The 144179-nt window shown below is 38.9% G+C and overlaps 2 protein-coding genes and 1 long non-coding RNA gene across 5 annotated transcripts; 1 reads left to right on the plus strand and 2 right to left on the minus strand.

Moving 5' to 3' along the window:
* Positions 1-16668: 16668 nt before the first annotated feature.
* On the minus strand, positions 16669-45374 carry RAD21 (RAD21 cohesin complex component). Of its 3 annotated transcripts, none has more exons than XM_004743472.3 (14): positions 45162-45372; positions 37738-37912; positions 32753-32882; positions 30626-30725; positions 28993-29099; positions 27725-27931; positions 27187-27312; positions 26729-26851; positions 24938-25161; positions 23703-23862; positions 23133-23281; positions 20818-20967; positions 19031-19114; positions 16669-18394 (listed from the first exon to the last, which is right to left on the minus strand). In XM_004743472.3, the coding sequence occupies exons 2-14, from the start codon at positions 37879-37881 to the stop codon at positions 18203-18205; spliced, it is 1896 nt and encodes a 631-aa protein (XP_004743529.1). In that variant the 5' UTR covers positions 37882-37912; positions 45162-45372; the 3' UTR covers positions 16669-18202. The 3 variants fall into 3 exon arrangements, with proteins under 3 accessions (XP_004743529.1, XP_004743530.1, XP_044934005.1); XM_004743473.3 differs by lacking the exon at positions 45162-45372 and adding an exon at positions 44743-44889; XM_045078070.1 differs by lacking the exon at positions 16669-18394 and having other exon boundaries at positions 19079-19922; positions 45162-45374.
* A 19853-nt stretch (positions 45375-65227) lies between these two features.
* On the minus strand, positions 65228-107710 carry LOC123391456. Its single transcript, XR_006606143.1, has 3 exons — positions 107438-107710; positions 78486-78591; positions 65228-65362 (listed from the first exon to the last, which is right to left on the minus strand). It is a non-coding gene; the product is annotated as an uncharacterized LOC123391456 (long non-coding RNA).
* On the plus strand, positions 107598-113543 carry AARD (alanine and arginine rich domain containing protein). Its single transcript, XM_045078071.1, has 2 exons — positions 107598-108089; positions 110411-113543. Exons 1-2 carry the CDS (start codon positions 107730-107732, stop codon positions 110552-110554), a joined length of 504 nt encoding a protein of 167 aa, XP_044934006.1. The 5' UTR covers positions 107598-107729; the 3' UTR covers positions 110555-113543.
* Positions 113544-144179: the final 30636 nt, after the last annotated feature.

The raw sequence follows: 144179 nt of genomic DNA on the forward strand, positions 1-144179 counted from the left end.
CTATTATATCTGATATTAATATTGCTATCAGCCTTTTCCTTCTATTTGCATGGAATATCTTTTTCCATCCCTTCATTTTCAGTGTGTATGTATCTTTAAGTCTGAAGTGAGTCTTTTGTAGGTAACATATAGATGAGTCTTGTATTTTTTAATCATTCCATTCCCCTATGTTTTTGATGGGAGGATTTAGACCATTTACATTTAAAGTAATTATTAGTTGATATGTACTTTTTGCCATTTTGTTGTTTTGATTGCTTATGCAGTTCTTGTCTTTTCCTTTCCTATTCTCTTGCTCTCTTCCCTTATGATTGATGACTCCTTTGGTGTTCTTAGACTTCTTTTTCTTTTCTTTTCTTTTTTTTTTTTGCATATCTATTATAACTTTTTGGTTTGTGGTTACTATGAGGTTCATATATAACATCCTAAATATATAGCCATCTATAATAAGTTAATGACCTCTTACATTAAAAAAAATTCTAAAAGCAGTATGTTTTTGCTCTCCCTTCCATGTTTTATTATGTATATAATGTCATATTTTTACATGTTTATTTTGTGAATGCCTTAACTAATTTTTTAGATATAATCAAATTTACTACTTTTGTCTTTTGACCTTATACTAGCTTTGTAAGTGAATGATCTACTACCTTTGCTATGTGTTTATTTATTTAGTTTTATTAATTTTGTAATCTCTACACCCAATGTAGGGCTTGAACTCATGATCTTGAGATCTAGAATCATGTGTTCTTCCCACTGAGCCAACTAGCCATTCGTTTTATTTGTTTATTTTTATCTGTGAATTTTTTTCCTTTTATAATTTTCTTCTAAGTTATAGCCTTTCCTTTCCTCTTGAAAAGATCATCTCTGTAACTTTTTTTGTATGGCCAATTTAGTGGTAATGAACTTTATTGTTTGCCTGAAAAATTCTTTATATCTTCTTATGTTCTGAAAGATAAACTTGCCAGGTAGAATATTCTTGTTTGTAGAGTTTTTTTCCTTTCAGTTCTTTGAATATATCCTGTCTTTCTCTTTTGGTCTGCAAAGTTTCTGCTGAAAAACCAACTGCTACCTTATTAAGTCTTTTGTATTTTTTTTTCTTCTTCTTGCTGTTCAGCTTGTTTGATTTCTATGACTGTTTTATTACCCTCTTTTATATTCTTCATTTCAGTAGTTGTACTATTCAACTCTGATTGCTTCTTTTTTATATTTTCTCTTTGTTGAAGTTCTGTGTTCTTTCATTCTTCTCCCAAGTGTGCTAAGCATATATATGACTATTAATTGGAAATCTGTCATGTAGATTGCTTATTTCCATTTCATTTACTTCTTTTTCTGTGGTTTTGTCCTGTTCATTTTGAACACATTCCTTTGTTTCCTCATTTTGCCTGACTTTCTGTGTTTGTTTTACTGTACAGGGTAGATCAACCATGTCTCCTGGTCTTGAAGTTGTGGGCTTAGATAAATGGCATCTTTTGGGGTCCAGAAGCAAATTCTCTCCTACTCACCAAGGCCAGGATCTCCAGGGGTGTCCCTTGTGTGGGCTGCACGTGCCCTCCTGTTGCAGCTGGGCCATGATCGCTAGATAGCTAACTGCAAGACTTAGCCATGACTGTTATGGAGACACTAGTGATATGTGGTTTGCCTCGCCCAACCCCCCCAGGTGAGAGCCTCTTTGGGGAAATGTTGGGCTGCCTGTCCCAGCCAAGGCTGCCCATTAGGTATGGCAGGAATGGTGCTGCTTTTGGGGGGCACCAGACCCAGCTAGATTGGTTACTGGCTGTGACACTACCAGAACCATTTGGGGAGGTACTGGACCTAACTGACCTATATAAAAGCTTATTTTGGGAAGATACTGGCTTATAGTGAGCTACAGGGAGAGGGGGAAAGGAGGGGTCTGCTGATTTCCCTAGCCTCTGGGGAGAATCACAGTAACTCCTATATATGCACTAAATTAAAAGCCTGAAAGAGGAGTGGGGGAAAGAAGCCTGTCCCTTAGTAGCAGCTTTTATTTTATCATTTTTAAAAGATTTATTTATTTATTTATTTATTTATTTGACAGAGAAATAGATATCATAAGTATGCAGAGAAGCAGGCAGAGAGAGAGCCCAACTTGGGGCTTGATCCCAGGACCCCAGGATCATGACCTGAGCCGAAGGCAGAGGCTTTAACCCACTGAGCCTCCCAGGTGCCCCGTAGCAGCTTTTAAAGTATGCAAATAGATCCCTTTCAGAGAAAGACTGGGTGATGAGTGATGGGTTGCTTGGCTTTGTGCTAAGACCTGGGGGATAGCTGCATGAGTACTCATGTACCTGTTAAGAATCTCTTCTTTGGGGCACCTGGGTGGCTCAGTGGGTTAAAGCCTCTGCCTTTGCCTCAGGTCATGATCCCAGGGTCCTGGGATCAAGACCTGCCTCAGGCTCTCTGCTCAGCAGGGAGCCGGTTCCCCTTCCTCTCTCTCTCTGCCTACTTGTGACCTCTCTCTCTGTCTCTCTGTGTCAAATAAATTTAAAAAAAAAAAAAAAACTTTGAAAAAAAAAAATCTCTTCTTTGGGCACCTGGGTGGCTCAGCTGCTTCTCCTGATGACCTCTCTCTTCTCATCCTCTCTCTCTCAGATAAATAAATAAAACCTTAAAAAAAGATTTCTGCTTTGTTTGATGTAGTCTGCTGGGTCTCATGGATGTGAACCCCCACTGGCTCTCAGAGTTAGGCATTTTGGGGCCTGACTCTCAAGGGGGAGTCCTAAAAATTTTGGCTGTAGATGTGGGGGTCCAAGCCCATTTCTCCTCACAAAGAAGGTGGGAGTTGAGTTTCCTCATGGTTTTATGTATCTCCTACTAGGAGTGAGGTTTATGGTGAGGTTTGACTCCCTTTCTTATCTATTTTGATGTAGGATTTTTTGTTCACCCAATGTGTAGGAGTTGTTTGGCTAGTTTCTGGATTTCTTTGAGAGGAAATTGGTCCATGTCTAGCAGTACATTTGGTGTGTTTTGGGAAGAAGGGAGTTCAGGAGCCTCCTGTGTCATCATCTTTGCAGCTGTTTGAGGATTGTTCATCTCCAAGGGCATTGCAGGCAGAAAAAGGATAATATGCTGAAAAGGAGGGAGTGTTCAGAGAGCACCCATCCTCCAGGTTCCTCTGACATCTCACGCAGATCCCCTAGCATTGACAATGAACTTTAGTCGCCTCATTCTCCTATTTTGCATTCTACTCCGTTAAATTCGTATTCTGAAAACTCCATTTTCTAATATGGATCTTTTGTTTTAAACATGTTTACAGTAGCCACTACTTATTGAGTGTTCACTATTGTAGGTATTCTTTACTTCATGTAATCTTCACAAGACTTTTCCAGTTCTGCACTGATGGTCCAAATCTGTAGTTGAGTAAGTGGAGTCTCATGGCAACCCTGCTGCATTTAACTGCAAATACCAGATTTTGTCTCACTTGACCTGTCATTCTCAAACTTGGGTGCTGGGGGCGAAATGTCATGGGTTACTCTCATTCATGTAGTAAAGAAGGTATACCTTCCAGGAGCATCAATTTACTCAAAGATTATATGGGAGATCCATTACTTAATAAATCCTTCCATCCATAAATCCATTCAACTATTTTGTGTCCACTGGGAAATAGGAATCTGGAGACACATTCTGTAGGCACTGAGATCCAGACATCTGTACTTTTTAAAGATCCCTGATTGATAGCCAAGGGCAGCAAGATTGAGAACCTCAGCTGGACATGATATGGCCCCTCTTATGTCTCCCACCTTCACTCCTATTATTTTCCTCCCACTCACTCTGTTCCAGTCATTGTCTGGTCTTGCTTCATCTTGAACATATCAGGCATACTTACGCCTCAGAGTCTTTGTTGTAGCTGTTCATTCCTTCTGAAACATTTTCCCCCTCTACAACCCCTTATCTTTCTTACTTCCTTCAAGCCTTTGCTCAGAACTTCACCTTTTAAATGAGGCTGACTCTGACTACTTGGTATGCAACCTGTATTTTCCCTAGCATATTAGATTTTTTTTTTTTTAAGATTTACTTATTTACTTATTTGAGAGAGAGAGCAAGCAAGCATGAGTTGGGGGGCAGAGGGAGAGGAAGAGGCAGATTTCCCACTGAACAGGGAATCCAATGTGGGGCTTGATTGCAGGACCCAGAGGTCATGACCTGAGCCAAAGGCAGACGCTTTAACCTACTGAGCCACCCAGGTACCCCAGCATATTAGATTTTAAATTTAAGTTTATCGTTGATTATTTGTCTTCATACTGGAATGTAAGCTCTGTTTCGTGCATTTTGGAACTATAAGCACCTAGAATCAATTTGGGAGAATTATCTTAAGTCTGTGCAAACTTTTTCTTTTTTCTTAGATTTTATTTCTTTTAGAGCGAGCAAGCACAGTGGGGGTAGGGGCAGAGGGAGAGGGAGAAGCAGACTCCCCACTGAACATGGAGTCCAACATGGCTCCATCCCAGTACCCTGAGATCATGACCTGAGCTGAAGTCAGAGACTTAACTAAGTTACTCAGGCACCCCTAGATTTTGCAAACTCTTAATGTTATGTTGAGCTGTGCCAAAATGACGCCATTAGACATATATGGCTACTGAACATTTGAATTGTGGTTAGTATAAATTGAGATGAGTTCTAAAACACATGATAGATTTTTAAGATTTAGTAAAAGAAAAACATTTTTTTAAAGACTGATTACATTTTGAAGTATTTTGGATATATTAGATTGAATATGTTATTAACTTCACCTTTTCATTTGTGAAAAATGAAAATTACATAAGGGGGTTTATATTTGACAGCACCAATTCATAATTGATTAGGGCTCAGATGCCTTACAACTGTTTTTTGCTTCGCCTTGTCAATATTATCTAGCTTTGCATTTGAATCACCTATCTTATTTCAGCATTCTCCTTTTCATTGACAACATTAAAAAGTATCATTTAAAAAATTCTTATTTAATTATTATTCTGCTGGTTATCTTATTAATGAGCTAAGTGGAGTTTTCTGTATGTGCTAGTTATAGGAATATATTAACATTTTGAGAATTGATAGAATTCATTACATACATCTTGAGTGAATGAGGCCATTGAAGTAATCTCTGCAAGTCTTTAAGTAGGGATAACAGAGGAATGTATTGAAAATGTAAAAATATCACCAGATAGGGCTGCTTGGGTAGCTCAGTTGTTTAAGTGTCCAACTCTTGATTTCTGCTCGGGTTGTGAGTTCAAGCCCTATGCTGGGCTCTATGCTGGGTGTGGAGCCTACGAAAGAAAGAAAGAAAGAGAGAAAGAAAGAAAGAAAGAATGAATGAATGAATCAGCAGGAATTGGAGATGCCAAAGGTGAATTGAGATTCTTGTGATCTCTCCAAGTGAAGATGTTCCTCTCACAAGTTGCCCTGTGATCAGAAAGATTAAGAACTTTGCACAAATGCATGGCCTGAATCAAAGTCAGGGTATCCTCTTCACAATAAAGGTTAGGAACTTTTCAGATTGCTTTTATTCATGTATTTATTTATTTTTTACTTTGTCAACATATTAGTATGTGGGTTTAAAAAATTTTTTTATTAATAGATAATGTATTATTTGCCCAAGGGGTACAGGTCTGTGAATCACCATTCTTACACATTTCACAGCACTCACCATAGCACATACCCTCCCCAGTGTCCATAATCCAGCCACCCTATCCCTCCTCTCCCACCCCCTAATAGCCCTCAGTTTGTTTCCTGAGATTAAGAGTCTCTTATGGTTTATCTCCCTCCCCGGTCACTTCTTGTCTCATTTTCCCCCTCCCTACCCTCCACGACCCCCCACCTTGCCTCTGAAATTCCTCAGATCGCTTTTAATTAGCTCATGGGATTTTTACAACATTTGGAAAGAGTGGGATGTGTTTCTTCATGGAGTTTTAGGCTCCATAATCAAAATAATTTTAGAAGCTGGGTTTCAAGATCCCTGAGCATTGGTCTTTTAACTATACCCCTTTGGTAGCTCTAAGCTTGAGGACAGAAGCCAAGACAGGATTGTACCTCAAAGTCCCCACCTAGACATTTTAGTACCACTTCAAATACTCATGGTTCTGCTATACCTAAAACAAACCACTTCATTTACCTACTATGGTTGAGCCAACTTTTAAATGTTTATTTTATTTTATTATTACTTTTACATTTTTATTTCTTACTGAACTGTAGATGACACATGTTACATTAATTTCAGGTGTACCACATAATGATTTGACAAGCCTACAAGCTTATGTGTTATGTTACCCTCACTGCAAATGTAGCTACCATGTATCACCATGTAATGTTTTTACAATGCCATTGACCATATTCCCTATGCTGTAGCTTTTATCCCCATGAGTTATTCCATCTATAACTGGAAGCATGCATCTCCCCCTCGCCTTCACCCATTTTTGCCCACATCCCTACCCACTCACCTCTGGCAACCAAAGGGTACAGGTCTATTTCTGCTTTCTGGTTGTTTGCTTATTCGTGTGTTTTTTAGATTCCACATATAAATCAAATCATTATGGTATTTGTCTCTCTCGGACTTATTTGTTGACATAACATCTTCTAGTTTCATCTATATTGTCACAAATAGCAAGATCTCATTATTTTTTTTTATGACTGAGTAATATTCTATTGTATGTATAGAACACATCTTTATCCATTCCTCTTATTGTTGAATACTTGGGTTGTCTCCATATCTCAGCTATTGTAAATAATGCTGCAATCATCATAGGGGTGCATATATCTTTCTGAGTAAATCTTTTCATTTTCTTTGGGTAAATACCCAGTAGTGGAATTACTGGTTCATATGGTATTTCAATTTTTAATTTTTTGAGGAAGTTCCGTATTGTTTTTCACAGTGGCGATACCAATTTACATCTCCACCAATAGTGCATGAGGGTTGCTTTTCTTTCAGATCCTTGCCAACACTTGTTGTTTCTTGTCTTTTTGATTCAAGCCATTCTGACAGGTGTGAGGTGATATCTCATGATGGTTGGGATTTGCATTTCCCTAATGATTAGTGATGTTGAACATCTGAGAGATTTGTCTGTTGGCCATCTGAATGTCTTTTTTTTTTTTTTTTCCCCATCTGTATGTCTCTTTTGGAAAATCTATATTCAGGTCCTCTGCTCATTTTTAAATTGGATTATTTGGGTTTTTGGTGTTGGGTTGTGTAGGTTCTTTATAGAGTTTGGTTACTAACCCTTTATTGGATATGTCATTTATAAGTATCTTCTCCCATTTAGCAGGTTGACTTTTTGTTTTGTTGATGGTTCCCTTGGCTGTGCAAAAGTCTTTTATTTTGATGGAGTGCTAATAGTTTATTTTTAATTTTGTTTCCCTTGCTTGAATAGGCATATTTATAAAAATGTTGCTAAAGCTGATATCAAAGAGATTACCACCTGTTTTTTTCTAGGAATTTTATAGTTTCAGGTTTCACATTTAGGTCTTTATCCATTTTGAGTTTATTTTTGTGTACAGTGAAGAAAGTGGTCCAGTTTCAATTTTTTTGCGTATAGCTGTCCAGTTTTCCTGGCACCATTTATTGAAGAGATTATCTTTTCCCATTGCATATTCTTGACTCTTTTGCCACAGATTAATTGACCATATAATGGCAGGGTTATTTCTTGGATCACTATTCTGTATTGTTGATCTATGTGCATATTTTTGTGTCAGTACCATACTATTTTGATTACTACAGCTTTGTTTTATATCTTGAAATCAGGAATTATGATATCTCTAGTTTTGTTCTACTTTCTCAAAATTGCTTTGACTGTTTGAGGTCTTTTTTTTTTTTTTTTTTAAAGATTTTATTTATTTATTTGACAGAGAGAAATCACAAGTAGATGGAGAGGCAGGCAGGCAGAGAGAGAGAGAGGGAAGCAGGCTTCCCGCTGAGCAGAGAGCCCGATGCGGGACTCGATCCCAGGACCCTGAGATCATGACCCGAGCTGAAGGCAGCGGCTTAACCCACTGAGCCACCCAGGCGCCCCCTGTTTGAGGTCTTTTATGGTTCCATACAAATTTTAGGATTCAGTTCTGTGAAAAAATGTTGGTATTTTGATAGAGCATGCATTGAATCTGTAGATTGCTTGGATAGTAGAGACATTGTAATGGCATTGATTCATTTAATCCATTGTAACAATATTTTTCCAGTCCATTAGAACAGAATATTTTTCCTTTTGTTTGTGTCATTCTCAATTTCTCTCATCAATGTTCTACAGGTTTTCAGAGTATAGGGCTTTCTCCTCGTTGGTTGAATTTATTCCTGGGTGGTTTTTTGTTTGTTTGTTTGTTTTATTTGTGCTATTGCAAATGGGTTAGTTTTCTTAATTTCTCTTTCTGTGGCATCATTACTAGTGTATAGAAACGCAATAGATTTCTCTATTTTGTTTCCTACAGCTTTATGGAAAGTCATCTGTCGGGCGCCTGGGTGGCTCAGTGGTTAGGCTGCTGCCTTCGGCTCAGGTCATGATCTCAGGGTCCTGGGATCGAGTCCCGCATCGGGCTCTCTGCTCGGCGGGGAGCCTGCTTCCTCCTCTCTCTCTCTGCCTGCCTCCCTGCCTACTTGTGATTTCTCTCTGTCGAATAAATAAATAAAATCTTAAAAAAAAAAAAAACAAAAGAAAGTCATCTGTCCATCCTAATAATTTCTGGTGGGTGTGTTAGAATTTTCTTTTCTCTTCCTTTCTTTTTTCTTTCTTTCTTTCTTTCTTTTTCTTTTTTAAGATTTTATTTATTTATTTGACAGAGATCCACAAGTAGGCAGAGAGGCAGGCAGAGAAAGAGGAAGGGAAGCAGGTTCCCCTCCAAGCAGAGAGCCCCATGTGGGGCTCAATCCCAGAACCCTGGGATCATGACCTGAGCTGAAGGCAGAGGCTTTAAATCACTGAGCCACCCAGGCACCCCTCTTTTTCTTTTTTTGAAAGATTTTGAGAGAATGAAAGAGAGGAAGCATGAGTAGGAGGGAGTAGCAGAGGGGGAGGAGAAGCAGGCTCTCCTCCTGACAAGGGAGCCCAATATGGGGCTCGATCCCAGGGCTCCAGGATCATGACCTGAGTGGAAGGCAGATGCTTAACTGATGAGCCACCCAGGCACCCCTGGGATTTTCTATATATAATATCATGTCATTGGCAAATAGTACAAGTTTTACTTCTTCCTTACCAATTTAGATGCCTTTCCTTTTTCTTTTTCTGATTACTGCAGCTAGGACTTCCAATACCATGCTGAATAAAAGTGGTGAGAGTGAATATCCCTATCTTATTCCTGATCTTAGAAAGCTCTGTTTTTCACCATTGAGTATGATGTTAGCTATAAGTTTTTCATATATTACCTTTATTATGTTGAGGTATGTTCTCTACAAACCCACTTTGTTGAGAATTTTTATCATGAACAGATTTTTAATTTTGTCAGATTTTTTTTGCATCTGGTGAGATGATCCTATGGTTTTTATCCTTCATTTTGTTACTGTGGTATGTTAAGTTGGTTGATTTGTGAATATTGAACTATCCTTGCATCCTTGGAATAAATGATCCTTTGAATGTATTGTTGAATTTGGTTTGTTAATATTCTTTTGAGGATTTTTGCATTTCAGTTCATCAGGGATATTGAAGTTTTCTATTTATGTACTGTCTTTGTCTGGTTTTGGTATCGGGGTAATGCTGGTCTCATAGAATGTATTTGGAAGCTTTCCTTCTATTTTCTGGAATAGTCTGAGTTTATAGTTTATAGCTATGAACTCTATTTTCAAAAGATTCTGTTTATTTATTTGATGGAGAGGGTACAGCAGGGAGAGCAGCACGGAGAGGGAAAGGGAGAGGGAGAAGGAGGCTTGCTGAGCAGGGGGCTCAAGGCAGGCAGGGCTCAATTCCAGGACCCTGGGATCATGATCTGAGCCTCTCAGGCACCGCTAACTCTTCTTTAAATGTTTAGTAGAATTCACCTGTGAACCCATCTGCCCTGGACTTGTTTGTTAGTAGTTTGATGACTGATTCATTTTGTTACTAGGAATCATTCTGTTCAGATTTTCTATTTCTTTCTCATTCAGATGGAAGACTGTATGTTTCTAGGAATTTATTAATTTCTTCTAGGTTGTCCAGTTTGTTGGCATATGATTTTTCATAAGAATATATTTTTTGTAAGAATCGTTCATAAAAATCTTTTTCTTAAAAATCTTTTACAATTCTTTGTACTTCTATGGTATTGATTGTTACTTCTCCTTCATTTCTGAGTTTAGTTGTGTTCTTTTTTTCTCAATGTAACTATATGTTTATTAATTTTATCTTTTCAAACTAGCTCTTGGTTGTTTAGTCTCTATTTCATTTATTCCTGTTTTGATCTATATCACTTCCTTTCTTGTACTCCCCTTGGTCTTTGTTTTCTTTTTCTAGTTTTTTCAGGAGTAAGGTTAAATTGCTTTGAGATTTTTGTTTCTTGAGGTAGACCTGTATTACTATAAATATTCCTCTTAGAACTGTTCTAGCTGCATCCTCAAACTTTTGGACTGTTGTATTTTCATTCTCAATTGTCTCCATGTATTTTTTGGTCTCCCCTTTGATTTCTTGGTTGATCAATTTATTGTTTAGTAGCACCTTGCTTAGATGGCATGTGTTTGTGTTTTTTTCCAGGTTTTTTTCTTAAATTGATTTCTAGTTTTATACTGTTGTCTTTGGAAAAGATGAATGATAGGATTTCAGTCTCCTTAAGGTGTTCCGTGAAAGGGAAGTATATGTAAAATGACCTCTAAAGGCTAAAGGAGATGAAGACTGAAGAAGTCTGGCAAATCCAGAGTGATGAAATATGGTTTATTAAGGGGACTTATGGACAGGAGCATGTCTTCGATGGCTGCAAGACAAGTAGATCTCTGTAACCTCACCTCCCTTAACAGCCCTAGAGTCTGGGAGTACATGCTGGGGAAACACCACACCAGAAAATGTTTAAGAATAGATGTGTATCATAGTCTTATCTCTAGAGCTGATCAAGGACATTATGCCTTGATCTGGGTGTGGTGAAACAAAAAAATAGCAGGGTGGTGGTGAAACAAAAAGAATCAGGGTGGAGGGAGCTGTATTTGGGATTCTGGTCACAGAAAGTTCCCTGTGGTAGATTTGTCTCAGGTGGTATTAGTGTGGATCACATATAAATTTTTTGAGACTTATTTTGTGGCCTAACATGATCTATCCAGGAAACTGTCCATATGTACTTGAAAAGAATGTATATTGTATTGTTTTGGGATGGAATGTTCTATATATATATGTTATGTCCATTTGGTCTAATGTGTCACTCAAAAACCATTTCCTTATTTTCTTCCTGGCAAATCTCTCCATTGTTTTGTGGAGTGTTAAAATCCTGTACTACTATTTTATTACCATCAATTTCTCTCTTTACGTCTGTTAACTTTTGCTTTATGTATTTAGGTTCTCCCATGATGGGTGGATAGATATTTTTTGTTATGTCCTCTTGTTGGGATTGTCCCTTTATCATTATGTAATGACTTTGGTCCCTTTATCATTATGTAATGTATTTTCTCTGATAGACGTATTGCTACCTTGGCCTATTCCCCCCCCCCCCCCCCTGCTTTCACCTGTATGGGTATCTTTTTTCATCCTTTCACTTTCCATGTGTATGTGTCTTTAGGTCTAAAGTGGGTCTTTTGTAGGTAGCATATAGATGGGTCCTGCTTTTTAAAATCCATTCTCCACTCTATGTCTTTTGAATTAAACATTTAGACCAATTACATTTAAAGTAATTATTACTGCATATATACTTATTGGTCTTTTGTTGACATCTTCTGGTTGTTTTTGTAGTTCTCTCTCTTCCTTCCCCCCACCCCTTTGTAATTGATGGCTTTCTGCAGATCCATGCCTGGCTTTTCTGTGTGCGCGCGCGTGTGTATGTATAACTTTTGTCTATTATTGGTTTTGGGTTTTGGGTTATCATAAGGTTCATATGTAACATTTTAAGTATATAGCAGTCTTCAGTAAGTTCATAGCTATTTAAATTTAAACATACTCTAAATTTTTTTTTACTCACCTCTCTACATTTTATATGTATGTTGTCATATTTTCTTTTTATTCATATTTTTATTATGTCTAAGTATGGAGAGTCCCTTTGACATTTCTTATAAAGCCAATTTAGTGGTGATGAACTCTTTTGACTTTTGTTTGCCTGAAAAACTCTATCTCAACCCTTCAGTTCTGAATCTTGTCAGGTCAAATATTCTTGGTTATAGGATTTTTCCTCCCAGCACTTTGAATGTATCATTCTACTCCCTTTTGGCCTGAAAAGTTTCTGCTGAAAGATTAGCAGATAGTTTTACGGGGTTTCCTTTGCATGTAACATTTTCCTTCTTACTGCTTTAAAATTTCTTTCTCTTTAATCACTGACATTTTAATTATTATGTGTTGTAGTGTGGATCTCCTTGGATTCATCTTGTTTGGTCAGTGAAATTTGCAGCTATAATTTATTAAGTTAGTTTCCTCCTTTTTCTCTTTCTTCTGTTTCTGGGATCTCTTTCTTCTGTTCCTGGGACCATAAACATGTGAATGTTTGTTCTCTCAGTGTTGTCCAAGAAATCACTTAACGTATCTGTTATGCGTCTGTTAATCTACTGTTGATTCCCTCCAGTGTACTTTTCATGCAGTTTTTGTATTCTTCAGCTCCGATTCTTTTCTAGATTTTCTCTTTGTTGAAACTCCTGCTGAATTCTTCCACTCTTTTCTCCAGTCCAGCAAGCATCTTTTTTTTTTTTATTTTTAATTTTTTATAAACATATATTTTTATCCCCAGGGGTACAGGTCTGTGAATCGCCAGGTTTACACACTTCACAGCACTCACCTTAGCAGATACCCTCCCCAATGTCCATAACCCCACCCACCTTCTCCAAACCCCCCTTCCCCCAGCAACCCTCAGTTTGTTTTGTGAGATTAAGAGTCACTTATGGTTTGTCTCCCTCCCAATCCCATCTTGTTTCATTGATTCTTCTCCTACCCACTTAAGCCCCCATGTTGCATCACCACTTCCTCATATCAGGAAGATCATATGATAGTTGTCTTTCTCTGCTTGACTTATTTCGCTAAGCATGATACGCTCTAATTCCATCCATGTTGTCACAAATGGCAAGATTTCATTTCTTTTGATCGCTGCATAGTATTCCATTGTGTATATATACACCACATCTTCTTGATCCATTCATCTGTTGATGGACATCTAGGTTCTTTCCATAGTTTGACTATTGTGGACATTGCTGCTATAAACATTCGGGTGCACGTGCCCCGTCGGATCACTGTGTTTGTATCTTTAGGGTAAATACCCAGTAGTGCAATTCCTGGGTCATAGGGCAGTTCTATTTTCAACATTTTGAGGAACCTCCATGCTGTTTTCCAGAGTGGTTGCACGAGCTTGCATTCCCACCAACAGTGTAGGAGGGTTCCCCTTTCTCTGCATCCTCACCAGCATCTGTCATTTCCTGACTTGTTGATTTTAGCCATTCTGACTGGTGTGAGGTGATATCTCATTGTGGTTTTGATTTGTATTTCCCTGATGCCGAGTGATGTGGAGCACTTTTTCATGTGTCTGTTGGCCATCTGGATGTCTTCTTTGCAGAAATGTCTGTTCATGTCCTCTGCCCATTTCTTGATTGGACTATTTGTTCTTTGGGTGTTGAGTTTGTTAAGTTCTTTATAGATCTTGGACACTAGTCCTTTATCTGATATGTCGTTTGCAAATATCTTCTCCCATTCTGTCAGTTGTCTTTTGATTTAGTTAACGGTTTACGTTGCTGTGCAAAAGCTTTTGATCTTGATGAAATCCCAATAGTTCATTTTTGCCCTTGCTTCCCTTGCCTTTGGCGATGTTCCTAGGAAGATGTTGCTGCGGCTGAGGTCAAAGAGGTTGCTGCCTGTGTTCTCCTCAAGGATTTTGATGGATCCCTTTCGCACATTGACGTCCTTCATCCATTTTGAGTCTATTTTTGTGTGTGGTGTAAGGAAATGGTCCAATTTCATTTTTCTGCATGTGGCTGTCCAATTTTCCAAACACCATTTATTGAAGAGGCGGTCTTTTTTCCATTGGACATTCTTTCCTGCTTTGTCGAAGATTAGTTGACCATAGAGTTGAGGGTCTATTTCTGGGTTCTCTATTCTGTCCCATTGATCTATGTGTCTGTTTTTGTGCCAGTACCATGCTGTCTTGATGATGACAGCTTTGTAATAGAGCTTGAAGTCCGGAATTGTGATGCCACCAACTTTGGCTTTCTTTTTCCATATCCTTTTGGCTATTCGAGGTCTTTTCTGGTTCCATATAAATTTTAGAATTATTTGTTCCATTTCTTTGAAAAAGATGGATGGTACTTTGATAGGAATTGCATTAAATGTGTAGATTGCTTTAGGTAGCATAGACATTTTCACAATATTTATTCTTCCAATCTATGAGCATGGAACATTTTTCCATTTCTTTGTGTCTTCCTCAATTTCTTTCACGAGTACTTTATAGTTTTCTAAGTATAGATTCTGTGCCTCTTTGGTTAGGTTTATTCCTAGGTATCTTATGGTTTGGGGTGCAATTGTAAATGGGATGGACTCCTTAATTTCTTTCTTCTGTCTTGTTGGTGGTGTAGAGAAATGCAGCTGATTTCTGTGCATTGATTTTATATCCTGACACTTTACTGAATTCCTGTACAAGTTGTAGCAGTTTTGGAGTGGAGTCTTTTGGGTTTTCCACATATAGTATCATGTCATCTGCGAAGAGTGATAATTTGACTTCTTCTTTGCCAATTTGGATGTCTTTAATTTCCTTTTGTTGTCTGATTGCTGAGGCTAGGACTTCTAGTACTATGTTGAATAGCTTTTTTTGTGAGGTTTTGTTCTGTTGTTTGGAGTGTATTTCTCTGTCTCTCCATTTGAGCTTTCTGTGTTCGTTTCTGTGAATTAAGTGCAACAGTTCCCCTAAACTTCAAAGAACAGTCTTGTGTATGGTCGTCCGTAGACTGTGTGCGCCCGAAGTCTTTTACTGGCTGGGTAGAGCTGTGGCTGGTGTGGATGAGCCTTGGAGCACTCTGTGCTGGGGCTTCCCTAGGGTGATGGCTGGAGCTGAAGTGGGCATGGGATGAACTGCTCCTGACACTCTCTGCTTAGTGAATTCTCTGGCAGGACAGCTGAAGCTTAAATGTGTCTAAGTTTGGGAGTTCTAGGGCTCTCTGCACAAAAGTTCCCTGGGCAGGACAGGTAAAGCTGAAAAGTAGGTACTAGCCAAGGGGCCCAAGGCTCTATGTGCGGAAGGCACATTGGCAGGCTAGCTGTAACTGAAGTGGGTGTAAACCAGAGTGTTCTGGGGCTCTCTGTGCAGAGGGTGCCTTTGCAGTGTAGCTGGAAGGGGCTTTGGGGTCATCTGTAGAGGGGGCACCCTGGCATGATGTAGCTAAAATGGGCATGAGTAATGGTGATCATGGGACTCTGTGTAGAGGATGACTTGGAAAGACAGCTGAAGCTGAAGTGGGTGCATGCTGGCATGTCCTGGGACTCTCCTGGGATCCTCAGTGCAAGGAGTGCCATGGTGGGGCCGCTGAGCTGAGGCTGTTATGGGCCCAGGTTTCCTGGGATGTTCTGCACAGGGAGCACCCTGGCAGGGTGGCTGGAATCAAGGTGGGCATGGGCTGGGAGTTCCTGAGGTGCTCTGCACAGAGGGTAATCTGGTAAGGCAGCTGCAGTGACTGGGAGGTCCCACAGTGCTCTTTGCTGGGGCTTCCCGAGAAGGGGCCTGAATCCAAAGTTGTGATCAGGAGTATCCTCATGTGTGCCACCTGGGTGTGTTGGTGAGATGGCTGGGGTTGGTATAGACTAGGGGGCTCCACTCACGGAGGTGGCTGAGCTGGCTAGGGCACCCAGACCCTACCTCCTAACCACCCTATCAAAGTGTAGGGCAAATGTAAACCATGGAACCATGGTACTTGCCAATCTAACTTCAGTTACAGCAGCTCCCCTGCTGTTCAGTGGAGTTTTAGAGCTGTTTTTTTTTGTTCTTTTTTTTTTTTTTTTTTAAAGATTGATTTATTTGAGAGAGTAAACAGGAGAAGCAGAGTCCCTGCTGAGCAGGGAGCCGGATGCAGGACTTGACCCCAGGACACCAGGATCATGACCTGAGCTAAAGGCAGAGAGAGGCTTAACCAAATGAGTGACCCAGATATTTATTATATCATAAGCATAAAGTCTTAGGGTCTTAAGGCTCATGGTTTGGAGAAGGATAAGGTTTAAAGGCCCAGGAAGGTACATTCTCAGTTGCTCAATGCCCCAGCTTGCAGTAGACTTTGCAGACCCAGAATTTCCAGTACATGCTCACTGGCTACACTGACAGGCACGTCATAATTTGTGGGTACTTGGCAGTTACAGGGATAGGTCTGTACCCCCAAGATTCCTCAGGACCAGCCATTTGTTACTTCCATTTTAATATTAGATATGTAACTTTGATGATGTGTTATTAGAACATTCTATCAAAGTTTCAGATCACGTGGCTTTTCTTTAAAAGACATACCAGTCTTTTTTTTAACCTAAGACTTCTTGAAAAATTCACTTACTATCTGTATGGACAATTACTCTAGATATGGCAAATAACAGATGACGCCTAACATTTTCCTGGGGGAACACCATCAACCAACTACTCAACAGTGCAAAATTTACAGCTTATACCACAACTTTTATTAGAAAAGTTATACATAACATAGCATCAACTATTTTCAAGAACAATATTAAACCCGATAAGCAACAAAACCAGACTAACAAAATGTGTTAACAAGAAACTAATGACCTTTCTATAATCAAACATTCAATTATCTACAAATAACTTTTTACAAAGGGAGAAAAATCCATGGTTTACAGGCACATATTGAAAATAAAGCTGCAATAGTAATTTTATACACTTACCATTCTCAAGAAACTGAATCACCAAAACAGTAATTACGAGTTCACTAATTTAAAACACTTCACATAATTTAAAATTACTGGGTATACACTGAAGTCTGAGTTTCAAAAGTGATTTTTTTTTTTTTCCCACAAAAGTGCCAACACTTAAGCTAGAACTTTCAGTGTGTGAGTAATTTTGCCCTAAAAAGTTAAGACATGTTCTGATAATCATAACAGTCACATAATTTCTGGTGCTACCTGGTCTGTTAATAATAAAGCCTTTATTTGGATGCTTTTCTTAAATTATAGGAAACTGGATATAGGATTGCTGTTGCAAAGCCATTAAAATAAAGTTTCAAACACAGGAGTGTGCAGCACTGGGAAAAGATCAGTACTAAAACTTATAATAAATATCAGAGAAGCCATTAGTTATTAACAGCATTGTCTGCTTAAGGGTTAAGTCAACCAGGTGTCTCATTTCCCATCAGTCTGTCCTTTTAGTTGGCATAGCAATTTCCATTTTCATGATCCGAGTACTCAAATATATCCAAACATCTTTTTAAAACTTTGATTTAGAGCTTCTGAAAAGTTATAAACATTTTTATATTCTACTCTAAAAAGTCTACTCTTCTGCTCATTTTAGAGCCTCCTAAAACAAAACAACAGATTTTAGGATAGTCAGGTTCATTAAAAAGTTTCAAATGGAATGACTTACCAAAGAATATTTTAAACCGAGGCCTATCATTCTGTAGCTGAAGGGGTTTAGTTGACAGCACAGCTTCACACACCTTCTTGGTCATTACAGAATGACACTTTAAAATAGTACTCCAGAGGACAGTCTGTTTTGGGCACCGCCCCCCAAACAGCTGCTAACAAGACCGCCAGTATTACTATTGGGAAGAGACGACTTACTTCTCTCAAAGACTCACACTTAATTGTCAGACTTTCTTCCCTGACATGTTTTCCTTTCCAATGCGGTGATGGGGAACTATGATAAAAATCCTGATTTTCAACTGCTACTCGACATTTACCTGCGCCAATATTGCACACATCTGTTCTCAACTGTTAAAATGATCTTCCGGGTCCTTGGGTGTGCCTGTTTTCTCCATCAGAACACAAACACATCCATATAAGCAGTTTCCCTCAAAGATGAAATTGATAAAATACTGGAAAAAAAATGAAGAAAAAGGCAGAGACTTTGTACAGACAAAAATCTAAATCTCCTCAAAGGGTTTTGTGTGCCCTACACATGGGGGCGATTCGTATACACTAGTGAAATGCACACTAGCTACAATGCTTCTAGCTGCTCAAATAATGTGGAACCTTGGTCCAGGGGTTGCGATGATGTCACTGTATGGTTCTTCCTGCGTCAGCTCAATAGCTTGCTGCTTTTTAAGAACCAAGAAGCTGTAGAACTTCGCTGCAGCTTGCTTTCTGTTTGTGTTTCGACATAACTCAAGCAAACTGATGGATTCAGCTCCAGTTTTAGCAAGAGCTCGCTGAAATAAAACCAAAGGAAGAATGAAATCAAAGTAATCTCACAGTAGTAAAGTGGTAATTTTAAAAAGGTGCCAATTTTGTATACCAGAAAAAGTACACTGTATATTCTGCTGGGAGTGGACTTTTTGAACAGTCTGAAGGTAATGGGGCAAAGTATATTATGGCTTATCTAAAATCAAAGATCCAAGGAACAACATTCCTACAAAAGTGATAATAATAGTAAAACTGAACACATACAGTTCCTAAAATTTCAACTTATTTTAAAAATCCAACTATCCTTTGACTCTATTTTGGGAAACCCTGAACAATTTGCCTGGTATATATCAGATGCTCAAAATATTTCATCTGTATCTGACTTGACAAATTTAATGATTCAACATATTAATAGTATGTTCAATGAAAACCAAGATGTAGACACACAAAGGTGTCCTATAAACCACCACCACAACTTCCCTTTGCAGCATAACCACAGCAAAGCATTCACCTGGATGCTCTCCAGGCTTACTCTGGGCCTACCAATTTATGTATACCCAGTGCTGGGAAAGTAGGCTTTCTGGTCTCAGCATGTCGCTGTTTTTTTTAAGGGAGCAATGCTAAGTCCTTGCCGAAGTCTCAGGCAGGACTGGTACACCTACCTGAAGCCCATGAAGCATCTGCTGAGTCCTTTTGTTCCATCTTCTTTCTTCTTGATCCTGATCACCTCCGGAAGCATCTTCATCCTGAAAATGGCCCCAACACATAAAAAAGCTGACAAAAGTGGTCTACTGCAACAGGAACTATTGCCATACGTCCTAAAACTTAAATTGTGTACTCTGAATAACAGAAAACTGTAAATCTCTTAGCACCCAGTACTAACTCTGAAGCTTGTCTTTTTTAAATTACAGAAGACTTTCTTCTGTATCGGCAAGCAAACATTTGGATGAATATAGGATTCTATACTGTTCTATAAAGGATGTGTGTGGTCTATACCACGTGGGCCCTGGACTACTGCTGGGTGGTGAGCTATTGGTTACTGACTGGCCCCTGTTAAGGTAATTATGTTGGATATAAATCAACTTATGTCACTAAGCACACTACTTATTTCCACTGTATGTATTTTTATTTTTTCCAGGAGCATGATTTTCTAGATGATTTATATTCTGGCAGATCCCAATCACTGAAGAGCACAGATTAGCAGACAAGTATTAAGAGAAATGGGGTATAGGGGTGCTTGGGTAACTCAGCTGGTTAAGCACCTGCCTTTGGCCCTGGTCATGGTCCCAGAGTTCTGGGATCGAGTACCACTGGGGCTCCCTGCTCAGCAGACTGTTGTCTTCTCCCTCACTCTCTGTTGTCCCCTCTACCTCTTTCTCTGTCAAATAAATAAAATCTTTTAAAGGGGGGGGGCTATAATCCATAACACTTGATTTTACTGAGCTGCCCAGCTCCCAGTGCCCTACAGGACTTGCCTTCTAAATGACTTTCTAAACTCTGAAGCTGGCATAGAGCAAGAGCTGAGATGTTTCCATACCGTGCTGGCAGTACATGCTGTATTTCAAAGAGCCAGGAGTTAAGGGATTCATACATAATAGAAAGCTTAACAACTTTAAATACTTATTCAACACTAAGTCTGAGATAATGGCATACCTTAGACTAGAGTAGCTCTGGGGCTAAATTTTGACTTTAAAAAAACCCACAGTATTCCAGTACTAAATGGCTGTAAAATCTATGGCTGCCATAATAAATTACAAATACAAATGGATACTAATGAAAATATGTACCCAGTCCGCAACCTTTAGTCTTAGAAGAATTTTAAATAGATTCAATGCTTCCTGGAAAATATTTTAATGTTTTATTTTACATTTAAATAAAGATCTTGAAAAAAGGAGGGTGGGGGAAGACCTTGAACAGCGAAATAAGGGCCCTGAAAAGGAAATCCACTGGAAAAATGCCTTTATTTAAAAAAAATAAAAGTCATTCAAACCTTTACTCAATCTATTTTAGCCAAGTCACATCTCACCCCAGTCTAATGAAAACAAACCTCCTACCAATGGAAAATGGTGATCAGATTTCCAGGCACACAGTGAGATGTCAGACCAGAGGCAGATGCTAAAAAAGCAGTAAAAATTGGCCACCAAATAATAAAGTCAGCTACAGTCAAGAAGTCAACTAAGAAATCAGTTAAAAGGGCAGTCAATCCTATGTCCTTCAAAAGCCCAGAAGGAAGCCAATGAGTTACAGCACAGCAGAAAATTTGATGTTAATAATGATCTAGATTATTAAGAATTTGGTTAAATTTTCTGTTTGAACATCTTTTATCATTGTGATGCTCAACATCAATTACCTTGGCTCCACTATGAACATAAAAGAGAACAGGCTGAAGATCAGCATTAAATCTGGGGCGGCATTTACTCCTCAAGTCTCCTTGATAGTGTCTCCTTACCTCCTCCTCTTCATCATCTTCTTTCTCCTTCTCTTTCTCCTTCTCTTTCTCTGGCAGAAGTTCTAACTCCGGAATTAACTGACAGATGTTTGGAGGCTCCTCAGGGGGCAGCTCTACAGGAGGCATTTCCACCTGCTCTACCTGCTGGGGCTTAAAGCAAGGGGAAGAAATGCTGGGGTCATGCGGCTGTACCTTCTCACAATCAAAACTTGATTATATCTTGTTGTTCTTACAGAAGAATTTAATTAACAGAAGTGTTTTGTTCTTATACTTGAAGAAACCAAAGGGTTATAAAGTGTATGTGAGAAATTTGTAAATGACAAGACAAAGTACAAACAGAAAAAAAACACCCAAACTTTCTGTAGCAGCATTTTAGGAAAAACCACAGAACAGAACCAACCACTAACACAATGCAAAAAGGCTTTAACATTAAATAGCTTGTACTGTCAACCATTACTGCATGAAACTGTCTTAAGGCTATCACAACTAAGCTTGGGCTCTAAATCAGAGCCTCGGAGTTCTTATGGCAGCAAATAATAGGAATGAGGAGACCATTTTTCTGAGTCCATTTCTTGAATTCTTCCTCTCAGGCTTAATATAAACAGCTGAGAATGTTAAAAAACAAGTTCTTCCAGGACTGTGATACTAGAGTAACCTACTCGTTACCTCTCACCACCCCCATTCCTGAGCGCATACAAAAAGATGCTCTTTTGGACAATTCTACCACCCGAGGGCACAGAAAAAATAGTTCTTAAAATTACAGAGGAATCTTCAGCCTATACCTCTTGATGGAGGCTGAACCGAGAACCCAAGGTTATTCTAGAAATTGAAGATTTGGGAAGCCTTACACTAGACCTTACTTCCTTTGTAGTTTAGTTTTCCGATCCTAAATGAACTTCATGGTAGAAAGTCTGCATGAAGTAGCCAGATGTTGCTTTACTTTTTTTTTTTTTTTTAAGCAATTTGACAAGTATATTCTGCTTAGTCAGTAAGGTAGCCTAAAACTGTCTCATGTTGCAGGAACCTGCAACAGAATAGAGAGCTGGGGAATCGACCCATGCAGTGGGGAAATCTTATTTCAATAATAGTTCTGGGAAAACTGGACCACTATCTTACACCACACATGAGAATCAACCCAAAGTGGATTAAAAACTTAAATGTAAGACCTGAAACCATAAAACAACTAGGACAGGCAAGCTCCTCAAAATAAGTGTTGGTAATGATTTTTGGATTTGACAGCGAAGGCAAGAGGAGTAAAAAATAATAAGCAAGTGGGACAACACAGATAGACTTGGAAGGCAGTACAGGTGAAACAGGAGACAAATATATATGGTACCACTTACACAGAATTTAAAAAGAAAAAAGCAAAACTCACAAAAGCAGAGTGCAGAAGTGGTTACTAGGGGTTAGAAAGATACTTCCATTTCTAAATTCTGGGGATCTAATACATGGTACGGTGATTATAGTTAATACTATATCATATACTTGAAAGTTGCTAAGAATAGTTCTTGAAAGTTCTCAACACAAGAAAAAAAATGTAATGTGTAAAGCGATAGATGTTATACACATACACATGTTGTGAAATGATGCCACAATATCATCACTATGTTGTACACCATAAACTAGTATGATGTTGTATTTCAATTTTATCTCATTAAGACTGGAGAAAAAATTTTCAATCTTGCTGACAAGGAAAACCAGTATTTTTAAAAAAGGAACTAGATGGGGGTGCCTGGGTGGCTCTGTGGGTTAAAGCCTCTGCCTTCAGCTCAGGTCATGATCCCAGGTCCTGGGACGGAGCCCCGCATCAGGCTCTCTGCTCGGCAGGGAGCCTGCTTCCCTTCCTCTCTCCTCTCTCTCTGCCTACTTGTAGTCCCTTGTCTGTCAAATAAATAAATAAAATCTTTAAAAAAAAAAAAAGAAGAACTAGGTGTTAATTAGAAAGTTTGATAATCTATGTTCATGACATGCTTGAAGAAATTAACAGGTTCCTTATATTGTTTTTCATCTTTATCTAAAATTGTCAGATTCACCTTGCGCTAAAATGGAACCAAGTTTAGACTCAAAGATTCCAAATTAGACAAGGATGGTCACATTATGAGGCCACCCTGAAACAAGACTAAGAAGTCTCAAACTCCTGGAATATGTTTTCTCCCCCAGGGCACAACTGTGTTCACATCCTTGGCTGCCATTCTTTCTCTCCGGACCTATTCCTTGTCAATTTTTTTCCTCAACCAAAATATTTCAGAAGGGCTCCTTAAGATAATACTATTACAAGGGATGTAAAATTCTTGATGACTGATGTGCTTACTTACAGGGATCACAGGCTCTGGATCAATTTGTCCTGCTTTTCGCTTGACTCCCTGAGGAGGTGGTGGAGGCATGGCTGACTCATCCACGTTGGTCCTACTGGTCTCCATCACGGACTCCTGGAGGCGGCTTGGCTCTTCCAAAATGGGCTCATCTGCAATTAGTCATATGAAGAGATGTGAATTATATGGTCTTTAACAGTATTTCAGAATTTAATACTAATGCATTAAGACAAAAGTACTTTCTCTAATGAAGGAGGCCAAATAAAAATTTTACCTCTGCAAAGATTACTCAATTTGTAATAAAACACATAAAAGATGGAAAAGGGCAAAATTCTACCACCTGTAATCTAATGCAGGATAATCCTCTTAGCAGATTACTCAGCCAGTCCTAATCTTTAAACCTTTCCAAAAACAGAAAGCTTTCTATTTAACAAAGCAGTCAAGTTACTTCCCTGTCTGAAAATTTGAATATACTCCTTTGTTCCTGATTTCTCTTACTCTGGCAATATACAGGTAAATCTTAGCCAAATGCTCATTTAAACTTCCTCGGGGAACTCTTCCAATAGAACACACCGATAACATCACGCTGCTGGTGCTGCTGCTGCTGGTCCTCTCTGGGAACCTCTGGATTTTCAAATTCTTTGAGAAATTCATCCAAATTATCAGCCTCTCCTCCTTTCCGTCTTTTTCTAAGATCTTCTGGTACTAGTGGTGTAAGACAGCGTGTAAAGAGCTATTAAAAAAAAAAACAAACCTCAATTATAAAAGTAAATCACACTGAAGTCAAAAGTAAAAGAAATTATCCACTGTCTTGTAACCTGAAGAGAACATGAAAATTTTAAATTTTCTTGCAGTTTATTTTCATCTTCACACACTTAAAACTCCATCTAATGGAATCGTATGAAATAGTTTTACATGTTTTTTCACTTAATAGTATGGAAATCTTGTTAACTATCACTTTTAATAATTAATGACTGCATAATATTCCAGAGTGGAGATCCACTTACCTATATGGGTGTATATTTCACATCTGAAACATTTTTCAATTTTTTTAATTGCAAGCAATGTAATGAAAGTCTTCACAAAAATGGTTTTTTCCACATTTTGATTTACTTCCAATGAGATCAGTGAGTCAAAGAAATAGTTTAAGGAATTTCTTCCAAATGATTACTATTTATTAGAAGAACAATCATATAAAGTCTACAGCAGAATCCTGTTTCTATGCATATTTCAACTTCAGAATAAAAGTTTCATAGACTGCTTCGCTCAGTTTTTCACTTCAGAACCTTGTTTTGAAATAGTCTGGAACTTAAAGTGAGCAGAAGAGGGCTTATGGGTGAAAAATGATTCTCATAAAGCCAGAGAATTCTTTATTGTGGAAAAAAGGAGAAGCACTTCACAGTTTAGCGTTCTAGAAAGGAAGATCTAAAGACTGCAGACCTGAAGCACAGTATACACTAAGGCAATGGTAGAGTAAATCATTATAGAGAAGCTGAAAAGGGAGAGTAAGTATTTAAAAACTTCAATGGTTTTTTAGTATAGAAAAAAAAATCCTTCAACATCATTTAAAAATACAAGTATCAGCAGGATCTTATACTGTGATTTAATTTAAAAAACGTGCCACACATAGTTGAGAATACCTGATCAAAAATGTCAAATATATTTTAAATATATTTGACATATTTATATATGTCAAATATATATATAATATATATATATATATATTATATATATATAAAACTATATATTTATAGTTTTAAAAAATGGCCAAACGTATATAGAAAAAAAAAATCTGCAAACTGTATTACCTTCAGTAGTCTGTTATTCCATAAAGGCTGAGCAGGTAAGGAGAAGAGTTTTTCCACTCCCCCCGTCTCTTTCCACATCATCAATTTCTTGGTGGGTGGTGCCAGATCCAAAGTAGTAACAATATCAGAATAATCACTAAGTTGAGCTCTAATTGTCTTACTATCCAACTCTTTGACACTGTCAACAATCAGCTTCCTCTTCCTCTTGGCTTTTGTTTCTTTGACTGGAATGACAGAAGAAAGTAAGGTCATTTTCCCCTGGTCTCATTGTATCCCTGCTTTTCTGTATACCTGGTAGAAAAGCTTTAAGAGGGGAGAGTCCGTTTTAACTAATGTTCCTGCAGTTCCATGTAGACTACAGGCTGGCATATAAAAATCTGCCGAATTAATGAATATATACAAACTTTGGGCAAAAATGAGTAAAATAATGTAAAAGCCAGTATGTTTTGCCCATGTAAGTTTATACTGTAAATATAAAACATGTCACACTTGATTCAGATTTGGGCGTAAAAGTCCTGGGTTTTATGACTTCTTACACCTGAGTGACCACTGAGAAAAATTAACTTCATCTTGCTTATTTCTTTATTTCTTCTTTACAAAGAAGTTGTAAAATACTAAGTTCTCCATAAACAGCTGCAGTTACCATGATTTTTAGTGGAAAAGTTACAATTCATATATGACAGTTGGACAAGCAGATTAAGTGATAAGAAAAAAAGTCCACAGCCCCTTAGACAGATGGGGAACTCCATCCGAGTTACTTCCTGTATACTCATTTCTAATCCTTACTAAAACTGCTAAGTAGGTAGCATCATCTCAATTTCTTCAGATACAAGAGAGTTCCTCAAGATTTCATCCTGTCAGAAATGTTACGCCCAAAGATTTTTCTGCATAAAATATTCAGGTAAAGACGTTATTCAGTGACAGCCTCTGCCCAACCTCTATCCTCCAGCTTCTGAGTTCCCATCCTTCTCTGAAAGTCAACGTTCTTAAAACGGCCACCAAAGTCTGATCATCCTATTTTAAACAGTGCAATGTATCCACCATCCTGCCTCATTTACCGTTCTCTGTAATATCTGTTACATAATATGGTACATATTTACTTATCCATGCTTCACTAATTAGTACTTAAGTTCCAGGAGGGTAAAGACTTGTTCATTGTTATTTAGTTTCTAAATAGGGTAGGTAGTCTTGTTCTACTTAAAAGTATTAACTATATCTTGAATTACACTCTAATTTCAAATATAACTGAAATAGAAGTATTCTGTACCCATAAACCATCTAGAAATTTGTTTCACATCTAAATTACATATCTTGCTTCTTTAAATGAGAAGCAGCACCCCAGTATGTTTTGCTATGTCTAAAAGAATTATAACACTGATTTTAAAATCTATCAAATTTCCAGTTAGAAAAATATTCTTAGGCTTTCCCAGATTGTAGCCCAACTATTAGACAAAATCTAGAACTTCGGAACAAATAGTCCATCTCGTACTTCACTGTAAAATGTTCTGTAATGTTTTCTAATTTTTACACATGGGACCTGTTATTTTGGGAATTCCAAAAGACTAAGATAAAGGTCAGCAAAAAACCTAGTTCTATACTTCTGTATTTCAGAGCAACTTCTACAGGTATTCTCTAAGATACTTAGATTGTAACTGAAGACTCTATAACATATGACTGACAAAGGAGAAAGAAGCTTGGCGATCTATCTAAAACAAGAGTAGAGAATAGAGAAGAGCCAGAATTAAGACCTTTTGTTCTGAATTTTACAAGTCAAAAAGTATGCTTGCTCACCAGTGATATCAATAGGTTCCAGAGCAAAGGCTTCTTCCTCATTTGGAACAAGTGTTGTCTGATCAGTCATAGTTGGCATCGGTTCAACAGGATCCACTGAATCAGGACTATCAGGCCCACCCACTATAAAAACAGAAATTTGGTTAAAAAAGGCATGTATACTTAATACATATCCTACAAATGGGGAAAAACCCTCTGAGAAATAAAGAAAACACAGTGGTACCAGTAACAAACATTTTCTAATTATGAAGGAGGCCCTTAAAAGGTGAACCTATTGGCTAAAAAAGGGGGAGCGGTGCAGGGTTAAACATCGAAAAGAATCAGAATGTTCCTAAGCGCTGTATTTAAGGAGATTTATAATTCACTAAGAGCTGAACTTTCAGTTTTGGTCTTCTACACTCAGTACCTTTCTAGTTGCACACAATCATGCTTACATCACCCAACAAGGAGGCGCTTACTTGATACATTATCATCCTCGTCCATATCATCATGCGCCGGCTGTTCTGGCAACATCACACCTGCCTCAGACAGGGCAGGGGGATCGTCAAAGATACCACCATCATTATTACTTATAAGCTTGTCATCTGAAATAGGAAATAAAATTTAGTTAGAACTTTGAAGAAGAAATGCTAAAAATTTGTATTCAGCTTGTGTTTTCCTTCAAGGTAGCATACAAAAGTATAATGGTATAGGAAAAAAAAATTCTATTTTCTAGCTCACATCTCTATTTAAAATATTTAATATATGGTATCAAACACAAATGGAGCAGTTTAAGAACTAGTAAAACTTAAAACTCTGAGACAAGCACCTTTACCAAAATGCAATAAAGTCGTAACATTTTTAGGCTCCAGCTGCATGAGAACTTGAATGAAATCAACCAGTCACAATCCACACATGTATACCTGAAGAGCTGCTTACAACCCAGAATTCATGACTTCTCTTAAACACCACAAATGAACAAAGAAATGTTAGAATAATCACCTTGTTGTCACCTACCTAATATACCACCATCATTTCCTTCTCCAAAATTGTCATCTTTATATTGGTCTTCATATTCTAAATGATTAATTTTCTCGTTCAGATTGCTGGTGCTCTGCTCAGGCTCTAACAGAAGGTTAGAAGCGCTAGTGCTCACTAACATGTCATCATCCTCAAAAGCACTTCCTTCTCTCATGATCTCACGATCATCCATTCCAAAGTCACCTGAACAAATTTTAGTTGTTAGTGAAAAAACATGTCATGAAAGAAAACAGCTAATGATTATAATTGGAATGTCACATTTGCTAACTGAAACCTTATTTACCTTTGAGTATTAAAACATCCAGTTCAAAACTCTAAACCCATGGCATCTGTATTTTATAAACTGATTCTGGGGCATGACTAGCCCATTCAAACATAGGACTAAAATTTAGGCTATCCTAAATATATTAAGTAAATTTAAATATGTCTATAAGTTACATTGCATAAACATTCAGACTTAAACCTCGTTATGTGTTTTCATCAAGAAAACAATTTGGCTACCTGTTTTAAACACTGTTCAAGAAGTAGATGGGGCACTTGGGTAGCTCAGTCAAGCATCTGCCTTCGGCTCAGGTCGTGATCCCAGAGTCCTGGGATCAGCCCTGTGTGAGGCACCCTCTGCACCCCAACCCACCCCACCTCATCCCAGCCCACTCTCACAAATAAAACCTTAAAAAAACAAAAAAAAAGGTAGGTACATACTAAAATTGTTGCCAAGTGATTAGTTTAAAAATGGGCATTACTGGGGCGCCTGAGTGGCTCAATGGGTTAAGCCACTGCCTTCGGCTCAGGTCATGATCTCAGGGTCCTGGGATCGAGCCCCATGTCGGGCTCTCTGCTCAGCGGGGAGCCTGCTTTCCCCTCTCTCTCTGCCTGCCTCTCTGCCTACTTGTGATCTCTCTCTTTGTGTCAAATAAATAAAATCTTTAAAAAAAAGGGGGGGGGCATTACTTCAGACTTGGGACTTTTCACACAGATCCATATATAGGATCTATCACTATACGGGAAGCAGGAATAGGCAAAGAATAAACTCAAGTTTGGTGCATCAACGGAAATGACTGATGCTTAATATACTGGTAGGAAGGCAAATTCTTTTCTTGATGAAAAAGCATGAGATGAAATTTTGTCCTTCTGTCATCAATGAATGTAACATATGTCTGGGTTTTCTTTTTCAAATCACTAGTTGTGCTGCAACATAATTCTAACATTACTAGCTAGTGGCTAGTAATCTGTTTCTCTATTACCAAAATCATTTTCTTGTAGAATACTGATGTTCCCAACTTCTTCTCGCATGGTTATTTCTTCCACTCTACTCTGGTTCAGGCTGAACTGCTGGGCCACATCGATGTCACTTTAAAAGAATTTCAAATACATTTTCATCTCAAATTTCACTGCAATGTATATAGAAAAAAAAATCCTAATTCTCTCTACAAGGAAAAAACATACATACAAAAGTCATCATGGTTTATAAGCCTTAATATTTGAAATCACTACCTAGGTAATATGGTATACACAGGAAAAACTTAAAAATGCACTGTCTAGGTAGGTATGGGTTTTCATCAGGGTCGTGGTGTAAACGCTGGTTACCCAGCTTTTCTGAGACAGTTTCTTCCTCTAACAAATTAATCTCATACTGTTTAAAAATATTAAATACAAGTCATGTAATATTAAGCAACAATGTGGAATTATCATTGGCCAAATTGAGAACATAAATGGCAAGTGAAAGTATGAGAGACTTCTGAGACATATCAACCAAATACAGTTTGGAGAATTTATAGAGATTCTAATTTAAACAAACTGAAGAAAAAAAAGGCTTGTGTGTCAATTGGGGATATCTGAATGCTGACTGAATAGTACATTAAGGAATTATTGTAACTTATTTTAAAGATGGGCTGTTATTATGGATAGATTTAGAAAATTCTTTCAAAATAGATACCGAAGTATTTACAAAGAAAGTAAGATATCTATTCTTTAAGATAATCCAGTGGGAGTTGGAAGGTGAGTTGTGGAAATACGTATGAAATAAAACTGGCAACATATTGGTAATTAAACAAATTGGGTGATCAGTACATGGGGTTCCTAACACTAATCTACTTTTTAGCTGTTAAATTTCCATGATGAAAACTTTTAAAAACTGTATTGGGGGGGGGGGGGGAGGAAAGCAGCTAGATAGCACCTACAATAACACACACACGTATCAAAATAAATAATAAATAGGAGTCATAGATCATTTTAAGAAGCAGAGAAATTTCTCAAAAAAAAAAAAGGGGGGGGGAGCCTGGTATAGAGGGTTTCTTAGTTGTCAGATGTGCTACTAAATCACAGGAAATTACAGGCACATTCCCTGTCATACAAAGACAGCTGAGTTTTGAAGACTTAAGAAAAGGGAAACACACTATTCTGCTATAATGGCCTTCTCTGTACAACTTTCCCCTCTTAAATTTATGTGGTGACAATGACCTTTTCTTGCTCTTCAAAGAGTTATCTCTTATGTTTACTTAAAAAAAAAAAACGAAAAACGAGAAATTATGGCTGAGTATAACCTGGGAAAATGATAACCAGTAGTTAGTTCATGTTCGCTGATTTCATTATATAAAGCACATACCTGGAAAACTGTTTAGTTTATACAAGCTTTGGCCTAAGAATATCAGAATTCTCCTATCTTAGCTTTGTTAAAGTTGCTATCGACACAACTTTCTTACAGAAAAAACAATTCTAAGTTATATGTTCCATATGAATACACTATCCTATTTGAAAGTTTATGCATTTAAACCTGTTAACTTGATGCTAAAATATTTCAAGGAAAACTATATGTTTGATGCAAGTAACGTTATTTGTAGACCAAGTAAACAATTAAAAGAGGGAGGAGGAACATACTCTAAGTCAGGCAGTGGCTGATCAAAGTCATGAAATTCTTCAGGTAAGGTAATAGCATTGTAAGCAGCTTCTCGATTTTCCTCAGGCAGGTCAACAACACCTGGAAAAGAAATGGTAAGCTTGAAGGTCTAGCAGTTAGAGCAGAGATTATCCAGAGATCAAAGGAAGGTAAAGTCAGTACATTTATAGTCTAGAAAGACTGATAATATATATACACAACGTACCACTGAAAGACAAGTACTTCTGTTTTTCTATAATCATAAGCCAAACTATCTACTTTTCAACAACAAAGTCAAAGCACTACCTAGGCATTAAAGTGATGTCTTTAAAAGGATGTATCAACAAAAAAATATTAATGACCGTTTTCTCAATAACATGAAATCTGTAAGACGACGAATGACTGCAAAGGAGCACTCTCCATGTTAAAGAGGAGTTGTTTACTTTAGGATAAGCAGGACTGCACTGTTTTATTTCTCTATATTCTTCAAGTGGTCTATACTAAAAATGCTTTGCTTTGAAAGACAAAAAGCATGGTTATTTAAGCAAAATGGAGTTAGTAGCCACAGGTCAGAAATCATTGGAGTACCACAGCTGCCTAAACATCTTTGGTTTTTGTTTTGTTTCAAGTTTTTATTTAAATTCTGGTTAGTTAATATATAGTTTAGTATTAGTTTTAGGAGTAGAATTTAGTGATTCATCACTTATATTTAACACTTACATCTAAACGAGTGCCCACCTTAATAACCATCACCCATTTAGCCTACCCCCACCCCCACCTCCCATCCAGCAAGCCTCACTTCGTTCTCTATAATTAAGAGTCTCTTACGGTTTGCCTCCCTCTTTTTTTTCCTATCCCCTCTGTTCATCTGTTTTATTTAAATTTCACATGAGTGACACATACGGTATTTGCCCTTCTCTGACTTACTTTGCTGAGCGTAAGCTAACACTCTAGCACCATCCACATCACTGCAAATGGCAAGATTTCATTCTTTTTGATGGCTGAGTAATACTTCATCGTGTATGTACACATATGTATATGTGTGTACGTATACACACACCTCACGTCATCCTCATCCATTCATCAGTCAATGGACTTGGGCTCTTTCCATAATTGGCTATTATAGATGATGCCGCTATAAATACTGGGGTGCATGTGCCCCTCTGAATTAGTGTTTTAGTATCCTTTTGGTAAATTCCTAGTAGTGCAATTGCTGGATCATAAGATAGTTCTAGTTTTAATTTTTTTGAGGAACCTCCACACTGTTCTTCAAAGTGGCTGCACCAGTTTGCATTCCCACCAACAGTGTACGAGGGTTCCCCTTTCTCCACATCCTCACTAACATCTGTTATTTCCCATGTTGTTAATTCTAGCCATTCTGACATGTGTGAAGTGATATCTCATTGTAGTTTTGATCTGTATTTCCCTGATGAGTGATATTGACCATCTTTTCATGTGTCTGTTAGCCATCTGTACAACTATTATTTTAAATAAGATCTTAGATCTCAAAGGATTCACTGTTCACATATTATAGTACTAAAATACAACCGCAGCAGGAACTACCTTAAAAGGCATCTCTCCTATACACTGATTAACTACAATAAAATCTCATCAGTGCTTATTAAAAAATTATGAAGTGAAACATGAATTCAAATAAAAACCATAGTTACTATCTATGGAAATCTGGCTCTTAAAGAGTTCAGCTTTAGAATCAATCATGACCTACGATAAAACAGCAAAAAACTACAGAGAACATTTAATAAAACTCTCAGGTTGAAAGTGAATTTTAAGAATATGCTAAAATTATCCAGGAAAAAAATTTAAATCCCAAGATTTTTCTTTTTGGAGCTACATTTTTAAAAAATCATGTAACAATTAGTTTTCAATATTTCAACTCTGTTCTGCAAAAACTAACGAAAAGGGGTTAAAAAAGAGTAGAGTGTCATAATTCCAAATGCATGAAAAATGTGCACTTCTTCCCTTGACCCACTGCCTCTCCAAGCCTTGCCCTATTTTTGAAGGGTTCCTTGTTCTACAATTAAAATGAATGTATCTAGAACATACGCTTTGCAGGTTTTCACACTACATAAAACTCCAAAGTTAAAAAAAAAAAAAAAAGTCAACAATACCTGGCCGAAAAGCCATTTTTATTTTGATGAATGCTTCATTACAGTCTGCGAGGAGGTATTTGGCTTTTCTGTGATAGATTCGAACTACTCCCAGTAAGAGATGTCCTGATGTTCGGAGTGCCATCTTCACCTATGAGCAAAACATTAATATTAATCTAATTTATAAAGTTTTTTCTTGGTTTTATAGATATCATACTTCAAAAGCTTGTACTCTGAGCATTTATAGGTAGCTTTTACTTTCTCTCTTTACACTTTTAATCATTTATTTGACATTTCCTTATAATCACTTGTATTTTATTTTATTTATGCCTTCACCAGTAAATCTTCAATATCCACAAAGAACAGATGGTAGTAATTCACCAGTTAACACAGATATGAAGGCAGCTATGAAGCAGGTTGTAAGGTACTCCACAGACTGCTGTCATAAGCACATGAAGGAACATGGAACACTCTGGTTGCTACCCCATAACTGTTGCTCCTTGCTGGCTAACTGAACTCTGATTTTGTTGGGAAATGATTGTCCCCAGCATTGAAGAACTGACTCATTCTTCTTTGCTAATGCTTCTTGAGCGGGCACAAAGCCCAGTTCTCAACCAACAAGAAAGAAGAGCGAAGTAGGTCAGTTTCTGAGAAAGATTTTCCCAATAAAAGAATGCCTGCCTCTTTCTTCTCCCTTTTTGTGTTGTGAGCAGGTGGGGTTTGAAGCCGCTTGTAGTCGTGAGGCCTAAGTACAAGGACAAGAAACCAACATAAGATTAGTGAGTCTGAGGGTGCCTGGGTGGCTCAGTCAGCTGGGTACCCAACTTCTGGTTTCAGCTCAAGTCACGATCTCAGTCATGAGACTGAGCCCTGCATTGGGCTCTGTGCTCAGTGTGGAGTCTGCTTGGCACTCTCTCCCTCTTCCTCTGCCCCCACCTCCTGAGCAAAATAAATAAATGAATCTTTAAAAAGAAAAAAAACACAAAACTGGTTGAGTCCTTAGATGAATGACATCATTGAACTGCTCGAATAATCCTAAATCTCCCTATTTCTACACTTCTAGTTAAGTAAGACTGTTAATTTCCTTATTGCTTAAGCCATTTTTCACCGAGTTTTATTAGTTGACTGGAAGGCAAACTAATAAGGGCTAATGGTAGCCCATCTTTTTTCACAAGAAAATATACTCTTCAGCCTGTTTTTTCCTTTTTTTTTTTTTAAGGTAGATTTCATTCAGCACTTATGTGAGAGCCACTGTGTGGGATGAGATATAGTAGTTGGAAAAAGAAAGAAAAGTAAATACAGAATCTAAACAGAATGATTCAAAAATCAAAAAACAGAATGATTCACTCCTCAACACAATGAACTCAAAGTTCAGAATGATTCAAAATTATATATCCAAAATATAACTCAAAAAATTTTTTGAGAACAAGACAACATGAACTCAAACTTCCCTAGATCATTTACCACAGAGTCCTCAATTTCTGAAGTAGCAAATAAAGCTGTTAATCGTTTGCTTAAGTTATGATTAATACATTATGTGACTTAAAAAATGAAACAGTATATTTTTAAGTTATATGTCTGTCTACAGCAGCCTAGGATTCTATCTGTAATGACTCTCAGGCTCTACATTTATGGAAAAATTCACATGACTTAAAAAACAAATTATGAAATTTACTGCTATAAATTCTTAGGTATCTAAAATTACAAACTTGTGACCAAATCTAGGACTTATCATATGAAAAATCCTTGATATGAAAATACCCAATTAAAATATTGCACCTCATGGAAAAAGAGAATCTACTTTTATGATGTGGTCTTAGGAAATTTAAAATACTGACACCTTCACTTAAGAAAGAATGGGGGTGGTTCAAAACCCTTTGCATGCAATTATCTTGTAAAGGATTAACAACTATGAGAAAAGGTGGAATATGGGTAAAAACTTACCCTGTATATTAGTTTGGTTCAGAATTGAGTAGGTAAAATGAAGTATGCCATATCTGTTGAGCTAGCTCATGTTAAGAGTGTAGATGTAATAAGGAACACGGGCTATATATATGCAGAGAAAGCTCTACAGAGGTAACCAGTGGCTGTTCCAGCAGAGGGGTGGGGGTAGAAGGGGCAGAACACAAGCAGCTGCAACTGAGCTATGTATCTGACACTTGCTGGAAACAACTAAACCGATATTCACCCACAACAAGAACTGCATATCAAGAACAAACATTAGAAATTTTCAAGTCCGTTCACTCTGTGGAGGTTATCTTTATAGTCTACTAAAATAAAACAAGATCAATCAAATAACCCACTTAGAAATTTTTTTTTTAAAGATTTTATTTATTTATTTGACAGAGAGAAATCACAAGTAGATGGAGAGGCAGGCAGAGAGAGACAGAGAGGGAAGCAGGCTCCCTGCCGAGCAGAGAGCCCGATGCAGGACTCGATCCCAGGACCCTGAGATCATGACCTGAGCTGAAGGCAGCGGCTTAACCCACTGAGCCACCCAGGCGCCCCTAGAAATGGTTTTTAAAACGTAAGTTATTCTTTCTCTCTCACACAGTCCAGTCTTTTACGTTATTCCAGAACTGCATGCCGTGCTTTGTGGCTATTCATACATACCTTATTATCAGATTGTCTTGTACTCTTTTATAGCCTCCCTGACAGAGTACAAAATACTCTGCACATACTAAAAAAATCTGTTATCCTTTTAAGCCAAATCACCCTCAATATGTTTATAGATGTTAAAGATTAGTTGCACATATTAATTTCAAGAAAACAGCTCAACCTCTCCTTTTTCCATTTACTTACCTCAGTAAGCATACCTATAAAAAGTAGAAAACCTCATACTCTCATACAATTTGACGAGCAGTGCAAACTGGCACTATCTCCCTATGCAGCAAACTACGAATGATTATGTTCCTAAACATCAACATTAAGGGAAAACTTACAGATATGAACAAAAGATCACTGAACATGAAGCTTCTCTATACAATACTGGTTTTGATGTATTCTAATCTCACATAAAGATTAAGTCAAGAAAGACACAGATGTGAACAAAATATTTGCAAGCAGTATTTACTCAATGGTTATTTTTTAAGAAGACAAAAATAAACCTGTTGTTCTACTACCTAAAGAAATCTTTTGTATGTATTTTTTCTTTTGTATATTTTAATACACTGTACAGGGTCAGAGGAATGAAAATTCAAGAAATTATGGAAAAAAAAAAAAAAGATTATCCAAAGAAGAGACTGGTAAAATAAATCATGTACAATCAGAACAATGAATTACAGATCCATAATCCTTTATCTTAAATCTTAGGTGTTTTGGAATTCAGAGTCTCTTGGTCATAAAGATAACGCAGCACATATAATATATATTAAGACACTACAGGTAGCATCTATTTAAAGCAGTTTCTAATAATCATATCCACTAGTGGTTCTATACTGAATATATGAATATACAAGTGACCTCACTTCAATTTTTGTCAAGTTTGTTCCCGTTTTGTTTTCTGCATTTAAATTCTGTGGATAAGAGACGAGGACACTGTATAATGCAATATCAAAAATGATGATAAAGCTATGAGCAGAAGTTTTCCTGAACAGAGACTTGTTATAAAATGTATAATGGAGTTGTGTATACATAGAATAAGGAGAAAAATTACGTGTAAAAAACATGGACACGTTTTAGAAGCCATACCAAAACCCTAAAGGTTTCTCTAAGTTGTAGGAGTAGAGATTTCCTATTTTCTGGTTTGTAAAGATTTTAATATTGTCTTAGAAATTTTAACATGATAGAAATGTCTTTAGTAACAAATTCCATCAACTCTAACTCTAAAACCAGCCAAAATTCCAGAGAGATGGAAATTTTATAATTTAGCTCTAATTAAAAATACAAACTTTCACTTTTTCACTTAAAACATCTCCTTTCCCACATAACTTTCTGAAAAAGTCTTGTCTAGATCCCAGCTTTATTCCTTTGAGATCCTCTTGCTCTTTCAGCAATCAAGAATTACTCTTATTTAACACACTATGGCAACCGGCAGCATCCAAACTGCCAAATCTAAGAGTAGCTCACAATGCTGGTCCAGACAGCTGTGATCTGGAACATTTTCTCAAAAGGACAATGGGTGTGATTGTGTGTTAATACAAAGTCCAAGAAAGGACCATTAAAACACAGATATTTCTATAAAATCATATTTAAGGACTTTTCCTTTGAGATTAGTCCTTACACACTTTTGAAGTCAATTTATCTGCTTTTCAATGAAGTGCTAATGATGTTAATAGATGTAATTGTGTGTTCTAAAGTCCCTTCTTGGCAATACAAAAACCCTGGTTTACTATTTGTGAAATTCAAGGGTGAAAAAACCACCGCTTCAGAAGAGTTTCAGAGGATGTCAGTAAAAGCTCCTCTAGGTACAAAGCAGTAAGAAAGGTAGATAAGGTAAGGTCGTTCATGAGGCCTCCATTCTAGTGGGAGACAGTAATTAAATATTTAGGAGAAGAGCACAGCAAGTATAAAAGTTCTGAGACAGGGAAAAGTTGGATTATCTTCAAGAAACAGAAAAAATCTGGGTATTTTTGAGCAAGCAGGCCTATGGAGCTGAGGAAGAACAAGCATTATGGACACTATTTACCAGATGGATAAGATAATTAGATCTTGATCCCTACAACCTTTCCCAATTAATGGATCCTTTCTTTGAATATTTTTTAAATTCCCAAATTAGAAACACTTACATACATATTTTAGTACGAAAACATCTAGAAAGACAAATATAAAATATCTGGGTACTGCCTGACCTCATACTTAGCTACCATGAAAACTGGCAAATGAAAGTATCAGTGCACTTACAGAATTTTTAAAGGGAACAGAGTATCAAACTGGAACTATGGATAATCTACAAATTTTTCTTTGCCTCCAATATACACAGATGTTAACCTAATTTTACAGAATTCTATTTTACATATCAGTAAACAATCAACAAACTGAATAAAAAGTATCAATATCAAACATACCTTTGGTGAGATGATACTCTCCACACTGCTCTCTAAATTACACTCAAACACATGGGCTTTGGTTAGCTTCTTATCCCAATGGGCCGCTAGCCAAATTTTGGCCAGAGGCCCTCTCTTACTCAGGACAAAATGTGCGTAGAACATTGTTCCGGCTGATTATGAAACAGGAGGAAACCTGAAAGGGAAAAAGAGTTAATATAAATACCATGTGAAAACAAAGATTTATCAAGACATGTAAGAAATCTGAAAATAAAAGTTTCCAATTCTTTTAAATATAAGAACTTTGAAAGGTTTGAGTAAAGTACAATACACATTTAAAAGAACCGACTGCTTAGTTTTGAGAGGGGAAGGAAAAAAACCTCAAAATATAAAGAGCTGAAGGGAAAAGGGGCACAGGAGCCAAACCATTTCTATACTCCAAATAAAAGTGCCAGGATTTTGTTTAGTTTTTTAGTAAAAATTGTCACCAGACAATTCTTGCTCATTCTGAAGTTCCATCAAGTGTTCATTCCATTCCTATCTTGATTACTGACTGTGGAGTCTGACTGTGGCCAAAAGCTAGATAATACATTGTTCATGGCAAGAAAACTATGTCAAAGAAGAAAAACACTCAGGAACAGATATTAATGTGTAAATTTCCATTTTTTTAAGAACCCCATTAACAACTGATACTCACCTAGATGCTTTATACAGTAACTACTATCTCATGACAAGCACTGTGATAATACACATTCATATTGTACCAAATAAAGATAAGAAGGCGGGTTGCCTCCATTTTACAGGTGACTAGTTAGAAAAACTGAGGCTTAAAAGCTATTTTATGTATAGTTTTCCCAACTCAGAAACTTGAAAAGCACTTGTCCAGTTACAATTTAAATACTATATTCAGGACAATGACACACTGTAATATTTATCTTATGACTAAAATAGCCTTAGTAGAAATATAATTGTTATTCACATATTATTTTTCTTTCAGTAAGCTATGTTATAAATACATAAAGGAAAAAAAAAAGCAGCTTAAAAACTCCAGCTTTAACTGTGCATGTTTCCTATATTTCCCGTGTTGATAATTCCCTTATATCATTATTATTATTATTTTTTAAGATTTTATTTATTTACTTGACAGAGATCACAAGCAGGCAGAGAGACAAGCAGACAGAGAGAAGGAAGCAGGCTCCCCGCCGAGCAGAGCCCCCCAATGCGGGGCTCGATTCCAGGACCCTGAGAATATGACCCCAGTAGAAGGCAGAGGCTTTAACCCACTGAGCCACCCAGGCGCCCCAACAGTTCCCTTATATTATTTATTTTCCTTCTTTCACAGAAGATTAAAAAAATCTATTCTGCCAGATGAATTTCTTTCTAAAATGCCCAGAACTAGAAGATGTATGTCATATTTTTACATAAATAAACTCAAGCACATCCATACCACATGAGAAGTACTTAAACATTTTTAAAACATTTTTGACCTTGATATAATTATAGATTTGCAGGAGTCCCAGAAATAGTACTGAGAGGTCCCACTTACCCTTTAACTACTTTCCCCCCGATGGTGACATCTTACATACAGTATCAAAACCAGGCCAGTGACGTTGGTACAATGTGTATACATAATTCTATGCCATTTTATCACATGTGCATATTTGTGTAACCAACATCGTAAGCAAATAAAATGCAAAACTAATTTATCAATACAAAGCTCTCCCTCTCCCATCCTTTTAAATTGTCACACCCATTCCTTCCTCTCTACCATTCCTAAGCCTCACCAACCAACACTCTGTTTTTATCTCTAATTTTGTCATTTTGAAAATGTTATATAAATGGAATCATAGAGTATGTGACCTTTTGGATCCAACCATCTAACACTCTTTGAGATCCACCCAAATGATTTCAAGCATCAGTAGTATGCTCCTTTTTATCACAGAGTAGCATTCCATGAGATGGGTATACCACCATTTGCTTTGTCAATCATTTACTAAAGGATATTTGGTTACTTCTAGTTTGAGGAGGTTTCAAATAAAGCTGCTATAAATATCTGTGTATACAGAATTTTAGTGAACAGAGTTTTCATTTCTCTGGGACGAATGTCCTGACCTTTGACTGCTGGGTAGTATGATAAGTGTATGTTTAGTTTTAAAAGAAACTTTAACACCTATCAAAATCCTAGTGAGTTTTCTTACAGCTATTCACAAGATGTTTCTAAAATTTATATGAAAAAGCAAAGGAATGAGAATAGCTTTTTTTTTTTTTTTTAAAGAATTGGGATGAATTTGTCTAACCAATTTCAAGATTTACATAGCTACAATAGCCAACACTGTATGGCAGACAGAAAAAGAAACAGATCAATACAATAGGATAGGGAACCCAGAAATCCACTTAAGTCCAACTGATTTTTCACGAAGATGAAGAAGCTTGACAAAGGGGAAAGGATAGTTTTTTCAACAAATAATGCTTGGGTGACTGGACATCATCCACAGGTGGGGGAAAAAAAAAAAGGAATCCTGATCCAAACCTCACACATTATATAAAAAGTAACTCAAAATAAATCACAGACTTAAATGTAAAAGTTTATAATTTTCAGAAAAAAACAGAGGGAAAAACCTTTGGTATACCTAAAGCTTGGTGTATATATATACACACACACTTTTTTTTGAGAGAGAGAGAATTAGAGAGTGAGAACACTAGAGCGCTCGAACAGGGAGGGGAGCAGACTCCTTGCTGGGTAGCCCCCCCCCCCCATCAAGACCTAGGCGGAGGCTTAACTGACTGAGCTAGCCAGGCATCCCAGTAAGTTTTTTCAGATGAGCACTAAAAACATGTCCCATAAAGGAAAAAAAACACCCAAATAAGGAAATTTTGTTATAGGAAAGCGCTGAAAATGTAAAGATAAGGTACAAAATGGGGGAAAAATTAAAAATGATGTATCTGACAGGGACTTGGATCCAGAACAAAGAATGCTAAAAACTCAAGTAAAAAAGTCTAATTAGGAAACAGGCAAAAGAAATTTCACAGAAAAGGATTTAACAATGGCAAATAAGAACAAGAAAAGATGCTCATCATCACCAGTCATTAAGAAAATGCAAATTTAGACCCATGAGAAATCACTGCACATCTATCATAAGACCTGAAATAAAAAGTAATGACAACACCAAAGTCCAATAAGGATATACAGAAGTATCAACGTTTATACACTGCTAGTTAGAATAAAAATTCCTTTTTGAATTAGCTTAAAAAAAATCCAAAGTAAATAAATGGTAATTTTCATGTTTTTATAGAGAGACTTTAAATTTTAAAATGAGACTTTGCTTACTTTACTGTGAATTAAGAACTGTGTCCATTCTTTCCAGTGATGTATATAGAAAATATTTATTAGTTAAACATATCATAGGCAAGAGACTTCATGTCTGTCAAAAAAGTCTGAAAGGGTGGAGGGTGGTGGTGCAAAAGTAATTCAATCAGGTTTGCCTCCTCTCCCTTAATGGCAAAGGGTCCTGAAATTCTCATTTGCTGAACCAGATGCTCCCAGGAGATCTCTAATTTACACAAGAAAAATTGTCTCCAAAGGGGGGAAAAAAACCCAGACTTCATCAATTGTTCAATGTTGTGAACTCTTTCTCTCAAATGTGAAGTGAAGAAAAGAACTAAGGAATATGAAACTAGGAAGAATTCATATCAAATACTCTAAGGTAGAAGAATTAAATTAAATACTCTAAGGTAGAAGAATTAAATCCTGCTCAGCAGTATTTTATAGTTCAAAATATGCTTCCCATAACCAAAAAATCTATGTTGCAAAGCAGTGCTTTTACTTTAAGCCTAAACATTTATTAGTATGAAAATTAAGCTCCATCTACAGCCCTATAAAGTCTACAGGATTTTGTAGAAATTCAAAATGGCAGTCTGTTCTTAGAAACACAGCCACTGTCATACACAAGATGTCCTAAGTTTCACTGCAGAAGATAGCTGTATTAAAAAAAAAAATCTCCTTAATATTTAGCTCTTAGAATGTTGCCCACTGCATGTCAACTACTAAATACGTACTTAATGAATAAGGAAATGAGATACACCAAGTGATCTCATAATTGACACATGTAAAAAATTCTAGAGATTTTAGAAATTAATACTGGCTCTTTTCAACAGGTGTTAGTAGCTCATGGCCAGGACTTAAGCTCCTAGTCAAAGTACCATGCCTAAAATATCCCAGCTATGTGGAGGCAGAGATTCCTAAATAGATGCTTTCTTGGCATGGGATGGGGGTAACTAAAGTAGAGTGGTGCTAAAATTATTCTGGGAAACAATTAGCAAGAGGAAATCACCCTAATAACTAAAGGAAGCCTGAAGAACAGTGGTGGCTCAAGTACTGCCTTATATCTAAATATGGAGAAAGTGTAATCATTGCTTCAAAACAATCTTTTTCCTTAGTATCACTATCCTTTAACCAATCTTAGGAAAAGAAGTTGATTAATATCTGTAGATTTTGAATTTCTGTATATCTCTGTTAATCCTTTGCAAAAGATCTTAGCATAACGCCGGCATTTGGTACCAGAGCATAGATGAGCAATTTCGTGATTTCTCTTTTTTTTTCCCCTAAAGCAGCAAACTTTTCTCAATATCCCCAAAAGTAATTTCATGTTTTTACAGTATGAATTATGATATTTCACTGTTAGAAAACAAGGCAGGACAATGGTTGTATAAATTGGTATGACCTCTTTGAAGGACAATTTGCCAGCATCTTATGAAAACCTCAAACACTGATACCTTTAAACCAGAAAATGTACTTCAAGTACAATGCCAAAGATATACTTGGGAGGTGTAAAATATTTATAAGAACAAAAAAATCTTAAAAATCTCACCCAGACCGGAAAAGGGAGAAAAGGAGAGGACAATGTGCCAAAGGTTGCTAGCATAGAATTCAAGTGGGAACTTAAATTTCAGAGCCCACATCTCTAACTGCAATACTGTGTTGCCCTGCCAGCATGAATTTTAACAGCAAAATATTAGAAATAACTTACCTAGCTGCTACTTAGCGACTTTTAACAAAATACAGCCATATAACAGAATTTTGTGTGGCCTTAAACAATGATATACATATATGTTTTTGTATTTTTTTTAAAGGAGGGCTCTAATATATGTTTAATACTCTTGCATAAAGTATCTGTGGCATACAAATGAAAACTGATGACAGTGGTTACCTTTGGAAGGTGAGTCCACTGGGAGCCTTTTTTACTGTTAACTGAGAACATACACAAATACCATGCACTCAAAGTTAATACCGATATACTGAATGTCAAGACACAATCCTGCTTTGCCATTAACTGGAAAGTTAAGCTGCTTAGTCTGTGTGGTTCATTTTTCACAAACCATAAACACCTTGAAGACTGAAATTCAGGGATTTACTAACTTCGGAGAACTATACCTAACACATGTAAGAATGTAATTACCTCTGAGGGATTGGGGAGTGTCTCAGGAACAGAAGTTATTTCCAACACTGCACACTAACACTGGTACTAACGTTCTTTGAACAAGAATTTTTATAATCAGAAGGTCCTAGATTCAAATTCGGCTCCCTCCTTAGTTCTTCAGTAAGGGTTAAAAGTTACTTAACATTTGAGTCTTAGCTTACACATCTATAAATTGAAGCTATTTACCAAGCAGGGTTATGAGAACGAAACGGAACGGCAAACACAATCCCACTAGATGTAAGTAAACAGTAACTTTGAAAAAAAAAAATCACACAGCAGAGCATATACAGGTCAGCATGATCATGCCTAACAACCTGACATCACATTTAAACAAATAACACAAAACCTTTATTTCTCAAAAATCAGAAATTTCCCTTCTATACAAAACTATAAAAGATAAAACTTCTCAGAATATGTGTCCCAGTAAATAGAAATTCATCAGGAAAGAAATAATCAACTTTAAAAAGACTTTAAACATATGCGACTCTAAGTGGAAAACATAATTCTTGAGTGTTCTAATGTACTATCTTTATAAACAACACAAAAATTAAATTAGGTTACACTTCACCAATGTAATTCTCACTTTGTATAAAACGCACGATGTTCATTAGTTATGCACTGCTGTCACTTCTGCTGTCGTCACCTCAACCATTTACGAACTGTTAATAATTTAATCACTGGATATGGTATATGTCATCAGTGTCTTTTTAAAAAATAATTATGAGTTGCCTCCAACATTAAAAAAGGAAATTTAATGACTACAACTTAGGAAAGCTTCTCCAGTCCCCGTCTCCAAGATTCTGCCGACTCACACAAGTCACTGGCATTTGCATTCATTTTATGAAAGTAAGAATTTTTTTTTTTTCTGGAATTCAGCGATGATTCTAAACAGCATTAGGAGAGCAAATATGAATCTTCGCTTGCAAAGAGAGCCGATCAACGCAAAGCCTTTACCAGAAAACCTTAAAAAAAGCACCAGCGCGTTTTTGAACGCTTAAGACAGCCTAACGAATCACAGGGTGGGCAGACAAGCCCTCCAGCGTTTTCTTCTTTCAAATTTGAAGGAGGCTGCTAGGGCTGGCAGCACAACTAGACAGTGTCACCCCGCAGATCCATCTTTCCCGGCCAGCAAAAAGACGTCAAGTATTTGTCAGAAACACACACCTTCCCAAAGCGTCCCCTGTATCAGCATCAAAACACTCAATATCCTAATCATTAAAAAAGTCGGGGGGGGGGAACCAATTAGGTTAATTCCCTAGGAATCAAAAGCAACTTCCCCTGGTCGGGTTTTCTATAGGTCTGTCCAATATGCAATATTCCCAACAAAATCTTCCTTTAAAAAGGGGGAGGGGGAGCAGCAGCAGCAGTCCCTGGAGAGGGGCCCGCGGCGGTGTTGAGGCCCCACAGCGCCCGCGAAGGCTGCGCCCGCACATCTCCGACCGCCGAACCCAAGCTCGGCGCACGGTTGCTGCCTCCCCTGGAGCTGCCAACGCGGGCGCCGACCCGCCGCCGCCTCCCGCCCCGCGTCTTCCGAGACAGCCATTTTTACCGGAGTAGGCGGCCCAGTCCCCAGAGCGGGCTCGTTCAAACCTCCGCCTCTCCCTCCGCGTCCCCGGGGTTTCCTCCACCTCCTCCAGGAGATGCGGCTCCCGGCGGGGAACTGGTGGAGTAACGGCTTCCGCCCTGGAACGGACCAGAACCATTTGTTACCCAGCAAGCGAGAATGCGGGCCCAGGCTGCGCGGGTCCCGGTCGAGGGCGGGCCCAGGGGAAGAGGCCTGGGCGGGAGGCGCTGCCGTTCCGGAGCCCGGAGGGGGGGCGGCACGGCCACCGTCCTGGGGCGCGGCGAGTGCTCTTCTCCCTCCGTTTGGCCCCCGGCCTCCCCAGTCCAGCTCCTAGACAGCCAGGCGGCAGGGAAGGGGTAGGCGGAGGGAGCCCTAGGATTAGAGGGGCTGGCCCCGTATCTTACCTTGCTCTCCGCCGGGGAGCTGGGCGGGCTGGGTGGCCTGGGGAGGGGAAAAGGGTCGGGGGAGGGGGCGGGGAAAGGGGGGGGAAGCCCCTGTGAGGTGTAGCTTCGGAGCAGCTCCCGCCGCGGCAACAGCCACCGCCTCCTTTCCGATTCACTCAAACAAACAAGATGGCTGCCGTTACGCCGCGGCTCTTCCTGCCGCCCAAATCCTCGGTTCAAATCGGCAGGATGTTTACGGTCAAAATGGTTTCTATGCGCCTGCGCAGCCAGCCTGAGCCCTAGAAGGAGCGACGCAGGCGCAGTGACCATTTCCTTTTCGTCGGATTTCCCCCCCTCCCGCCCCCCGCCCTCTGGTTGTGCGGGCCCCAAACTGAGCAAGCGCAAAAGTGATTCTCTCGCCAGAGGGTTTTCAAGTGTTGCGGACCTGGCAGATAGCGCACGCGCAGTGCTTGCCAGTGGAGTGAATATCCACTGGCAAGGTAGGAATAAACGCTTGTTTTAGAGGGAGTATCTGTTGTACAGATTTGCCAGGACACAAAAATTAATTTTAATGGTTCCATAGTGACGAAGATAACATAAAACCCTTAAAATCCACAAATCTGGGGGATTCATTGAGTCAATCTATATTTATAGATGGTCTTCTCCGAACCATGTATTGTGACAGATAGGGTTTAGGGCCTAATCATGAAATTGAAGGAGATAGTACGTGCCTTCATGAAGGTTCCGGTATAGCTAGGGAGGAATTTTTAGAAATACTTGTGCCACAAAAAAACAAATGTACAAGGAGACCCCAAAGTGGGGAATTTGGGAATGGAAGAGAAGGTCTTCCTTGAGCAATTGAGGAGGAGCTGGGATGTGGAGGTTGAGTTCCCAAGAAGAGAGAACATCATGTCATCATGTGCAAAAGTCTCATGGCAGAATTTTAGCGTCTGGGCACTAATGGAGGCTTCTTCATTTTAGAAAGACCATTCAAGCATATTGGAGAGGGCTAGAGTAAATGTCTAGGTGTAATTTATGTTCGTTTGTGGAGTTTTTTTTAAAGGCAATAAAACCAGCAGGAATTGGTCAACAGAGTCCTTATGGTGTTGTAGTAGAGGGAGTTCCAAAGATGATGCCTCTAGTTTGGGACTTACTTGCAAGGATGAAATGGACTGGACTGGGAAGCCATACACCGAGACAGAACAGATGGAGGAAGGTTATATGAAGATTAGTTTTGTTTTGTTCAGTTTGTTGTCTATCCACCCTCAAGTCTCCATTCTCTCCGTGGCCTCCTTAACTGGTCTCTCCACTTCCACTCTTGTCTTCCTTCAATTAATCACTTCCCTGCAAAGAACCTTTGCGGCCTAAAGAACCTTTCTCAACCTAAAGAACCTTTGCAAAACACAAGTCTAATCACTCCCCTCCCCTTCTAAAAACTCTTTCATAGCTTTCAGGTTATTACCCAGAATACTTAATGTAGCCCCAGCCTCCTGCTCTAACTTCCTCCCCACCCCTTTCTCACTACTCCAGACACTCCACTTTCTAAATCATTAAATGCACTATGAGCACTTCTGCCTCAAGATTTTTGCACTGGCTGTTTGCTGTGCTTAAAACAGTCTTGCATTTCCATCCCTTCCCCTTGGTCTAATTCTTCATCTTCCACATCTTAATTCCACAGTCACTTCCTCAAGAGAGTCTTCCTCCGTTTTATTTAGGGTAATGCTATTACTATAAAATAGATCCCCTCCTTGCCCCAAATTTCAGGGCTCTGCAAGATGGCCCTGCCATTTACTACCTGTATGAGAATAATAATTTTCATGATTTCTGAAAGAATTAAATGAGATAATATGTACAAAGTACATGGCATAATGCTGGAAACTGAGTAATTACTCAGTAAATTGTGGCTATTATTCTTGTTCCTTCTATTTTCTGAACAATGAAAGAGCCAGCAAGGTAGGGTAAATCTTTATCAGATACCCAACTTTTAAGAACATTGAAAATACTTGGATACTCTAAATGTCCCTCTTAACTATACTTGCTCTAGGCCCATTTTGTAATCCTTATTTGAAAATTTATCTCCCTCTCCACTTTACCCTCCTTTTCTCTCTCTCCCTCTTTCTCTCTTCCCCACTGTTTCTCCTCCCCCTTCCTCTCTCCCTCCAGTACTGACTTCTCAAGGTACTATCACTTCTTCTCTCTGGAACTATTTTTTATTCTTATCCATTAGATCTCCACCCAAGCCCACCTTCTTCCCCTTCGTGGATTTTATATAATTTCTTCATATACATCCCTAGGCCCCTAAATCTGCTTGATTTAATTCTTTTGAACCAGGTATATGTTCTGTTTTGGCGCAGAGTCCCATCCTATCAACATATTCATTCATTTCTGTGTATTAAAATGTCAAGTTAACTTTTCTTGTTACAGAAGTTCGCTGCAGTCAGCATCTCCTTTACCTGGAAAAGACTTACCTGGAAAGACTTATTTGATGAATCTGCATAAGTTCATTTTAATAATTGTGAATTTGTTTGACTGAAACCATGATGGGGCTGATTTAACTTACAGCTTTAATCTTCCTTTAGTTGAAAACAGTCAGCTTTTCTTTTCTGATTACTTAGTTGATGACTTGTCTGATTTGGGACAATCACTGAAAGATGATGCCATCAACCCGATCATCATATACATAAACATCATCATATGTTTATGAAAGCAACTGTGCTCTTTGTCTTACTTCACAATGACATACACACCCATACCTGAGACTTAATGGGAAATAAAAACTGTTACAGAAAAGACATGTTACAGAAAAAGACAACCAACTGATAGCAGAGTTATTTAAGAATTAGACACCATTCTGTAGACTTATTCCTCTGAATTGCCAAATTTCAAAAACAGAATTAATTATATATTATTTGTATATATATTAAGTAGGAGGTATAGCATTAGAAGAGAAATAAGGAAAATGGAGAGATTTTTAGGAGTATTTCAATGATAGTAATGGGTGAGTAGTGAACATTGTGCCCCAGAATTTTAAGTCTTCTTTAAACAAAGAAAAATCAAAGTATAAAATATTTGTTGCATGAGACTCTTAAACCTCATTAAAGAAAATCCAGAAAGACTGAATAACTTCTTTCAGATTTGGGGCTAGGCAGAGAAATGGATAGAAAGTAACTGAAAAAAACAATAGTAGATTCTGGCTTTTCTTGTCAATATTCTTTTTATCTCTAAAAGAGAATGTACTATTTTTTATCAAAAAGGAAATGCATTTTAAGGACAACAGTCCTAGTCAAAAATGTTATAATCAGACAAAGAAGTTATATAAGAAGCAGACAGATTAAGGACAAAACATTGAAATATCAATTCTTACTATGCTTAGATATTAAGAAAATGATTGGTAATGGGGTGTGAGGGAAGGTTTTGTAAGAAATGGTAGACCCTATTCATAGCCACATGCTCAGCGTGGGGCACGGGGGTTTGAGTCAGTATTGTGCTCTCTAGGGTGGCTGCAAATATCTCTGTCTGGGTTTACTAAAGGTCTGCTTGGGCAAATAGGTTTCAGCAAAGAATCGCAAAGGGCCAGAGCAGGCCCTGGGATCTGCAGGTGCATGGGTCAGGTGCGACTGGGGGTTTGTCAAGGTTAAGGTTGAGACCAGGGAATGCTGCAGACGCAGAAGCAGGGTCAGGGTCTATGCTAATTACTTAGACTTCTCTCAGAAAATATCTTCCTGCTAACTGCATTTCAACGCTGAGAACAGTTTTAACTCTTAAGCTGGGAGTTTTTATCTGTGACCGTTTGGATTCATTCCTTCTGTTTTTAAGCCCATCATCTCTCCTGTGCGTCCTACAGCACCTTTGAGACGGGGTGTTTATTCAAAAGCAGATGGATAGTGTTTCCTCCTAACCCGTCCAGCCATTGCAGAATGCAGACATTTTTATTGTTGTAACATGATTCACTCTGTTCCTTTCATTCTGCGAAACTGCTTACTAAAAATAGTAGGACAATTTGGAAGCAAATAAGGTTGGGTAGATCTCTTAAATCCTATATGACTAACAAGCTAACATCTTAATGAAAAGTCCTTGCCAACTTAAAAAAGACACGTTAAATTACCATTAATAAAGAAGTCATGCGGTAAATATAGTACTTTTCCTAAGTAGAAGGTGACGGTGGTTTGTTGGAAGAGGTGGAAAGGAAGGTAGAAGCTGCCGAGTTATGAGACAGGGGCAGAGATAGATGAAACTCTAGCAGTAAGCACTTCAGAGACACAGCTTGTGGCTAAACCGAGCCAAGAGCTGACTTGAAGTGAATAGGCATCATGTACAGTCCTCTGTCCTCCGTGGCCTCAGCTGTGTTAATGTGCTTTGCTTTAACTTGATGGGGACAAAATGTTAATGGGCTGGGGAAAGGAATCATACCTGAACTATGTAATTTGGAAATTATTTCCCTATCTGCTAATCCTATGGAGGAATTAACACTATTAAATAAACTCACAATGAAAAAGAATGGACCAAAATTATTTCCCTAAGACTAAAGGCAAACTTTATTATCAATGAGGTCTGATATATTCAAGGTAGAATGGCAGAGAATGATGCTTGGCCAACTTTAATAGGCTTATAACTTGGGAACTTGTGAAATTGCTAATTTGCATTTGGCAGTTTGGGGTGGGGCCCCAAATTCTCTTTTTTTGGTGGTGGGGGGGACAAGCTTCCCCATGCTAGTACATGGACCACATCAAGCAACAAAGATTTTTTACAGAACAGACTTTGGAACGAAGTAGACCTGAGTTTATATCATGGCTCTTTCATTTAGTAGCTGTGTGACCTTCAACAAGTTGCTCAGCTTCTCTGAGACTCAGTTTTCTCATCTGTAAAATCAGGCTAATTATACCTATACCCTCTTGGTTGTGGTGTTCACTACTCAAGATGATCTAAAGTATCTAGCATAGTGCTTGGCACATTATTTAAACCCAATAAATAACAGTTACTATTCTAATATCATTGTAGTTGGATCTGATAATTTTCTCCTTCACTATTCCCATAGAATAAAGATCTATATTGACTTCCAAGACAAAATCTGAGATTTGCTTCCCAACATTTTCTTCTTTTCCTTTGGTTTGGCATATGGCTCCAGGTAAAACATTACATTTCCCAACCTCTCTTGCATATAGAGGTGGTGAAATAACTATGTTCTATTCAGTGATATGTGAGTGTTCATAAAAGATTTAAGAAGGAGCAGCCCAGACTTATTTTTCCTTCATCTTGCTGGATGAAGGAATGTGGAATGTGGATGTGATGGCTGGTGCTCCAGCAGCCAGTCAGAACCATGAGCCACAAAGGTTATGCTAAGGGTAGTAGAGCAGTGAGATGGACATGTTTGGATCCATGATAACTTTGTGGAGCTCTCATGTGACCTCTCGAGTGCCCACCTTCAGACTTCTTTCTTATAAAATAAGAGAAATAAAGTCATGCCTTGCTTGATATTCAGCTGTATTCAGTCCTCCACTGATACAAACACTTACCTGGTTCAAGTGCTTTATAAGATACAAGGGATATAAAAATGAATGTCTAGTCTCTACCTTCAAGTACCTCAGTCTTCTATGTTATATCATTTAGTGGTCTTTCATAGAGTATTTTATATTTTTAATATGTTTTATAATTTTATACATTTATATATTTTATAATATATTTTTATATTTTGTATTTTATAATTTCATTGCAAGAATTTTGTCACCTATAAACGTCACTTTCAAGCACCCTGTCTCATTATTATTTTATTATTTTTTGATGATGCACACTAAATGTGTGTGTGTGTGTGTTTTAAGATATTATTTATTTGACAGACAGAGATCACAAGTAGGCAGACAGGCAGGCAGAGGTAGAGAGGAAGGGACGTAGACTCCCCGCTGAGCAGAGAGCCCTATTCAGGGCTCAATCCCAGGACCCTGGGATCATGACCTGAGCCAAAGGCAGAGGCTTTAACCCACTGAGCCACTCAGGTGCCCCCGACTAAATGTGTTCTTTCAAATCTTTGTCATACATTCCATTTCTTCTTTTAAAACCACTTTTAAATCATAGAGGAGAAAACCAGGACCTGTGAATCAATAGTCATGGTCAGTTTCTCCAGCATTTTTCTTTAGCTTTCACAGTCCCTAGCTTCATGGTAAAGAAATAAATTTACGTGTTTAATCCCAAGACTTGGCAGTTCCTATTCTAGATTTTAGGTTCACTGGCAATACTTCACAAGTTTCCTTTGAAGGCAGCATTTCATGTTATCTGAAATTGTTACGAGATGATGAATATGTTGAGCCCAGAAAGCTTTTTATTACATTTCTCTCCAAGATGCTGTCTCCTAAACCAAACAGCATTTCTCTTTGCCCATGTCAAGTCCATATAGGAGAGTCTCTGTAAATGTTGTAAAATTATCAAGGTGCAACAGTCATGGATTATTCCTGGGACAGAGTTTTCTCACTAGCATCTTTTCTTTCTTAGGATTATATTGAATGTAGGTAACTATAGCTGTTTCTCAGGATGGTCCAGAATCAATCATCCTTTATTAGCAAAGGTGCATCTGGTATAAAACTTTTCTTATACACTACTTTTTCTCTATGGAATCTGTTGGATTTAATTTATGTTAATGTTTTGCTTCAACTGTTGACAGGATCTTAAGTTACAGAATAAAATTTTTAAAACAGGGCAGATTCTTTGTCTACTAGCTCAGGAAGGTCAGGTTCAAAAAGAGGATAGTAGGCGCACCTGGGTGGCTCAGTCGGTTAAGCGTCTGGCTTTTGATTTTGTCTCAGGTCATGATCTCAGGGTCATGAGTCTGAGGGCCACCTTGGGTTCCAAGCTCAGCACGGCGGAGTCTGCTTGTCTTGTTCCGCCCCCTCTGCCCCTCCCTCCGCTCATACAGGCATGCTCACTCTCTTTCTAAAATGAAATCCTTTTAAAAAAGGATGATAGTAAAAAATTACTTAGTTTATGTGTGAAATAGTATATGGTTTTATTTATTTTTAATGTTCTGATACTTTACATCTTTATTGTTTTTATCTAGTTCTAGTAGTTTCTAAGGAAGACATTAGAATCTCAAATTATAATTATGGAATTGACTATCGCTCCCTTTATTTCTATCAATTCTTAATGTATTTTAAAACTCTGTTATTAGGCTTACATACATTTATGACTGTTATCACTTCCTAATAAAGATTCCTTTTATTATTATAAAAATGTCTCTATCATTAATAATGATCTTTGTCTTGAATTCTGTTTTATCTGCTATTAATTTCACCACACTCTTCTTATTGTTACTATTCACATGGTATGTATTTTTCTGTCCATTTACTTTTTTTTTTTTAAGATTTTATTTATTTGACAGAGACAGAGACAGCAAGAAAGGGAACACAAGCAGGGGGAGTGGGAGAGGGAGAAGCAGGCTTCCCGCTGAGCAGGGAGTCTGATGCTGGGCTCATCCCAGGACCCTGGGATCATGACATGAGCCAAAGGCAGATGCTTAATGACTGAGCCACCTAGATGCCCCCTGTCATTTACATTTTAAAAAACTAAAAAAAGTTTTGGGGCGCCTGGGTGGCTCAGTGGATTAGATTAAAGCCTCTGCCTTCAGATCATGTCATGATCCCCACATCCGGGGATCAAGCCCCACATCAGGCTCTCTGCTCTTTTAATTCTAATATAGTTAACATGCATTGTTATATTAGTTTCAGATGTACAATATGATGATTCCACAATTCTATACATCTTTATTCATGCTTATCATGGTGAGTGTACTCTCAATCCCCTTCACTTATTTCAGCCATCCGTCCACCCACTTTCCCTCTGATATGCTTTATTTATTTTAAGTGAGTACCCTCAGTTAAAGTTTCTTTTTCAACATTTTTTACTTGAAGCATACTTCAGAATACATGTTTCTCAAAGATACATATAAAACATCCTATCCAAGAAAAATAGAATGCACATTTTCTTCAAATATACACAGAAGAATCCCCTGCTTAAATCAAGTAAAAAGAGACACAGCTAATACTACAAATTTAAGAAGACTGAAATATAACAAGTATGTTTTCCAACCACAATGGTACAAAACTAAAGATCAACAATAAAACACAGCTGGAAAATCTACAGTGTAAATATTAAATATTTAATTTATAAATATTAAATAACACTACTGCAAAAACAATGGACCAAATCAGAAGTCAAATGGCAAATCAAAATATGTCTCAAAAAAAAACCCACAAATATTCCCAAACCTAGGGGATGCAGCAAAAGCAAATATTACCATGAAATTTATGTGTAAATGCTCATACTAAAAAAAGGTTTAAATAAACAACATTACAAGGAATTAGAAAAAGAAGAAAATTAGTTGAAATTTAGTAGAGGAAGGAAATAACAATGGAGAATCAGAAATAAATAAAATAGAGACCAGAATAAACAATAACATAACATTGAAAGTAATGACAGTTTTTTCCAAAAAGATAAAATTGGCAATGATTTAACTACATTAACTAAGGAAAAAAGAGGGAAGACTCGAAAACCAAAATGAGAAATGGAAGAGAAAACAATACAACAGATAACCACAGGAATACATAGTGTGATAACATATTACTATAAACAATTATATATGGACATGTCAGATAACTCAGAGGAAAAACCCAGATAATTCCTAAAAATGCACAATTACCAAGACTGAATCATGCATCTTGAATCCAAGAAGTAGGAAATCTTCTTAGACCAATAATAAGAATTAAAATTGAATTGGGAATCAAAAATCTCTCAGCACTGGGCACTGGACACAGGGTGTTATACAAAACTGATAAAGTACTACATCTGAAACTACATCTGAAACTAATGATTACTGAAAGTTGGTGAATTGAATTTAAATTAAAAAAAAAATTCCCAGCACAGAAAGCCCAAATCACATGGTTTCACTGGTGAATTCTACCAAACATTTAAAAAAATGACAAGCTTTATAAAAATCTTACAAATAAGGGAATAGAAGGAACACATTCAAAAACACTCCATCAGGACAGTAATAATACTGATACCAAAGCAGGATAAAAACAATACAAGAACAAAAAAGTCTAGTTTGTCCAATATAAGTATTGCTACCTTGAGTTTCCTTTGACACCCATTTGTGTGATAAATGTTTCTCCATCCTGTCACTTTCAACCTGCAGGTGTCTTGTGGTCTAAAACGAGTCTCTTTTAGACAGCGTATAGATGCATCTTTTTTTTTTTTAAATCCATTTTGACAATGTCTTTTGATTGGAGCATTTAGTCCATTTACATTTAAAGTAATTATTGATAGAAATTATTTATTGCCATTTTATTACTTGTTTTGTTGCTGTTTCTGGAGATTTTCTCTGATCATTTCTTGTCTTTGTTGCTTTTGGTCTCCTTTGCATTCAAAGGTCCCTTTTAATATTTCTTGCAGGGCTGGTTTAGTGGTCACAAGCTTCTTTAGTTTTTGTTTGCCAGGGAAACTCTTTACTGTTCTGAATGAGAGCCTTGCTGGATAGAGTATACTTCGCTGTAGATTTTCACTACTATTCACTACTTAGCTATAGATTTTCACACTCTCAACATATCACGCCACTCCCTTCTAGCTCACCAAGTATCTGTTGAGAAATCTCTAGCTAGCTGTATGGATTTCCTTTTGTAAGATAAGGATTTCTTTTGTGTTGCTGCTTTTAAGATTTTTTATCCCTATATTTTATAAATTTAATTACAGTATGTCTTGGGGTTGGTCGCTTTTGTTGATTTTGGTGTGAGTTCTCTGTGCCTCCTGGGTCTGAATGTCTGGTGTCCTTCCCCAGATTAGGGAAGTTTTCTGCTATTATTTCTTGAAATAAATTTTCTGCCTTCTCTTCTCTCTCTTCTTCTGTGACTCCAATAATATGAATATTATTTGATGGAGTCACTGAGTTCCCTAAATCTATTCTTGTGTTGCATAATTCTTCTCTCTTTTGTTCAGCTTCATTATTTTATCTTCTAGGTCAGTAATTTATCCCTCTGCTTTTTCCAGCCTGCTGTTCATTGCATGAAGCCTGTTTCCAATCTCACTTATTCCATTCCTCATCTATGATTGATTCTTTTTTAACTCTTTTATCTCTTGTAAGGGTCTCACTGATATCTTCTTTTCTCAAGCCAATGAATAGCCTTATGATTGTTGGTTTAAATTCTCCATTAGTCATGTTAACTTTTACCTATTTTGCTTAGATCTCTGGCTATGGCCTTATGTTGTTCTCTCATTTGGGATAAATTCCTCCATCTTGGAATTTTGTCTAAATCTCTGCCTTCTTCTCTGTGTTAGAAGACCTAGCTATGTCTCCTGCTCCTGAAAGTAATGGCCTTATGAAAAAGACAAGGTCATGTAGTGCTCAGGCTCTGATACTTCAGGGAGTCTCCAGTGTGTGCTGTATGTGCTCCCCGTTTTGGCTGCTCTATCCTTTAGGACAATCATTTTCAGAGGTTCTCCTTGCCTGCTGTGGGCAGTGTTTGGTCCCTGGCCTAAATGTGGTGATTTTTAACCAGATGTGCTCTGGTGGGCTTGTGAAATGACACCTGACACCAACTCTACCAGTACTGAGACCCTCTAGAACTCTGGTCAGGAGATACGATGTGAGCAGGGCTTTGTACTGGTCTTCTGGGTAGGGGACCACCACACTGGGACTGAAGCAAGCTTGACTGAAAAGGGCAGTCCCTCCACAGTGCAGAGAGGTGGGCTTGGTGTAAGCAAGTTAGGCAGCCAGTGTCAGAGCTGCACTGCTTCTTGCAGGTGGCTCTGTGTTTATGCTGAGAGAGGGGTGAGGGAAATGGCACCAGTCAGGTCCTTTGTTTCCAGAGAGGCATCTCCATGAATTATGCCTCTCAGGAAAGTGCTCCTTGACTAGCGAATAATCTCCCCACTGTGTGCCCCAGGCATTCTTCAGATTGTGGTTTTCATGCTGTCTGCCCCTGGACTGATTGCCTGCCTTCTCTTTAGGAACAAGACAGTGCCCTCCAGGCTCTATACCAGCCAAGCTCACTGACCTTTAAAGCTCCCAGCTTTAAGCCCTGTTGGTTTTAAGAACTCATGAAATTCAGCCCCTCTCGCTTTCCAAGCCAATGACTGAGAAAATGTCCTCCTTTTGCATTCTCCTGTGTACTCCTCTCTCTTGCCCTCTTCTGTAACCATGGCTCTCTCTCCTCCACAGCACTCACCATCTGTTTCTCCCATCAACCGCATCTCTGTATTTCCTTCTTTGATGTGGCCTCTTTTCTCCCTTTATTTGTTGTTCTGTCTGTCTTCAGGCCAATTTATGGGGTATTTAGGATGATCTGATAGTTATTTAGTTGTGTTCATGGGACAAGATGAGCCTAGGGTCTTTCTATTCTGCTGCCATCTTGTTATTCCATTTGTGGCTATATTTTTAAAGAGCACCATTATCCTTTAGAGATCCATAATAAAATATTTACATGTTAAATGACAGGATGTTTGGCAGGTATTTCAGAATAATCCCCAAAAAGTAGGTAGAGGAGTGGGTAGGATTATAAATTAAACAGGATTGGCTGTGAGTTGATAGTTGTTGAATATGTGAAGTGTATATAAAGGATCACTTTATCCCTTTACCTTTGCATATGCTTAAAATACTGAAAATTTTAAAAAAGTAAAAATAGGAGACTGAGACATGAATAGTTTTAACCTTAAATAAACAAATTTCCAAAGATTTACAGAATGTTTTTCAAACAGCATTTACTGTCAGCCATTTGGAATTTATTAAAGTACATTCATATATACATATATATCTACCCAATTTGAAAAGTTATACATCTCTTTCATTCATCAACAATCAATTAGAAATGGGATTTCTCATTCACACACCTTGCTGTTAGCACAGACCCTTTATCTATTCTCTCACTATGGGAAGGAGAACTGAGGTGAAATCTACCTGATATTTTAAGCAATGCATTAGTTAGTCTGATGGTCTTTCATATCTTATGTTGCTTCCCTACTGTCATCATTTTTTTTTTTAATCATAGTGAGACCATGACTACCAGAGGCAATGGTGGTTCATGATTTCATCTGTTAAGGATCTAGCCCATCAATGGTGATCTTAATTTTTTCATCCTGAGGTGAGCTCCGCCAGCCTTTGTGTCTGTCTGGTAACCATACATCCAATCATCCATTCAACAAGTATCTTTTTGATAAAAGTTATGTGAAGGCAAGATTTCCCATATTTTAAAAACTTATTCTTCCCTTCATATCCCCTTACAGCTACTCTACTCAGTTTCCCTTTAGAACAAAACATCTTGAAAGAATTGGTTATGTTTTCCACCTTCAATTCCTTCCCTTCCACAATTTATCTTTTTATTGTGGTAAAATACATATAAAATTCACCATTCTGGCCATTTTGTGGTGTATAATTCAGTGGCATTAGTGCATTCACAGTGTTGTACAACCATCACTACTATCTAGAATATTTTCATCACCCCAAAAGAGAACCCCATACCCATCCAGCAGTCATTTCCTATTTTCTCTTCCCTCCAGCCCCCAGAAAACACTAATCCAAGGATTTTCTTATTCTGGATATTTCATATAAAAGGGATTACACAATATATGACATTTTTCTTGCCTTATTCTCTCTCTTTTTAAAAAATATTTTATTTATTTATTTGATAGAGAGAGAGATCACATGTTGGCAGAGAGGCAGGAAGCGAGAGGGGGGGAAGCAGGCTCCCCACTAAGCAGAGAGCCCAGTGTCAGGCTTGATCCCAGGACCCTGAGATCGTGACCTGAGCCAAAGGCAGAGGCTTAATCCACTGAGCCACCCAGGTGCCCTTCTTGTCTTATTCTCTAACTTAGCAGAATGTTTTCTAGATTTATCCACATTGTCGTTGTGTACTTACTTCACTCCTTTCTATGACTGAACAATGTTCCAGATATACCATATTTTGTTTATCCATTCATAAGTTGATGAACATTTGGATTGATACCACCTTCTGTCGATTGTGAATAATGTTGCTATGAACATTTGTGTACAAATATTTGTTTGAATACTTGTTTTCAATTCTTTTGCATATATGCTGAGGAGAAGAATTGCTAAGTCACATGATAATTACTGAGGCCCAGTGAGTCTCTGTCCCAGTGTCTGCGCTATTTTAGATTCTTACCAGCGATGTACCAGAGTTCCAGTATCTCTATATCTTTACCAACACTAGTTATTTTATGTTTCATTTTAAAAAAATTATCTGAGTGGATATGAAGTGATATCTCATGATGATTTTAATTTGTAGTTTCCTAATGACATTAGTCATTTTTTTCATGTGCTTGTTGGCCATTTATATATCTTCTTTGAAGGATGTCTATTCTAATACTTTGTCCATCTTTAATTGGGTTGTCTTTTTGTTGAGCTGTATGAATTCTTAAAATATTCTGAATAATAGATCCTTATCAGATACATGATTTGCAAATAGTTTCTCTATGATTGGTCATTCTAAGACAGTGCAGAGCCTAAGGATCTCTAATGTTCTGATATTCAATAGCATGGGCTTAAAGTATAGATTAAAAACTGTAGTTTGCCTATAGTCTCATTATTAACAGAAATAAAAAATATTTCAAATTCTTCAGTTGTAAGCCATAGTAGGATCTATTTCTAATACCCAACACTTCCCCGAATATTGAAGTATTTAGATAAGCAATTTGATTCTCAGACTGATACTGGAAATATTGTCTTGGACTACAATTAAAATGAATGTTAATGGGTTTATGGAAGAACACCACAACTGAAATTCAATGTTTTTGAGTCTTTCCTGTTGCTGGACCTTGGTGAAATAATATATATTGATTAAATTTAATGTACTGGATTACCAGGCTTGGAAATTTGGCCTGACATTACAACTGATATTTGCAAGTCAATAGACTCTTGACATTTTGTGAAATAAAGATACCACATGCAGAAGTCTTATAAATGTCCTAGAGATGACCTGTCGATCAGGGTCTAACCAGGAGATAGAAATCACTTAGTAATTTGAGTAGTACATTTTAATATAAAGAATTAGTTTCATAATGAACTAATAATGAATTTATAGCATGGAATTAACTACTAAGGGATTTAATAGTTAATAGTTAACTAATAACAGAAGATTAACGACTAAGCAATAAAGAGAACTCAGAATACAAGAACAGTAGACACAGGGAACAGCTGTTACCTCTACAGCTGAGGGCCAGTAGCCATGGAATGAAAAGAAAGGAGGCCAACACTGATACCCAGACCATGGTGGAGAGGGTGCGGCTGTGGCCTACTTAATGGCAGAGAAGTCTACTGCAGTGTTACCAGTCATGGCTGACTAGAAACCGCCAGTTGGGGCACCAATGAAACTAGCTGGTAATCAGTATTCTGAGACATTGAGGAAACTCATTGGGAAGCTCCCCTCTGAGGTGCTAGTGAGACTTGGCAGTGGTCCTGGCAAAACTTGCTGGAGCATGAACACTTCTAGGTGTCCCACAGGTTGCTTGCTTTTAAGGGTTGTGGGAGCAGAGGGCCTGGGTGGCCGGTTGGTTGAATTTCAGCTTTCAGCTCAGGTCATGATCCCAGGGTCTTGGGATCCAGTCCTGCACCTGGCTCCCGGCTCAGCAGAGAGTCTGCTTCTCGCTCTCCCTCTGCTCTTCCACCCTCTTATGCTCTCTCTCTCTCTCAAATAAATGAATCATTAAAAAAAAAAGGGTTGTGAAAGCAAACCAGCAACCCCCCTCTTCCCTGCCACCTGGACATTCTCCAAGAATGTCCCTTCTACGCTCCCCGCTGACAAAGCGGGACATTGCACCAGCTGCTGAAGGGGAGATGTTCACATAGTTCAGCTCCTGTGTCACAGAGCAAGACCAGGAAAGGTGGATTTGGACTGATAACTGGCACACATGGTGTTTTGAGAGAAGAATCCAGGAAAAAATATGGTTGATGCGGAAAAAACACAAAGGTAGTTATTTGTGCAATACATGATGGCACGGTGATTAATTTGAGTACTAAAGTTTAGCCGTAGCTGAACCAGGAAACGTGTAATAATTAAAAAATAGATATGTTGAGGATTATCTGAATTTGTGAGCCAAAAGTTCCCCAAACAGGAAATTCTCTTTTGCAGCAGACCCAAAAGCAATGCCAAAAGCAGGTTGGTACAATGAAGAATGAATCAATAGCACATGTTCAAGATAAAGTGTTGTATTAAATGAAGAACTGCAGATATCAGCAAGCAGAAGACTTTTTTGTTTTTTTGTTTTGTCTGGGAGTGCTGTGGCAAAGAGGACTTGAAATTAGACCAGGCCTGTTTATGAGGATAAAAGATAATTTTTTCCTTTTAGATGTGTATCAATTAAGAATACATTTTTATCCCCTGAAATTAATAAATGACCTTTTTTTTCCTGTGAGTAATAAATAACAGTGGCTGCAGGAATAAAGAATAAGACATCTAATTATTTCATATAATGAAACATCTGGAAGAGGAAGCTCCTTGATGACCTCAAAGACCCATATCTTTTAATCTTTCTGCTCTTTCATCCTTAAAATATTGGCTTGTGGCTTCATGGTTGGAACATAGCATCTGTTGCCCCTGGTATCACTTCAGCATTTAAGACAAGATGAAGGAAGAAAGGAGTTGCTATGTCCACTTGTGCTCAGTAGACATTATTGCCATCAAACTGTTGGGACAAAAAGTTTATTGAACCACTGTGTGTGTGGCAATGTGTCAGGCTGTGGAATTTAATGATTTAATAAAATGTACATTGTGGGCCCTTCCTACAGATCCAGATATGAGACTTGTCCTTCCTAGGGTTTCAGTTTCTACCCTATACACGCTTGACTTTGCATAGCAGAGTCTTTCTCCAACCCCGACACACTTTCAGGCAATTCCTCTGCCTTGAGTCTAACTGGTACATCCTAGCAGTTATCTTATTTATTTATTCTTATTATATAATGTTTTAAGGATAACTTTTTGTTTTGTTTTAGATTTTATGTATTTGAAAGAGCCACCAGGGTGGCTCAGTCGTTAAGCATCTGCCTTCGGCCCAGGTCCTGATCCCAGGGTCCTGAGATTGAGCCCTGCCTGGGGCTCCCTGCTCTGCAGGGGGCTTGCTTCTCCCTCTTCCACTCCCCCTGCTTGTGTTCCCTCTCTGTCTCTCTCTCTCTCTGTCAAATAAATAAATAAATAAAAGGGAGAGAGAGAGAGAGAGAGAACAGGGGGAGGGAAAGGGAGGGGCAGAGGGAGAGGGAGACATGCAGACTCCCCGTTGAGCAAGGAGCCTAACTCAGGGCTCAATCCCAGGACCCTGAGATCATGACCTGAGCCAAAGGCAGAGAAGTTTAACCAACTTAGCCACCCAGGCACCCCAAGGATGACTTTTTTGTAATGGGTTTTCATGATACAGTTTACTACTACAAAATCTTTTTTTAAAATATAATTTCTATTGGGAAGCCTGGGTTGCTCAGTTGGTTAAGTGTCTGACTCTTGGTTTTGGCTCAAGTCATGATCTCCTGGGTTGTAAGATTGAGCCCCGGGTCTGACCATGCTCAGTGGGGAGTCTGCTTTAAGTTTCTCTACCTCTGCCCCTCCCCCACTCACACACTCTGTCTCTCTATCAAATAAATCTTTATATATATCTATTTATATGTATAATTTATATATATTTAAAGATTCATTTACAAATAAACATTAATTTATATATTTATTTATATAATTTATATAATATAAATATGGTTTTATATATTTATTTATATGATATATTTATATAAATTATATTTATAATTATATGTATATATGTATAATTTCTATTGATGGTAGGAAAGATTTTATTCTCACCCTCCTCTGTATTCCTCCTTTTTTTTTTTTAAAGATTTTATTTATTTATCAGAGAGAGAGTGGGAGAGAGTGAGCACAGGCAGACAGAATGGCAGGCAGAGGCAGAGGGAGAAGCAGGCTCCCTGCTGAGCAAGGAGCCCGATGTGGGACTCGATTCCAGGACGCTGGGATCATGACCTGAGCCGAAGGCAGCTGCTTAACCAACTGAGCCACTCAGGCATCCCTGTATTCCTCCTTTTAAACCTAATAAGTTATTATGCTAAATAATATGAAAGTGCCATTTTTCAGAGGTATTTTCTTTGTTGTTAGAGTCTAATTTCAATGTAAGCAATGGGATATTTATGGTTGGTTTTTATGCCAAACCAGAATATCTCTTAATAACCTTTACTAATGACTATTTCTTATTATCTATTTTATGATTTTAGAAGGGCTGTTCTTCTGTAATTTCTTGGACCAATTCTTAAAAACTCATGGAATACTCTTCAAGGAAACAGAAAAAACAGTATGTTAAAAGTGCAATATAGTTAACACATGGTATTTGACAACCTTGTGTTACTGAGCTTCAAGTATCCCTGAAAAAATGTTGCTTTTATTCATCCTCTGATACCTTCCACTTCATTTGTTTTCTTTATTATGGAATCCCCTCTTAATAAGTTTGTTTCTTCAGAGGAGTAGCCCCTCCTTGGCTTTCTGAATAACACTATATAAATTATGGAGAGGATTTCCCCCCATGATGTTTTTTCTGAGATGGTTTTCTCTCTAAAAATGTTTTCAGTTTCAAAAGCAAACTTTACAGATCCATGAAAAATAACTAGACACCAAAACAGTTTAACTGGTTCAACAGAATGTGCAAAATACAGGAAGCAACAGCTAGATTCTGTCTTTCATTGTCCCAAATCACACAAGTCATCAACTGAGTAATCAGAAAAGAAAAACAAGCCATTTTAGTTGTAAGAAGATCTGAATCTATAATATGCACTGTGAACCCACACAGATGTTTCATAACCAAACCAAGCTGATTTTTGTGACTCAATTTGAGTTTCCCAGTACAACATATATTGAAAATTCCACAATAATATCATACAGGATACATTATGTAAAACACTCAGATACTGAGATGCAAAATTTTTTGCCTCTTGGGAGCGGTCTTAACAGGCATCAGTAGCAGGAATAAGCTATTCCAGGCAGAGGGCTGGGCTGGAAAGAATTTACGTATTCATCGGTTCCAGAAATTGATGTTTCTGAGGGATTAGTAGGAGGAATTGCTGGGACTGAGTAAGTTTTAACTATTCTGAGTCATTGAAAGAAGAATCTAGAAATGTTCATTTTGTTTGTTGGATCACATAACTTGAGCTTGACTTATTGCTATCCTCTAGTGTTCCTGATGTTCAGCTTTCTTGTCATAAAATGGGGACATACTACTAGTCAGTGTATAATCGGAAACATCCAGATAATCTAAGGCAAATGAGACAGATTGTGGAGAAGGGCTGTGGCTCTCAGAATATCAGCTGAGAACCACTCTCTAAGAAAAAATCATCTCTGCCACTATGAGGAAGCTGACAATTCAGAAAAGCATTGTTGGGACACTTGGTTCCGTAATCACACCGCCTTGGCTTTGGACTGGAGTTGGAAGCTGCCACAAGCATTAGTACTCCAGAGCCAGACCACACCTACTAAATCCATTCCAGCACAACGGATGTTGCTGGTGGCATCCTCATCTTCTTTCTTTTTTATTTACTAAATGAATGTAACACACATTGAATACTGACTACAATAAATGAGTAAAATATTTGTCATGTTAGAGAGGGATAAGCACAGGGGAGAAAAATAGTGCAAGAATTGTAGAGAGTATTGAGTGGGTGAGGGAAGGTCCCTCTCCCCCGCCCCAAGAAAGTGATAGTGAAGATTTGAAGGAAGTAAGAGGATGAGCCTTGTGGGTGTTCAGGGAAAGGGGACAAGGTGGGAAGGCTCTGAGTTAGAAGCTTCCCTAAAGTTCCAAGGAGCAGTAAGGAGACCAGAATGGCTGGATAAAGTGGAGAGATGAGCCCTTTGTCAGAGATTCACACTTATTCCAGAGTAGAAATTTCTTCAGATATTTCCTGTGTAATTAGTCACTTGGCTTGCTATATTAATTGTATGTATTTTAAGTCAGGATGTTCAAAGATTTGAATAGCATTCAAATTAATATATGTTTCTTGAGATGAAAGAACAGATCTACTCATACCAATATATTTCAAGCCACTGCACTTTCAAATAACACAGTGTGCTATTAAAGACGTCATAAGTAGTTTGGTACTTTTTTCCTTATTTGTTTTAGATGTGATCAATGAAAAATTTTAAAATACATGTCTTTGATGTAACATTTTTGTGCAAAGGATTAATGAGTTACATTATTAAATCTATCATTTAGGGGCTTCTTACAACAGACTTCATCTTTTTTTTATAAGCATACAATGTATTATTTGCCCCAGGGGACAGTTCTGTGAATCGTCAGGCTTACACACTTTACAGCACTCACCATAGCACATACCCTTCCCAAGGTCCATAACCCCACCACCCTCTCCCTACCCCTCTTCCCCCAGCAGCCTTCAGTTTGTTTTGGGAGATTAAGAGTCTCTTACATTTTTTCTCCCTCCTGATCCCATCTTGTTTCATTTTCTCCTTCCCTACCCCTGAAACCTCCCACTTTGCCTCTCAAATTCCTCATATCAGGGAGATCATATGATAATTATCTTTCTCTGATTGACTTATTTCACTCAACATAATACCCTCTAGTTCCATTCACATCGTTGCAAATGGCAAGATTTCATTTCTTTTGATGGCTGCATAGTATTCCACTGAGTATTTATACCACATCTTCTTTATCCATTCATCTGTTGATGGACATCTAGATTCTTTCCATAGTTTGGCTATTGTGGGCATTGCTGCTATAAACATTCGGGTGCACGTGCCCCTTTGGATCACTACATCTGTATCTTTGGAGTAAATTCCCAGTAGTGTGATTGCTGAGTTGTAGGGTAGCTCTATTTTCAACTTTTTGAGGACCCTCCATGTTGTTTTCCAGAGTGGCTGCACCAGCTTGCATTCCCACCAACAGTGTAGGAGGGTTCCTCTTTCTCTGCATCCTCGCCAGCATCTGTCATTTCCTGACTTGTTAATTTTAGCCATTCTGACTGGTGTGAGGTGGTATCTCATTGTGGTTTTGATTTGTATTTCCCTGATGCCAAGTGATGTGGAGCAGTTTTTCATGTGAACAGACTTCATCTTTATTACAGTACAGCTATTACATCTAAAGAAAATCTGCATATAAGTTGTCAGATGCATCACAGAAACATGTCTTGATGGTGGAGAATAGTAGGTAGGTTTGACACACTACCTCTTTTCAATGGAAAGCTAAAAGGGAGAAAATAAATTCATTTCTGTAGGAGACATCAGCTTACATTTATCTTTTTATGACAAATACTCTGCCCTCACAAATAGTATACATATTCTATGAATATTAGTTTCTGTCTGAGACAAAAGAGATCTTACTGTAAAAACCACTGTCATTTTAATTGTGTACAGGTCTAGGGATTAAAAGAGACATGTGGAAGGTGGGCTGGGAAGAAGACTACTCAGAAGTCACATGAGGGAGTAAGCATTTGAGCAGGAGTTCTCAGCCTTGGCATTATTGTCATTTTGGGCTGGATAATTCTTTGTTGTGGCAGCCTTCCAGTGCCTAGGACCTTTATAGCAGTATCTCTGGGCTCTACCTACTAGATGCCAGTAACCTCTCCCTTCCCCTCCCTAAATGTCAACCCAAAATGTCTCTAGGCATAGCCAAATATCTCCTGGGGGCAAAAATACCCCAGGTTGAGGACCACAGAGTTAGTCAGAGGAGTGATACAATTTTTTAAAGTTGATCTGAGCTTGAAATCTGGAAGAGACAACTTATGGTTATTGGGAGCAGGAGAACTCACAGAAGAGAGACATAGTGATTAAAAACTGGATCTCAGAGATAGTTTTAGTATTAACTACAACTCTAGTTAAATAATTATTGGTCATAATTTCTATTTTAGTATGTGTTTCTCAGACTAGACTGTAAGATACCGGAAGGCAGAGACTGTGTCTCTCACTGTCAGACTCACATCACAATCCTAAAGTCAGTCAGTCACCAGGTATTTATTGCATTGCTATTATAGGTTTAGCAATAGGCTACTGCACTTTTGAAATAAAAGTGAGGATTTAGGCTTGAGTTCTTAGAATAGATTATTACATAATTGCACAGAAAAGAACTATTGTGTATGAAGCAATAAGAAGCCATGAACTTGGGGCATCTGGGTGGCTCAGTTGTTAAGCATCTGCCTCTGGCTCGGGTCATGATCCCAGGGTCCTGGGATCAAGCCCTGCTGTGGGCTCCCTGCTCAGCGGGAAGCCTGCTTCTCCCTCTCCCACTCCTACTGCTTGTGTTTCCTCTTTTGCTGTGTCTCTCTCTGTCAAATAAATATATAAAATCATTAAAAAAAAAAAGCCATGAACTCGATTGTATTAGGGACCCTTGTTAAAAGAGAGAAAAGAATATACTAGACTTTCAGTGAGGGAGAAGGACTGAGCTGCCACTTGATGAATGCATAGGTGGGTGGAAGAAAAAAAAAAAAACAAAAAAACAAAAACAGGAATGAGAGAGCCAGATATGGTGAACAGCATAAGCAAAGTTCCACCAATGGTGGCCAATGTTTATGGGTAACAGGAGTTTGTATTATCACAATATGACTTTGTTTTGGGCACTGTAAAGCTAAAAAGGGGTCTTTGCTGCCACATATAAGTCTAACAGACAGACAACTAAAAGGAGGTATCCTCTATGTATATGACACCAGAATCCTCATGAGAAGATACAGGTAAAGACATACTTTTGGAGACTGAAAGACACTAGGCATAAGACAATGGAAAAAAAAAGGCAGCAAAAGAAAGGCAGGTATAGTATTTGACACTTTTCCATTTCTTCTTCTCTGGGTCAGAGAAGAAGAAATCAAAAAGGAAGGAGGAGAACCAAGAAAATCCAGGGTCAAAGCATGTTTAGAAAGTGAATGATGTGTAATCCTTAGGATTTCCTATTACTCTGTGAAATACAAAGGAGTCCAAGCCAGTTTGGGGAACCCCTGAATTCATCAGGCCCGAGTAATGTTATCAGGAAGAGGAGGAACTCAAACTTGGCTCAAACTTGGCCAAGCAGTTCTCAAGGCTCCAAAATGTCATGAGGGCGATTCAGTTATTCTGTAGCTCATATTTCTCTTCGTGGCTACAGCATGGGCGGGTTACACTTGGTAACAATCTTTATAGGAAAACAATGCAATTAATAAAAGGAATGGCTGTAAAAGGGTGAGTGTAGAAGGACAAAGACTCACATGCTCAATGGACAATGGGATCCAACATGGATCATAATAATGTTCTTGAAACATGTCCAGTGGGACAATGAGCTAGAGGAGCACAAATGTCTCTTCTCTTGTACCCACCATTACAGCATCGCACACAGTATTTTCACTGCCCCCCAAATCTTGTGCTGTATCTATCCATCCCTCCTCTCCCTTCAACCCCTGGTAATGCCTGATGTTTTTACCGTGTCCATAGTTTTGCCTTTTCCAGAATGCCAGATAGCTGGAATCATCCAGTATAGAACGTTTACAGAGTGGCCTCTTTCACTTAGTAATATATTTAAGGTTCCTCTGTGTCTTTTCATTGTGGCTTGACAGCTCTTTTTTCTAAAGTGCTGAAAAATATTCTACTATCTGGATGTACCGGCGTATTTATCCCTTCACCTACTGAAGCAAATTTTGGCTGCTTCCAAATTTTGGCAATTAAATATAAAGCTGCTATAAACACATCTGTGTACAGGTTTTTGTGTGGGCATAAGTTTTTAAATTCGCTGGGTAAGTACCAAGGAGCATGACAGCTGGATTGATGGTAAGACTATGTTTAGTTTTGTAAGAAGCCACCACACTGTCTTCCAAAATGTCTGTGCCACTTTGCATTCCTACCAGCAGTGAAAGTTGTTCCACATCCTCACCACCATTTGGCTTGTCAATGGATTTTGACCATTTTAATATGTGCACGGTGGTATCTCATTTTAATTTGCATTTCCCTGATGACATATGATGTGGAGCATCTTTTCATATGTTTATTTGTCGTTGTGAATTTTCTTTGGTGAGGTGTGTATTAAAATCCTTGGCTCATTTTTTAATCAGGTACTTTTCTTATTGTTGAGTTAAAGAGTTCTTTGTATATTTTGGGTAACACTCCTTTATCAGATATGTATTTTGCAAATATTCCCTGTCACGTTTATCTTTTTATTGTCTTGATAATGTCTTGCAGAACATTAAAGGTTAACTTTAATAAAGTGCAGCTTTATTTATTTTCATGGATTGTGCCTTTGTTGGTTTATCTAAAAAGCCATCAACAATCTGAAGATCATTTTCTTATAGTTTTGTGGTTTACATTTAGGTCTTTAATCCATGTTAAGTTAATTGTTGTGAAGAGTTTAAGTTCCACCTCTTCTTCTCCCTTCTCCTCCTTCCCTCTCTCTTTCCTTTCTCTCTATCTCCCTTTTATTTATTTATTTATTTATTTGTATGTGGCTATCTACTCATTTCAGACCCTTTTGTTGAAAACCCAAGCACATTTTAGGTGTTAATTTATTTAATACTTTTGAAAACCTTATGAATTAAGTCCCTCATCATCCCCCTTTTACTGATAGCAGAGAGGTTTAGTAACTTATCCAAGGTTACTAGAATAGGGTGGAGGTTGTATTTAATTCTTGAAAATCTAGGTTCGTAGACTGCAATTTTAACTACTGGGCTAATGTTGTTAATTCTTGTCAGTAGTTGTAATCATGAGATTGATAATCACTGCTATTCTTGAGTATTTTCTATTTTATTAGAGGAGCTTTGATCGGTGGTGAGTGAAAGACATGACACCATTTAGTTTCTCGAAAGAAATAAACTATTTTATGCATGTATTATGTTAACTCCACACATTTTATCTATATTTATATATTTATATTTATCTATATACATATATTTATTTTGCTATAGTTAATATTTTTATCCCATATAACAGATAAGAGAAACTGAGACTTCAGGAGGTTTAAGTATTTGCTATAAGTAGCAGGCACACTCTTTGAACTGAGGTCTGTCTGACTCCATAACCATGTGCTCAACTGTCAGGTAATACTTACTTGGCTTTTGGAAATTTAATTTTACCAGTGGTCTCTGCTCCATCCTGCAGGTCTTTCCCAATAAAAGGAAATAAAAATTCTGCCTGAAGTCTAAGATCGGATCAAGAATCCAGTGTCTCCTTTAAATTGTGCAGTTCCAGCACATCTAATATGGTTTTACAACTCATCCCCGATGACATTTATTATTCTTTTTCCAAATACAGACCATAGAGACCAAGTAGTCCACTTTAGGAAATACAGGACAGCGGGAGTCTTTGGGTTTTCTAATGGGAAAGTAGAGGAGCCAGCGATAACTTCCCATGTTCCCATACATATTACTGGTGCTTGCATTCATGTGGTTGAATCCATAAATTTATAGAAAATTATACTCATTTTTTTCATCTCAGAAGTTGAAAGTTTCCAAGTAGGAGAGCGAATTGACTTTCATGTAATTTTCTTAGTTCATTTATGTTGAGAAGCCTTTTACTGTCTGAAGTTTTCTGAGTGTAGCTCAGAGGCAAATGAATCTTTCACTTTAAGTAGCATGAAACATCTTGGAGTTAGTTCTTATCTGTTAAATTAATAGTTCATGGAACTCTAGTTCTGTAGAGTTTGTCCTAAATTCAGGGTTGAAGGAAAGTCCTTTTCCCTGATGGAAAAAACCTTTGCTGCTATGCTGAGATTGGTTTTGCCGAAGACCACAGTTTGTTCATTGATTTAATTAGGTGATTCTCATTCTATTTTACTTTAAGATGTCTGTATGGGATTAAGTGAATTTTTGTTTTTTTTTAACACATGCGATACAGACAAAAATCAGTTCCCAGCCAATATCAGAAATTGTTGATTCAGTCATTAGACTGCCAGGCTGAAGTGACCTGAGATTGAGGTATTTTCAGGAGTGCTGTTCAGATGATAAAAATTAAACAATGTTCCATGCAAGTTCATCCTTTTATATTAATCATTTTGCCTTTTAGAATTCAAAACAAATGGTAAACATGAAATTCTGTATTAAACACTTTCTATAATAAATACTCCGGTAGACATTTTCTATGCAGACTTTCTTTTTTAAGATTTTATTTATTTGACAGAGATCACAAATAGGCAGAGAGACAGGCAAAGTGGGCGGGGAAGCAGGCTCCCCGCTGAGCAGAGAATCCTATGCGGGGCTTGATCCCAGAACCCTGGGATCATGACCTGAGCCGAAGGCAGAGGCTTTAACCCACTGAGCCACCTAGGTGCCTCTGTCTGTAGTTAACTTCTTATTGGTGAATTTTTGGTTCATCTTAGTTCATGTAGGTCTTTTAAAAAAAAATTTCATTAAAACTATCATCTGGAAATTTTTCGGCTATCACTTTATCCAAGTCATTAACAATAAACAGTGAAGCAAATAAGAAATGTTAACTAGACAGCACCAAGGACAGAGTCAATATTTAGTTCAAGCAGTTGGATTGATTCTGTTACCATGTGTATATATACATGGACTCGACTTTAGCATTAACACAGCCTTTTCTGACTTACAAAAGTCTAATCCATTAAAGAAGATATGGTATATATACAATGGAACACTATGTAGCCATCCAAAGAAATGAAATCTTGCTATTTGTGATGACATGGATGGAACTAGAGGGTATTATGCTTAGCAAATTAAGTCAATCAGAGAAAGACAATTATCATATGATCTCCCTGATATGAGGAAGTGGAGATGCAATGTGGGGGGGTTTGGGAGGTAGGAAAAGAATAAATGAAACAAGATGGGATCGGGAGGGAGACAAACCATAGGTGACCCTTAGTCTCACAAAAGAAACTGAGGGTGACCGGGGGGAGCGGGGTAGGAAGAGGGGGGTGGGGTTATGGACATTGGGGAGGGTATGTGCTATGGTGAGTGCTGTGAAGTGTGTAAACCTGGCAATTCACAGACCTGTACCCCTGGGGCTAAAAATACAATATATGTTTATTAAAACAATAAAAAAATTAAAACATTAAAAAAAGTCTAATCCATCATATACCAGAATGTCAATGGGTTGTTATAAGAAAAGATTTATATGCTGTGACTAGTGTTATCATCATGTCCACCAGCTGAAATTACCCTTTGTATTATCAAATAACTGGGACTTTAACTCAGTTAGTCACAAAGTTGCTTTTTTGAGAATGACCTTGCAGAGCAAAATCCAGTTGAATTCATCTAAGTATTGCTTCCATCATTTTATATTGTCCTATACAAATAGCAAGAAGTTTTGATTTACTAACTGGCTGTGTTTCAAACGTCGACTTGGGATTTTCTTGGTTAGAATTTGGAACATTTTCCCCTAAGTAATGATATTACCATGGTGGTTAAATTGCAAGTTATTCCTAAAGGGCTTTTTTGAGCTGTAACCTAGGTAAAACAATGTACTTCTAGCAAAAATTGGTAGAAGTGGTAGCTGTATTACAACTAATACTTAAACAAAACAAACGCATTGAATGAAAAGTTGTCCACAAAATATTCACAAAAATTCTCCAACCTTCAATTTTTATGTTAACCTGGCCCCAGTCTATTTTCAACAATTTTCCTCTATTTTCATGGCACACTGGAGAGATTTATAAAGAGGTATTTAGGGTACTTGGGTGGCTCAGTTGGTGAAGCATCTGCCTTTGGCTTAGGTCATGATCTCAGGTCCTGGGATCGAACCCTGCATTGGGCTCTCCGCTCAGTAGGGGTCCTGTTTCTGCCTCTTCCTCTGCCTGCTGCTCCTTCCGCTTGTGTTCTCTCTCTCAGTCAAATAAATAAATAAATAAATAAATAAATAAATCTTTAAAAAAAGGTAAGTTAAAAAAAATAAAGTGGTGTTTATTACACAGCACTGTAATTATAAGCTTACTTTGCTGTCTTCTTTATTATAAGAATCTCTTGTAAACCATGATGCTAATGTTAAAAAAGTTTTTGGAGGAACTAATTATGAGCATGACAGAAGCAAAAAGGCATCACAAGTTTAGTTCAAAGATTCACTCTGGGTAAAAACACCTATAGGTAAAGGAAATGATTATCTAATCTTTGTTTAAATGTAAGAAATAATATTTGGGGGGCACCTGGGTGCCTCAGTTGTTAAGGGTCTGCCTTTGGCTCAGGTCATGATCCTCAGGTCCTGAGATCAAGCCCCACATCAAGCTCCCTGCTCGCAGGAAGCCTGTGCCACCCTCTCCCACTCCCCCTGCCTGTGTTCCTGCTCTTTCTGTGTCTCTCTCTCTCTCTGTCAAATAAATAAATAAATAAAATCTTAAAAAAAGAGAAAATAATATTTTGTAATTGTCATTGAGTGAGTCAGCTGGAAGGGTGGATGACTGCTTTCTCAGAACAAGTCTTAAACCTATTAAACCTCATGAGGAAATGCTTATCCATTTTTTTCTCAGGAGGGCTAATTTCTTCCCAGAAGGAAGTCTGGAATAACATTATAAAATAGGGTTCTGTCTCATACTAGGTTTTGGACAGGTTTTTTTTTTTTTTTTTAAACAAAGATAATGAGGTCTTGTATATATAAACAACACTGATGAAAAAAAATATATGTCGTTTAGTTCAGTCTTGTTAATGAACCCAAATTTAGCTCTTCACTCTTGGAGATCACAGGTGTATAATTAATGAGGATATTACAGAGAGAAAATACGTGTGTGTAAGCTCCATCCTCCCTACAAATCAGGAAAACCTTGCCCTCAAGCCCTGTGATCATTTAGGATAAGGCAGGTGTTACAGAGCATGTTGAAACAAAACAGCAAGAATGCAAGTGTTAACGAAATTACATTTCAAGCCAGTAAGGGCTAGTTCAAACATAGGAAGACCCAAAAGACTTGCAAGATATTGAAATTGTGGGGAAATCAATTTTGCCTCAGCAAAATGATGCCACAGCAATGTATCCTGAATGACAGAAGGTGATTCATGAAAAATGTTATCTAATATGACTGGGTTTTAATACGATGGATCTGACTTGTTTTGGAAGCTGCTTTTTGAAATATTTGTCTATTCTTCTAAAAATATATTTAATGCCATGTCAGTCATTTTTAATTCCCTATTTTATATGAGACCTTCATTTGTGCCAACCTGGAGTTTGACAAAAGTAAGATTCCCCAGGAAGAGAGAGCCCAGAGGTTGATAAGAGATTACTATATAGATTGGCCTAGGGCAGGGATTATCTTGAATTTGTTTCTTCTCAGTGGGTGGTTGGAAATTTTTTGAGTGAACTTACTGGATAAGAGAGAGAATGTTTTTTGCAGTTCTGCTTAATCTATTAGGGGTTAACCATTATATGATACTGTGCCAAGTCACACTAATTTAATGAATGAATGAATGAATGGAAGTATCTCTTGATAATCACCTGGGAACTGAGGGTTCTGAGGTCACAAAGGTGGTTTCATTATTGTCACCATATTTGTCTTGTCTTTAGTAGCCACTCATTCGCTTTACTCTTTTTAACACATCGTTTTAACTAAAATATTTCCCTTAAAAAAATATTTTATTTATTTATTTGACCAGAGATCACAAGTAGGCAGAGAGGCAGGAGAGGGGGAAGCAGGCTCCCTGCCAAGCAGAGAGCCCAATGCGGGGCTCGATCCCAGGACCCTGAGATCATGATCTGAGCCGAAGGCAGAGGCTTAACCCACTGAACCACCCAGGCGCCCCTAAAATATTTTACTTTTTCAAGAGGCTTTTTTTTACACCTCCTTTCTATTTTTTCAAAAGATTTTATTTATTTATTTGAGAGAGGGAGAACGAGTTGGGGAGGAGCAGAGGGATAGGAACAAGCGAACTCTGGGACGAGCGTTCTCGGTTTCACGGCTCAGCCACTCAGGTGCCCCTCCATTTCCTAGTAACAACAGCTATTAGAAAGCTTAGATGGAATACATAGGTGTTAAAGTAAGGTGAAGTCATTAGAGTTGTGTTTTATTATTTTTATATTTTTCTACACCTAATATACATAGCTTTTATATAAAAATGTGTAAAAATACCTCAAACCTAAAGTTTACTTGATTTCTTCTCAATTCCTGAGTTTCCTCACACCCAGAGCTAAATACTCACATAACAACCAGATCCTTTGCTCACACCCCCGTACCCCTCAGTAGATGTACTAGAAGAACTGTAGAGTTGTACAAAGAATTCAAACAGCAAGGGTAAGATTGTATTAAATTTTATGTTTCCACAACACTCGTTAAACAGCCTACATTTTTTAAAAACACGTAGTCCGTGTGTTAGGATGCAGGAAGACCAAGATAAATAAGATGCCACTCCTATCTCCATGAAGCTTGTACGCAGGCAAGTACACGTATTGTCTACAATTCGTGTAGTGAGTGATAGATGAGTAGGAGTCCAGGGGGCTCTGGAGTCAAGAGGATGGCATGACTCACTGCACATCCTAGAAGGATCAGAGCACACTTTCGAAAGTAGGCAACTGACTCCTTTTAACCTGAGTGTTGAAGGGTTGAGACTTGTGAGGTAAACTAGGGAGTTTAGTCCATGTACAAACATGTAGCCAGTGTCAGAGATGGCCAGGGTAGAGATGTGGTTAACTTAGAGTTGGTGGCCCTCACAATTTCTGGCTTCACTTGAGTTGTTGCCACCAAATGGAAGTGACCCAGAGAGATCCACAGTTGTCAAAATGACTGAAACTCATAGTGTAATAGAAGAGCTTATACCTTTGTTCTCAAGGTATTAGAATCCCCTTGACATCAAAAAAAGATGGTGAAGTGAGGCAGACAGAGTTTTTATGGGTAGGTTCTCCAGATTGCCTGGCTGCACATTTCCAGCCCCACCACCATGTTTTTCTTCCAGCATCAGTAGAAGATGACTTCTGTTTCACTATCCTTCTCTGTAAAATGGGTACCTATTTCACAAGTTGCTTGTGAACACTGAAAAATGCAGTGCAAGAAAGATCACTGTGAGGGACACCTGGGTGGCTTATTCGGTTAAGCCTCTGCCTTTGGCTCAGGTCATAATCCCAGGGCCCTAGGATCAAGTCCCGCATTGGGCTCCCTGCTCAGTGGGGAGCTGCTTCTCCCTCAGCTGCTGCTCCCCCTGCTTGTGCACTCTCTCTCTCTCTCTCTGACAAATAAATAAACAAAATCTTTTAAAAGATGATCACTGAGGGTTTACTTCTGGGCTCTATTCTCTTCCATTGATCTGTGTCTATTTCTGTGCCTGTACTCTACTACCATACTATTTGAATTACTACAGCTTTGTCACATATCTTGAAATCTGGGGTTGTGAAACCTCTAGCTTTGTTCTTCCTTTTCAAACTTACTTTGGCTATTTGGGGTCTTTTGTGGTTCCATACATATTTTAGGATTATTTGTTCTTATTTTATAAAAAATGCTGTTGGTATTTTGATAGGGACTGCATTGAATCTGTTGTCTGCTTAGGGTGGTATGGACATTGTATTAATATTGGTTCCTCCAGTCCATGAGCATGGAAATATCTTTCCATTTGTTTGTGTTGTTGTCAACTTCTTTTATTAATGTTTTATTGTTCTCAGAGTACAGGTTTTTTACCTCCTTGATTAAGTCTATTCCTAGGTATTTCATTCTTTTTGGTGCAATTTTAAGTGGGTGGTTTCCCTAACTTCTTTTTCTGCTACTTCATTATTAGTGGATAGAAACGCAACAGATTTCCACACATTAATTTCGTATACTGTGATTTTACCAAATTCAGTTTTCACTTCTAAAAGTTTTTCTTTGTGAAGTCTTTAGGGTATCACATCACCTGAAAATGGTGAAAGTTTTACTTTCTCTTCACCAACTTGGATGCCTTTTATTTCTTTTTTCTTGTATGACTGATGTGGCTAGGACTTCCAGTATTATGTTGAATAAAAATGGTGAGAGTGGACATCCTTGTCTTTTTCCTGATTTTAGGGGGAAAGCTCCCAGTTTTTTGCCATTGAGTATGATATAAGCTGTGGGTTTTTCCATATATGACCTTTGTTGAGATATGATAAAAGAGGCAAAAATATACAATGGGGAAAAGACCATCTTTTCAACAAATGGTGTTGGGAAAACCAGACGGCTACATGTAAAAGAATACAACTGGATCACTTTCTTACACTATCCACAAAAATTAACTCAAAAGGACTAGAGATCTTAAACCATAAAACTTCTAGAAGAAAACATAGGCAGTAACACAAGGCATAGAAACATTCTTCTAGAAATGTCTTCTCAGGCAAGGAAAACAAAAGCAAAAATAAACAAATGAGACAATGTCAGAATAAGAAGGTTCTGCAGAGTGAAGGAAACTGTCAACAAAACATGAAGGCAACCTATTGAATGGGAGGAGATACTGCAAATGATATGATCAACAAGGGATTAATATCCAAAATGATCTAAAGAATTTATACAACTCAACACTAAAAACATGAAATAAAAAATGGGCAGAGGACTGGAATAGGCATTTTGCCATAGGAAACATACAAATAAATGGATGACCAACAGACACATGAAAAGATGTTCCACATCACTAATCATCAGGTAAATGCAAATCAAAACCATAATGGGATATCACCTCACACCTGTCAGAGTGGCTAAAATAAAAAACAAAGAAATAGCAAGTGTTGATGAGGATGTGGAAAAAAAGGAACCCTTGTGCATTTTTGGTAGGGATACACACTGGTGCAACAACTATGGAAAACAGTATGGAGGTGCCTCAAAAAATTAAATAAGAATTACCGTATAATCCAGGAATTCCACTACTGGGTATTTACCCAAAGAAAATAAAAACACTAATTTGAAAAGATATATGCACACCTACATTTATTGCAGCATTATTTATAATAGCCAATATATGGAAGAAACCCAAGTGTCCATCGATAGAGGAATGGATAGAGAAGATGCGGTGTACACACATACTGGAATACTACTCGGCCATACAAAAGAATGAGATCTCACCATTTGCAACACCATGGATGGAACTAGAGAACATGATGCTAAATGAAGTAAGCCAGTCAGAGGAAGGTAAATCCCATATGATTTCACTCACACATGGAATTTAAGAAACAAAGCAAAAGAACAAACAGAAAAAACAGACTCTTAGATATAAAGAACAAATTGTTGGTTGCCAGAGGGGTGAAACAGATAAAGGGGGTCATGAGTCCACCTACCATAACGAGTGCTGAGTAATGTATAGTGTTGCTGACTCCTTATATTGTAGGCTGCATATTAAATATATTTGAATAAAAAGGAAAGAAAGAAAGATCACGATGGCTGCATTTCCAGGCTCATCCTCCAAAAAGTCTTTGGTTGTAATCCTGTCTATTAGAGGGTACAATGTTTAACAAGTGGAAGAAAGTAGTGTTATATGTTAGACGCTTAAGACCTCACTCAAAGGATTGCCAAGTTGGAAGGAGAAAAAAATCTAATAATTTTGTTTCCTAATTAGACATTTTTCTTCTTGGAAGATGACACCGAAAATAAGAACATTCTGATTGGTTTGATAATTCTGTTTCTTATGGTAATATAAGAGGTGGCTCTTTTGGTTTAGCAAATCAGAAAGCAAAAAATGGCTCATATTTCATGTAAACAGTTTGAGGATCAAACAAACTTCCTTCAGCACTATTTCTTCCTCTAAATATAATACAGAAAGATTACTAATTAAGTGTGAGCTTTTCTTCCAATGCCAGCATTATAAATTGGTAGGTCTTATACCTTAAACATTTTCATCAGAATGGGAACATTTCTACTTAAATAGAAAAACTATAAGCCAAAGATATTACTTCAGGAGTTGTTTAAAATTTTAAACACTTCTCAATAGATATTTATGATTCTTAGACTGTGGCATCAAATTTCGTCTTGCTTAAGGTTATGAAATTCAGTAGAAATATTTTATTATATTAATTAAGAGACATTGTAGGAACATGTTTAATGGTAATAGGAATTAGTATTATTAATGATGGGGTGAATATATAAAAAATGCTATTCCTGAGTAAAACTTATCTTGATTCACTTTCTAAAAATAATTCAACATACTTCATTTCTCTGATATGTTTATTACGATTCTCTATGAATATCGTTTAGCCTAGGTAGGATATTTCTTAATTAAGTATAAATTTTATTTCATCAAGGCAGGAACTAACAAAGTTATGTGTAAGTATTAACATACTGAGAGTAAATGATGAAAATTAGTCTTACCAAGATGCCAATCATAAAAATAAATTACACAGGTTGAAGAAAAAATGTGAACATCAAATAAAAAAGAGGAAAGCTTTCTCAACCTAAGGCAAGGTGGATGGGTAGAGCTGACTTCCAGAAAAAGATTTAAGTTCATAACTATAACCAGACCTGACTTCAAACTAACACATTTCAATTTAGTTTCTTTCTTACCTGAACTGCGGCGGTAGGTCTCCATTTCTTGATGAAGACTGTCGAGAATGACAGTGGAGGAAGGAGTCAAACCATCATGAAGATCTCCTAGAATAAAATGCCGACCCTGTGAGGGTCAATCAGACAAATTAAAAAGTCAAATTAATACATATCACCAGCATCCTCACAACACTGACTCATAATCAGGCCAAAGCATTTACTATATGTTTTTCAATTTTCAGTGTGTTTCCTGGATAAGTCAGTAAATATGGGATTTTTCCAATGCAAACAAATGTCTCTTCAAGAAGTTATGGCTATAATGGTAAGTTGTCATAAGAAATATTCAACATAGGTTAAAAAAAAAAAAGAAAGCACATACACACTAGGTTGTCTCTATTTAGTTTTTTTCTATTCATTTTTTAAACTGAAGGACCATTAACATAAGTGTTACATTAGTTTCAGGTGTATAACATAATGATTCAACAGTTCTATACATTACTCAGTGCTCATGATAAGTCCCAGGACAAAGCTGTAGCAATTAAAATAGTATGATAGTAGTATACTGGCACGAAATAGACACATACATCAATGGAAGAGGATAGGGAGCCCAGAAATAAATGTATGCTTATACGGTCAATTTTCCATTCAATTTTAAATTATAATTTCTAATTTTTTGCAGAATTTCCCCTTAATTGACACATATTCATTATAAAAAATTTTGATTTTTTTGAATAAGTTAAATGTATTTTATTTATCTTACTTTATTTTCTATGATGTTATTAGTCACCATATGTTAGTCATCATTAGTTTTTGATATAGTATTCATGATTCATTATTTGCATATAACAAAAATTTTAAAATTAAGAGAAATCAAAAGCAGGAAAAGATCCTGTGAAATGTTTATTACTTAAAGAAAAACACTCAATATTATTGTACACTTTGCTAAACCGTCTTAACAATCATATTCATATATACATTCAAAATGTATGTTGCATTCTGTATTCAATATGTACATACATATTATATTCTGTATTTTATTCATTTATCATTCATATTTATTCATTTGTTCATTTATCAAGGTATCGTAAGCATGTTTCCACGTTTTGTTTTTATTTCACACACGGAGAGAGAGAGAGATCACAAGTAGGCAGAGAGGCAGGCAGAGAGAGGGGGAAGCAGGGTTCCTGCTGAGCAGAGAGCCTGATGCGGGGCTCCATCTCAGGATCCTGAAATCATGACTCGAGCCGAAGGCAGAGGCTTAATCCAAGGAACCACCCAGGGGCCCCAACATGATTCATGTTATAACATACTCCTCATAAAGATAATCATAACAATTTTACAATATTCTGACAAGTATACAGTCCCAGAAGATGAGTATATTACTAACTTTATACATATAGACCAACAGCTCCCAAGCATTGTACCAATTTACACAAATAACATCATATTGTGTGGGAGTCCTTATTTCACTATTCTTTTTTTTTTTTTAACATTAATCTGTTTCTGGATGGTTTCTTCCATTCCTTAGATTTCTTTATCAATTCCTATGTCAGTATCACAGTTTAAATAGCAAAGCTTTAGAGTCTGTTTTGATTTGGGACAGGCGAATGTCCCTGAAGGTTCCTCCTTTTTCACCAGTTCTTTAAATAAAAAGTTTATTAGGCTTTCCCCCATGATAACATTGCAATTGTTTCTAAACCCAGTAAAAACAATCTTGTACTTTTACTGTGTTTTATTGCTTTAAACTCTTCAATTCCTCAATGACTTACCTTTTGTTTGGAGCAATGGTGCTTCACTAAGGGTAATTTTATCCCCCAGGAAAACGTGACAATATTTGGAGGCATTTTGGCTGTTGCCTTTGGGAGGACAGTGCTGCTACTGGCATCTAGTGGCTAAAGGCCAGGGATGCCGCTGCACACTCGCCAATGCACTACAGGGGACAACCTCCCCTGCAACAAGTTTCCCCCAGTTTTTCCAAAGTGTCCATAGTGTGGAAGTTGAGCAACCCTGGCTATGAAATAAATTGAAAACCTCTTTGCTTGGCACATCAGTCCCTCATTCAAACGACTTCGTAGTCTTCAAATGGAGTACGTTTATCTTTGGTGGTCAGTTTCCAGAGCCTCAAACTGATCTGCTGGATAACACGCCCAAGTTCAAAATAATAGTTCTACATTAGAAGGAGAAGAAGGCAGAGGAGGAAGCGAAGGAGAGAGAGCAGCAGGCGGAAAGGAGGAAGAGGAGGAGGAAGACGGGGAGGAGGAGGAGCTTGAAGAGGAGGAGAGAGGCACATTTTTCATCTGGAAATCATACTATGCATGAATCCCTGTGGCTGTCCAGCTGGCTTCAGTCTTTAAAAAAAAAAAAAAGAAAGAAAGAAATACAGCATACAGTTAATGATTTGATAAGCCTAGTCTTATCTTTATGTTCATTTTAATTTTTTCTAGATATTTTCACAGATTTATGATTACATTTGAACTTGAAAACTGGTTCAGTTAAACTCAATCTACTTGCGTATTTTAATTGGATTATGTTGACTTTATGGAGCAATTTCCAAAAGTGGCATTATTTGTCTTCTTCTACATGCTTTTATATACTTTAGTAAAGTTTCAGAGCTTGTCCTATTCCTACATCTCTGGCATCCAAGAACAGTGTGTCTTGTAACTTATTCCTTCTCAGTCCATAGGAAACATCATTCATTACATCAGAGAAAATTATGTTTAATACCTCCTATGCTAATTAACATACCCTCTTGTGTAGATATCAATAAGCATATTTTAAGGACACATTAACCAATTTTTAATCACCTGTTTCAAATATCACCCATTACACAAACAAAAAATTATTTTTAATATTGCTTATGTGAATTAACACTCCCTCTGGTATAGCTATCAATAAGAGTACTTCAAGTACCAAATAATCTATTAAAATGTTGATCCTTTTTAAGTATAGTTGAAGTGGTAATTAACTGCCTCCATAATGTGGATTATGGATAATTTGCATTATACTCCCAAGTGCAAGGTTGCAACCACCACCCTCCCCTGACCAACAAATGCTATCCTGATACAATTTAAAGTAAATTTTCATGCATACCACAAAACAGCCTCAGCAAGTAATAATTACTAGGATATCCAACCTAATGTATATATAATAATACATATATTTAAGTGTCTAATAAGAAAGGCTTGGTCTAAAAAAAAAAATCATGCTATGTTCTCAGGTTTCTCCATTGCAGCACATGTAAAATTTCTGGCTGGAGATTGGTGGGAAACCGTACTGTGCATTGTAGAATGTCCAGCAGCACCGAGAGGCCGGTACTACCTCACTTTCCCCAGATGTGCCAAGCAAAAATGGCTCTAGACATTGCAAAATGTCCACTGAGGGCAAAATCACACCACGTTAACCGCAGGTCTGCAGAATAAAATACTATACTATACTATGAAGCTGTTAGAAATATATTGTAAAAAATTTTCATGACCTAGGAAAAGGTTCAAAAAAAATTTTGTTTTGGGGGCACCTGGGTGGCTCAGTGGGTTAAGCCGCTGCCTTCGGCTCAGGTCATGATCCCAGGGTCCTGGGATCGAGTCCCGCATCGGGCTCTCTGCTCAGCGGGGAGCCTGCTTCCCTCTCTCTCTCTGCCTGCTTCTCCGACTACTTGTGATTTCTCTCTGTCAAATAAATAAATAAAAATCTTTAATAAAAAAAAATTTGTTTTAAGATTTTATTTGTGTATTTGACAGAGAGAGCATGAACATAATCCGGGAGTAGCAGAGGGAGAGAGAGAAGCAGGCTCCCCACTGAGCAAGGAGCCCTATCTGGGGTTCTACACAGGGCTCCATCCCAGGACCCTGGAATCATGAACTGAGCCGAAGACAGTTGCTTAACGGACTGAGCCACCCAGGAGCCCCTTAAAATGTTTTTAATTAAAAAATCATATGAGACAAAAGGTAAGTACGATCCTGATTTGTAAAATTAAAAAAAGTGGAGATAGACATTGAAATATAATGAAGGTTATCTTTTATGTGTGTGCTCAGTCTGACCAAATGTTAAGATTTCACATGTTTTATCTACTTCATTCTGAGAATAACCTTATGAGGTTGGTACTATTGTTAACCTCACTTAACAAATAAGGAAACTAAAGCTCATGGATATTAAGAAACTTGGGAATACCATAATATTAATGGCAGTCATGTCCAAGTAGTGAAATTGAGTGGTATTTATCTCTTTATACTTTTCAAGCTTTCCTCAATAAACATTACCTTTTATCTGAAAACTTTAAAAAGACCTATAAAATCATAAATTTTTCTCTTAAAGACCATAATTTACTGAGTGCTTTTTGATTGTTTCCATCTAATATTATATTCTTAGCCTTTTATTATGCCTTAACTTTTAAAAAAATTTTCTTTATGGAGATATAATTGACATATAACATTATATTAGTTTCATATATACATGATTCAATATTTGTAAATATTACATGATCACCATAAGTCTAGTTAACATTTATTACCATACATAGTTACAATGTTTTTCTTTGATGAGAACTTTTAAGATTTACTCTCCTGACAACTTTCAAATATGCAGAACAGTTTCATTAACTATAGGCACCATGCTGTGCCTTGACTTTTTTCTGAGTAACATTTCTTCCTAATTATTTGGTTACTAAAAGCTGTAATGAAGGATCTTCCTTCATTACAGCTTTTCTTCCCCATTTTTCCTACTCAGATGCATATTCAGTGTTTCAACTTAACACCTTGAATCACTAAAATAAAACCTTGATGAACTTTCTTGAGAGACAATGTACCCAGAAACCTTGAAACATTTTTTTAAAACTTAGAATTAACTAGAAAACTCAAAAAATCCCCGCTGAAGATCTTTTTTTTTTTTTTTAAAGATGTACTTGTTTTTATTTGAGAGAGAGAGTGAGAAAGTCTGTGAGCAAGGGGAAAGGTAGGGGGAGAGGGAGAGGAAGAGAAGCAGGCTCCTCCCTGAGCAAAGCCCACCACAGGCCTTGATTTCAGGACCCTGAGAGCATGACCTGAGCCATAACCAAGAGTTGGATGCTTAGCTGACTGAGCCACACAGGTGCCCCTGTTGAAGATCTTTTGAAAACACATTGCCCATTTCCCCCCTCCTTGGTGAAGTATGCTAACAGGCTGGGCGTCACAGATCTATTATACTGTCATCAGTGGAAATGCGTCCAACTTCATCAGCTGCCTCTTTCTGGAAGCAGATGGGGTATCAGGAATGAATAGGTGTCAGTGTTGAGCATAAACATCACCGGAAGCTCACGTTATTTTTATGCATTTGTTTGATAAAAAATTACCAAATGATATTTGACTTTAAGCTTCCAAGTCAAGTTTCAATTACGGAATGTTCAATTCTACTTTCTAGTCCCCATTCCTACAACATATGCACCAAGAAGATATTTCTCAAAATAATCACCAATAAACATACAGAGTTTTCACATGCATATTGGATCTTTGCCCAATATTCTCTTCATTCAATACATCTTTCTTTCTTTCTTTTTTTTTTTTAAGATTTTATTTATTTATTTGACAGATAGAGATAACAGGTAGGCAGAGAGGCAGGCAGAGAGAGAGAGAGAGAGAGAGAGAGAGGAGGAAGCAGGCTCCCTGCTGAGCAGAGAGCCCGATGCGGGGCTCCATCCCAGGACCCTGGGATCATGATCCGAGGCGAAGACAGAGGCTTTAACCCACTGAGCCACCTAGGCACCCCTCTTTCTTTCTTTCATACTGATTGATTTCTTTCTTTCCTTCCTTCCTTCCTTCTTAAGGTTTTATTTAATTGACAGAGAGAGAGGGTGTGTGAGCACAAGCAGGGGGAGTGGCAGGCAAAAGGAGAGGGAGAAGCACGCTCCCGGCAGAGCAAGAAACCCAATGTGGAGCTCTATCCTAGGAGCCGGAGATCATGACCTCAGCCCAAGGCAGATGTTCAACTGACTGAGCCACCCAGGTGCCCCTCAATACCTTTTTCTTTGGAGTAAGTCTATAAGAAAACAAAAGTTAGGTACTAATTTTAACCAAAGGTACTTTAAAAATAAACATCCAGAGAAGGAAGAGCTAGATTCATTATTAGCCATTTCGTTATAATACGTTTGAGTAACCTTAGAGCCAATGAGGTCTTCTCAGGTTGGTGTTTGCTTCTAAAGCAAACCTTCATCTGCAGCCAGGGAAGGGCTCTGCAGTCTGGAAGGCTCAGACCATTTTTGTCCACTGCCTGTTCTCTGCTTTGCTATGCCCCATGTCCGCGTCTGGCTAGATGTGAGAAATTTGAAGCCATCTTAGTGAATATGATGATGGGAAGGAGAACACAGCTGGGGGAGGAGGGAGAACAGGCTCTTCAGGGTCAAGCACATTGAAATGTAGCTGCTATAGAAACAATTACACAAAATAACAAAAATCAAATCAAAATGCTCAAGTGTGTGTGCTATTTACTTGTCTGAAATTACCTGCTAAATGATGTTAGGTTAAAAATGAGCAAAGTGAACAACTATTCAATTTATACTCAACCAGCATACTTTACTGATCCATTGTACCAGTAAAATGTTTTAATAATTCAGAACCATAAATTATTATTAATGTTACTTGTATTTGCTCTTACAGCATTCATTTATCTAATGATTGTCTTGGACGCTCATATCTTACCCTTCACAAAACACCCAGAGAATGCTATTGCTGTAAATTAGGTAGTCAATTAATTACAGGTATTACTATTTCAAAATATTTTTGGGGGGAAAAGAGTGTTAAAAGTATAAAGAGATAGAATACTTAAAATTCATTTTTACTATTTGTACAATGACTTGGGGGAAAACATTTCAAACATTCAGTTCTATTGTCACATTAGGCTAGAAAGTAAGTCTTGTTCAACATCATGCAATTACCAGGCAGCTAGCTAAGCAGGGGCTCAACTCCATGTGTCTCCAAAATCAACTCTCCTAGTTATTATTGCCAGGGGTACCCTGGTCTTGGTGGAAGAAGAATAAAGGGGTTGGAGTGGTGTTGTCACATCAGAAGGAGGCAAGAATTCTGTCGAGCAGACTCATACCAGTGAAGGGAAAAAGATATCAGGGAGCTCTCTTAGACTTGAAACACAGCCTTAGGACTTTAAAGGTATTAAGTCTAGCATTCTAGAAAGAATGGATACCCCTCTAACGTTAGGAAACTAGTTAACCAAATTAATAACACCAACGGTGAAATATCAGATGTCAGCACAATGAGGCGGGAAGTGAAGAACACAGACAAGACTGTATTCATGGTTCAGAGAGGGTGTAACAAGGAATTGTAGTAGCAGAAAGCTTTGACAGGAGGGCTTAGGCTGGACGCAGAAGCAGTGGGTTGGAAGGAGCTCTGCAGCCAGGATTCCTGGTTCCAATCCCAGCTTTGAGCCCTGCCATATGTATAACCTAGCCATCCTCAGCCTCAATTTTCCTCTCACTAAAACATAATAGGCTGGTTATAAGGCTGCTGAGAGATTAAGTGATGTGCAATGCACGTGAAGAGCTTAGTACAACGCCTGGCACGTAGTGAAAGTTCAATATATGACTGAATGCAGGACAAAGGAGGGTTTGATGCAGGATGATGTGGACGGCGGTGGTACCATTAAGAAAACCTGAAAACTCATAAAGAGGACTTGGGTGATTCTGATGGAAGATGTCTAATAAAAGCAGCTGATAATTATGCTTGGCATATAAAATGGTGAAAGTAAGGTTTTTTTTTCTTTTTTAGATAGAGAATATGAAAGAGCACGAGAGTGGGATGAGGGGCAGACGGAGATGCAGACTCTCCGCTGAGCAGGCAGCCCAATGAGGGACTTGATTCCAGAACTTCATGATCATGACCTAAGCGAAGGCAGTTGCTTTACTCACTGAACCACCCAGGTGCCCTGAAAGTAAGTTTTTAGGATTGTACATTAAGTGTCTTAACATTGCCCTAGTAACCTGGGGGAGGTTGTAGTATCTTTTATTTTTCCGGACAGCAGGGGGCTCCCAGGTACTGGGAGGCAGTAAGCAAGTCTATTTTCTGTACTTGGCTCAGTTAACTTTCTTACTGCTGGCAAAAGTAAGCTGGCCTCATCTGATGGCATGGTTAAAAAGAAGTTGTATAACTCTAGAATCATAAATGCACAAATTTCTCTATTAGGTATCTGACACCCACTGAACCTTATAGAGTTGGAGTGTATCTCAGCCAGGAGTTTAACATCCGTCCTTCCTTCCTTCCTTCCTTCTATCCGTCCATCCATCCATCCATCCATCCACCCATCCACCCATCCACCCATCTTTCCTACAGCATTTATGGAATAGCGGGCTAAACCCCATGAATAAGGCAAGATGCCGTATCAGAAACTCACAGGTTAAAAGGGAAAACAAAGGAACAGAGTCTAGCATAAAACGGAATTAAGAGCTGGAGTTACACATAGAGCAGTGGGAACACACAAGGGGGAGGTTGTATTCCTGCCTATAGGGAATTTGAGGACAGCTCATCATAAGAGCTGGGCAAGGCCAGTGAGAAGGGCATTCCACACAGAGGAACAGCACATGTGCAAAGGTGTGGAGGAATGAAAATGTGTGAGAGGGGCACCTGGGTGGCTCAGTGGGTTAAGCCTCTGCCTTCAGCTCAGGTCGTGATCTCAGGGTCCTGGTATCGAGGCCCTCATTGGGCTCTCTGCTCAGCAGGGAGCCTGCTTCCCCCCCCCCACCCTCTGCTTGCCTCTCTGCTTACTTGTGATCTCTGTCTGTCAAATAAATAAATAAAATCTTTAAAAAATAAATGGGTGAGAAATGTTGCAGGAACAGCAAATGTAGTTTGTAGAAAAGGAACCAACAGGATAGAGAGAAGTCAAGCTTCAAGTGAATAAAGAGCTCATGTCTGAATATTTCAAGTTCCCTATGACCTTCACATCACTATTTAGTAGAAAACTAGGGTTACAGAGCTTTGGTTCACGAAATCACTGATTCCGTAATTCTAGACATGGTATTTCTCAGCGTGTTTTTCAGTTACTAATTCTTTTCTTCCTCATTCAAAGAGTCATGTCTGAGAAGTCACTTTTTTCTCACCGTCTAACTTTGATGTCACATTTTTTTATTTAAGATTTTTTTCTGTAATTAAACAAAGTTTTTTTTTTTTTAAAGATTTTATTTATTTGAGAGAGAGCAAGAGAGAGTGGCAGAAATAGTGACAGAAAGCAAGATGGGGAGGAGAGGGAGAAGCAGGCTCCCCGCTGAGCACGGAACCTGACATGGGGCTCGATCACAGGACCCTGGGATCATGACCTCAGCTGAAGGCAGATGCTTAACTGACTGAGCCACCCAGGTAAGAAAGTGAGTATCTATATATTCTTACTCTAACCTAAAATAGCAAACAGGTAGTATCCACTCCAGGCACACAAGTTTCATGTTCTTTGTTCACATCTAGCACTTACATGTCCTAAGCAATGTGAGTGTACCTGTAGCCAAAGAAATTAATAAGTCATCTAAGAAGCCAGGTCTTTGTGAAAGCTTTAGTCTAATCATAAGATGAGTTTAAAGCAAAAGAGATGCTGTTGTTTTTATGAGTGGAGTCGTTTTAGGCATGTATGTTAATTTTGAGGATTGATGGTTTTTAAGACTGGGAAATTCATTTGTTCTACACTGAGTGTGGATTTGAAGGGATGGAAAGAAATAAAGCATTAGTAAGGACAACCTAATTAATAATGGTAATAATAAAAAAGCAACAGTGACAAGAAAAAAATGTCCCCACTAGCATCTAGAGCACTGTGCAGATAATAAGTGCTCCAAAAATACTTGAATAAATGAATGTTAAATGAATATTGATTCTCAGCCCCTTACCTGCACAAACATTAAAGTCAGTGTGACTGGGGCCACATGACTTCAGATGCGAGGCTGTTTCAGTGTTGCATAAAAACCAAGCCTCTGCTTTGGTAGCCCTGGTGGTTTTTGATTTTTCTTTTTTTTTTCAAAACAACAAATTGCAAGTTGAAGTACTATTTGTTTCTTCTTACCTTCATGACCATTTAAAATATCAGGCTCTTTTTCTCTGTTACATGCATCACCATTTCTTGGGCCTTTTTTTATTCTGTGTTTGCCAGAAGTAGTCAGTGTGGTTAAGACTCTGTTAAGTCTTCCTTTAACAGAAGGATTCCATAAGAAGTAATATGGATGTGTAAATCAAGTGTAAGAAGAAATGCCCTTCATTTCCTCATTCAAGAGGGGGGAAAGAGTGACTATTAGAGTTCTTTTAGAAATTCTGATTCTCTTTCATATCAACTCAATATGGTCAGATGGAAGTGGTCTTCTGGGGAAAAAAATGGTCTTTTTCTGCCTGATGGAGAAATGGAGAACGCTTATGTGTTCCCAATAAAACCCACTTAGTTCTGTTGATATATGAGGATTGCTAGGTAAGTTGTAGCTAAATGTTACCTTGTTTTTTCCTACTAGAAACTTAATGTTAACATGAAGTTTAACATTTAATATTAATGCTATTTAATTTTAATTTAATGTATAAGGATTTTTTTTTGGTTAAACTCTTATGTGTTTAGGGTTGTAGAATTTGCTTATTACTTATCAGGATAGATTCTATAAAGAATATAATAAAGAAAATGAAGAAATTATGTTTCCCTCTCTAGTCAGAGGTTTATGAAGAGATCTCAGGTCTTCGGGTTCACCAACTCCTTCTGATAAATGGAGAAGGAGCATTATGAAAATGTTCTTGTGCAGACAGACTTATACAGTATATGTGGTATTCTTTAAAAAAATAAACTCATATAAATACTATAGGTGTCTGTTTTTGAATTAAACAATGGAGCTTGGCATTATGCATCTGAAGGTTTCCGCTGGCTTCCTGAATTTACCAATAGTACAGAGGGGATCATTTGCATACATCCTACCAAGCCCACAGCACTTTGGGTGAGTTTTCCAAGTCAGGTAAACCTTTCCTATTGTTTATATTGTTGTCTATGCCAAAGATGAGCGAGTGATTCAATGGAAAGGAGGTCTTGCGGCATATTGCTGCCAAGATTCTGGAACATATCTATTTAGGAGATGTAAATTTGGGACCCATTCAAGAAGCAAGGAAAAAAAAATACAGGATAATGAAAAGCTTAAAGATTTATATTTTATGTCTATGTATAGTATTTAAACTCCAAAGAGAAATGATGATCAGTTAAATGTCAGAACAATGAATCTTAACTTTCAGACTATTTGATGCGGTGCACTGATATGTCTAAACTACTCCACAAACATTTGTTACAAGCTACCTCCTATATCGCTGAAGTAGAACTGTCTAAAGAAATCCCAGGGAGTTAAAATAGAAAGGATTCTAACTGACTTCTCTCTCTTTTTCTTCATCCATATTATTTTTATAATACATGTAGCACATATTTGTTGTTAAAACTGAAATAAAGAGATATGCAAATTAAAGAACAAGACTCCTGTCTTTGTGACTCCAGCTCCTAGCCCCCTAGGAACCACTGCTGATGGTTTTGTGTTTATTTATTCAAACTTCCTTTTAAATGCATATAAAAACACATCTACTTATAATTTATTAAAAAAATCATCTGACACATATTCCACAGATTACTTCTCTTTTGATAATATTGTATACTTTTTACCATGATAGCACAGAGACCTATCTTTTAAAAATTTAAGTCTATGGAATTCTGAGCATACTGTATCTGAATACTATAATTCATTAAATATTTCTCTCCATTGTGTTATTTAGGAACTACTCCTGCTGTTAGTATCAGACACACACACACACACACACAAAACCTGTTACAGAAACACTAGAAATTTTATCTCTCTCATAGCAAGAGCTAAGCAGTCCTGGGCAGAGGTGATGACCCATGTCTTTAGGAATAGAATGTTTTCAGTGTTCTGATACTGAGTGTGGCTCCCATCCCCAAAGGAACATCATGGTCCCAAAATATCTGTTGGAGCTCTAGCAATCAGACCTTTATTATAGGCAGGAAGAAGAAGTGGACGGCAAGTAACAGAAGTTATATGTCAGGAAGTCAGTCCATTAAAAAAAAAAAAACCAAAACTCTTATACAAGTTTCTATAACAATTTCTGCTGGTATATCATTGTTCAAATATTATCACACAGCCATCCCTTTCTACAAGGACTTAAGAGAAATGTAGTATTTAGGGGGTCACGTGGATATCTCCACCAATCAGGGTTCTTTCACTAAGGAAGAAGGGGAGAATGAAGGTTGAGGGTATTTAATTAAGCAATTTCTACCACATTCATTATGAGTTTATAATTTTTGCTATGGCAAATGAAGCTGCAAAGAATATCCATAAGCATATTTCTTTTTATGGTATTTGCTTCATTTTTCTCTTGCAACTCCTGTTTTTGACTTTGAGTCTATTACTTATCTTCCATTATGTTATAGCCTTTCATTAGTTAGAATGTCACCCATTTTTCTGGTTTTTTTTTTGTTCAAAAACACAAGTATTCTAATCTCTTTTAAGTTTTACCCCCTTTCTTCCCCCTATTTAAGTTTTCCCCTTTTTGGTAAAAGCAGAATAATGGGTTAAGGTATTGATGTTTGTACACGAAAGAATGACAAACTGAAAGTGTCCCACCTGCCCTTTATTAGTTAATTGACAAGACAGTCCAATGGCTGATAGCACAGACTGGGTATAACTTTCTACTCTCTGATTTTCCTTGTGCCTTATTCTATATCTGTAAAACATTGTTAACCTTGGTACTTAAGTCACAGGGCTGGTGTGAAGATTGAAAGTAAAGTGCTTGGAATAGTAGCTAGCATGAAGTAAGTGCTATGTGTCTTTTTTTTTTTTTAAAAGATTTTATTTATTCATTTGAAAGGCAGAGATTACAAGTAGGCAGAGAGGCAGGCAGAGAGAGAGAGGAGGAAGCAGGCTCCCCGCTGAGTAGAGAGCCCGATGCGGGGCTCGATCCCAGGACTCTGAGACCATGACCTGAGCCGAAGGCAGAGGCTTTAACCCACCGAGCCACCTATGTGTCTTGAAGGTCGTCAACTACTGTCTCAGTGAAGTTAAAAAAAAATAGTTTATATGTAGAATGATGGAATGCAGGCACAAAGAGAAGGTGACTGGTGTTCAGAGCCCGGAAGAGTTTTTGTAAGGGATTTGAGATGGCCAAAATTGAGTGAGTTGAGCAATATTGAAAAGACAGCTGAGGTCGGGAATCATGTACTTGTGATGAACATGGGCATATGGTAGTACTTGACTGCTTGGGAACAGAAGTGAAGACAGTGGACAAATAGATAAAATTAGGGTTGAGGTTGACTAGATAGGGTTGGCAGAAGGCCAGAAGTATAGAACAATAGAATAGATGGTGCTGATATGAATTAGAGGAAGTTCTGGCTGGGAAAGGAGAAATATGAAGGTGGGACTTCCTATGATTTCAAACATTGATTTCTCTTGAATTGAGAGGTAGGGTATATGATGGATAGAAAGAAGGATATGGAATGAGTAAATTCCGTAAATTCAATAAATTCAGAATTCAGGCTTTTAAAGGTATCATTCTGAGTGATAATAAATTCCTAGCAGGTTATGTGAGTAGATTCTTGAAGTAAAACAAATGCCAGGGATGTGCATCAGGGAAATAGGGAAAATCAACGATTCCACTCAGTTTAATTAAATTGGCAACTGATGGCTACCTTGTATATGCCAATGAAAGTGTTCTGTGTTCTTGTGAATAAAATAAACACACTTCTTAACCTCAATTTACTTACCATTTTTCAGAGTGGAGGACTGACTGGTGAATGAAATATGAAGTGGGATTTACAATTACTCAAGGGCACTACAAACAGACAAGAAAATATCAGTGGGCCAAGAGCCAAAGTCTGCAATGAATGTGGAGGGATAGCCTAAAAGCCAGTGCGTGACAGTGATAAAGAAGATGGTATAATGATATCTTCAGAAAGAGGTTGATGAACTCAGACTGTAGAACACTGGATGTAAACTGTGAGTTGTTAACATGTCTACCTTCATCACTAGACTCTGAAATCCTTTAGAGCAGGGACTAGAGCCATACTTGTTTATATACCCTTTGAACTCTTGGCACACTGTAGCACCTAAATCAGCATTTGAATTGTCACCAAAAAAGAGAAAAAAAATTATTGATACTTAAATATACTATAGTTGACCCTTGAACAACATGAGTGTTAGGGGTACAAATGCCCTGCACAGTTGAAAATCTGCATATAACTTTGACCCCCTCCCCCAAAACTTAACTACTCTTAGTTTATTATTGACCAGATAACATAGTCAACTAACTGTTAACTAGTCAACTAACACATACATTGTATGTTTTATGTATAATAGAGTGTATCCTTACAATAAAGTAAGCTAGAGAAAAAATGTTATTGAGAAAATCATGGGACACCTGAATGGTATATATTATAGACATAAAATTCACAAACACATAGAAATTAGCACACTCTTGAATAGCCAAGGTGTCATCTTTCTATTTGCAATGACATGGATGGAGCTAGAGTTTATTATGTTGGGTGAAACAAGTCAGAGAAAGACAAATACCATATGATTTTACTCATATGTGGAATTTAAGAAATAAATGAACAAAGGAAGAAAAAAGAGGGAGGCAAATCAAGACTCTTAACTGCAGAGAACAAACTGATGAATTTAAGAAACAACAACAACCAAAAAGAGAGAGAGAGAGAGAGAAAGACAAACCAAGAAACAGACTCTTGACTATAGAGAACAAACTGATGGTCACCAGAATGGAAGGGGATGGGGGGATAGGTTAAACAGGTGATGGGGACTAAGGAGTGCACTTGCTATGATGAGCACAGGGTGTTGTACGGAAATGTTGAATTACTATATTGTACACCTGAAACTATTATTACACTATGTTAGCTAATTGAAATTTAAGTAAAAAGTTAAAAAAACACACAAACCCCCCAAAATCCCAATAGCATTTTTTAGAAGAAAAAAATTCCTAACATTCATATGAAATCACAGAAAACCCAAAATAGTCAAAGCAATTTTGAGCAAGAACAACAAAACTGGAGGCATCATATTTCCTGATATTGAAACATATTATAAAGTTACAGTAATCAAAGCAGTATAGCACTGGCATAATATATATATATATATATATATATATATATATATATATGGAATAGATAGAAAGTCTTGATAGAAATAAACATGTATATAATTATCAACTTGTCTTCAACAAGGGTGTGAAGAATACATAATGGAGAAAGGATAATTTCTTCAATAAATGGTTTTGGGAAAACTGGGTGATCACATGTGAAAGAACATAATTGGACCCTGATACTATACACAAGAATTAATTCAAAATAGATTAAAGACTTCAGTGTTAGATGTGAAACCACAAAACTTATAGAAGAAAACATAGGGAAAAGCTTCTTGACATTGGTCTTGGTAATGATTTCTTGGATATTACACCAGAAACACTAGCAAGAAAACCAAAAACAGACAAGTGAGATTACATCAAAGTGAAAAACTTCTACACAGCAAAGAAAACAATCAACAGTGTGTAAAGATGGTATGTAAAAACCTATGGAATCAGAGAAAATATTTGCAAACTATACATCTCATAAAGGATTAATATTGAAAAAATATAAGGAACTTACAAATCAGTAGCAAAAACCAAAATAGCCTAATTAAGAATAAACAAAGAAACTGAAGAGACATTTCTTTTAAGACAACATTCAAATGACCCAATAAATGAAAAGGTGCTCAACATCACCAATCATCAGGAAAATACAAACTAAAACCACAATGAGATATCACCTCACACCTGTTAGAATGGCTATTATCTAAACAAAACTAAACAAAAATAACAAGTGTTGGAAAGAACATTGAGAAAGGGGAACCATTGAACTATTGGTGGCCATGTAAATTGTTAAAGCCATTATGGAAAAATTGGAGGTTCTTCAAAAATAGAACTACCATGGGATCCAGCAATCCCACTTCTGGGTATATATGCAAAGGCATTTAAAATAGGATCTCAAAGTGGTATATGCACTCCATGTTCACAGCAGCATTTTCCATAATAGCTAAAACATGGGAGCAAACTTTATGTTCATTAATAAAGAAAATGTAGTACACACACACATGCACACTGTCACTGTAATATTATTCAGCCATGAGAGGAAAATTCTGCCATTTGTGACAAGACAGATGAACCTAGAGGACATCATGCTAAGTGAAGTAAACCAGAAACAGAAGGACATATTCTACCTAAATCTAAAATAGTCAAATTCATAAAAATTGAGATTAGAATGGTGGTTTTCTGGGGCTGGAGGAGGAGGTAATGAGGAGGTATTAAAGTATATAAAGTTTCAGTTATATAAGATGAGTAAGTCTTTAAGATCTATAGCATAGAGTTTATAGTTAACAATCTTGCATGATTCACTTAAAATTTTGCTAAGAGAGTAGATCTTATGTTAAGTGTTCTTATCATAAATGATAATGATGATGATAATGATAATAATAAAAGAGGAAAGGAGTAAATTTTGAGAGGTCATGTATATGTTTATGGCATAGATTGTGGTGAATGTCTCATGGGTGTATCCTTAAGTCCAAACTCATCGAGGTGTATACATTAAGTATGTTCAGCTTTTTGCATGTCAATCACGTCTCAATAAAGTTTTTTTTAATAAAAAAAGTTTAAATATCTTAAGGAATCTCCACACTGTTTTCCAAAGTGGCTGCACCAACTTGCATTCCCACCAACAGTGTAAGAGGGTTCCCCTTTCTCCACATCCTCTTCAACATTTGTTTTCTGTCTTGTTAATTTTGGCCATTCTAATTGGTGTAAGGTGGTATCTCAATGTGGTTTTGATTTGAATTTCCCTGATGGCTAATGATGATGCACATTTTAAAAATAGAGCTACTCTACAGCCCTGCAATTGCACTAGATGTAGTGAAAAGAAGGGCCATATGCACCCCAGTTTTCATAGCAGCAATGTGCACAATAGCCAAACTGTGGAAAGGAGCTGAGATGTCCTTCAACAGACGAATGGATAAAGAAGATATGGTCCATATAGACAATGGAATATTACGCCTCTATCAGAAAGGATGAATACCCACCTTTTATATCAACATGGATGGGACTGGAGGAGATTATGCTGAGTGAATTAAGTCAAGCAGAGAAAGTCCATTATCATATGGCTTCACTTACTTGTGGAGCATAAGGAATAACATGGAGAAGATTAGGAGAAGGAAAGGAAAAGTGAGTTAGGGGAAATTGGAGGGGGAGATGAACGATGAGAGAATATGGACTCTGATAAACTAAGAGTTTTGGAGGGGAGGCGGGTGGGGGTTGGGTGGGCCTGATAGTGGGTATTAAGGAGGGCACGGATTGCATGGAGCACTCTGTGTGGTGCATAAACAATGAATCTTGGATCACTGAAAAAATAAAATAAAATTAAAAAAATATATAAATAAAAGAGTTCATATGCTGTTTAAAAAAGTTAAAATAAAACTTATGAACTTAAAATAAATATTTATTATCTGAAAATGTCTGTGTTCAGTGATCTAGTAGTCTCTCTTAAGGATGCAATCAAGGTGTTGGGTGGGCTGCAATGTCATTTGAAGGCTTGACTGAGGGACGATTCACATTCAAGCTCTTTTACATGGTTGTGCCAAAATTTGGTTCCAGCTGGCCAAGCTGGAGAGGTCAGTAGAGTGGAGAAATACAATCTTCTTACCACAAAATAAAGAGAATCTTTTAACAATAACACAACTCACCAAATACGCGTAGAAGATGTGATGGGACTGAGATGATTAAATGGGTCCCAGATGACCACTGACAATTTAACATATGGAACCCGTTCCTCAGCGGCTGCTAGTAGGGGCCTTCCACTATTCTTTGCCACATGGGCCTCCTCACTGGTCAGTTCACAGCACAACAGCTGGCTTTCTCCAGAAGAAGCAAGAAAGGAGTGAGCAAGATGAAATTCAGTCTTTCCGTAACATTATCTTAGAAATGACATCCCATTCCAAGGGACCACTTTATTTTTTTTTTAAGGCTTTATTTATTTATTTGACAGAGAGAGAGAGATCACAAGTAGACAGAGAGGCAGGAAGGGAGAAAAGGGGAAGCAGGCTTCCCGCTGAGCAGAGAGCCTGATGCAGGGCTTGATCCCAGGACCCTGAGGCAGAGGCTTAACCCACTGAGCCACCCAGGTACCCCACAAGGGACCAATTTAAAGGCTGCCTATTTCAGGTGCTAAAACTGTTTCTGGCGATTACCACCATTTCAATTTAAATTGTGTCATCAGTCACAAAAGGAATGCATTTGTTAACTTACTTCCTTGCTTGGGTGGTCTCCAGCAGTGCATTCCACTAAGTACAGTTCAACAAATGTATGCTGATTGGATATTTTGATTTTTACTGAAAAGAAAGTTTAAGAAGGTAGTAATGTCTTCCAGCAGATACTGCTTAAGTACTTATAACGATTCTTAGAATTGTCATTGCCAAAGAAAACAGTGAACTTGTGTATCTTATGCTAAAATATAAATATATTAAAGTTGTTTGGACAAATTTGACATTTATTCTATGTCTCAAAAGTCTTGAATGTCACAGTACATAAAAGGCCCTACAGAAAAGTCCCATAAGTTTTCTAGTTTCTACGCTTTTCTGGTGTCATGTTTAGTTGAATCTTAAGACTGTAATTGAAATGTCTTCAAGATTCAGAGCACAAAGACAAGATAAACAGTCAAAGCTATATTAAAAGAAACATACCCTTTTTACTCGTGGTAGAAATGAAGTTGTGATATTCTTCTCAGACTACAAACTGACAGTCTATACAGTATCCTGTATATGAGCTTTTATATATTCTGTCAATAAAACCCAGTTACTCTTATGTATATTTCATAGATGACTTTCATAAGTCATTTAAAAACATCTAACAAAGGAGCAAAAGTATTTAGAGAGATACTAGATATTATTTGCACCTTTTAGCAAGTAGATTTTTCTCATTTGGGGCAAATAGGCTTCTGTACACCTCTTCAGCAATTATCCAGTAAAACTTCTATTTACCAGAACTCAGTCCCCTGGATGCTTACTTTTGTACACTTCGGAAAAGGAAATAAATCAAAAGGAGAATCTGATTATCAGGGCTTTCCAGAAAACAAACACACTAGCCTCGTTGAATCACTACATATATTTACTACTCAAACTATATACTCAGGACAGGCCAGCTTCCTCTCTGCATGATGATATCTTTGTTTCAGGACCCATGGTGAAGGAACTGCCTGCCTTGGGACAGTGATGGAGAAGAAAAGGCAGACTGTGTGATGGCATCTGAAGAGGTCAGTGGGAAACCACATATGTCCTTTCTCTTCACAGTTTACTGGCTTAAGCAGGTTCTGGCCAAGCTGGAGAGGTCAGTAGAGTGGAGAAATACAATCTTCTTACCACAAAATAAAGAGAATCTTTTAACAATAACACAACTCACCAAATACGCGTAGAAGATGTGATGGGACTGAGATGATTAAATGGGTCCCAGATGACCACTGACAATTTAAAATCATCAGCCAACCCACTGGATGGGCCTCGTGAAGCTTGATTTCACTGCCGTAGCGCAGAGCTGATTCCGTTGCCCTTGCAATCTTAGCACCTGTTCTCCTGGATTTTTAGATTATGTAGTATTGGGATACTCACTGATGCAATGTACAGAAATATATCCCTATGTCAAGAACCTCAATCACCTTCCTTATGTGAGATGTTAGAATCAGATTTATTAAGGTCCTACTTGGTTCAGTGCACTCGGGTGCTTTAGCTAATCTACTCAGCAACCAAGTGAGGAAGACTACTCACTCCCATTTTACTTGTGAACAAATCAACCCGGATAGCTGACACAAAGTCACATGGCCCCCAACATATGAAACTGGGATTTGAAACTAGAATTTTGACTACAGAGTTCTGGGAAATTGAGCTAGAGAGACAATGACTAGAGAGTTTGGACATTCCGCAACCAATAAGGAATTTTTCCCCGCCACTTGTTAGCCAAAAGACAAAATGACCACATTCCTCCACAGGCTTTTTAATGACTCAAGACAGTACCCTGTTCACTGAAAAATTACGAGTATTTGTTTTAAGGTTTATAAGGAGAATCTCCTCTCTCTGAACCCCATAGAAGTATTTCTTTCATTTTGCACAGAGCACTCAGGGACATTCTGTTGCAGTGGGAACAGTCAGTGCCCATTGCTCAGAAGAGTAATTGTCAGTGGATGGTTGAAGAGAAAGCAAAGAAGTGGAGGCAGATCTAAGGTTCCCAGGGCACAGCTAAAGAACACATAAAAGAACTAAGAGTCAGGTTTCCTAAGGAAAGATGAACAGGCAGGAAAAAAGGTAGAATGAATTGTGACAAAAGTAAATATTAACTGATGAATGTATATAAGGGGATTTAGAGAGACTATGCTTTTGCATAAGGAATTTCAGGCTTTTATTTGACTGATATTCTACATGAAACAGGAGTAGCATCTGTGTATTCAGTCTCCTTCTGGTGTTGAAAAGGCTATGAGAACATAGACTTGTTAAAGGAAAGGGTGGAAACAGAATGGCACTTGGGCTAGGAAAGATCTGGTCTAGGTAACTGGAATAAACAAAATTTTAAGTTTTAACCTCCTTTAGCTGAGTTTTAAGAATTCTGCAACTGTATATTGCTTGATGTGCTATAAGGGAAAGACTGTAACCCTTGGAGCCACATAGATCTGGTGTCAAATCCTATCTCAGCTGTTTCCCTGCCTACTATATGACCTTAGCAAATCTCTTACCTTCGTTGAAATTCAGGTTCCCATCTGAAAACAAAACAAATCGAATGGAGAGTTTTTGTGATGATTAAATAAATTGTATACCAATGTCTATCTATACCATATCTGTGCCTATGCTATATCTATGTCCAAATATACATCTGACTCTGTACTTGGATCTATGTCAACATCTATCTAATGTTGAAGAGATGCTCTACAAATGTTAACTGCCTTCTCCCCCACTGTATCAATTAACTAGTTTTATCAGTATTTGCTAAGTATTTGTTTTAGGCCAGCATTGTGCTAGTTTCTAGAGACGATGGAAAGGTGATGAAGATCCAGACACTGTCCATAAGAAAAGAAAGGGAGAAAGGGACATAGAGACCACATGATTCCAGATCTGACATGGTTTCAGAAAGTTGGTGAGACTGCTGGTCTCAGGGACTGATAGATAGCTTGTTGTATTTGGGGCTGATGTCATGTCCTGTCAATGAACGATGTGATCCGCTTTGTATAAATGCATTGATAAAATATGCTACAAAGGACAGTTCTTTTTCTTTTTCTTTCTTCTTCTTCTTCTTCTTCTTCTTTTTTTTTTTTTTCATTAGAGGATTCCGTACTCTTTTCAAGCAAGCCTGACTTACCACTTTGGAGTCACTGTGGAGAACTGCCTCAACCTATATGACATTCCATGTTTGTTTTAGGTGCTTGCCTGGTCAGCTCTTTCCTCCTTCTCTGTTATCCCTTCTTCCTTTCCCATTGCTCCTCTGCCTTCTTTCTCTTTCCTGCTCTTCTTTTCATTAACTTAACAAAATTCTATGTGGTACCTACTAAGTGCCAGACATCACTCTAGGCATTGGGGATATAGTAATTAACAAGAAAGTGTCTGTTCTCATGGAGATTATGTTCTATTAGGAGAAAATAAACAATAGGATAGGAAACAAATAAATATGCGACAATTGGTATGTTAAGAAATAAAAAGCAGGATAAAGATAAAGAGAATGACAGAAACGGAGCTGGGTGTACACTAGATGAGGGAGGCCTCTCTGATGAGGCAACATTTGAGCAGAGACCTGAACACGGGGAACTAGCCATCTACACATCTGGATAAAGAGAATTCTAGGCAAAAGGAACCAATCTGAAAGCCCTGAGATGAGAACAGCATAGAGACAAGGTGGCTGGGGTGGAGGAAGGGGAGGAAAGGAAAGAAGGAGTTGAGATCAGAGAAATGGAAGAAATGCCATATGCAGTGAATTAGGAAGAAACTTGTAGGCTATGGCAGAACATTGGACTTTATTCTAAGATGGGAACACATTGGAGATTTTGAATGAAGAAGTGACATGATCTGCTTCAAGGAGAGCAAGGTAGGGAAGGAAAATAGGGGGATTATGCAGGAGGGATATCTGGTAGGACCCTATGCCAATAGTCGAGATAAAAGGGAGTGCGAAGATTAGTCTAGAATGGTAGGAATTGGATGTTCTTTGAATCTGGATATATCAAGTTAGAGGCATACTGATGAATTGCATTTAGAGTGAAAGACGGAGAAGCAAAGAGTGGGTGATTCCAAATTCTGTAGTCTGGGTAGCTGCCAGAATGGAATTTCCATTCCGTTGGGGTGGGTGGGACAGAAACAAGAATATAATAAGGGATGTGGGGAATCAAGATTTAAGAATGAGATATAGTAAGCTGAAAATCTGAGTTAGAAGAGAGATTGGACCAGAAGAAATTTTGAAATGTCAGTATACCATATAGATATTAATAAAAGCCATAGAACAAGACAGGTATTCTGAGTATTAAAAATTTGAGGATGAGAGGAATCAGTAAGCAAGGCTGAGAAGGATGTTGGGAAAAACATTCCTTCAGAAACCACTGCCCTTCATGGCTTTCTATCCAGTGTCTTAAAGTCTGTTCTATCATATACTTTGTTTCTTGGTTGTTTCAGAGTAGAAGATAAATCTAGTTCACATTGCTCTGTATTTACAAGGCACAGAGGCTGTGTCTTTGTATCTAATGTGGATCTTTTTTAGGAAGAATATATTTGGTTCCTGGTTTTGTTTAATCTACTTGAAGATCTCTATTTTTTGTTGGAAAACTTAGTACATTAATGTTTAATTTTTTTTAAAAGATTTTATTTATTTGACACACACAGAGAGAGAGAGATCACATGTAGGCAGAGCAGCAGGAAGAGGGAAATGGGGAAGCAGGCTCCCTGCTGAGCAGAGAGCCCAATGTGGGACTCAATCCCAAGACCCCGAGATCATGACCTGAGCCAAAGGCTTAACCCACTGAGCCACCCAAGCGACCCTATTTAATGTTATTTTGATATGATCTAATTTAGATCTACCATTCTACTAGTTATTTTATGTTTGTCCCCTTGGTGTTTTGATCCTCTGTACCCCCTTTCTTGTCTCATTTTGGATTAATGTTTTTAGAAGAACATTTTAGTTTCCTACTGGCTTTTTAAAAATATACTTCATTTTTAGAGCAGTTTTAGGCTCACTGAAAAATTAAGCTATAAGTACAGGGAGTTTCCAGGACCCCTGTCTCTCCCCACCTACATAAACACCCCACGTTTAACATCTTACACCAGAGTGATACATTTGTTACAACTGATGAACCTATATTGATATCATTACCATCCAAAGTCCATGGTTTACATTAGGGTTCACCCTCGGTGTTATATATTCTTTGAGTTTTGACAAACGTATAATGACATGCATCTACCACTGAAGTATCATACAGAATAGTTTCACTGCCCTAAATATCCTGTGCTCTGCCTATTCATCCCTCCCCGCTAACTCCTGGCAACTGCTGATCTTTTCATTTTCTACACAATTTTTCCTTTTCTAGGAAGTCATATAATTGGAATTATAACAGTATGCACCCATTTTAGACTGGCTTCTTTCAGGTAGCAGTATGCATTTAAGGTTCCTTTATGTCTTTTCATGGCTTCATAACCCATATCTTTTCAGCTGAATAATATTCCATTGCTTGGATGTGCCACAGTGTATCCACCCACCTACTGAAGGATGTCATGGTTGTTTCCAAATTTTGGCAATTACGAAGAATGCTGCTATAGACATTTGTATTCAGTTTTCTGTGTGGATGTGGTTTTATCTACTTTATATAAATACCAAGGAGCATGATTGCTGGATCATTGGCTAAGAGTGCACTTAGTTTTGCAAGAAACTACCAAAGTATCTTTCAAGATGGCTGCACCATTTTGCATTCCTAGCATCAATATAGGAGAGTCCCATTGTTCCACATCCTTGCCAGCATTTGGTTTTGTCAGTGTTTTAGATTTTGGCCATTTTCATTGGTGTGTGGTGACATTTCATTATTGTTCTAGTTTGCAATTCCAAAATGACTTATGATGAATATCTTTTCATATGCTTGTTTTCTGTGTCTCTTTGGTGAGGTATCCAGATCTTTCACCCACTTCTTAACAGGTTGTTAATTTTATTGTTGTGTTTTAAGAGTAATTTGTATATTTTGGATAAATGTTTTATCAGGTATATTTTTTTCTAAGTATTTATTCCCAGCTTGTGGTTTGTCTTTCCACTTTCTTCACAGTATGTTTTATAAAGCGAAAGTTTTTTAACTTTAACATAAAGTTTGGGTTATTATTTCTTTTATGGATTGCATCTTTGGTATTTTTTTTTAAAAAGTCATCACCATATCCAAAATCATCTAAAATTTCTTTTGTCTTATCTTCTAGAACTGTTATAACTTTGCACTTTACATTTAGGCTTATGACCTATTTGAGTTGATTTTTGTGAAAAAAGGGTGTAAATCTGTCTAGATTCATTCTTTTGGCCTATGGATGTTCAGTTCCCGCACTATTTATTGAAAACGCTGTTTTTTTCTCCATTATGTTGCCTTTGCTCTCTGTCAAAGACCAGTTGCCTATATTTACGTGGGTATATTTTTGGGCTATTTCGTCATGCTGACCTATATAACCATTCTTTTGCCAATACTGCACCCTCTTGATTACTGTAGCTTTATATTTAAGTTTTATAGACGGAGTGTCAGTCTTCAAATTATGCTCTTCTCCTTAATATTATGTTGGCTTTTCTGGGTATTTTGAATTTCTGTATAAACTTTAGAATCAGTTTGTATATATTCACAAAATAACTTGCTCTTTGGGATTGCACTGACTCTACAGACCAAATTGGGAAGAACTGTTATCTTGATAATACTGAGTATTCCTATCTATGAACATGGAATATCTCTCCATTTATTTAGCTAAGTTTTGATTTTTTCAGCAGTTTTCTAGTTTTCCCCATATAGATCTTGCACCTATAGCTTTATACCTAAATATACTCTCTCTCTCTATTTTTTTTTTTTTTTTGTATTAAGGTAACTGGCAATGTATGCTTTACATTTCAAATTACAGTTCATGACTGGTATATAGGAAAGTGATTAACTTTTGTATATATTCACCTTGCATTCTGCAGCCTTGATGTAACTGCTTCTTAGTTCTAGGAGGTTTTTTTGATTTTTTTTTTCAGATTTTTCTACATAAACACTAATTCTATAGTTTTTTAAAGCTTTATTTCTTTGCACTATTTTTCAGTAACTGTGCTAGGCCTTAAAATATATGCCTTTAATGTTTTACAGTGCACTTAGGGTGAAGACCATATCGCTTTACATAAAACATATAACTCCATTTATCCCCAAGACTCCTCATAACCATGAGTTTGTTCTCTACAGTTAAGTCTGTTTCTTGGTTTGCCCCTCTCTCATTTTCCCTTTGCTCATTTGTTTTGTTTTCTTAACTTCCACATATGAGTGAAATCATATGGTATTTGACTTTCTGTGACTGATTTATTTCATTTAGTATAATACTCTCTAGCTCCCTCCATGTAATTGCAAATGGCAAGATTTCATTTTTTTTTAAGATTTTATTTATTAGACAGAGAGCGAGACAGAGAGCGAGCGAGCACAATCAGGGCGAGTGGGAGAGGGAGAAGCAGGCTCCCCACCAAGTAGGGAGCCCATTGAGAGACCCAAGCCTAGGACTATGAGATCATGACCAGAGCCAAAGGCAGATGCTTAACTGACCAAGCCACCCAGGTGTCCAAGATTTCATTCCTTTTTATGGCTGTGTAATACTCCATTGTGTATATAGACCGCATCTTCTTTATCCATTCATCAATCAATGGACACTTTGACTGTTTCTATAACTGCCTGGCTCAATTGGTGGAACATGTGACTCTTGATCTCAGGGTTAGGAGTTTGAGCCCCACATTGGTATAGAGATTACTTAAAAGTCATTTTTTTTTTTAAAGAGGAACGAGAATCATATATATATATATATATGCATATATATAATATATAATCTATACATATCTGACATTTACAATTTCTTATAACCCTCATTCCTTTCTAAACATCTAAGTTTTCCTCTCTTGTTGTTTTACCTCAGCCTATGGTGTTTCCCTCAATATTTCTAGTTACGCCGGTAGGCTGATAACAAACTTTCTTAATTTCTGCTATATCAATGCATGTTTATTTTGCCTTTGAAAGATATTTTTACCGGATATATAAATATCTGTTAAATTTTTCCTTTCTGAATCTAAAAAATATTGTCCTAGTATCTCCCGGCTTTCAGTTTTTCTAATAGGAAATTAGCAGTTGTTTGAATCATTGTTTGCACATAAGTAACATATCATAGTATTCCCATGGAAGTAAAATATATCTGCAAAGTTTTTGAGATTCTATACTTCAAAAGGTGGACCCTAATTCCCCTCCATTTGAATGTAGTCCAGACTAAGTCTTGATTCTAATAAACAGAATATGGTAGAAGTGAAGCTGTGTGACTTCTAAGAGTAGGTCATAAAAATATGGTTCAGAATACATATAAAGAGCCTTCATCTGGATTTCTCTTGATCTGCCGCTCTGTCTGTTCTAAGGGAGGGTGGGCATTATACCATGTGGACACTCAAGCCGTTCTGGTAAAGAGTTCCCAAGGAGAGGAACTGAGGCCTCCTGCCCACCACCAACACCAGTGCCCACAATGTGAGTGATACACCTTCTAGGTAGATCCTCCAGCTCCAATCACATCCAGCTTCGGAGGACTGTAGTTTTGGTGACATTTGACTACCATGTTATGAAAGTTCTAGGTCATAACCTTAGCTGTTCTCAAACTCTTGCTCACAGAAAATGTGAGAGATAATAAACATTTATTGTTGTTTTAAGCCAAGAAATTTTGGGATACTTTGTTATAAAGCAATGGATAAGTACATTTCCTAACTCAAATGTCTCTACATGTTATAGTCACTCTAAGTTACCAATGCTTCAATTTATTTCTATAAAAAAAATGTAAAATTCAAGATGCACCATAGCTGAAAAAAATCAATCTATGGAAGAAAATTACTAATTTTTGGTAACACCAGCCTATTTTAAAACACCATTTTGTCTTTCTGGTTTACCTTTGTAGCCTGAGCATACTTGGTATATAAGAAGACATTAAATAAATATTGCTGAATGAATGAATGAATAAATTTACTTCTTCAGGCTCTAAGCTTCCGGAGGGCAAAAACTGTGTCTTATTCACCCTTTTTATTGTCCTCACATGGTATAATGCTTGACACTGAATAGGTCCCATTCACTGTTGAATTAAATCAAACTTAACTGAAGTTCTTGTTGAAATAAATAATCTAGAAGTGAAAAATCATGGCAGAGGACTCATTTTAAACATTTATACTGCACATTGACTCGTACTTATTTTGAAATCCCTATCACCAAAAAAACCCAAACAAACAAACAAAAAAAAGCTCCCAGATTTATATACTCTATTGGTTCCTTGTAGATTTTGTGGATTTTTATAATTTTCACCAGTAGAACCAATCTTCAAGTGTTTCTAGAGAATCTTTATGAAACAATGTATATAATGATACACATTTGATTGTGCTCAGGTTGTAAACTATTATATAAAGTGTTGAATTAGGCAAGTTAGCTACAGAGGCCTGGTAATCTGAATTCCTTCTTATCTAGTCAAGTCTTATGCCATTTTAGTAGAGCTGAATTTTATGAGCATAGGGAGTTTGAACACTCACACAACATGTAAATTGAGCAACTACTTTCGATTCTTGAAGAGGTAGTGTATACCTGGGTGTGTTCCTGTGGTTTATTGCACAAACCAGATTTCCTAGGTGCAACTCTTTACTAGATCACTTAACCAGTGTTGTGATCTTTGCCATATGGCTTAACCTCTGCCTAAGTTGGCCTCATCTGTAAAATGCAGAAATGAATAGTACTTACCTCACAGAATGTTGTGAATATCAAATGAGTATCACAAGAAAAGTGCCAGGGTGCCTGGGTGGCTCAAGGAGTTAAGTGACTGACTCTTGACTTCAGCTCAGGTCATCTCAGGGTTGTAAAATGAGCCCCACAACAGGCTCTGTGCTCAGTAGGGAGTCTACTTCTCTCGTTGCCCCCCCCCCCACTCTTGCTCTCTCTTCTAATAAATCAATCTTTAAAAAAAAGTAAAGAAAGAGAAGTACCTGGCACATAGTAGGCACTGATAAAAATTAGTCCTTATTGCCTTCAATGTCTATCATGGACCTAGAATGTTGCAGGGGACTCGTAGTTCTTTACTAAACAAAGGAGTAACTAAGATAGGAGTATTGTGGATACATCTATGCCACCTTTTGGAGGGGTAGGGAACTGTATTCATGAAAACACAAAAGTTTTATTTGTTTATTCCTTTTAGAAATTCTCCGTTAGATCAAGAAGCTGCAGCTGATTATACTCACAGAAAGAGGATATATAAGAAATAGTGGCAGATGATTACACCGAATTGGGAATTATAAGACAACACACTTTTACAAGACAAAAAAGAGAATTTTTAACCCCTTCGTAAACGCGAAAGTGGCAGAAAGGAGTCAAATATAAAAAGCAGCACAGAGTTTCTGACTATCAGAATGCTTTCTGCCCTGCTGGGCACGGGGAAAGACGATTCTCTCTAGCTTAGAGAGACAAGCTTCTCCTACTTGACTGTGAGCAACACCTGTAGAGAGGTAAGGAGCCTAATTAGACTTTAAATCCCCAACGCCTGGCACAGTGCCTAACCCAGAAGAAGGCCAGAAAAAAAAAAAAAAGATCTTAAAGGAAGGGAGTATTAAATAATCAAGACAACCGGGGCAGCCTTTGCGACAAAATATTCTACCTTTGGTCTCAAACTTTCCAAGTGTACCTCAACTTCCACCTACCTGGATAGACACAAGTCTTGCTTTTAGGGAGACACTCCGAGGAGCAAGAAAAGTGACCCAGGGCAAATCTCTCCTCGGAGTCATGGGGGCCCGCTCCTTCGGTTGTTGCTAAGGACGGGAAGAAGGCCCCACATGAGGCTGGGCGGAGTGGAGCGCCTTGCGAGAGGCTGGCCCCCGCGGCGTCCCACTTGGCAGGGGTCCCACCGGTCCTGTCGGCTCCCCCCGTCCCCGCCCTCCCTCCCCCGCTCTAACTCTCGCTCTTGGAAGGCAACGGTCAGCGTACGTGCCCGGAATGGGAGCCGGCGTCTCCGAGATGGGCCCCGAGGACTCCCACCGCCGCGGACGGGCAACGGCCCCCGGACCCCCGGGTGTCCCAGGCAGTGACGGGCCGTGGCCCCCCGCCCCCCGTCCCGCGCGCGGCTCCCCCGGGGGCAGCAAGAGCGTGAACCGCCAGGAGGAGGCCCACGCCGCCCGCCCGCGGCTGGAAGACCTCAGGCGGCGGCAGGCGCGCGCCTGGCCGCGGACCCTGCCGCGCGGGAGCTCCGGGCGCCCTCGAGCGGAGGCGGGGCCGGAGGCGGAGGCCGAGGCGCCGCGGGACCCTCCCGGCACCGCGCACGTCGGGACCGTCCTGGCCGGGCTGCGCGCCGAGCTGGTGAGCGCGCGCGCCGGCGGCGGACCCCGGGCACAGCGTCGCCTCCCTCCCGCCCTGGGGCTCCAGTGCCGCGTGGGCCATTCGAGGGCTTTCGAGGCCTCGAGGAGCTTTTCCCGGGAAGGAAGAGATGCGAGTGAGCAGAGCTCGGCCGTCGGTCTCCGGGGCCGCTCGCCGGCTCGTGTCCCCACACGGTGCTGACGCGCCTACATCCCCAGCGCCATCTGGGAGGGGTGGGGTGGGGAGGGGAGGGGAGGGGGCTCGCGGGACCCGGGGTGCTGACACCTGCCCGGGGCGGAGTCTGCTCGTGACACGCCCAAGACCCCCGTAACCAACCCCTCCCCAACGTGTTCTGTATTTTTCTACCATATAGAAAGTTGCCTGTGGGGGTGGGGAGCAGGTGGAGAATAAAATTCCCAACAGATAAAGGTTCAAATTCCCTTGTTAAGACGCACACGCTCTTCTAATTCCTACTGGCCCTATGACTTTAGGAATGGTAATGAGTAACTCCGGGATTCAGTTTACTCATCTGTAGAATACAGATAATAACCTCATAGGATTGCTGTAAGGATTGCATGAGATAATACTATATAAAGGACCTACAGCATAGATACTATTCAATGGCTTTTATTATGAGGATAATTAAAACTACCTAAAGACTGTACCAAAAAAAAAAAAAAATCAAAATTTTGTTTCCAGAAAGGAGTCAGGGAATTTCACACATACACTGATGCTCTGTTCCTGGGCTATAGGCCCTGGTCAACATCTTGGTCAACATTTTCACCATGGTGTATGACTGGTCATGAGGAAGAGGCAGAAGAGTGTGGAGGCTTTCTTTATCTTAACACCATGACTGCTAGAAGAAGCAGTGTCTGATAAAAGGCTGTAACCAGACTTCGGTAGGAATCCGCCCACAACCATACATGTATGTCCGTGTATTGTGCGTTAGGGTCGTCGTCGTGTAAGGGACAATGATGAACAGGTTCAGTTAATTTAGAGACGTTGCTATTTATGTCATTTATGCTGTTATTTGTTGTGAGGATTGGTCTTAATAGGTTGCAGTCATTTCTAGGGTCGGTGAGTGAATTTCAGGAGTTCCATATACTTAAAATTGTATGTAAAATGTGAATAAAAAATTGTATGTAAGACGTGCATAAAGAACAATTGGGCAGCTGGCGGTAAGGGTGGTGTGGAGCCAGTGCCAGGAAAGGAAGCTGGAAGAGCAGGGCAGGACATAGAGAACCTTTGCCACACTGGAGGACTGAAGCTCCCTGGAGGCCTGGGCCAGGGGCTCTCTGTGCTGGTGGTTGTGTTGTTACTCTTCATTTGCTCTATGTGCATTTGCTTTATTCTTTGCAAATTCTTACTCTCAGAAAGGTGGTTCCAGGTGCTGAAGAATGAAGACAAATGTGGCAGAGGAAAACGGAAAGAAAATTCTATCCAATGACTTGACTTTGTCAAGTGGGGAAGGGGAGGACCAGTATTTGCTTTTTCACTCACAGAACACCCTGGTTCATCCTGGCGTGGTTTCTGTTGATGAGGTGATGAAGGGTTTTAGGCAGAGAACAGGGTCCTCATGTATTAAATAAGACCTAATTACAGAAATTTGCAAATACTTAATTATTCTCAACTGCATAACAAAGATTATGTTGCATTAAGCTTTGTTGGGCAGTCTTTTAGGTAAACTGCCCTAGAGATTTATTTTTTAATACATGAAGACCTTCATAAAGCCCCACTGAAGGAGGGTATAAATCAGCCTTGCTGTATAACAGATTTCACTCTAGAGTGAAATTGTTAGATTATATAAGTACATATAACTGTACATGTGCCTCTAAGGTGTCATTAAGTGTTTTTGCTCGACAGGGAGACCATTTAAAATCCTAAAAACTTGAAATGACAAGTAATCAAGTAAATGGGCCCAGATCTTGAAAGCTCAGGTGGCCCTGGGCAGTTAGTTCTCCTGTAGCTCAGAAAGCTCATAAAGATAAATGATTTCATTGCAGATCACATGCCATTGCTTGAAAACAGCCTTCCATGCACAGGAATTTCTCATGTGGACAGCTTTGTGCGTCAGCTATTTTTGTTTTCATTTCAAGGCCATTTCAAAAACGATTTGTATATCTGGATTTTACCTTGTCTCATAGAAAGTCAGTTTTATGGCCAGGCCAAACAGTCAGAAATGGAGAATCAGATGACAAATACATCTTTTTTGATATCTTATTTTCCTTTCCCACAAAGTCCTTATTTTTCCTGTGCAGAGAGCTGTTTCATCTGATCTGTTATCTCAGGCTAATAAAAATCCTTATCCTTTTTCTAACTTTTAGCTGGAAATGCGTTTCCAAAACCACCAGCTGGCCAAAACGTTACTGGATTTAAACAAGAAAATGCAACGACTGAAAAAGGAGTATGAACTGGAAATTGCATCCAAATCTCAAAGCTCTGAACATAACGTTGGGAATCTGGAATAAGGAAGTGCACACTCGAAGATCTGAACCCTAAAAACAACACAGACAACTCCAAAAACAATTCTGATAGTAACATTATGGATGCTCTAAGATTTTAGGGGCAGTTTGTAGGCCAACAACTTAGATGCTGCTGGGAAGTGACAGAAAGCATTTAAGAGAAGGGAGAGAGAAAATGGTCTATTATCAAGTTTTAAAGTTATATAGTCATAGTTTTGGCTGGGAAATTCAAGTGGAAAAAATGCAATGAAGAAGGCCTAAGTCTGGTTTTTAGCCTTCTATCTTGTGCTATTTCAATTTGCTGGCATTACCTGAACTTTTAGAATCTGTGCCTGTTTTTATTGATTATTCTTGGTTTGTCTGTCCAGTTAGCTTTCAGTGTCTCCGCCTCTCCACCCCCTTCCCCCCCGCCGGCCCAGTTTTTATTTGGGAATTACTTCTACCTAGACTCTAACCATACCCTTAGGGAAGAGTCTTCCAATAGGTATGCCCTGCCTCCCTTAGATAGAGTCTCGCAGATCAAGACAGACTGATCAGCTTGTTCTACAAATTTTTGAAGTAGAACTAAGGGAGTGGATGAGTATTCCCTGTTGGTAGAAGGCTTGATATTGGTAGAAGCCTAGCGATGAGGGGCTTGGAAGCTGCTGGTGGCCAACATGTGAGAAAGTACCAGCTGCAGTGGAGGAGGTGGAAACTGCCCCAGAGTGCACAGAAGTCACGGAAAGAGATCATCTGCCTTGTCTTGAGGTTGAGCTGCATAAAATCCCAGTGCTTGCTGTCATCTGGATACGTGAAAATATTCTAATATCCTCCTGAAGAAATCTCTTTCTGCCTAAGGCAGTTCAGTTGAATTTTTATGACTTGTACCCCAAAGATTCCTAACACAATTCCTTTGTTCAGTTTTTAGGAGTTAAGGTGATTCATGTTGAATTACAATATCTATCTTTACCCTAAAAGTACTGCCTCTGTAATGCACAAAATAAAATTAATAAGAAAATAATTGCATACCTAAGTGATATTCATAAAAAATTAATGTATCCTTTCTTTTTTTCCACTAGAAGTGAATTATACAAGGCTTTTGGTACTTTCTTTCCTCTGTAAAACTGAGGTATTACTATGTTCAGCCTACAGGACACTGTCAATTAAGCCGTGGTTGGCATTCTATCTGGCCTCTGGATTTCTTGAGAAATTCTGCATATGAGCTCTTGGCTTATAAATATCAGACTGATTTCTTGAATTATATTTGTAAAATAGATTTTCTATATGTCTCTCCCTCACAGTTATAGAAATTCTGAAGAGTTGGTGGAATTCTTTGTGACCTGTTCTTTGAAAATTTGAAAAATATTCTCGCTAAAAAAAAAAAAAAAATGTTGGGGCAGTCATTCTCAAGTACATAAATACTCAAGATAAATCATTTTATAAGCTCTGTTCCTTGACTACAGAGAAGCCAACACTGATTAGTTTTCATATGAATAATTCGATTGTAGTGATGATGTGCTCTATCAGAACTCAAAAGAAACTTAAAGGAGTACTTCTGTAAATGGATCCCTGTTTTTCCCTTTTTCAGATATAAAAGTGCTGATCGGTTTATTGTAAAGTTTTCGGTCGATACTTTCCTTCCCTATCTTCTAGCGATAAGCTGTGGATCCCTGTATCTTTGGGGAGTGACAGATGCAGAAACTGAACAAGAAACTCTTTGTTTCAAAAGCCTCTACTCTGGGGAAGCCCTAACCAGTGGGACTGGCCTTGATCTTCGCTGTTAATACTGAGATTTGATGAGAGCCTGATACACGGGACACTACTGTTATTCAATGTTTTTGCCCTGTTTCTCCACATAAAGTGAATTCTGTTCTCATAAGACATGCCTTCCTTTTTTTTTTCTTTTTTTACAAGTAGCAGAAGCCAGATTGTTTTACTATTTGCTTGTTACAGTGGCACTCGGTTATATGTTGTTCGCCTACTAAATTCTGGTCCTGCTGTAGCACATGGAAGAACAGCAGGGACACTTTTCTGGGGGATGTGGGGATGTGTCTAAAATGGCTACATTTCCTGGCTTTCCAGAGTGTTTAAATAAGCTAGAACAACAGTGTGGCATCCTAAGGAAATACAACGTAGAAGGGACCAAACTGTTGCCAGTGGAGGGGAAAATGAGAAAATAATAACCTCAATTATGCAACAGGGAAGCAGTAACAGGATAAGCCAAAGAAAGTAAGACGTTCCTATCAACAGTGGGTAGAGAGGGCCCCAAAGAAGAGCAACTTAAACAGCTTAGCGAGGAAAATACCTTATTAAGGTTTTGTTTTGCTTTCCAATGATACAATTTCTCACAGCCTTCATTATGGAGGGAAAAGCCATGTTAGCAGGAACTGGGCTTTCTCTAGATAGAGGATGATACTTGGTTAGGGCCTAACGGCAAAGAGGTGCCAAATTAATTATGACAATTACAAGCCTCACACAGGTTGTTAGGCATTAAATGCCTTTACAGGTGGCCTGGACGAGTCCACGTTTTGTTTGGCTTGCCAGAGGATGTCTGCCGGAACAGGTGTTTCTGGAGCGCTCAGTCTGGGGACAGATCGGAGAGAACCCATGATGGCTGAGTCTACACTACTGTCATCACAAGAACCCCATCTCCCCTGGTCCCTTTCCAGGCAGGGTCCGGGGCCCCGGGGCAGCCATCAGCTATCTTTATTTACCGCTATATAATCACTGCCGGAATCCCTCCTGGCCTCCGGCTGGCACAAGGCCCTCAGTGCCAGCTGCTTTCTCTCTTGATGTTGATGCGTTCAACGATGCCGCTACTGCCGCCGCCACCACCACCACCACCGCCGCCGCTGCCACTGCACCTGCCTCTCGGCAACGTGATTACCGAGGAGGATTATGGGGGATTAGAGGTCAGTGCCCAGCCTTTGCCTCCCTGCCCGTGTAAGGACCTATTTAGCCAGAGCGACTCCATCTTGGTTAAAAGCCATTTTGTTGTTTGTGCAGTAAAACTTAAACTGACCCTGCCCCCTTCCCACCAGAGAAACTTACTTAGAAGCAAGTCTGGGAAACCAGTAAAATACGGTCAGCTAGTTCCTAATAACAGAGCCCAGAATACAAGGCCAGGTCGGCGGATCTTGATAACAGAACCCAGAATACAAGGACGAGGCCAGGTGGAAACATCCAATCAGTAAGAAACACACATACTTTTCCCCTAACCACCAAAGAATGTAAACCCTGCCGTCTGGGCACCAAACTTGAGCACCAGTTCTGATCAGACTAATAGGTTAGGTCAAACAGCTACTATAGGGTAAATTGTAATTCAATTGGCCACCTGCGTGTGACCTAACATGACTACAATCTCATTGGCCACCTATGTGTGGCCAGACTTTTGCTTTATAAAAGGTAGTCTGTAAGACGGGGAGGGGTCGCTCTCTTCGGAGGTGGCCCTGACCGGTCAGTCTGACTTCTAATGCTTGGCATAGTATAGAGCTTTGCATAACTTTAACTTTGTTTCAGTCTCGTTCAATCTGATCAATCTGATTTCTAATACTTATCATAAAATAAAGCTTTAAATAACTTTCACTTTGTCTCAGTCTCGTTTGGTTTAGTAAGGGACCTAATAGCCCGCCTCTGCGTCCGGCCTCCTGTTCTTGTCTCCCGGGTCCCCGGCCCGGCCACTTTAACTCAGAGGGCTGCACACCCTCGCAGCAGCCTGGATCCCGACGGCCTCCCAGAGGGCCGTGTCCTTCTTGCTGTTTCCCGATGGCCGGCTCTGGTGAAGGCTGAGCGTCAGGGCACGGCCCGGCTTCCTTAGGAGGATCAGGGCCACCGTCCTCCCCGCGCGGCCGGGGCAGGCGGAGCCCTGCGGTGTAAGGATGCTAATGAAACCAGCATGTTGGGATCCCCCACTCCTGTGCCCGGCGTCAGGCCAGGAGCTGCGTGTTATCCTCGGTGTGATTTGTAGGCAGGCAGAACACATCTTCGGAGTCATTTGGCTTGGGGAGTGAGTCTTGGCTTCGGCACCAGCTCTGTGAGCTAAACCGAATTCTTGAGCTCTATCTGGAAAAAGACGGTGCAAAGAGAACCTGTCTGCTTTAAACCGCGAGGAGCCCCAACGGAAGAGTGCTGGGACCGGTTGGGGAGACTGAGTGAGCGAAGGCTCTTCTGTTTCCTGTGAGTTTCTTTCATTGACCCTGTTGTACGTGACCTTCCCACCCTCGGGGACTCAGACCTTGCCTGTGCCTGCCCCTCTCTTCACCGCACCTTTGTGTCTCTCGTATGCTGCGCTGCCTGCCCTCTGTGAGGACACCGACTCTTCGTCTCCCCTCCTGATTGATACACTGATTTGCCAAACTTGGGCGTGAGCACCACGGAGATACAAAATTAATAATAACCACGCCTTTCCAAACCCCAGATCTGCCCGGCATACAGTGCTACGTGCAGCTTAAAACTTAATTGTCTCAACAGCGCTGTGAGTCGGAATTACTGTTTCTGCCATTTTGGAGAGGAAGGAGAATGAGTATTGAGAAGTTATACGACTTTAGGTCACTCAGCTGGCAGGCGGCTCAGGCAAGATTAGGGCCCAGGGTTGGCTGTGGGCTCACTACCCAGACCCTTCCAGAGTGATGCGGGAGACCCAGGCACACATGGATAAATGCAGCAGTGTAACAGAAATGATAACAGAAGCACATATAAAGTGGGAGGGATGCTTTTTGCAAGAGACAGCCAGAGAATATGTCCTTGAGGACTTCGCCACCAGCATAAACTAGCTGGGGGACCTTGGACAAATTACACTGTCCTCTTCGGGACTCACTCACTCTTCTCATTGAAAAGCGAGAGTGGAAGTGGCCTGTGTAACATCCCTGTAACTTAGAAACCATTCTATTCTAACCCTGCCTGTTGGAACTGGACTCTTCAATCACTCACCCTGACTCACCCAGACTCTCTGCTACCTGTGGAAGCCCAGTGGGTCACGGACTCCATCAGTGGCCCCAGCCATGAAGTGGACTCTCCTGGCCCCAGCCCTTGCCCTGATCACAGCCCCAGCTGTTGCAGCCTTGATGATGACAGGAAGCAATTCTTGTCACTCTGGGAAGCCTCTCTGCTCTTCTCACCCATACGTGACAGCAGCCAGGGGAAATGTCACATTTGCACTTCAGAGGGAGACAAGCACTGTTCAGTCCTTTCATGTGTTAGATTCTAGAAGCAGCCTGGCAGATTACCTGCTGTGGCAGACACTACAGGCCCAGAGCAGTGTAACGTGGAGTTAGGAGTGCAGCCTCTGGAGTCAGGCGATGGAGTTCGAATCTGGGCTTCTGCACTGCTTTGCTCTGTTCCTGTCTCCAAGTGGATTTTGCTTCTCTGTAAAATGGTAATGATCACACCTACCCATGTGAAGATCTGATGGACTAATAGACATGAAGGGCTTGGAATGCTCTCAAGTAGTATCTGTTCCAACAGCCTACCCAACAAACATTTTGCTTGTCCTTTCCTATTGGAAAAGCCCAATTCCAAAACAGAGATGGAGAATGACAGTTTCACTTTTCATAGGCCCTCTGGCTACAGAATCCAGTTTTGTCCAAAAAGACATAAGGGGAGGCTTGCTGGGGGGTTTCTGAGAAACATGTGCTTTCCTTACAAAAGGAGAGCTGGGAGGGAAGCTCTCTTCCTCCTCACTTCTTCCTTTTTTGCTTAGGAACCTTGTCAACTTGAGGTGGTGAAGCGGCACCTGCTGCAGCCACCTTGTGAACAACGAGGGAGAGGATACGGACACTTTGAAGATTGGAAGATAGGAAGATGAAAAGCAGCAGTGTCTCTGATGGCATCGTTGAATAGCTGAGCCAACCCTCAGACTGCCTCCCTAGGGCTTTTTACCTGTGACGCAGTGACAATAACAAGATACAATTGTTTAGGGGCCCCTGGGTGGCTCTGTCGGTAAGGCATCTGCTTTCGGCTCAGGTCATGATCTCAGGGTCCTGGGATAGAGCCCAGTGTTGGGCTCCCTGCTCAGTAGGGAGTCTGCTTCTCCCTCTCCCTCTGCCCCTCCCCCCACTCATGCACACCCATGCTCTCTCTCTCAGATAAATCTTTTTGAAAAAGATCCATTTTTTAAGCCACTTTTTAAAAATTTTTCTTTTAATTTTATTTATTTATTTGATAGAGAAAACACGAGTAGGCAGAGAAGCAGGCAGAGAGAGAGGAGGAGGGCTCCATCCCAGGACCCCAAGATCATGACCTGAGCTGAAGGCAGTCGCTTAACCCACTGAGCCACCCAGGCGCCCCTTAAGCCTCTTTTATTTGGGCATTCAGTTTCTTGCTTCTGGAGCATTCTAGCGGACACACTTAACAATCTCTTGGGATAAAGGTTCGGCATGATGCACTGTTTGATTGCAAGTCTGATATCACCGGAAACTATGAGCAAAGGACTCCAAAGACACCAACTAGCTGCTTAAGTGTCTCACGCATGCCTTTAGTGAAGGCCCATCTTGGGCAATAGGAGACCAATTAAGGCATATTGGGGAAGACTTATCTGAGAGGAACCCCCTTGTGGAACCCCATGGAAGAGATTCTGGAATTCCACAATAAAGGTTCTGACTGTTGAAAAAAATCTCATTCTCACACTTGTTAAAAACAAGACGACAAGCCCCAAACTATGCTAAGCACATCACGGAGACTTACGGAGATTTACAGTTTCGGTGTTCCCAGAAATGCAATCTTAAACCAGTCAGTCAGAAATCGCCTGATCAGCACTATCAGGTAATCAGCCTGATAGACCCTTACCAACCCTGAAAGAAAAGTAAGTTTGCAATAACCAACCCACTTTTTCTGCCCAGTGTAATTTCCTTGTTCACACTCCCTTCTGCCTATAAAAGTCTTTCATTTTCTATAGCTCTTCGAAGCTCCTTTCTGTCTGCTAGATTGGATTCTGCCCGATTCAAATCGATTTTTGCTCATATAAACTTAAAATTTTTTTTTAAACTCTATTAAGGATATCCCAATGCCTAAGGAACCTACTACCTATCTAATTCTGTCAGAGAAGTCATTTTAGTTTTCAGCAATTGAAAGAAGTAGGGACGAAATAATTTCTTAAAGTGTCTCGGAAGTGAACTGGCAGCAAAACATAGCCAACTGTTCATCAGCACTTAAAATTTTATATCTGGGAAGTTTAGCAAACAAGCAAAAAACAGCCTGGAACCGAGTTGCTTCTCAGTTGGTACTGAGGATGCTAGTGTCTCTAAACTTCTACAGGATTCCTAGGAATTGTCATGCAATGGAACTTCTCTGGGTTTTGAGATGGGATTGTCAAGTTGTTGGGACCATGACCAATGTCCTTTGGAATCTACCAGCTTTTGCGCTGACTTTATGGTTTCCGATTTACCCCAAGCCCTTCCAGCTAACCAAGTGCTTTGCAGTTTATAATCTGGGTGTTGCCATGGCCAAGAGCTCATTAAACCCACAACAACCTTCTGAGGTTGGTGTTGTTTGAAGCTGTTGAAATTCAAGAGGGCAGCAAGAAAGCTTGCCTGGCTGATTTTGGAAGTATCACCCTCCCACTGCTTCCCATGATGTCACCCTCCCTAAGTGGGTGGTGTTACCTCCTGGAAAAAGTGCTATTTGAAAAACCAGGAGATTCTGCTGTGGGTCATCTCAGAGCTGAACTTGCTCCTGACTTACTGATGTCTCTGGGCTTCAGTTTACTCATTTGTAAAGTGAGGAGTTGAGATCAAAATGATCTTTAAGATTCTTTGGTTTAATTATCGTCTAAAGCTAATGTGTTTTTTTTTTTTTTTGTATGAAAGTCCATGTACACATCTTCTATTTTTTTTTTTTTTTAATTTTTTATTTTTTATAAACATATATTTTTATCCCCAGGGGTACAGGTCTGTGAATCACCAGGTTTACACACTTCACAGCACTCACCAAAGCACATACCCTCCCCAATGTCCATAATCCCACCCCCTTCTCCCAAACCCCCTCCCCCCAGCAACCCTCAGTTTGTTTTGTGAGATTAAGAGTCACTTATGGTTTGTCTTCCTCCCAATCCCATCTTGTTTCATTGATTCTTCTCCTACCCACTTAAGCCCCCATGTTGCATCACCACTTCCTCATATCAGGGAGATCATATGATAGTTGTTAAAGCTAATGTTTTTAAAATCACTTTTCAATATACAATGTTGTCCGTGATTCCTAAATGTGACTTAGCTTAGGTGGTGATATGAAAATACTGAGTTTTAGAGTGTCTATTGTGAACAGTTGATGAAGGGAAGGGAATAGAAAAAAAAAAAGATACTAAACTTAAATTCTCTGTGCCTTAATTGCACTACTGGATATTTACCCCAAAGATACAGATGTAGTGAAAAGAAGGGCCATCTGTACCCCAATGTTTATAGCAGCAATGGCCACGGTCACCAAACTGTGGAAAGAACCAAGATGCCCTTCAATGGACGAATGGATAAGGAAGATGTGGTCCATATACACTATGGAGTATTTTGCCTCCATCAGAAAGGACGAATACCCAACTTTTGTAGCAACATGGACGGAACTGGAGGAGATTATGCTGAGTGAAATAAGTCAAGCAGAGAGAGTCAATTATCATATGGTTTCACTTATTTGTGGAGCATAACAAATAGCACAGAAGACATAGGGAGATGGAGAGCAGAAGGGAGTTGAGGGAAATTGGAAGGGGAGGTGAACCATGAGAGACTATGGACTCTGAAAAACAATCTGAGGGTTTTGAAAAAGCGGGGGGTGGGAGGTTGGGGGAACCAGGTGGTGGGTATTAAGGAGGGCACGGATTGCCTGGAGCACTGGGTGTGGTGCAAAAACAATGAATTCTGTTATGCTGAAAAGAAATTAAAAAAAAAATTCTCTGTACCTTATAATTTTGCCTTAAGTTCAATGAACAGCACGAATCTAATGGTCCAAACGCCCTTGTTTCTCTCTCTCTTCCTCTCCCTCTCCCTCCCTCTCTTCCTTTCTTCCTGTCTCTAACTTTATTGGGCCTACCGGCTGTTAAGCACTCTTTTAGGTATGTCTTGTGTATCCACTTTGAAATGAACATCTCGCTTGGTGCTGAACATAGGACAATGAACACGAAAGACGGGCTTCTCCTTCTCAGGGTACTTACACTCTAGATGAAGGGGCAGCTAAGTCAGTGGAATATTATAATACAAGATGATACATGCTGTGGTAGGGGAAAATTCAGAGTGCTAAAGGAGTAAACAGCTAGGAGGCACATTTAATCCAGATTAAATGATGAGAGGGGGAAAGTTTCCAGTAGCATAGCCAAAAGAAGGCTGGGAAAGGGCGAGAAGGAGCAGTTTTAGGTAGAAACAACTGCCCATGGAAAGTCTCAGCAGTGAGCAAAGTCATCATCTACTAAGATGAGGTGAAAAAAGCTCAGTGTAATTGGAACTTGGAAAGAAGGAGGAAGCTGTTAATCCGCATGGCAGAAGCAGTAAGAAGAGGGCACTATGTGATGACAGGCCTTTCACACTCTTCTTTGGGTTTCAGACGTTATCTTTAGGAACAAGGGTAGCCATTAAAGATACCCTAAAATTGAACTTTTATGATAGTAGTAGCTGCTGGAAATGATGACACAAGTAATACCAAAAAAAATAATAAAGTCTTACGCAAAAGAGCGCTGTCAGTGCCCTAATGGTACCCCTATCCGGACCCCATACTGCCTCCAAGGAAACCACTTCAGTTCTTTCACATTCTAAATAATGTAAGTGCGCTTCTTTCTTTCTTTTATTGATTTTAGATAGAGTGAATGACCTCAAAAGATAATCTCTTATACCATTCCTTCGAACCCCTTCACTCTCCCCAATTTTAGTATGGGGGAAAATGACTTCTTTTTGTAGAAGTAAACAGACATAGCAGCAAAGGGCAGTGAGTGGTTGCATTTAGTCACACATCAGTTGTTGTTGTTGTTTTAAATAACTCTATAAGTTCATGAAGATAATTGGCCTACTTTGAGATACCATGCGTGCTCATAATTTCTGCCCACTTGTTTAGGAAACTCAGTGGGTAGAATCTGGAACAGTTCTACAGAAACTGAAGCAATCGTATTTGAGGAACGGAAGGAAATGCAGGTTTCCACATCTTTAATGAATTTTTATTTTTTATTTTTTAAAGATTTTATTTATTTATTTATTTGACAGACGGAGACCACAAATAGGCAGAGAACAGGCAGAGAAAGAGGAGGAAGCAGGCTCCCTGCTGAGCAGAGAGCCCGATGCGGGGCTCGATCCCAGGACTCTGGGATCATGTCCTGAGCTGAAGGCAGAGGCTTTAACCCAATGAGTTACCCAGGCGCCCCTCTTTAATGAAATTTTAAAGTTAAGAAAATCTGCTTTTTGATTTTTGTCTTAAAGAATGTGGAAGATAAGGATGTTTGCATTTTGTTGTTTTATGTTTTTGCTCTTTATGGCTTTCCTATTTTAAATAATGAATATCCCTAAGATTTCATCAATGTCCTTAGTAAAGAGTAAAGGAAAGGAGAAAGGAAAGAATGAAGGAAGGAATGGACAAAGGAAGGAACGAAGGGAGGAAGAGATTGAGGGAGGGAGGGGTAGAGGAAGGAAGGAAAGAAGAAGGAAAAGATGACAAAGTATAGTTGTTTATTCAATCCCTTATTCATTTAAGACATAGTTGAGTCTCATCTATTTATGCATAAGAAATAACTTGTTTTAAAAAGACTTAATGTCAACCTACAGAAATAGGCACGATGTAAAGGTGGAGAATGAGATTCAAATGAAAAAGTGAGATGAAGAAAAATAAAACAGGGCCAACAGTTGACATCAGGATAAGGTCAGTACTTGAAATATTAAGTCTTCATTATTTGTAAGTAATGGGCTGAATATTGAGCTGCAAGCTTTCTACCAACTAACAACAATAAAAACAAAAAGATAATCTAGTCTATTCCTGATGTACCACTGAAAACAAATTGTTTGCAATATAGCTGTCTAGGTACTGAATAAGTTAACTCGTTTTATTGGCTTGTTAACCATAAGGCAATTAGGTCCAATGAAAGCTGCTGGAAATGATGACTTTTGGCTTCAGAATAGTTGAACAGTAGGCCTTACAGAGCAGTAACTAAAAATAAGGACCAATGTTTTGCTGAGGCCCATTTTTGGTGACACCAGTAAAAAGCCATGCCTTCTCCGTATTTAAAAAAATTGTTATCTTAACTCTTTTAAGTAATCTCCCTTTTCCCCCTATAAACCTCTTATTCTACATTAATGTCAAGACATGAACATAGGTCTTACCCATCACAGCTCTTATTTTCTCCAAACCATCACAAAACTGTTCCTAGGGATGCCTGCTCTAGCCAGGGCATGAAATTCATGGCATTTTATGAGGATCAATAGCCTGGGAGCGGTTTGAGTTTATGAAGTTTAGTCAGTCATTGGTTCATTTTCAAAGAATTAAAAGTTAAGGAATCATCAACAAAAGTCACAAAAATCTCATGTTGCTCCTGATACATTTAATTACCAGGTAGTAAATAGTATAACCACAGCTATGTCTTAAGACACCACTTCTCTTATATAACGCTGTCCTGCAAAGATGTGGTTTCAGTTCATGGAAGGGAAACAGACAGGCTGTTTTGTGAAGGATGATTAGGTGCGTTACCAAGTTAATAACTTGGCAGCACTGTGTGGTTGTCATTTTAATGCACAAGGTAGAGTAATTTCTGATATCCCTCCCATGTATCAAGACCGAGTGCAAGGACCACAGAAAAAGATGCAAGGCTCAATCATGGAACTTAGAATCTGGTGGGGAAGGGAGATGAGTCAGCAAAGGGTTATGATGATAATATGATGATACATCATCAGTAGGATACCTCTATTTAGGTATTACATCAGCCCCTAAATTGGACCAGGAATGGGAGATGTCAGGATAGTTTATTTAAAACCTTAGGAGATCTTTTTTTTTTTTTTTAAGATTTTATTTGTTTATTTGACAGAGAGAGATCACAAGTAGGCAGAGAGAGAGAGAGAGAGAGAGAAGCAGGCTCCCTGCTGAGCAGAGAGCCTGATGGGGAACTCAATCCCAGGACCCTGAGATTATGACCTGAGCCAAAGGCAGAGGCTTAACCCACTGAGCCACCCAGGAGCCCAAAACCTTAGGAGATCTTTAGGCCTAGAAGGAGAAAGCTCACTTCATGGAACAGGACTTACTTAAATTGAGCTTCATTTATTTCTCTGGAACACCACATTGGAAGGGAACCATGAGACTGTCTAATATCCCCCTTAGATTTCAGGCAGGTTTGTCGTGATACCCTTCCAGAAACATGAGAACCAAACTTACTTAAAAAAATATCTTTTTAAAAAAATTGTGGTAGAATACACATAAAATTGACCATTAATGATGTTTCGTACATTCACAATGTTGTGCAGTTATCCTATCCAGTTACAGGATATTTTCATCTCCTTAAAATGAAACCTGTACCTACTAAAAGACCATACCTCATTTCTCCCACCCCACAGGCCCGGACAACCATTAGTCTGTTTTTTGTATCTGTGGATTTGCCAGTTCTGGGTATTTCACATCAGTGGAATGACACAATAGGTGGCTTCTTTCACTTAGCATAATGACTTCAAAGTTTCATAATGACTTCCTGCATATTATAGCATATATGAACATGTGCTATATTTGTTCCTTTTATGGCTGAGTAATATTCCATTGTATGGATATACCACATTTTGTGTATCCATTCATCGGTTGATGGACACTTGGGTCTCCTTTTTGGCTATTAGAATGGTTCTGCTATGAACATCTGTGGTGAGTTCTTGTGTCAACACCTGTGTTCAGGTCCTTGGGGTATGCATATGGGAATGGATTTGCTGAGTCTCATGGTAATTTTATATTTAGCTTATTATGGAACTGCAGACTGCTGGCCATAGCAGTGGCACCATTTTCCTAACTCACTTTTAATGAGAAAAATATTTCTTTCAAGGCTACCCTCTGTCTTGGTAATTTATTATCTCTCCCAACTTCAAAAGATTGTGTTGAGGACTAATAATCTTGGTGAAACTGTTCAAGGCCTTCTGAAAGCAGCCTTTGTATAAATTAAACATATTATGTACTCAGGCATTCATTACAGTGTAGTTTGTGAGGAATTTGATAGTTCAATAAATTTACATGAAATTCGATCAGTATAGGTGTAAGCTTTTACAATCTTAGAAGACCTGCAGCTGAAAGGCGACAAATTGAGTTGAATTAGTTTGTCTCCATTTGACCTGTTTTTCCTAATGAGAATTGGGAGGCATAAAGAAAGTGCAATCCTTTTGAAGTATGGGCACGCTGATTCCGGTTGTTAAATCCATTAATTAATTTATCTCTGTTCAGAACATTCTAATGAACTGAAACCCAAGATTGCTGTTAATTCAAAGCAGAAGCAAAAGCATGGCTGAGAAGATGATGTTTGCTGCTGTTCTTGCAGACTTTCATAACGGCTTCCGAGACACAACCAAGCGAAAAACAAAGTGGAACGATTTCTGTGGCTCTAGACAGTGTTTTAAAAACTCCCGTGAACGGGGACACAGACCTCCTATTACATATTTGGCTCACACAGTGCTTTCAGGAAGCTCATCCACTCAGCAAAATATATAGCACCTCTCCCCAGAGCATCTGGGTGCCTGGATGCCAGACTCCGAGGAAAATCTTTCCTAGACTTGAATCGACCGAGGATGTGTGTAATGGGCCACGTGTCAGCAGAAGCTCACAGCAGGCGCAGAGGCCGAAATAAGATAACAATAGCTCTATGTTCTACTTCATCAATTTCAAAATTGCCTGATGCTACACAACATCTTTCCCTAACCTACACAGGCACCTTGTTGGGTAAGGTGCTTCACCTACTTTACAAACTTTTTAAAAAAGATTTTATTTATTTGAAAGGGAGAGAGAGAGACAGCAAGAGAGGGAACACAAGCAGGGGGAGTGGGAGAGGGAGAAGCAGGCACGACCCAAGCCAAAGCGCCCCGACTTAACGTATTCTAACCCAGCAAACACGGAACGAGTTTCCCAAATGTGACGTTTTTTTAGTACCTACGATGTGTTATGCATTTTATATTTCTTATTGTAGATCCTTACCACAGCCGTGTGAAGTAGGTAGTTCTTTCATGTTCATATTAGAAATGAAGAAACAGGGTCTCTGAAGGATATGTAATTGGTAAAACTAAACCAAAGAATAGCTTATTCCAAACTCTGAGATCTCACTAACATGCCAGTAATCTTCTAATCAAATAAGAAAAAAAAAATAAACCTAATAATGAATATTAAAAAAATTTTAAATACGCTCCTCCAAGCCAAGATATACATCAGATTATTTAAAAGATGTATTACACCTGGCTGCCCGCTACCTAGAGGTAAACTGAAGTCATTCTGTTCTTTGGGATTTGAATGAGTTTGTATTCCCCGTCACTGTGAGTTCCACAGCTTCCTGGATTTTGAGGGGCTTACCTTTCACTAACTCTTTTTTTTTTTTTTTTTTTTAAGATTTTACTTATTTATTTGACAGACAGAGATCACAAGTAGGCAGAGAAGCAGGCAGAGGGAGAGGGAGGGAAGCAGGCTCCCCGCTGAGCAGAGAACCCGATGCGGGGCTCGATCCCAGGACCCTGAGATCATGACTTGAGCCTAAGACAGAGGCTTTAACCCACTGAGCCACCCATGCGCCCCATTCACGAACTCTTTTTAACTCTACACAGCAGCTTCTTCTAAAAATAGCTGTTTGTGGAGCTTTTCCTTCCCTTCCTTCACAGGCTCTTTCTCTCCGCCCCCCTCCGCCCCGAGCAGTGTCTGCTACCTCAATAAAGAAAAAACACCCACTGGCTGAAGTCAATTTTGGCTTAAATAACATTTTATTCTTTTAATGTGAACTTTGAGCAGAAAAATCCCTGAATAGTTCTTGTCACTAAGCAGCTCTTTTTACTATTATGAAGTCTCCTTATAAGAAGTTCTTCCTGAAGAATGTTTTTAATTCTTATTAAGGTGAAGTGAACTAAGGGTGCCGTTGAGGGCTTGATTCGAATCCCCGAGAGCCCATGGGGAAAGTGCATGCCAGAGAAGAAAGGTCTGAGGTCTGGACTTAAACACCTTTATTTTGCAGATAAGACCACTGTGGATTGGTCTGGCCTCTGGCTTGCTCCAGTTCAATAGCTACTTAAATATATATGAATTTTTTCCTGGACTCCACCTTGCTATCTGTTGACATCTCTCCACTCCCCCTTGATTATGTTTGCCTCCTTAGGCCTCCTTGAGGTGGCAGTTGGAGCTTCCAGCCCTCCCGCCCCCAAGTTCATCCAGCGCTGGGGGCACAGCAGTGGGTAAGGTCATCACCCTGGAATAGGCTTCACCTTAAAGGCAATGCCATGAGTCTGTCCTATCTGTGAGTCCTTTTAATGATGCTCTCTTCCTCCATCTCCAGCTTTTGCAGTCACAGGCAGCCTCTCAATCTGTCACATTTTAGGTTCTCCAGGATCAATGAATTATCAGGAGATACAGATTCTGACAAATTTGCCCTTGGGTAGCCTATTTGATAAAATATCAATACTCCCGGGTGACATCAGATTCTTGTAACGTACTTGCCCGGTTATGGAAGAAAATTGCTGCTCGGGTATGAAACACTGGCAGCAAAGTCCGGTCAGTGCTATGCAGGCAATGAAGCTGAGTTCCAGAAGACACTGTTGCTGGCTCCCCATCTCTAACAAATGCGCGGAAATACAAGGACCAAAGACTTGAATGAAATGAGTGTCTGACCCATTCACCAAAGGGAGATGAAGGATAATCTGCAGCGATCTATTTTCATTCCTTGAATGTTTCTAACAGTTTCGTTCCTACTTTTAAACCTTCACAAGTAATAACTAGTTTTACCTTGCCGTTGTCATAAGAGAAAAGTAAAGATGTGCCTTATATACACAACCAAGACATTATTGTGACTCAAATAAAAATCCCCCAGAGCCAAGGAATGGACTTCTAAAAATGCAGAGTGAATACATTTTCAAGATTCCTCAGTCTTAAATGGTAGTCTGATTTAAAAACACAACCCAAACCCACTAAAACCTTGGTGGCTCCATTTAGCTTATATTGAAAAAGGAGACGGGAGAGAAGAGAGAGGTAATGAAAAGTTAGCATAAAAAATGGAAGAAAAACCAAGTATCTTTTCCATTTTATTTTTAAATTGCCTGGGAAGTTAATTTAATTTGCACTACTCTATACTCCATGAAGCAAGTTGGCCAATCATACATTTTTTTCTCCATGTTGCCATGGAGACAGTCCACTTGGGACATTGATAGTTAACAAGAGTGTGATACTTTCCGATTTCTATGTTGGTCAAGCAACCTTTCACTTGTATAACTTTGAACCATCGAGTTCAATTGGGTTTTATAATCTTCAAAGGGTAATACTTTGTCTTTCAGTATTCAGAGGGAGAAGGAGCATAGACCCAAATAAATGAGATCTCGTAAAAGAAAATGATTAATACTGATAAAACAGACAGTGGTTTTCTCATGGTGACATATAGGTTTATAAAGCATAACCAGGTGAACTTGGAAGCGATAGTTCTTTCTAAACAGCATAACTTATATTTGTAGTTGTCTAGGTTGGTAAGGAGAACATAGTCTGTGACGCATTCACAATTTAGGGGTCCTTCCAGCTCAGGCTGGGGATTCTGAATTTTCAAACTCCAGTGTCACAAACTCTCCCTAGGTAATACAGGTTTTCTGTGGTCTTCTGTCTCCTGGAAGAGGATGTGATGTGCTATCAAGAAAGACTTGTGCTTTGAAATCACACAGATAGATGGGGGTTGGAGATGGCTTTGTAATACCAATGCTTTGATTTTTGGTCAAGCCACTTAAGCTGAGATCTGTTTTTCCCTTTACAGAATGAGAGTCATGATATTTTCCTTAAAAAAATGTGAAGATTCTTGGTTTACCCAGTTACACACTAGCGACCTTTGTGAATTCTGTAGAAGGATGTGTTATACTTTAAGATCAGAGAATTTGTTTCAGCTCCTATCAGCACTAAGGAGATGCTTACTGTAGTAACCAGCTGTGGCGCAGTCACAAGTAAACCCCAGATCTCAGTGAATTAAGATAACAAACATTTATTCTAGTCCCTGTTACATGTCAACAGCTGAACTTTAGATGGAGTGACATCTATGTAGGACCTGTTTTATTTATAGCAGAGAGAGAGAGAAAGAGGGAGAGAGGGAAGAAAGCTTGAGAGAGAGAGAGAGAGAGAGGTTGAGGACTGAGGTTTGTAGGAAATACCTGATGGTTCTTTAAGCTTCTGTGGGAACTTGACAAACTGATATTCCATTGACCAAAGTCATGTGACCAACACTGCCATTAATGGGGAATGGGAAAGCAGGTATACTTCTCCCCCAAAGGCATGAAATCTCATGGCAATGAATGAGTACATTTAATTCTCTTGTAGAGGGAGGGAATGAATAGTCGGGAACAATAATATAATCTACCGTAATAACTATTGCTATAGTCAGAGAGGCTGCACTGGATGGTCGGTAAAAGCATAGACTCTAAGTCCGGGTTCCTATCTTACCTCCAGTGTTATTTGCTATAAGAACTTACACAAGTTAGTTAACCTTTCTGTGATTGTTTGCTCAGTTGGAAAATTGGGATAATGTTATCTACCATTTCTCACAGGATTAGTAAGAAATGAAATGAGGTCGTGTGTGTATATATATTTACTTAGAACAAAAGTTGACACACATAATAAGTGCTCTGTTAGCTGTTATTACGGTCCCTGGTTACACTGAGGGGATGGTAAATTTGTAGAGGTGTTCCCTGTAGAAAACACAAATCAAATTAAAGGAGCTGTGGTGGGGGAATGGAATCTACACGTCCCACTCTCTCCGTCAACTGACCTTCTCTCCATGGTTCCATATCACCTCCTTCTCTTGTCCTACAATCATCAGTCTTTGGAGAGGGGCTGGCAGGTAAGGCAGGAGGAGCATAGGATGGCTCACATTATAGCACAAGCCACTGACTTCATTTCCTTGTTTTGAGACCTTCGATGATATTTCCATTTTCAGCAGCTTTCAGGCAAAGCAATTTGTCTTTTTGGAATATTCTTCTATGTTTTCAAAGCATGAAATTCAGAAAGATATTGGTTTCTGGTAATGAACATTAGTCTTTCTTTCCCCCATGGGCTTGATTCCTTAGACAAGGAGCGTTGCATCCTTGCACTATTTTTGTACTCCATTCTGAGGAATCATCAAATAGGCAATTTCCCAAATAGTATGATGCATTTGTATATGCAATAGTAATATGCACATGGCCTCACTACCATAACGATGGCAGTTCTATAGTGCAAACTGTGTGTGGTTTACTTCGTCTATCTGTGTCCCAGATTCTGCTGGAAATTTTAGCCTTGATTTCCTTTGAATAAATAGCACCTCTGAAATTTACTAGGCAAGGAAATGTATCTGTAAGCTGAGATATTCATGTAAACAAATGTTTAAACTAAAACAATCTTTCCTACCTTAAGGCTTGCAGCCTAGTGAAAAACTAGCTCAAATCCCCTAACTGCTCATTTCAGATACAGCAAAAGCTCTGTTGAGTGAGAAAAGAACCACCTACACAATTCCTTTTCTAAAATTTTTTTACTTTCTCCTCCTTCCCATGAAACATGCCTAATGATGCATTTATACCTCATCTTCTACTCATCAGAAATATTATGCAACATTCTTCCTACTCCTGGTGGCATGTGATTCACGTGTCTGGGGGAACAATTTATGAATTTGCTGCAAAGGCTCTCCAGGCACCAGGCTTGAATTAGAGGTCCAGGACCTGATTTCTGCAGGCCTGCCACCGAATAAGTGAAGGGGAGTCTGTGAACTCTCATTGACCTGAGCCAAGGAAGTGAATCAACAGGTATAACCCCAGCCATGGAAGGTTAAGGGGCTCCTGTTTTGGAGTTGGTTAAGATGGTCAGGACTACCAGGAAAATGAAGTCAACCATGCACTCTTCTCTCAATGTAGACTTCCCACTTTCAGCAGTCCTGAGCTCCCTGGAGAAGACACTTCAACTTTTAATGGATATTTGAGTTTTCATTATTATGCTTCATTAGACATAGGAATTAGTGAACTGAGACTATTTGGAGGACCCAAGTGACCAGCAGACTTTTCAATATTTGCTAGTGACCACAAAAATCATAGGACGGCCCCTGGATGTCACCCATGTGGTCTGAGAAGAGCTGCTCCCCACAGCTGGTATTCGGGTGCTGACATAAGGTAAACAATACCTTGTTTTCTATTTTGGCCTGTAAAGGGACCACTCATTGTTCACAGGTTTTTCCATCCCAACTGTTTTTCTTACTAGTAATAAGCCCCCTGATTTTGAGCTGGTCACACAGATGCCCACTAGTGGCATTCTCCTGCTGTAATTATAATTCAGCATGGCTATATAACTAAGTTTGGACAAATGAGTGTGGGTGTGAGGGCTTTCTGGAGCCTCTCAGTCACTGTCTTAAAAGCAATCTGTTTTATTTAAACCTACTTAATGGATAGGAAATGGCAAGGAATGAAACAATTTGGATAGAAGAACTAGGTTACCAACATTTGACTGCTTAGCTCTGGGATAGTATATTGTAAGAAAAACGAACCATATTTATTTAAGACATTGTATATTTTGGTATCTTTGCTGTAAGGCTTTAGCTGTACCCTGTTTACTAGGGAAATGAGTATCTGAAACTATGCTGCTGCCCTAACAAAAACCTAAAATATGTGACCCATCTTGGTGGTCGGGTAGAAAGTGACCGAGAAACAAACTAAGGCTGGAAGATTCTTGACCCTTTTCTAATGCCTTGGGAATATGTTTGGTAAAACTGCCCCCTGCAATTTAGGGACGTGATTTGAAAACGGTTGACTCTGTGTAGGGACTGCTTCTTGCTACTTTTAGCAAGATTCTGAAAGAAAGAAAATAACCCAGGTAAGAACTGGCCAATTTGTTAGTGCGGAAGAGAAGAAAAGGAGCTGGGCTACTGCAAACTTTCTCTGCCTTCCCTCTGTCATTCGGACGGAAGGCCTCAAAATATGGGGCCTGCAAGATTAGAAAAGTCACCTTTATCTGTGCCCAAAAGAGCAGGAGATAAGACTCACTTACAGCCTTTCTCCAGGGTATCCCCTTGAGAACGTTCAGCTAGTGGGAGATCGTTATGGTCTCCGGAATCCAGCCTTCAGGGAGTTGTTGAAATAAAGGGGAGGAAGATGGGCTGAGCTAGTTATAGAGAATAGGCAGGGGCAGGCTTAGGAAGGTTCTTCAGAAGAAATTTGGGTGTGATGACTTCTACATGGAACCAACTGGTAAATATTTAATAACCGGTTCTATGTTTAGAAAAGCCTTGGTTTTTAGTGTCTCCTGATTTTCATGGGGTGAATACTCCTGCCATGATCTTTTTTTTTTTTTAAGATTTTATTTATTTATTTGATAGAGTGAGAGAGATCACAAGTAGGCAGAGAGGCAGGCAGAGAGAGGGGAGGGGAAGCAGGCTTCCTGTTGAGCAGAGAGCCCGATGTGGGGCTTGATCCCAGGACTCTGAGATCATGACCTGAGCTGAAGGTAGAAACTTAACCCACTGAGCCACCCAGGGGCCCCTCCATGGTCTATTTTAAGTTATCCCTACAATGTCACTGATGATGTGGACTTAAGAAGAGATATGCACAGTATGTCCTTGCAAGCTGGTGTGAGCCAGACCCAGCACAGCCCTGCATGGAACTTACTGGGGGTGGGGAAGAGAGGCAGGTAGCTTTCTGAGTTTTGGGAGCAGTTGTGTTACCCCAAAAATCACAAGAGTGGCTTACGAAGGCCTGTGCATTTTCTGATCTCTAAATTGTCATTTGGGCTCTCAAACTGCAAAAGCAGGAGATGAATCACCGTGTTGAGCCTCCTCTCCAGCATCTTCAGATGGGACCACAGAAGGTAATGGATAAGGAAGACCCTTTCCGAGAGTAAAGCTAGGGTCACTGACAGCAGTGGACTGGGGACCCATTTCCAGAGAGCACAGTCCAGCTGACCCCCTCCCCTGCCAGAGCAGGAGGTCTTCACAGTTCCTGCTTAGCTGTGTGGTACCGGTGCTAGGGACTGAACAACAGTGACAACAGCAACAACTCCTCAGTGCTGCCCATTCTTTCCTTTTCTAAATGGGAGTTTCCACTGGGAACATACCGTTCCTGCTCTGACACTGTCCACTGGATCTGGCAAGTGGAGAGGTGCGAACTCCCCTGTCTACTAGCGTTCAAGTCACTGGACCATCAGAAGTCAACCTCAGACCCAAGGCATATGACTATACATCACCTAGAGATTCTGGGGATTGGGCTGACTACAGTAACTGGAGAGAATCTAGATTTGTTTCCTTAGGAGAAAGAAAGGGTATTCTGTGACTTGGAAGAAGGATGATCATAGCTACTTTGGTGGCCAGCAAAGCAGAATGTGGAAGGCATCCATAACTGTTTCTCAGCAGCCAGTCTCCCTGCCTTCCTCTTAGTGATAAACCCCCCTGGGGTTCAGTCGGACCTGTGGACTGATGTGCATGCCAATGGTCCCGCAGTGCCATTTGGGACTTCGGAGAATTCTCCCTATGTTTTTGCGTCGTAAATCAGAAATGACCCCTCCTGAAGGAGACTAATGATACTTTTCTTCTCTCTCTCTCTCTCTTTTTTTTTTTTTTTAAGATTTTATTCATTTATCTGACAAAGACCACAAGTAGGCAGAGAGGCAGGCAGAGAGAGGGGGAAGCAAGCTCCCTGCTGAGCAGAGAGCCCAGTGCGGGGCTCGATCCCAGGACCCTGGGATTACAGCCTGAGCTGAAGGCAGAGGCTTTAACCCACTGAGCCACCCAGGTGCCCACTAATGATCCTTTTCTTAAACAATCAAATAATTCCTTCCAAATCTTGCCTCATCGAGGCAAAGGTCCTCCTTTTATATTTGATCTACCCTTGCTGTTGAGTCCTGGGCTCTCTTTGGCCTGGCAAGAAATAAACTCAGCTTAGTTTTTTTCAGCTCTGCTGGTTGTATTATTTTTAATCTGCCAATCCTGAAAGATAAGCTGCTTGCTATGAATCTTCTCTGTCTTCCTTTCTGCTTGATAGGAAATGACTTCTCTTCGAAGAACCTTGGAGTCTGTAAGTTGAGAATGGCAGAGCTACCCAGCTTTGGGCTGTCTCCTTCTCCACTGTCCTGAATGAGAAACATAACCTTCTCATTTAAGTCACTGTATTTTGGTCATTTTTTAATGCCAGTGGAACCTATACTCTAGCTCTCAACATGGAAGTCCAAGTCTTTTGGTACACTGGTGACATATGTAAAGGTGGCACAGTGGCTTCATTCTCTATGTTGTCAGTGTTCGCTGCTATTAACAATAAACGTGCCTGTTGTCTGACAAATGGGGAATAGGTACTTAAAATCTGTATTATCATTAAGGATTTATTTGGGAGGGTGGGAGAGAGTTCTGAACATTTGCATAATTTAACAAAAAAGTAAAAGAAATGAATAGAAGGGCGTCAGCCACGAAGTACTAACACTTGTTTTGAGCACACACTGTGCCTGATGCTTTACAAAGCATCTTCTTAGCGGGCTCCTGATCTAAATGAGATGATCAGTAGTGCTGCAAACCAAAGATAAAAATGTGGGGAAGCCTGGCAGGTGGCAAATGTTGTTTGTTTGTTTGTTTTTAGATCTTTTCATACAAATTTACACCTAATCTTGATTGGGTCTTTCACAAAGGATGTTTTTAGTCTTGATATAATTTATCATTTTTAAATCATTTATCAGTCTCTTCAATTTATCCTTTTTTTTGTTTGCTTTATGAAATATATTCTTGGTATTAAGTCTATAAAAACCCTTCACCCAGCCCTAAACAGTACCTTTTAATGTTTGTTTTTTCTCTTGGTTTTAAAATTTTATAATAGATTTACATGGTCAAATCTGTTTTCTTTTCATTTATGGTTTCTGGGCTTATGGGTTGCTTAGAAAAGCCTTCTCCACCCCAAAATTATACAATTAACCCATGTTTTAGAAGTTTTTCTTAACTCATTTGTTCTTAATTTATAAAAGTAATGCACGCCCATTAAAAAATTTCAAATGTAGGGGCGCCTAGGTGGCTCAGTCTGTTAGGCGTCTGCCTTTGGGTCTGGTCATGATCCCAGAGTGCTGAGACCCAGCCATCCAGCCACCTTGCTCAGCAGGGCCTCTCTTCTCCCTCTCTCTCTGCTCCTCCCCGCACCTGTGCTTTTCTCTCTCTCTCAAATAAATAAATAAATAAAATCTTTAAAAAAATTTCAGATATAAAAAGGTAAAATTTGAAGACAAAAATGGCCCATCTTACTTCCCAAGATCGCCATTGTCATTTTTTTCTTGTACATCTTTCTAGAATTTCCCTAAACACATAAAAGCACACACACACAAATAAAAGACACACACTATCTTTTTTTTTTAAACTCAAAGGGGATTATAGTGTATGTACTATTTCATAACACTATTTTCCACTTGATGTATCTCTCTGCACCAGTACATAAAGATCATTCTCATTATTTTTAGCAGCTGCAGGGATAAACCATAATTTATATAATCTTTCTCCTAATAACAGACAATTACGTTGTTTATGGGAGTTTTATTTGCCATGCTAAATAATGCTGCAATAAATTTTCTCGTACATATAATTGTATAAGTATTTATGGAGAATAAACTCGTGTATGTAAAATTCTTAAATTACAGGGTATGTGCCTTGAAAATTTTGATAGTATTGGCAAATTGTCCTTTAAATCTGGGTGGGCACCTGGGTGGCTCAGTCGGTTAAGTGTTCGGCTCTTGGTTTTGCCTCAGGTCATGATCTCTTGGGTTGTGAGTTTGGGCTCTAGGCTCATCCAGGAGTCTGCCTGAAGGTTCTCTCCCTCTGTTCCTCCCCCCACCTACACTCTCCCCCTCTCTTTCCAAAATAGAAATAAAAATGGAATTTAATCTTTCCAAAATAGAAATAAAAATGGATCATCAAAATGTAGGGATGCCTGGGTGGTTCAATCAGTTGAGCGGCTGCCTTCGGCTTGGGTCATGATCCCAGCGTCCTGGGATCGAGTCCCACATTGAGCTCCTTGCTCGGCGGGGAGCCTGCTTCTCCCTCTTCCTCTGCCTGCCTCTCTGCCTACCAGTGCTCTCTCTGTCTCTCTGACAAATAAGTAAATAGAATCTTTTTTAAAAAAATATTCCTGCCAACAATGTATGGAAGTGCTAATTTCCCAATAGCCCCACCTACTCTGGAAATTACCCAATTTTTTTTCTCTGCCTATCTGAAATGTAAGAAATGCTCTCTGGTTTTTCTTTTTCTTTTCTTTTCTTTTTTTAAAGATTTTATTTATTTGACAGAGAGAGAGATCACAAGTAGGCAGAGAGGTAGGCAGAGAGAGAGAGGAGGAAGCAGGCTCCCTGCTGAGCAGAAGCCCGATGTGGGGCTGGATCCCAGGACCCTGAGATCATGACCTGAGCGGAAGACAGAGGCTTAACCCACTGAGTCCACCCAGGTGCCCCAAGCTCTCTGGTTTTTCTGACTTTTAAATAGAATTTTTTTTTTAAAGATTTTATTTATTTTATTTGACAGAGAGAGATCACAAGTAGATGGAGAGGCAGGCAGAGAGAGAAAGAGAGAGAGAGGGAAGCAGGCTCCCTGCTGAGCAGAGAGCCTGATGTGGGACTTGATCCCAGAACCTTGAGATCATGACCTGAGCCGAAGGCAGTAGCTTAACCCACTGAGCCACCCAGGCACCCCCCTGACTTCTAGATTTAAGAGATGGTGTGTGTGTGTGTGTGTGTGTGTGTGTGTGTGTGTGTACAGGATTGTTAAAGAACACAGTGTTTATATGTAACTCTGTAAAATTCAAATTCTTTGGAATATGTAATGACCAAGATCTTAAAAAATAAAGGAAAGGATTCACTTCTAAAGCCAACTGAGATGCATTTTACACTCTGGAGAGCCGGGAACTTTCTACTTTGCTGTGCTAAGAGGGAGGTGATGAGATTTGTCAGTCATCATCAAGAGGAAATATCCCATCCCCCGCATAGTTCCAGAAGTCTGAATGTATCATCTAGTAGTTGCAGAGTGAGGGAAGATTGCAAACAGAGGAATATGCAATAAATAGTTTCTTCTTACTTTTTCTCATGGTTTAGTCACCTACTTATCCATCCACTCATTTGTTTATTTAAGGACTATTTATTCACCATCTAGTTGGCATAGGGTTAGGGCACTGGGCATATGAGGACTGTGTCCATGACCCACAGTTTGATGTGGGGGTGAAGAGGCGCTAGAGGAAATGAGTCTCCACATCATCCTGTAAGAGCCTCCAAAGATTCCTGCACAGGGAGTCAGGCCAAGACAGAGGAGGACAAGCTTAAATCCCATCCTGATGGTCAGATGATTAGATATAAAGGGCAATTCTACTTATTGAGCATTTAAGAAGCTGGATCGAAAACTTAATTAAAATTCAAATTAAGAGCTGAATCAAAACACTCAATTTCCATTGATGACCTGCAGGGGGAATCAATCACCAAGTCAGCAGACAGGCCTAAAAACCAACAAAATTAGCAGACTGTTCTGTGTGGTGTTCAAAAAGAATTAACCAGTCATACCCCAGTCAGGACAGTTGCATAACAAACAGCAACTGCCTTCTCAGCCATCAGCAAACAACAGTGCAAGCCCTGGGGGAGGGCAGGGCAGGTACCAGGGTTTTATAAACAGACAGAGGGTGTAAGGGGGATTTTCACTACAACTTGTAAGGAAGGTCCTTATGAATGAACATTTTCTTTTTTCTTTTTAGAGAGAGCACGCATGTGCAAATGGCGGGGGGCAGCGGGACGAGGGGCAGAGGGAGAGAGAGAATCTTAAGCAGGCTCCACACCCAGTGTGGAACTTGACAGGGGGCTGGATCTCCCAACCTGAGATCATGTCCTGAGTCGAAATCGAGTCAGAAGCTTAATGAACTGAGCCACCTCAGGCACCCCTGAGCATTTTCTACTTTTAAAGAGACTGGTTATGGGGCCCCTGGGTGGCTCAGTGGGTTAAGCCTCTGCCTTCAGCTCAGGTCATGATCCCAGGGTCCTGGGATCAAGCCCCACATCGGGCTCTCTGCTCAGCGGGGAGCCTGCTCCCCCCCCCTCTCTGCCTGCCTCTCTGCCTACTTGTGATCTCTGTCTGTCAAATAAATAAAATAAAAATCTTAAAAAAATAAAAAGACTGGTTATGATGGACAGAAAGTGTAGACCTGAGAAAAGCCAAACGGCTCCACTCCATATATCTTTATACTTCTTACTTTACCACCTTTCACTGTCTAAGGAGGGATGATAAGGTGACAGTCACACAGTCTTTTACACATCTCTATCATCACTATGTAGTCTTTGTATGTGAAAACACATCTCTGATTAAGGACACAATACGACATCCCACCAATAGTAGCACATTGGTGAAGGAGCAGAATCAGTTCTTAGAGTTAGAAACAGGATAAGTATTGCCCATGTTGGAGGACCCAGCTTCATTCATGTCATGGTATATAGAACGTCTTCTGTAGGATATCTTTCTGAAAGGCTCTGTGAAGAACAGGTGATTAAAATAAACATCTTCTAGGCTGCACCCAGAAAAATTAATTTCCACACCTATGAAATCTCACACCTATGCATCCTGTTTTCAAGTCAATACCAGTGAGAAGTTCCATTAGCTGTTTGATTACCTTCAGATCCAAGCATTTTACCACCATATACCAAAAGAAGAAGAAGAAGGAGAAGAAAAGTTCCATTGTCTGTGAGCTAGGTAAAAATTATCTAATATTTTTATTTATTTAAATTTTTAAGACATTTTTTGGTTGGTGTTCTCTTTTCTGCACACTTAAATTGAGCTATCCCCATCTAACACTTGACTAAGTTGGGGCTCAGGTCCATGTGTGAGACTTACACCCCAGGACATGTTCCTCACAACTGGGGTCTTTCTATCCCCTGTCTGACCCCACCAGCTCTCTGACCCGCTCACTTTTATTCTGATAAATTTGTCCATGAAAATGTGATGACGGGTGATCTCCATGGCAACACATCAAGGGACATTCTGGAGGCAAAATCGTAATTCAAAGGCACTCATGGAAGGTGACTAAAAGATATGTTAGTGTACTTTTCTTTTTTAATACTGTTATTTTACACAATCAACTGGCAGGTTGAGTACTATGAAGTGTGGGTCTTTATCTCGATTCTTCCTTCAATACACTACCCAGGTCTCCCGCACCGTTTTGCACAGGCAGCGCCCTTCCCTCTCTTTACACCAAATCTCCTCCAGTGAGCATCATGGAACTTCTGGCTTTGGAGCCTTCCCCCAAGCTCTTCCTTCTCCAGAGTGGTGGTCTGTTTCCGTTCATATAGTTCTCTCTTATTCATCCTTTAGAACATGGCTGAAGAGTCACTCCTCTAGGAAGCTTGCTAGAATTTTTGCCTTTCTTGACCATAAATTCTTTTTTTTAGATGATTTTCATCTGTGCTTCCTTAGCATTTTGGGCAGGCGCCTCTCCGAACACTTGTCAAAGACCATGCTTGCAATTTTGTTCATCCAGAGCAGAGAAAGCTCTAATTAAAAGTAATTATTGATATTATTGTTGCTATTGTTAGTGCACTACAATCCCCAGCCTCTAATGAAGCCGCTGGCATATACTTGGAATTTGATAAATATTTGTAGAATGACTGGATAAGCCCAAATTTGCATTGGGAACTATGCTTGCCTTTTGTGCTGCTTTCTTTGGATTATCTCAGAGGAAAGTGATCCCCATCCTCCTAATGCTTGTAATACCCTCTCCCATTCATACAGATTTTTCACTGTGTTTATGCAGATGTCTCCTTTTGTAGAGTATAAATTCTTTAAGGGCAGCAGCACTCTGCTATGAAACTGTGTCTTCTTCTGAGTCTACCACAAGTCACTGAATGAAGCAGATCTTCAAAAAAATCTTTTGAATGCATTAAAAAATAGATAACAAGCATGGTTACCTTTGTTGATCTCCTAGAATAATAGTATATTTTTGCTGAATTAAACACGGAAGAGGGGATGAATAAAGATACCTAGTTAACTCTGAGTGTTCTGTGCAATTCTAGCTTCTTAAGAAAAATCATTGAATAATACTAAAATATTTGCTGCAGCACGATGGTAAATTTTGTGGCAATGTTCTTCACTGCAGGAAGCAAAAGAAGAAGTGCTGTTAGGCTTCTGTTGACCCATCTACCAGCACAATTAACAAATGAAAGAGCTCCAGAGCTACACTGGATAGAATTAGACAAGATTCCTTGATTTTTTAGTGATGTCTGTCATGAGAATGGAGATGGCATGTTCATGGATTTAACCATTTCAGGACTATGCATCTACCTAGTCATTCAACTAAGTAGCAAGAACTGAATACTAATTTCTAATTCCTGAGGTTAATACTATGGTGTTTAGGTTTTTATTCTATTGGGTTCTGTAATAAGAAATACTATAAGTTGGTTTTGGAGTTGTTATAAAACACTGAGTGAAAGAGGTGGGCTTTTTTTTTTTTTTAAGATTTTATTATTTTGACAGAGAGAGATCACAAGCAGGCAGAGAGAGGGGGGGAAGCAGGCTCCCCGCTGAGCATAGAGCCTGATGTGGGGCTCCATCCCAGGACCCTCCCAGGACCTTGAGCGGAAGGCAGAGGCTTTAACCCACTGAGCCACCCAGGTGCCCCAAGAGGTGGGCTTTTTGTTTGTTTGTTTGTTTTTGTTCTTTCATGCTTATTACTAAGATCTAGTTTTTGAAAACATTTCTTGTTTAAGGAGGTAGAGCCTAATTTCTCCCTTCTCCTTGAAGATGTCTTCCAAAGACAGCATGAAGAGAGGGAAACTTGTCAGCTCTCCCTAACCAACTGCTCAGGGTGAACATCCTGTCATAAGTCATGTTGATATGTGATATGGGTGCTTCGTATTCCTCCCCAAACCCTGTAACTCCAAGTTTCATCATGAGAAACCTCAGCCAAACGAAAATTACGGGACACTCTACAACTTCTCTGACCAATAGTCCTCAAAACTGTCGAAGTCAGGCAAAACAAGGAAAGAGTGAGAAACTGTCTGTGCCAAGAGAAGTCCTAGGTGACATGACAACTAAATGCAGTGTGGCATCCTGAGACAGAAAAAGAATGTCAGTGGAAAGCTGGTAAAATAAAATAAAGTCTGAAGTTTAGTTAATGGCAATGAATGAGTGTTGGCTTCTTGGTTTGGACAAATGGTTCGTGACAACGTGAGATGTTAACATTAAGGCAAGCATGGTGCGGGATACCCCCAGTGAGGAGATTTTTGTTATTTCTGCAACTTTTCTGTGTCTTTATAACCACTCTAAAATAGTTTGTTTAAAAATCAACAACTACACAAAATTTGTTAGTGAGGTGTATGTATTCTTGTCTGCTCTGTTCAGTGAGCACGTTAAAAATTTCTTCAAATACTATAGATCGGAGGTCTAGGCTTCAGAATACTTCAGTTGAGAATTTTGTGAGGTGAGCGCCCTGGGGACTTGTTTGGTTAATACACATTATTCTATTTTTGAGTCTTCCTCACCTCATTAGGTGAAAGTTAAAAATCTTCTCTCTCCTTTTCTCTTTATAAATAAAGTGTGGGAATAGTCAGCATTTCCTTGCACTTCCGCTACTTTCATATACGAGTTCTACTATCTTCTATCAGGAATCTATCCTTTTTTGATGTCTGCCTGCATTTTCGTATGATAATCCGAACTACTTTACTTTCTATTTTCTTCCAATTTACTTGCAGAACTCAGACACATTTTTATCATTCATGACATCAGTTGTGAACCTTAATCTTTAAACCAAAGAAAAGATCTGGCTTAACAATAGATATGTAAATTTGGCCCGTTTATCTTTTATTTTCCCTGCTGATAATCATTGGTACACATTCATAATATTGAAGTTTAAATTACTTTTCCTTGACTAGAAAAATATCTTCCCTCTGATTTATAGTCAGAAGGAATCAGGCAAGGGTCTACTGCTAATGTGGAAACAGGATAACAGGGGAGCCACGTTTGAGGATGCTTATCAAGGTCTGTTTAATTCCACAGTAAGTGTCTTGTGGCCCTGAGGACTGGCAGGGCAGGCTCTCCAACCTGGAATCACATCCTGCTCTTCAACAGCTATAAAATTAACTTAAAATTGATGGTTCTGGCAAATACTTCTGGCTTTGTATGTGTTAGTTATTAACTAAGAATATTTCACTGGGGAGATTTATTTGACTGAAATGCATTGAAATTACTTGCATCAATGAACTATATTATAGGTGAAACTCGGTATAAATTATGTAGGAGGCAATTCAAAATAACAAGGCGACAAAGCTTAGCAAAACCAGTCACGCCATCTCTTCCCTTCATTTGATTTCAGCTTCTTCGAACTCTCGGGCCAGAACTTGAAAATGGTTCTGGTGGAAAGTCAAAATGAAAAGGCAAACGAGAGATTTTTGCAATGACAGGGCAACTCGTATCTGACTAACCCTTCTGCTGAAAACAACTATTAAAGCTGAATGAAAGCACAAGACCAAGCAAAAAGGCTGATGTCTGAAAGGACTGGAAAGCAACCAGGGTGACCAGAAGTACGGGACCGAGATTCAGGACAGAAAGAACATACCTCCTAAGCCCTAAGTTTGTCATGATTTTATCCCCTAAGAGCATTTGCTTAAATGCTATAGGAGGCTGAGAAGCTAAGAAAGGGCGGTGTCCTGGAGCCTGTGGCAGTCTCGAGGACGGGGGAGACAAAGGATGACCAAGGCAATCGCAAAAAAGTGAGTGAGCATGAGAGTTTGTAGGCAGTTTTCCCATGAAGTGTCCATTAGCTACAAAGGGCTGCACATGTGGGACAAGAAGCTTAGAAACTAAGCAGAGAGGAGGCTAAGAGGCTACCACCTAAGGGGAGGAGACTTCTTTTTTTATGGTATTGGACTTACCCTAGTGTTCTAAACCGATACGAGAGATGGACGGAATATGCAAAATAACAATTTGCAGCCATTGGACAGCAGCCAGCCCAGAGCTTTAATCCTTGAGAGAAGGAAAGCATGAGACGTGATGTCCACATTCCTAGTGCTTTCGCTCTTGATGGTAAGTTTCCAATTTTCAGAGCAAGAAAATGGAGCCTAAGCAGAGAATTGCGGTTTTGCGACGTGAAGGAGACAGAAATGGAAATTTTAGACTGCCAAGGTCTCTGGGATTTGGGTGCATGGTCCCAGAGAAAAAGCAACCAGATTGTTAGGGGGAAAGTTCCCCAACTCTGAGTAAATAACCCCCTTGAATCTTTGGCCTAAACTACACCTAAGCTACAGGCCAGCGTGCAGCTCCGAGAGCCTTCACAGAGAACGGTTGTGAGGCGTAAGGACTGAGCAAGCATTTTAGAGGCTGCAAAGTGCTGGAGAGACAGTTTGGAGTAAAAATCCAGGCAGAGGGAAGAAACCTTAGAAACACCTTGGAATTTAGATGGGACAGCAGAAAGGCCACGCGTTAGCAGTAAGGACAATGCTCTAATGAATGTGGGCAAAACGAAAACCCAAGACTCCCCTTTGTACAACCTAAAATGGAGTCTGAATGAGATTAAGGTGATTTCGTTGTAATTTAACTACAAGAACAAACTTAACATGCTTGAGATGAACATAGCTGAGAGCATCTACAATGCCCCCAAAATTACTGATATACAAAAAAGCATGCAAAATGATCAATAATTTAGAGAAAAGACCGAACCAGACCCAGAGGTAATCCAGACGGTGGAGTGAACATTTAAACATGTCAAAATGACCACAGTTATTATATGAAAACATAGAAGATGTTTTCTCTAAAATATGAAGAATACTAACAGATATTCAGAATCTACTAAAAAAAAAGAGAATCTAATGGACATTTTGGAGCTGCAAAGCACAGTATCTGAAATCAGAAATGGGTTGAATTGAGTTTAAAAGCAGACTGGAGGGGCACCTGGGTGGCTCAGTCAGTCTAGCAGCTGCCTTTGACTCAGGTCATGATCTCAGGGTCCTAGGATCGTGTCCTACACTGGGCTCCTTGCTCAGCGGGGAGCCTGCTTCTCCCTCTGCCTCCCGATCCCCTTCTCTCTCTGACAAATGAATAAATAAAATCTTAAAAAAAAAAATAAAAAATAAAAGCAGACTGGATATAGGACAAGTAGACTCAAAGACATGTCAACGGCAAATATTCAGTTTGAAAGACAATATAAGACATAACAAGAAAATAGAACATGAAACGAGAGAGTGCAACCAAGAGGCTATATAACTATTGACATCTCCCAAGGAAGAGGGAGATAAAGTGGAACAGAAACAGTCCTTAATGAAATACTGACCAAGAATTCTTAAATCTGATAATAAGATTTTATCTCATTAATTCCAGAATCTGAATAAACATCAAACAAAATGTATACAAAGAAAACCACACCTGAAAAATTGTAGTCAAACTTCTAAAACTCAAAGACAAAGAGAAAAATATATATTTTTTAATGCAATATAATTAACATGTAGGTACTACATTAGTTTCAGGTGTATAATACAATAGCTCAACATTTCTATACATTTCTCAGTGCTCATCATGATAAGTGTATTCTTAACCCCCTTCACCTATTTCACCCATCCATCCACCAACCTCCCCTCTGGCATCCTCCAGTTTGTTCTCTATATTTTGGAGTCTGTTTTTTGGATTTTTTTTATTTGTTCATTTTTTTTTTTGTTTCTTAAATCCTACATATGAGTGATATCGTATGGTATTTATCTTTCTCTGACTTACTTCACTTAGCATTATACCCACTAGACCCATCCATGTTCTTGCAAATGGCGAGATCTTATTCATTTTTATGGCTGAGTAATATTCCATTGTGTATGTATGTGCGTGTGTGTGTGTATTGGCTGCACCAGCTTGTATTCCCACCATGCACAGTGCATAAGGGTTCCTTTTGCTCCATATTATTACCAACACTTGTTATTTTTTGTGTTTTTTATTTTAGCCATAGTGTGAGGTGATATTTCATTATGGTTTTGATTTGCATTTCCCTGATGATTAGTGATGTTGAGCATCCTCTTATGTGTCTATTGGCCATCTGTATGTCCTCTTCAGCAAAATGTCTATTGATGTCCTCTGCCCATTTTTAATGGGATTTAGTTTTTTTGGTGTTGAGCTGTAGAAGTTCTTCATGTATTTTGGATATTAACTCCTTATCAGATATATCATTTGTAAAACAATAAAACTGGACTACTTTCTTACACCATATACAAAAATAAATTCAAAATGAACTGAAGGCTTAAATGTGAGACTTAAAAATGCTCTTAGAAGAAAACATAGGCAGTAATATCTCTGACATTGGCTATAGAAACATTTTTCTAGACATGTTTTCTCTGGCAAGAAAAACAAAAGCAAAATTAAACTATTGGGAGTACACCAAATTAAAAGGTTTGGCACAGTAAAGGACACCATGAACAAAACAAAAAGGCAGCCTACTGCATGAAGATATATATATATATATATATTAAAGATTTTATTTATTTATTTGACAGACAGAGGTCACAGAGCAGCAGGCAGAGAGAGAGGAGGAAGAAGGTTCCCTGCCAAGCAGAGAGCCTG

This window comes from Mustela putorius, unplaced genomic scaffold, assembly GCF_011764305.1.
Source record: "Mustela putorius furo isolate JIRA1106 unplaced genomic scaffold, ASM1176430v1.1 tig00000228_pilon_pilon_pilon, whole genome shotgun sequence".
Taxonomy (NCBI): Eukaryota; Metazoa; Chordata; class Mammalia; order Carnivora; family Mustelidae; genus Mustela; species Mustela putorius.

Bases quoted from the DNA above. Each gene is read 5' to 3' on its own strand.
- AARD (XM_045078071.1), top strand. From the start codon at position 107,730: ATGGGAGCCGGCGTCTCCGAGATGGGCCCCGAGGACTCCCACCGCCGC. The intron at 108,090-110,410 runs GTGAGCGCGCGC...TCTAACTTTTAG, and splicing joins CCGGGCTGCGCGCCGAGCTG to CTGGAAATGCGTTTCCAAAA.
- RAD21 (XM_004743472.3), bottom strand. From the start codon at position 37,881: ATGTTCTACGCACATTTTGTCCTGAGTAAGAGAGGGCCTCTGGCCAAA. The intron at 29,100-30,625 runs GTATGTTCCTCC...ATTCTTTTAAAG, and splicing joins CAGCCACTGCCTGACTTAGA to TGACATCGATGTGGCCCAGC. The intron at 26,852-27,186 runs GTAAGCGCCTCC...CTGTTTTTATAG, and splicing joins CGAGGATGATAATGTATCAA to TGGGTGGGCCTGATAGTCCT.